The sequence below is a fragment of the Vanessa atalanta genome, chromosome 7 (assembly GCF_905147765.1).
Source record: "Vanessa atalanta chromosome 7, ilVanAtal1.2, whole genome shotgun sequence".
Taxonomy (NCBI): Eukaryota; Metazoa; Arthropoda; class Insecta; order Lepidoptera; family Nymphalidae; genus Vanessa; species Vanessa atalanta.
This window is the reverse complement of record NC_061877.1, coordinates 10,823,400-10,953,285: the sequence shown is the minus strand read 5'-3', so window position 1 is coordinate 10,953,285 and position 129,886 is coordinate 10,823,400. Positions and strand designations below refer to the sequence as shown.

Sequence of the window (129,886 nt, the reverse complement as noted above, 5' to 3'; positions counted from 1 at the left end):
AAAAGATAAATTGACTTTATATAAAGAAAAATTTTAACAAAAAAAAAAACGAATTAAAAAAAACACTATTCCAAAACAAATTATTATGCACTAAAAAGTAAAAAAATAATTGCATGTTCGTCTACAACTTAATAGTCAATCGATCACTTTTGCTACTCATCAATAAGTAGGTACGATCAAAGTATTTTTTAGAGTTCTCCTAAGTAAACACACACATCAGCCCGCTTTCGTCCACTGCTGGACATAGGCCTCTCCAAATGCACGCCAGTGTGGTCTTTCTTCGGCAACTCGCATCCAGCTCCTGCCAGCCGTCTTGCGCAAATCGGCCTAAGTAAAATAAAATGTAAAAATATTTGACTACTTAAAAGTCGATTTACGATAATATCATGTAGTTACAATTATTGTTAGTTTCGGAGTCGGTGTCATTCAAGAAAACACTACGTAGTAAGTTCTATTTTGAATATTTTAGATTAATTAATGAGTATCTAAATCTGCGCCAACAGGTACTAAATTCGGCTAGGTGAAGAGTAACACGAGCAGTGACTATAAGCGTTAATGCGTAATGTCCCGGGACTACTCGGAGTATTTCTCTTTGCTCCACTACCTGCTCGGAAATTTTGCTAAGAAATTTATCTCTCTGCTCGGTGTATCCATGGAATGCTAAGAAATTTATCTCTTACTAACATATTATACTGCCCTTCGCAGTTTCGCGTTTCAGACTATTGATGTGACAAGACTAACTGAATATGAATAGTGGATAAATGCATAGAGGATTACGTTCAAATAATTAAATGAAATTAAAAGAATATATGATTATTTCCTAAATCGTGGCGTAATATTCTTTGCATAAATGTAATATTAGAGTGTACATATTGCGTCATTATTATTTTTACTAAAAGACACGTGATTGGCTGTTTAATATTAAAAAGCCAGTTTTTTTCATAGAATTTCGTAGATGATGTGAGATAATTGTAACGAAATAATGCTTTTAAGAGTGGTCTATGTTGATGATTCCCATATCTCGAATATATACTCAAAATGTTGCTTAACAAAGGCTTTATAAATGATTGGTCATAATTTGTGCGGGTCACAATTCATCATTTTATGCAGAATTCCTGTTAGTGGATTTAATTTAGATGTTATTCTATTAAAATGTGGTCTGCATAATAATTTTTCGTCCAATATAAATCCTATATTTGTATGTATTTTTAATTATTGGATATGTGTAGAATATCATCATTAATAGATTATTATTTTTTATTAAGGACAGCATAGAAAACACACCATTTATAGGTTAAAAATAAAGATAATTACATTTTTAGCTGAGTATTGTTTCAATTAAAAGTTATCACGGCATGGAAAAGGACAGTTTTATCTATTAACCTGAAATGGGATATCAAATCTCCACATAGCTTTAAATTGACGATGTTATTTATATAAATTAAGAAAAACAAATGTCCCAGTATCGACCCGTGGGGTATACCATATGTTACGTAGCGTGAATAACTTTAAAAATCGGAAATTTTGGCAATCTCTTTACGATTTGTATGGTACGATGTGAAAATGTTGACCCCGATACCTATGTTTTGTATTGATGTGTTTTTAGAACTTATTACCGTCCAAATAATCGTTTAATCTTTTCTGAATTATTTTTTTAATACATTTTGGATATCACATGGAGCACTGAAATCGGTCTATAAATACTAGGGTCGGATTTCGGTCCTGTCTTGTGAAACGGTGTAACTTTTGCAACGTTAAAACTGTCAGAAAATGTGCCTTGTAATAAACAATCGTTTATGCAATTCATTAGATCATTTACAAGTACCTCTTTAATAAATTCCATCAATTCTAGTACTCGTTTAAGTTTTTAAAGTAAATAGGTAATTCTATAATAAAATGGGATCAAATAAATCAGTGCTAGACTATCTCATAATTAAATGCCCATACAATACTGTTCGCGTACATATTATAAAATACAAAAGTACAAGATACAAATGAAAGTGTTTAACTATACCCCTTGTACAAAAACAATAACAAACTAAACTAATCTAAATATTAAAGTTGAACAGATTAACATTACTATGGTACCTTAATAAAGCACAGATAATCAGGGATCGTCAAAAGCAAATACATGTTACTGATATATCTAACTATTAAAGAAGTAATCATTGACTGTAAGACCATTTGGCAAAGCCATTTTTCATGGGAAAATCTACATACATATAATAAAATAGGAGTGTTTGTTTGTAATAATAAAATAATCGCTTTTTACTAAATGCCTATGTATGTATAGACGGTACATATGCCAGAATAACGTTTTTTCTTCTTTGTTGTCTGTTTGTTTGTTCCGGCTAATCTCTGGAACAAATGGACCAATTTTGACGGGACTTTCACGGCAAATAGCTGATGTCATAAGGAGTAACTTAGGCTACAGCAATAACATTTTCGTTATAAAGAGATACAATTTGTTTGTTTCTATGTGGGGGGGGGGTGGCTTAGCAGTAATCTCCGGAACTAATGATCCAATTCCAAAAATCTATGGTAGAAAGCTATATTATTTCTTAATACTAAATTTATATCAAATAATTATCTATATAAAGAAATTTCACCCGTACGAAGCCGGGGCGGGTCACGAGACTAAAATTTGTATTTTAGTCTCGTGACCCGCCCCGGCTTACTACGAAAAAAATATTTTTGTTCAATTTTGTTATTTTTGTTAAGAATTACAAAAACAAATAAATATAAAATTAATTAACTTTTCAAATTATACATTCAAAATATTATATTGTGTACAAATAGTAACGTACAAACTTTCCAAAATTCATTTTGTTTAAAACATTAAAAAAATATATCTACTAACTACGTCAAAATTATTAATTCGAATACAATAATTTTCCTATTAGTTTACATTAATGTAATACAAATTAAGAGGAATTAATTACAGCGAATTGATTTTTATCCTGGTGATAATATAATGTTAGTTTATAAGTGAAACGGAAAATGGGGAAAATAGGTTTTTACAAAAACATTTCTTAAGCATATCGAAATGAGAGCATTTGTCTTAATTATTAATTTTCTTTTTTTTTTTGTAGAAACAAAATTGGACGATCTAAAAAATGGTCTTGTATGCACGTACATCAATCATGAAAAATCAGAAAAAGTTTTAGTTTTATTTTTATTTAACAGCTTTAAAATTGCGTCAAATAACGAATAATTATAATTTGAACATGCACTGTTAGTTTTCATGTATGAACCGATTACATTATCGCTTTGCAACGGATATTACTTAAGGAAAATTAATAACTACAGAACTCCCCATGAGCAAAGATTCTGTTTTGTGTAAGAATGGATAAATACAGGGCTGGATTGAGAAACAGGCGATATATACAGAAGTGACAATGATATAGAACCCACATTAGACGAAATACAGATTTTTTTATGATAAAGGTAGGCGGACGGCCAAATTAGCCAAGTGATGGCCACAAAGTGGCGGAACGATTTCAACCAAATCAAAATGGGGGTGGTTGGCGCTCTGTGGAGGAGGCATTTGTACAGCAGTGAACGGTAAAAAACATTGCCTATGCGCCATCAACCTTGGCAGCTAAGATGTTATGTCCCTTGTGCCTCTAGTTACACTGGCTCACACGCCCTTTAAAGCGGAACGCAACAATACTAAACATTGCTGCTTGACCTTTAAACACAGTATTGAAATGATAATATCTGCTACAAAACAAGGAAAATAGACTAAATAATATCAACATGAAATTTTTCATATATCTAATGCAATTTATCAAAATTTAACTGTTGGCACCCGAATTAATTTGGTCCTTCGATTTGTATCGGACTTATCTAAAATTTCGTTTCGCAGTATTGAAGTATCTTCCTTTTGAAATGTTGAAAACTTATTTAATAACTTGACCCATTATTTTGATGCGTGTATCGTTTAAAGTCAATATTATTGTAGCCTTCACGAATCACTTTCTGATATTTCAAAATCGTGTTTTGTGGTCAATTAGGAGTTAGTTTAGCTCTGCAGAACTTCTTTGTTGCAATTGAACTACTAAAAGTTGATAAATGTTTATGGGATTAAAGTTCGACATATTTCGGAACGGCTACTGTAATCAATATTATAGAGGAGATACATAAGAATTAAGTAGACAAGGGTGATTCCGTAACTGAACAGGATATTTTAATCTTCCCTCGATATAATTACTCATGTAATTCACTCTTGTCACGTCAAAAATCTAAATTTGAAGCGTGTTAATAATAATATTATATCTAATACCTCTGAAACACGCTGCATCTTCTGATATAAGTTTTATTTATATTGGTTAAGTAAGGTTGGTCAAGTCTTTAGTATCATTGCAGAAAAGAACAAGTTCTCATTTATTACTATGGACATGTTATGTTTTAATGTTATCATCTTTAGGCTCAGATTTCACGAAAAGACAAATTTCACACATGAAAATGTTGTAGTGCTTCAATTTAGAACCCACAATCTTCGCTTAGGATTCACGTTTTGTAAACAGGTCACCAATTCTACGAACTACTCCTAACAAATTGTCACTTTATCGCAATCGTACCGAAACAGAAGTTGCCGTTCAGCCGTTTTCCCATTCTACCAACACAACAATTTAGTTACGTTTCGGTCAAAGTTGAATCGGAATAGATTTATGTAATATGTAATTCCAATGTAAGTTACATCACTAATATACTAATAATAATGTATTATATTAATCATATTTAATAAAGCTCATACAATAATAAACCGGTTAGTAACTCTATCGATAGACAATAAATAATAAATCGTAAAATTTTTAATCTTTAACTTCTTTGAAAAAATATAACTAATAATCTTGTGAAAAAGTTTATTAAAATTTTTGTTTTGAATTGCGGAAAAAACAGTTTTAATATATCTGAAACAGCGATGATACATAATTAAGTTAGCAAAATTATTAATATTTCCTGTTCCACATTTCAATACATTTGGAATTTGAGTCATACATACAAATAATTCCAAATATGGACATAATTTACTCATTAAAAATAATATATCATACTACATACTTTGGGTCGATCTTGGAATTTAATGTTTTGATGATGTTTTAACTTCTAGCCCACTGATAACAAAGTCACACAATATATTATAGTAACCCATTCATTAAATATTCTACCGTAAAGCAGCTATAGTTAGTGTCGCTGTTCGGTTCGAACGGTGAGTTAGCCAGTGTACAGGAACAAGGGACGTAACATCTCAGTTTCGCAGATTGGTGGTATATTGGTTATGCAAGTAATTATCAAAATTTCATACACCGCTATTAAAACATGGGGCCATTTGCCCGTCCGCCTATGGATGTTATAATAAGTATTGTCTTGGAGGTAAAGGTCTAATAAATCCGGCCCTGCATTAAGCACAGTCGTCATATTAAAATATTACATTTAAAACTGGAAAATCCTGCCTGCTATATAATTACAGTATCGTCATAATTTCTGTAATATGGCAATACTGATCCTGTATAATAGAAATCCCAAAAAATCGAAATTTATAATACTGTCCGACGTAAAACCAGAACTAACCGTACAAAAAATACAGGTACATAGGTTTGTACAGAGCCGTCTGATTGTAAATCATTTTCTCATCAGCTTTTTCACCGAAATTGTCAGTCATTGCAGAGATAATTCGGAACAAATTAGAATGCATGGCCGTAACTATCAATTTCTATATATTCAGCTAACCACTTGTTTTGTTAACCATTTGCTCATCTGCCTCCCTTATACAAATTTTAAAAAGATAAGACTGGATAATAAATAAAGTTTCGAAAAAAAAAGTTTCTATTATTCAATACACGTGCAAGAGTAAGGCCATTCGTGTGTGGTGTTTTATGGATTTAACTGTGGAGAATTTAGCCGAGCAACCAGTGGAATGTACAGAAGTGAAGGAGCAGGGGATGCGTTCGTTGACACAATCTCAGATATCTCTCCTTGTTGACAACGGTCATCCTTAGATTCTAAGTCCCTGAATATTGCCTGTTAACTTAGCAGGCTATATGGTAGCCAGCCAGTTATGTTCCTTGAAAATCACCGCCGTGTCCAAAATTAATCAGCTGGATATAATTTTACTGTAAAAGAGTGTGTGTTCAAATACAAGTGCTATCTATTGAACTATCATAATTCGATGGAGCCGCAAATTTGTTACGAAAACAGAATCCGAACACCCTAATCTAAACCCAAAATTCAATCTCATTTTCTAAACTTTGCTCTGCTATTGAGACTTTTCGACGGAAACTCTTAATAAAATTGTTGCGGCTCGACCCAGAACATTTAATGGAATAAATATGATTGCGCTCTATTCTGAAATTATTATGAATGAACTATATGCATATGATTCATACGCGTTTAATTTGTTTGTTTTTGACATAACCATGATTGAGGTAATTTAAGAAACATTGTTTTTACATAATTTAAATGCTACGTATGTTTGTTTTGTTTTTGTATTGTGTATTAATTGTCACATTAATTTATGTTCATGTTCACCAAAATCTTTTGGTACCAATTGATGGGCGAATAAAGAAAATCTGGTCGAAAAATAGCTTGAATGCAACATATTTTACAATTCAATACATAATACTTAAAAACAAAAATTATTGGATTGTATGCGACGATGGAGAATGGCGCCGTATTTGGTGTACTGAATTCATGCACCTGTCACCTATCTAGTCACGAAAATGTGATTTAGTCATACGTATCGAACAATTGAAGAAACTTGGCAAGGTTAACGCACATTGTTGACTTTTTTATTGACTTGGGTTGATTTAATATTGGTTTTAAGTCAAACAAAATACGCAGTGTACTTAATATAAGAAATCAAATTGATAAGCAAAAAAAAAAAGTTATTTTAATATGTAATGGTGCTACAGTATTTCAAGGGTTTACTCGAAACTCGAAACTTTAGTGGAATCCTCATTTATCGTCCCTAACAGAAGCTCTGCAGAATATACAGTTAGAAAAGTTAGACACCGATTAAAATCGATACTACTAGATCATAGGGTTTTGAGCAAGTCCGTTTGGGACGTTACCACCCTACCTATAACTTATATGGCTATACAGCATTATGTATTGTGTTCCGGTTTTATGTGAGAGTAAGAAACATAACATCTTAGTCTCCAAAACGATTAGATTGGCTGATTTAATTAGATAAAAGAGTCGTATTATTTATATGCTGATTTAATTCCCAAAATAGAACTCTTATAAACCGTACCAGTTCTGAGATAGACGTTGAGCCTCGCGCGCGATCCGGTCTAACTTCGTTTGCCCATATCGCGTCGTATCATTAAACGTTAGTTAAGTTTTGAGAGTATTCGAGTAACAGAAAATATCACACTTAGCTGTACGACTTAAATATAGTTGTTATTCAGAGGAACGTAAACACGTTAAAACAAAAGACAAACGTCTTTTTGTGACGTGTCTTTCGAAACCGAATGCCGTCATTTGATAAATTTTGGTTTATCAGTAAATATCTCTTGTTGTCTTAGACATGACTTGGTTTGAACAAGAGACTATTCGGGAGAATTTCTGGAATTTATTCTACTATGTCTCAGTGCAGATTAGTCGATATGTTAGAATATCAACCACATATATCCACATTGGCGTTCGCACAATGAAAACACCTCGAACATCAGATACTGAATCATCGCGGCTCGTATGTAAGAAAATAATTGATATTTGTAAACTATTTATTTATTTAACACTTAATTACATGTACCAGAAAAATAAATCAAAATAAAATATATCAAAAAGATAGTACCATTATTTATATAAGGCTTTAAATGTATATAACTCATAGAAATGACCGCATGGAATGGTAGCAAGAATGATAACATATTTTCCCTGTTGGTCACACTTCAAATAATTAATTATCCGTTGAGCTATACTTTTTACATTTCATTCGAATCTCACCGCTGAAAACGAGCGTGAAATGTCAGAATATTATATTTGACATTAACTATAATAATTATAAAATTACACGTATATACACGAATCAAAGTCGATTGTCAACATTTCACGAGTGAGATATGAAGTGAATTCTAACAGAATCGCACTGCTGGCCTAAAAAATAATTTACATATCCTTTGAGATGTATATTATATACCTACATTGTAGAAACGTTTTTTCACTCTCTCCAACGTAAAGTAATTCAACTAAAAACAGTTATTATTGTTATTTAGAAGACTAATACCACTGATCAAAAGTAGTTAAAGATATAACTAGAGTTTTGTTAATCGTTTTAAGTCAAATTGAAGGTATTGATTAGAAATTATAGTGCATGGTGAGACGTAGAGTAAGTAGTAGAACTTTTGCCAAGATAATTTTGAAATGGATTTTTATTTTTATTTTGGTGTAATATTGTATCTATACTGTCGGTTGTCATTATGAAAATAAATAAATAAAAATTATATATATTTTATCTATCTACTCAAAATTTTCATATACCTTATTTTTATAACATTCAACGTGAATTAGGACAAAATTATCTTTTACAGGAATTCCTTGAAATTGAACATTACCAATAATTTTAATAACTAAATTATAAATTTTATAATAATCTGGTAATTAATTAATTATTATATCACTAATTATGAGTCGCATTGAATTTTAAATTTAAGATATATATATATATATATATATATATATATATATATATATATATATATATATATATATATATATATTTATATACAACGACGATTTCTACAATGCCCTTAACGCCACCCTTATGAGCATCAAGAAGCAAGACATCGTCATCGTCATGGGGGACCTGAATGCAAAGGTTGGGAGTGTTAACACTAACCGCGAACGTCATATGGGTACACAAGGACTTGGAGTGTGCAACGAGAACGGGGAGAGATTTATCGAGTTTTGCCAGAACCACGACCTTACCATCGGAGGAACATTATTTATTCATGGTGATCACCATAAGTACACGTGGAACTCTCCCGATGGGGTCACCAAAAACCAAATTGACCATCTTGCCATTAGTTCCAAATGGCGTTCTTCACTGCTCGACGTCCGCAACCGCAGGGGCGCCGATATTGATAGCGATCACCACATGGTGGTTGCTGAAGTCCGGCTCAAAGTAGCAGTAGCCCATGCGGCTGGAGGTCTAGGCAAAATTGAAAGGAGGTTTGACATGAGCAAACTGCATGACTCAGATGTGCGTAAAAGTTTCCAACTCGAGTTGCGCAACCGCTTTTCTGTGCTCGACACTGCACCAGATAGACTAGACGAGGAGTGGAACCGCATCAAAGTGGCCTATACAGAGACCAGCTCCACCGTCTTAGGACACAAATCAACTCATTCTCGGGAGGACTGGATGTCACAACGCACGTGGAACCTAATCGTAGATCGCAGGAATCTACATCTGAGACTGCTTGAAACCCATGAAGACGCCATGCGAGCCGACCTTAACACTCAATACCGCCAGAAACGCAAGGAAATTTATCGAAGTACCCGCAAAGATAGGAGGCAGTGGGCTGATGGTATTGCTGATCGTGCTCAACAAGCTGCAAACACCTGCAAAATCTTGGCAGGCAACGGCAAGTCAAAGAAGAAGCCACTGAAGGATAAAGATGGTCAGTTCGTTGTAACGTCAGAAGGGCAGCTACTATGCTGGCGTCAATACTTTGAAGAGGTCTTCCGTTTGTCAGCTGCTTCGACTTCGACACCTGACGCACCGCAAGTAAGTTCCCCACCATCCCGACTTCTCGACATCAACACGAAACCACCGACAGCCTCTGAAGTTGCGGAGGCAGTCCGCCCTTTGAAAACAGGCAAAGCACCAGGACTCGACCTGATAACTGCGGAAATGCTACAAGCTGACTTATCCTCTTATGACGTTCTGACGCCTCTTATGGAAAGGATCTGGACTGCTGAAGAGCTCCCTGATGATTGGAACAAAGGTCTCCTTATAACTGTTCCTAAGAAAGGGGACCTAAGCCTATGCGATAACTGGAGAGGTATCACTCTGCTATCGATTCCCTCTAAGGTTTTCTGCAAGATCATCCTGGATAGACTGTCGAAGGCCGTGGAGCCTTTTCTACGCAAGGAGCAGGCTGGTTTCCGGAGGAACCGCTCATGTACGGACCAGATCAACACTCTACGAATCATACTGGAGCAGGCATCAGAATGGCAGAGGGAGGTTTATCTAACCTTTGTCGACTTCGAAAAAGCCTTTGATACGTTGAAGTGGTCTAGCATCTGGTCCCGCCTCTTGGAAATTGGAGTGCCGCCGAAAATAGTCCGTTTGCTACAAAGCATTTACAACAAGTATTCTTGCAAAGTAACTCACGACGGCCTCATATTGGATGACGTTGCAGTGCACGCGGGTGCTCGCCAAGGCTGCGTCCTATCGCCGCTACTCTTCTTAGTCGTTCTAGACGGAATTTTGCTTCGCATCTTAGAACACAGGCGCCGCGGCATAGAGTGGGGATTATCCAACGTCTTGGAAGACTTGGATTACGCTGATGACATATGCCTGCTGAGTCATACCCACGCCGATATGCAAGCTAAGCTAAACGATCTAAGTCAGGAAGCGGCAAAAGCAGGGCTTAAAATCAACATCCGGAAGACCAAGGAGATGAGAACTGGTCTGAAGAATCGCTCACCGTTGCTGATTGGCACAGAGGCAGTGGAATGCGTCCACAAATTTACATACCTCGGGAGCGTCATGTCAGAGACTGGTGGAAGTGAAGAGGACATCGCTTCACGGATAGCCAAAGCCCGAACTACCTTCACGCAGCTGAGACCTGTTTGGCAATCACGGAAACTGACCCGAAGGATTAAACTTAAGATATTCGGGTCCAACGTGAAATCCGTGTTGCTTTACGGGTGCGAAACGTGGAAGGTTACAAAGAACATCTCACGCCAAATCCAAGTTTTCGTCAACCGCTGTCTTCGTCGCATTCTCGGTATTTACTGGCCCGAGACCATCTGAAAATTAGAGCTGTTGGAGAAATGCCATGAGAGCCCGATCGACAGTCAGATCAAGCGTCGTAAGTGGAGATGGATTGGACACACGCTCCGAAGGGACCCCGACCATATTCCCAAACAAGCTTTGGACTGGAATCCCCAAGGGAAAAGAAAGCGTGGCCGTCCCCGTCAAACCTGGCGACGCTCCGTTTTGGCAGAGGCGGCGAGCATCGGAATGACGTGGAGCGAGGTGAAGGCTGAAGCCCAAGACCGATCGCGATGGAGGACATCTGTGGACGCCCTCTGCCCCATCTAGGGGACATAGGACATTCATCATCATATATATATATATAATCTATAAGGGAAATTAGGTTTTTGTTGATGTTTATTAAACATACGGTTATCATGTTTAAGTTAAGTTTAAATTATTCAGATTGTAAGATCGTCACTTTTGTTAGTAATTAAAATATATATATTCGTACTTTTGTATCCATTACTCATTTATTACAAAGAAGAATAAAAAACAATATTAATCTGTGTTTAAATTTTAATTGAGTATTATCAGTTAGTTAAACATCATTATTGTTATTGATTAAATTATTGTGAGAAATTAAGAAATCTTTACGTGATATTTGTTATGTTAAATACTTAGAATTTTTTTTTATATATATATAATATATAAATAAAATAGAGCCTGTAAATTTTCAACTACTAGGACCTCCTCTCATTTGATGAGAAAGATTGAGCGTATACCATCTCTGCATCAAAGCAAGTTGGGGAATACCGATAACAGCTACTCACAATTTTTTTTAAACAAAAGTTTTTTATATCCATAAATTAAGGGCAAGAAAGTTCAATATTATTCTCTATCTAACGTGTTCTGACAAACAGGCCGAGTCAGCTCCATTAATTATTATCATAAATGAACGAGTCTACTGTCCTAAAAACTAAAATTCATGTAACATTGATTGCCAATTTGAATAAGCTGTAATAATTTTGAATATTTCATCATGATGTCAGTTTAATTCCACTTAAGGAATTAATTAATAAAATAATAACTCGTGCGAATGTAGATAATCACATTTTTTGCATAAAATAATGAATCTAATTAATTATTGTGCATACGTTTGATAGTTTCATTGCGTCATACACCAACGGGAAAATGTTAGTATAAACCTTTCGTGACGTAATGAAAAATTAGTATATAATCGGTTGTATAGGAAAAGTGCGGGACATTTGAAGATTTGAACTTTGTGTCAAATGGTTCGCTTCAACTGAAATAGTTGTTAAATTTTTTTCACGCAATTCAGAACGTTATATATAATTATAAAACATTGTCTCAATATCGTTGACATTTCAAATTGTTACGAAAACTTTTGTCGTGAACTCGTGTAGCAGATAATTTTCCTTTTGTGGAAACTCTTGACGATGACTAGGAAACTAAGCTGTGTTATCTTCTTTATCATGGTAAATTACATTTAAATACTAAAAATATTCTTTAAACCTTATATGACAATAAATTCAGTGTTTCTATTTATTGAGATAATTGATAACGTTTTTTTTTTATTTAAAAAAAAAAATGTGTTTTCATTTAAGGTTTTACTGCAGACGGCTCGAGCAAATGACGACTCAAGTTCCAATGGTAAGTACTTTTGTTATTCAATTAAATAAACTACAGATACCAGATACTTAATCAAAAAAAAGTAAAAAAACATTCCGTTATAAATTTTATATGAAAATATTTGTTAAAAATATTGGCGCGATAAAAACAAGGCTGAGTTAAAAAATGGAATGAAATGAATAATTATACAACATACACTTAGTACTATAAGGTTTCCATTGTATTTACGCTGAAAATTATATTTAGTCGTTTTCTGGACAATTAAGCTTAAACTTTAAGCCCTTGATAACCTTTACTGGTTTTCCAAAAAATAGAATTAATCCTCTAAGAAAGATCTTAACGGTTTCAGTTTCAAAAAAAAAGAGCCAGAAGTCAATCATTTCGTTCCTTAGTTATGATATTACCAATTGTTAAAATAACGTTTTTCGTACAAACATTCCTTTAAATTTAACAATAGAGGCAGTTAATAGTACACATTCTGGGATGTTATAAAACCGTATATATTGCAGTTTTGAACACCGCCACAAAGCAAATTTAGTATCGTTGTGTTGCGGTAGGATGAGTGAGCCAGTGTAACTACAGGCACAAGGGACTTAACATCTTAGCTGCCAAATGATGGTACTTTGGCAATGTAAGATATGGTTAATATTTATAAAAGTTTTATTGACTGACCGGTGCTGTCCTAACCATCAGGTTTTGCCTATAACAAATTAAAAAATCAATTATATCTGAAACTGTTGTTACTTTTACTTTTACTTTAGGACAAACACTTTTACATTGGACTGAAACAAAATACGACTCAATATTGGAACCTGTTATCAGCAGCGATTGTGAATATTATGAAATTTGCAACAAAGTGCAAAACTACCCCATGGAACTTGTAACTTCAAAACTTGAAGAGGTATTCTAAAAAGCATTTTACTTTATTGATATATTCATTTCATTTTATTATATTTTTTTTTTCATTCTAAACAACATTCAAAGTTTATTAACACTGAAAGTGATTCTACTTTATCTATACTAATACGACTATCTAAATTAAACCTACACTTAATCAAGTAAAGATATTCACTAACAATTCAAAATGTCACGTTTTCAGCTAAAAACGAAGAACATCACAAAGTTTACGATTGAAAATTTGAATGCGGAAAATGTTGATTACGAAAACTTATGCTCATTCAAAGACGAGGTAAATTATTAATTAATTACATCAATTAAATATTTGTTATTACATTTCGAATGAGAAAAGCGATCAAACACAATTTTTTTTACGTGTCTACGGATTATTGCAATTTTGACAGCCCAAGATGATGTGTTAAATATCTTTGCTTGTAGCCTTAGACTGCTTGGCTTTGAACTGTTCTTAAACTTATTAAATATTTATTACAGAATTTGAGGGATTAAAATAATAAAAACAGTAAAAATCCATCTTTCAATTCACGTATATATCATAATTAAAATATATATATGGTTGAAATTTTCGTCGAAACTATTTAAACTCTACTTCTAGGTTTATTATCCGCAAGCAGCAAAAGACTCGAGTGGAAAATGGCATTTCATACTGAACGGACATTCGCAGGCATTCCAAGGATTTGTAGTAAAGAGATGCAAGTAAGTTTAGAAATTATTTGTTAAATAGATAATTTTATTTTTCCCATGTACAATGTCGCTTATAAAATTAAGATAAAAGGTAAATCTATCTAAAATTTGTACGAGTTCACAAAATAATTTATAATCTTATAAATATTCCATTGCTGGGAAAAGACCTTCTCTTCTCTCGAGAAGTAGGTTTGAAGCTTATTCCACCACGGTATTTCAACGCAGGTAGGTGGTAAAATGAAATTTCATAGGATATCATTTTTTCCAGAAAAAACTGTCCCACTGGGCCATTCCATACAGACTATACACTCAAGTGCGTCCAAATGCATTATAACCGAAAAATGGTTTTCATAGACATAGAAAAAAGAAGGTTAGCGGTTAAAAAATTTAAAATACCAAGATGTTGTTCCTGTACATTAATTAACTAAAATAAATGTACGCCGAAGAAAAATACGAAAATAGATTGAGGCTGAGTAGAGATATACCGAGCCTATTGCAGAGCCTCAGAAAGATTTAAAACCTCTTTTTTGCGAAACTACTTTAATCGTTATTAATTTCATTTATTGACTGATTGTTTTTATATAAACGAAATAGATAGGCCAGTGTTCCAATTATTTATTTTGATGCTTTTATTTCTAGAAAATACAAGGGTAACCTTTTTATAATGTGTGGTAAAAAATGTATGAATTTAAATTGTAAGCTTCGTAGTTAATATGATTGAATATATATTATAATGTGCATTTGAATGAGCCTGTGCACTTACATAATACTAAAAATTAAAAAAAAAAGATATTTGTAGAGGGACACCCGGTTGGAACGAAGTTTCTTTCGTTATATATCATTTATTAAAGAACAGACACACTGAAAAAATAAACAGTTTGAAAAAAAAAAAAAAACAAAACAAAAAAAAATCTTATTAAAAATCTCGTGTGAAAAATTACCGTAAATAATTTTATATAAAGCTGTATATAATAAAAAGAGACATAGAGAATAAAAACGGGAGGAAAAGATTGGAAAGAGCATTTCAGCATCGCTTTTGCCTTAAGAGACGATTTCTGACAGTTCACTCTTATGTAAGATTCCTAAAAGAACTTCGTTCCAATTAAAATTGTCTTATGGCGCTAAACTTATTGTTCCTACTTATATTATTGTAAGCACCTTCACCTATTTGAAGATGGCAGCATTTGTATCAATGTCTCTACAAATAAGTGATAAAACGGAAAATACGAAATCGTAGTTTAAGTATATCTTATATCATTATTTATTTAGTTAGAAATTAAAAGTGATTTAAAAAATTTGTTCGTTTTATTTTAAAATGTTTTTAGCTTATTGGTTGTCGGCTTTCCAGCACTTATTTGCAAGTTTTGAAGAACGTTTACTACATATTTGCAATACCTTTAGTGTATTGTAGACAAAGTAAAAATCGTAGAAAAAGTTCATTAGTTTCCTATGTTGTTAGTCTGGGTGTTTGTGGTACCGTCGTTACATCTGATTTTCCATAACACAAGTGCTTTAGCTACTTACATTGGGATCAGAGTAATGTATGTGATGTTGTCCAATATCTATTTATTTATTGTGTTGATGGGTATCGGTCGAAAGAATTAACTATTCTGATAAAGAAACAAACTGAAAGATTCAGTGTTCACTTATACTGACATTAAGTGGATTATTTACATTAAAGTACTAAGACAAAATCATGCATTATATAAATAATGAAAATAGATTAGCTAGAAATACTTGATGTTAAGCTAATCTATTCTATCGAATCCATTTATAATTTAAAGTAACATATCGCATACGCTCGCATTTAACGGGTTGGTTGCTTAGTCGTCAGGTGTTGGGCAAACTCAAACTCAAACTCAAGTTCCTTTATTCAATATAGAAGCATTACACATTCTTATTGATGGTCAAATTAAAAACTACCACCGGTACCACCTGACCTGAGAAGAACCGGCGAAAGAAACTCAGCGGGTCTTTTTTTTTCATCAAATTAATTATATACATAATTGTATATCAATAGAAACAGCCAGGTGTGCCAAGGTGTGCTATCAAACATAAATTCTCTAATTGTATAGTAACCTTTCGCACACAAGCGTTCCTTAACATTTTTTTTTAATTTGGCAACAGAAGCATTTTGAACGCTTTCTGAGATCCTGCTGTAGAAGCGTATACATTGGCCCACAAAAGAGTTACTGACTCTATGCAGTCGAGTAACAGGAGTAACAAGATTGTGCTTGTTCCTTGTACCAATGTTATGAGAATCACATTTTCTCATAAAAACATTAATATTTTTCCGTACATACAAAACATTACAGAATATACATTGAGAAGCAATAGTTAATATCTTAATTTCTTTAAATTTATACCTTAATTATTCCTTGGCTCCTAGGTTATAGATTGCGCGAATAGCTCTCTTCTGTAGCAGAAATATAGTATGGATAGCGGCTGCATTACCCCAAAGCATAATACCGTAGGACATTATAACTTCGGTAAATAATCTAATTTTTTTGGCCGCAAATGCCGCAGAACTCAGTCTACCCGCCAATCCGTTTATATGGGGGAGCCACTTTAACTTGGCATCAAGAGTAAGGCCAAGAAATTCAGTTGTATCAGTATATCGGGTTTTACATTTTGCACGTTTGGTGTGCTAAATTTTACAATTTTAGTTTTTTTATTATTCAGCCTAAGATTATTTACGCTAAACCAGTGTACTATTATATCAGACATAGCATTGTTTACATCGTCATACTGTACCTATTTCCTATTAATTTTAAAAACCAAAGAGGTATCATCAGCAAACAATACTTTATCATGTTTGTTCCCAACAAGAAAGGGCAAATCATTTATATACATAAATGACTTGCCCTTTCTTGTTTGACTTGGACCTTTCCTATTCCTCATATACATGAGGAATAGAAAAGGTCCAAGAATTGATCCTTGTGGGACCCCCATACCAACTGAGACCCCAGGAGACCTTGTCCCTTTAACGTCAACCCTCTGATTTCTATTGTTAAGATAAAAAGTCAGAAGGTCGAGTGCACATTCTCTAATTCCATAGTGATATAGTTTCCTGAACAGAGTTTCATGTTGAACACAATCAAAGGCTTTGGATAAGTCGCAGAAAATCCCTAAGGCATCCTGCGACCTCTCCCAAGCTTCATAGATATTTCTTATAAGTTCGATACCTGCGTCGGTAGTCGAGCGAGCCCTCGTAAATCCAAATTGATTTCTATGAAGCAGATTGTATCTATTGAAATATGCTAATAATTGATTTAAAATATTGTTTTCAAATATTTTGCTGAGGGTTGGTAGTATTAGATTGGCCTAAAGTTGTTAGGACCTGAAGAGCTACCAGATTTAAACATAGAATGACTTTACTATGTTTCATCAGTTCAGGAAATACACCACGTTGGACACAATCATTGAATATTCATTGGTGTTTACAGGAGTAAAAATAAATTTTGATTTGCATTCACGTACATTTTCTTTCATTAATGATTCGGCAAATGCTGGAGAAGAAATAAGTAACTTAGTTGTAGAAACTGGTATGTCAGCAAAAAAATGTTCAAAAAGTGAAGCAACTTTCCGTTCACTATTCATGACTTTATTATAATTTAAGTTCAATTCGGAGCTGCGAATGCCCCCTCTACCAGTTTCACAATTAATAATTTTCCAAGTAATTTTTATTTTGTCATGTGCATTCTTAATTGTATTTTTTATAGTTAAAGACTTTGCCAAAATGCATACTTTTCTAAATAATTTTGAATAGTTACTTACATAGTTGGCTAAAGTCGCACTGTAATTGTACGTCCTTTCATTATAAAGCTCGTACATTCGTTGCCTACTTTTATGAATTCCAAAAGTAGCCCAATCATTAAATTTTAAAAAGTTTTTTGTATTAACTGTTTTAGAATTGAATATTGCATTAAACTTGTTTCTATTTAATTTAAATAGATTATTATACGAAACATTGGGACTATCACTAAAAAATAGGTCTAGGAGATTGGCCAAAATATTACTTCTAAACATTGAGAAGTACCTGTGGTCAAAGGAACAAACATTATTTTTTCGGAATTGCTTATTTTTTTAACATGAAAGTTAAATAAAGCTTGTTGTCCACAATGATCTGTTATTAATAATAATTTTATTTTGTGGAATATGGGTTGCAAATATTAATAATAATTTTATTTTGTAGAATATGGGTTGCAAATATGTTATCTATGCAAGTTGCTGTGGAATCTGTTATAATGGGCATAAAAACGTCCTTCCTTAGGGTTCATCTCTTGTTCTTGCTTCATGCCAAATTTCATGAGATTGAATTCAGTGGTTTAACCGTGGAAAAGCAACAGACAGATAGACAAACGGAGTTACTTTCACATTTATAATATCAACTATACTATGTAAGTATTATATTATCTTGAGTCGTAGATTTTTAAAAGGTTGCTCTCTTTTTAAACATGGAAACGTTTTATTAATGATGTATAAAAAGTTTATTTATGTATAATATATTTATATGGATATAAAAAACCTCTTTTTTAATATTGCCTAACTGCAATAAGTACAAGGCTAAAATAAATAAATCTTTTAACAGTTAATGAAGTGCTTCTCGGTGATATTTTTATTATATAGTTAAGAGTTTATTGTATGATTATGGAACATGACTGAAAATATATAACTATAAAGACTACATAAAATATAGAATTTATTAAAACATCACAATCAAACACACACATACACAACACATACGCACTCACACACACTTATTTCTAGCGAACTTGTCATCGCAAAAAAAAAACACTTCCTGACACCATTACGCCTTCTAAAGTTGTGTACCTTACTCCAGGCAATCAGATATTGACACTATGTGTTTAACTTCAGATATTCTATCATATTTTATTTTCAGTAGGACAATTAACAGTAGATATAATATCACATTAAAAAAAATACATTTCAAAATTATCTTGTCAAATGTTTACAGGAAGTCTCACCATGCGCTATCACATTACAAAATAACTATTTAAAATATAAATTAAACATAATACCTACATATAGATATCTTAAAAACAGGACGTGAGATGTTTATGAAGTCATAAATTATTTAGGCGAGATGAGTGTACCGGTTAATGATCGAGGGTATCATATTTTTTTTTATAATTGTACTATGTTTACATTTAGGTAGGCGAACTGGCAAATGAGCCAACTGGTGGTAGGGTCACATATATTTCGCTGAAAAAAAATTTTCGTGTTAATTAAACAATATGACAATTGAGCTATACGGTGTACTGAACCAGTCTAAGAAGACAGTGAATGGCAACAATAGTATAATATAGGGAAACAACTCGTAAACTTTAAATTCATGACTAATTCAACAATTTTGTGAATTTAATAATTAATGATAATGAGAAATATTAAGTAATACAGTTATTTCCATCTTATCTAAACCCGAATGATTAGAAACGAACTAATTTATTTATTACTAATTTAATATCATTATTTTAATATAAAAATACATAGATTTTTATAATGTTTTTTTAATCGTTATTATTAATTATATTTACACTCGAATTTACCGATTTATGATACGATAATTTGATTTTTTTTCAATACATTGTTACACCAAACTTATTTTGGATAAAAAATTACGGTACATTTCGTTCCTCTTGCGGTTTTGATTTGACACAAGATACGAAACACTGAACTCTCATTTGAAAAGTAGCAGGAAAAATGCTCAGCTCAGTAATACTCCTCCATTAGAAATATATGCGAGGATATCTTCAAGACATCCAGTATGGGGAAGTCAGTTTTTTCAATACCCTACCTGATTGACGAAACAATAGACATTTCTAGAACTGAAATCTACATGAGATTTACGTTACTTTTACGTTAGAACTTTCTACAATATTTCCTTATTTCTGATCGAAGGCTGATGCCTTCGCCAGTAAGATCGGAAATGATCACATCACATGATCACATAATTATGCATTATGTGATCATAATGCATAATTAATCGGTTAGAAATCAATGGAATAGATACTACAAGTTTTAGTAAAGGCTATGATGGTGGTTCAGCGACTTGTATTTTAAGTTGTGTCATTTGAAATAAGTATAGACAATCAAATAGATGATTACCATTTATTGTTTTTCAAATAATTCTATGTGATATATATCGCGGCAGGTTCGCAAACGACACGTCTTAAAAGGCAGCCCTCGTAGAAGCCTAAAGCACAGAAATATCATTTACCAACAACGAGATCTTGTAATCATTTGGTTAAAAAAATACACTAACGACCCCAAACGCCCTTTTGTTAAAGATGCTTTCGAACCAAATTTTTTATCATTAATATATATATATATATATGTCGCAGATGCCATCTATTGCTTTATCTGACACTTAAAATAATGTGTAAATCGTCTTTAGTACGCTTGTGTGAAGTAGATGGAGCGACGGCGACTGGATGGGCGTCGGTCACGGGTTGACAGCCGACATTGAAAAATAAAGAAATGATCAAAAATATGAAAAGTTAATAAACGGTTTTAAAAGAGTAAAATATTATTTGAGTTTGCTACGATGTCTCATCCATCTAATTACGAACCTCATAACGAGATGGTCATTTACCTCCGTTATTTATAATAAAATAAGTATTTTTATTTACCCTTTAATTACATGACGCAGTCTATGTCAGAACAATTACGTAAAACATTTTAATGATAACATTTTATTTTAGTGTTTTTTGTTTCGTTGTTAAAATTTTGAGGAAATTAAAGTAATAAAACACCATAGGATTTATATTTAGTATCAAATAATTTATATATCAAACTTTTTATTTATTTATGTACCAGCCTTGGTGGTGCTTTGCAATAAAACTCCATACGTTACTTAACAAGATATATATATATATATATATAGGTACATAAGGCAAATGTATAGTTTAATATAAATTATTCTAAATATAAAATATTACATTTATTTATTTATAATCTATTAACATAAGAATTGATAACATTAAGTGCTTAAATATATATACAAATATTAATTAAAAATAGTTACTGTATAAATCTTGACCGCGTGGAAAGATGCCAAGAATGCTAGCAGCATTTCCCCGTTGAATCGCAATTCCGATCCTCTGGGCTAAAAGCGAACCAGCCCTCCTGTCACCAGTGGAGGCAATAAGGCGAGGCGAGGCGTTATACTTTTGATGAAGGTTTTTTCACCATTACTCCAATGGCCAAGTGTCGATAGCAAATGGGACAAAAAAGTAATTTGACATAAGACACGAATATTTAGATAGCTTTTTTGCTTCAGCTTTTTCCGCAGCGGCACCGGCTCTTAACATTGTTTCTCGGATATGAGACGAGGCCAACGTGTCAACGCATGTAGCGTCCCACACAAGGGCAATATTAATATATAATATTAATATTTAAAGCGACAATATTATTTTTTAAATACAGTCAAGAATGAAGAATAGCTGAGATGGCCCAGTGGTTAGGAGAATTGAATCTTGACCGATGATGGCGAGGTCAAACTAGCAAGCACCTGAATTTTCATTGGTTTAATTAGTGTTATTATTTGGTCATCTCGCGCTCCACGGTGTTTAAAGTATTGGTTTTTATTAATTATATATTGTCTCGTTGGTTTAATGGCTTGTCTAAAGGGCCCGAACTCGAGGATTTAAACCATATTTGGCCATAAAAAAGTTTTTGGAGTATTAGTCGTAGCACGGAATCTGGAAATTAGATTCTTCAAACTTACGATAGTGCTGTAGTCAACCTCGGAAAGCACGTAAACCCTTGCTTCCGCGAATAAATTCTTTCACAGATATACAGCCCCACCGGATTGTCTAGACAATCCGATGGGGCTGACTCTAGACTCTAAAGTGAGGGAATAGAGAGCACCCTGGAGTTTACGCACATACGTGGATTATGATAAATCCTACGCAATTTGCTTGTCACTCTCTCGAGAATGGCCACTGTGTCCAAAATAAGTCAGTAACATCACTCGAAACACTCATTTCTAGTAGAAATAATAAAAAAAACTATCGTTAAGTTTCAGTATGCAGGTAGCAAGAATCTTTAATGACAAAATTGCTCAAAAATAAGCACAATTAAAAAAAAGAACATGAGTTCTCACCTTTATATGAATAAAATTTAAAAGTTTACAGATCACGACCCAAGTTCCCTCGGCATATATTGAGTAACAGCCGACAGTTACCGTAACGGAATATCGCGAGTATTCGGTTTATATCAATGTCATCTACGTTCTGGCAGGTTTTATCATACCAAACTTACTCAGCTTCAATGTTTCTATTTTTCTCCTCAATATTTGATAAGAGACTTACCTGTATATGATACAACCATAATTTACAACAAAAAAAGTGCGGTAATTAATAGGTAATTTAAATTGGAATATACGCCAATTTTTTTTCGTATTTTTAATTTAATTTTATCGAATAATAATTTTCGTTGAAGCAGACGTAAAACAATAATAAGGTTAATAAGGTTCGTACATCGCATCACCAAAGTTTCATCACATTCGGATTACTAATTTAGCAACGGTTAGAAGAAACGTTCAAACAATCGTTTTAATTTATTAAGATGTTCTGTACATATAACGATAAAGTTCTGCGATGAGATTAGAGTTAATTTTTACAGAATAGCTTTACTGATAAAACACAATGCGAAGTCAAAACAGGGCTGCAATTGAGGATAAAAATACAAGTTCGCCACAGGAAATTATGAGCATTATTAATTAAATTGCGGTCAACTGATAAATACGCGTATAAATAATTTAATATAACAATATAAAATAAATTGTATGTATCAAATTGTCACTAATTTGCTAACTAGTATCAAGTAAGCATGGTTCAAGTACACAACGCTCTTGTTATATTATTTATCTGTGTAAGTACATTGTATGCGTTATTAATATTCATGTAAATTTTAATTATTGTGTGAGAATTATTTTTATATTTCTTTCGAATTAATAATATAGATAAACCAAGATTCGTTACTTTAAAATTTTTTTTTTTTTAGGCTCCGATGATAGTGGAAGCAGATGGTAGTGAAGACAGTGAGTTCTGCTTTTTTAATTTACAATCATCTATGGCATATACGGAAATTGTTGTTATTACAAATAATATTGTTATATAGAAACTAATTTGATGTCATCAAATTATTTTCCGCCAGTATATTTATTGGCCTGGCACGAATTATTCTGACAATTCGTGCGAGGCCAAAACTTAAAAATAATTAAGTATTATAATTTTTACTCTAATATTTTATAAAATAAAGTGTGCCATGACTATTGTATAGTTATAAGGACTTGTATGCCGTTCTTCATACAGATACATTAAAATAATTAAATAGTAAATAACAAATTACCATAAATATATTTTTACTTTTATTTTCAGCACTACCACAGCCCAAGGTCAGTCGATGGTGCAAAAAAATTGGAATCTGTGATAGTGTCTCAAACTATCCAGTAATGTTAGCAAAGAAACTAATTAAAGAGGTACGCATTCTAATTAAGCTTATGTAGATTTGCCAGCGGGATATCTAAATTTATATATAATGTAATAATTCGTAACTGAATTGTATTGTTATCACAATAAGTATTTAGTATTACTAACAGTATTTAAAACGGGATATTTACCATGTTTTTTATTTTTATTTGTTGGAGCTCGATATTTCGACATTATCTACGAATGTCTTGTTCAGTCTCGTGAAGCTCCAACAAATAAAAATAAAAAACATGGTAAATATCCCGTTTTAAATACTGTTAGTAATAAAAATAACCATGTTAATTTAAAAAAGTATTTAGTATGTTATAACTCTTTATACTCGAGGAATTCATGGCGTATCCCACTCAATGTCGACAACCGTTTTACGGTGATACAACATTTTGGCACGTATGCATAAATTACAGGCAGTGTCGCATAGCACATTCGAACATTTCACGATCATATTCAACGGTGAGTTTCTTTTTACAGAATACATCTACTGACATCGACAGTCCTACTCCATAGCCATCTAATCAAAAAGAAAATTTTGTTTTTTGTTTTTACATAGTTAGACATATTCCTCACATGAACAAACGCTATCTGAATAATATATTTTTGCCAAGAAAAAAATAAAACATATTTCAAATTTTGCCTGAATGTACACTTTAAATAAAACTTAACAAAGTCCAATACAAATTAAATTGGTAAAATGTACAATGCACAAATGATAAATTAGCCATTTATTGACTAGTAATCACATCTTAACATTAAGTCTGATCGAAATGAAACAAAATTAAAAGTGACGTTGTTATATACCCACATATTTAATATGCTATTATTATAATAAAAGTTAAAGTGCTGAAAAGTCAAAGCCCTCCTCAACCTTTTGAGGAGGTTTGGAGCTAACTATAGCACGCTGCTCGAATGCGACACGTGGCAAATTCGCATTCTCCAAATGCAGGTTTTCTCAAAATGTTTTCCTTCAGTGCGGATCTCAAATGAACACAAATGAAACACATGTATTCAGTGGTGCTTGCCCCGGGCTTACCTAATAATCATCGGTTTAGATTCACGTCTTACAAGCACTGGTCCATCACGACTCTTCAAAAAAGCTAAAAAAAATGACAATTTTTAAATTATTGTCATGGTTTTGTATCCTCATACGGCTGTCATTTTTTCTTTTTTCAGCTCAAAGATAAAAATACTGTATTCGATGCTGACGACGAATACGACATTAGCGAAGAAGATAAACAAAGATTTGTTTTTAGGATATCCAGTAACACAGGGAATGATATAGAAAAGCAGGTTTGATGTTGTTTTGTTTTTGGATTTGCATGCTTTGCTCATCTCTCAAAATTCTTATTTTACCAAAATTTGGCACCAGATTTATAAGTAAAAACTAAGATATATGAAGAATCTTTTTTTTAATTTTTATTTTACTAATTTTGTTTTACTTCTATTTCTGTGTGTTTCGTTTTGTTTGTGGTGTACAATAAAGTATATTTTATTCATTTCAACTTTCATGGAAACCTTTATTACGGATTCCATTGGTTTTATCAACTGAGATAAATTTAAATAGTTTTTTTTATTTGTTGAATATTTCTTATAAATGTGTTTCTTTTTCACACAAAATTATTTATTAGGTACGAAGTAAAAAAACCAAAATTCTTTCAAGATTTTATGGTGATAAAGACTATATCGAGGAAGAAGATAACGAAATAAAACTATGTGAATCGACAGTTCAGGTACACCATATTTCACTTTTCAATAAATAAATAAATATTGCTAATAATAAATATTAAATCTTTTCAATTAGGCTTAAAATAGCAAGAATAGAAATTCAAAAATAACGAAAGTCAATATCGTGAAAGGTTTTTCTTGTCGTGATTTTTTATCTGCATTGTTTTTTTTTAATACAAGTATATGAGACACTTTATGGTAAGTGGTCACCATATACCATAGAAATGTTGGCGTTGTAAGAAATATTAAACATTCCTTAGATTGCCAAAGCGCCAGCAACCTTGGTATAAAAGATATATTGTCCCTTATGTCTTATTCAAACACGCAGGCAGACTGGCAAATGGGCCACCTGATGTTACCTTAGTGGTTACCACTTCCCGAAGACATTAAAACTTAAGAACTATGAACTATCTCTTACATCGCCAATAAATCAATAAAAAAGCAATTAAAATATTTGGTAATTTTGAAGTGAGTTTTACATTACAGAATAAATATCCTAAAATTGCTGAAAATAGAAACAATACGTGGCAATTTATCCTAAATGACGATGATGATCCGGTTCAAAAATACCGTTTCGCAATTTGCAAGTATGTATATATTTTTTTATTTCTTCACATACTTATGCGTCCGTGCCTTGGACTATGTTTGACTCGTTAATTAAAAAAAATAAATAAACAAGACTGAAGTCAAAATCTTCAAGCGTTTTTGCCAGTTATTTGTAATTAAACGTGTAACAGGTTTCCGCCGAACATGAGATTATTTATTCCTACGTGGCATTGATGAAATAATATGTGCCTGTTTGTTTTATTCATTTATTCATTATTAAAACATTTATTCGCTATTATGAGCCGAGAGCCGAGATGGCCCAGTGGTTAGAACACGTGCATCTTAACCAATGATTTCGGGTTCAAACCCAGGCAGGCACCACTGAATATTCATGAGCTTAATTTGTGTTTATAATTCATCTCGTGCTCGGCGGTGAAGGAAAACATCGTGAGGAAACCTGCATGTGTCTAATTTCAACGAAATTCTGCCACATGTGTATTCCGCCAACCCGCATTGGATCAGCGTGGTGGAATATGCTCCAAACCTTCTCCTCAAAGGGAGAGGAGGCCTTTAGCCCAGCAGTGGGAAAACTTACAGGCTGCTAATGCTAAAAAAATAAAATTGCGTTATAGTCAAGATGTAGTTAATTCGTTCGGATCACCCACAAAGCGACTTATGAGACTTGTGATGTCACAACGCTAAACATAGATTCTTTATTTTTTAGTACAATCAAATACTTCTTTCGACCTAATGTGTTTTTATCATCTCGCAATTCATATCCGATTACATTTTCGTGTTACATTAAAGTTTTAATTTCTCGTTTCAGGACTTCTGGATCAAAATGTTCTGAGAAACTCATACCAGAACTTAACTACGAAAGCGCATGCATCCAAAGCTTTACCTTCAAGGAAATGTACTATATTAAAAAAAACAAACAAATTGGAAAAGACTACTTTAAAGTTCCCACGTGTTGCTCTTGTAAATTATTTCATACGAATTAATAGTTTTGTCAATTACTATGATTTTTTTTTATATTCAAACTCTTTTTTCAATACTGAATAAAAAAATTTATAGTATTTTATCTTTATCTCAGATTATTATGAAAACAAAAGCCATATGGACCACGCAGAACATTATAACGAAGCATAATTTTTGCTAGCATTCATATTATGGTGACTTAATAATCTAAATTTAATTGATGAGAAAAAAGCAACGAATAGAGTTATTCGTATTAAAAAAAAAAAAAAAAAAAACAAAACTTTAAACTAAAAGTGCAATATTTAAAAACTATGAGAATCTCATATTTTTTTAAGTCAGGTTATAACAATATTTGATAAAGCTTATAATTATTCGGTACAAAATTCTGTAAGAAAACTATAAAGTCATTTAATACGGTACGGTTCTTTAGGACAACTAATTTAATATGTTTTAGAATAAAAAACATTTTTCAGGTTTTTTTTTTTTAAATCCTAATAATCGTTGTACATTGACTACAGTTGTTCAAATGACACAGAGTTTCCCATCATATTATTAATACTAAAGCGATAGATTTTTTCAGGCGGTTTTCTTCAGTTTTTTATTAATTCTTTCCTCCAATCAGGTGAAATAAACGATATAAAAGTTTCAAAATAAGAACGTATACTTGTGCCTCATAACAATTTCTTAAATCATATAAAATTGTATCAAGTAACAAAATGATGGATTTACATCAAAATACTCCTTTTTACTCCTTTTTAAAACAATTGAATAAAAACTTATTTGTAAAATAGCTTTTTAATTATTCATTAATTTATTTATTTTAGGTGAAATATTATTTCAAAGTAGATTATAGTGTTGGTTGCTGATTTGTGAATTAATATAATCTAAGTAATATTTTATTGACTTGACCCTACTTAAAGCTACGTATGCTTGGCTAGCAACGATTGCCTTTGAGGCCGAAAAGACGAAAGCTTAGTCGACTATTGAAATAAAACTAGTTTTTAACGGATTTAATCGCGTATATTAATTATTTTATTTTAACATCCCGACGGCGGTAGTTGTAAATAATATTTCTTTTTAATTCGAACAGACAAATGTCACCTTAGTCTGCCCGTGACCACGAACACTGCAAAGTGCTCGAAACGTCGGGATGTTAAAATAAAATAATTAATATACGCGATTAAATCCGTTAAAAACAAGTTTTATTTCAATGTGTAATAATCGCGAAAATCTAAGACAACCTTAGTCGACTATTCATTTTGTGTGCAAGCCTTCTGTGTTCATATTATTATATAGACTATTCCAAAAACAAGAGGTCAAAAGCTAAATTGACATCGAATTAACGTGATATCATTAGTTGGGAGTTTATGATAGAAGAGTCTATGATATTAATTATGGTGTCGCGAAAAGCTGTTGCCTTCTATTCTCTAGTCCATACTATAAAGTATTATAAATAAAAATATAGTAACCAAGTAGTGTTAGTAGAGTAAAATATGGGTAAGCCATTAGCAAATTGCATAGAATATGCAAATCTAAGGTTCGTTTGTCTTTATTATTTCTTCGATTGAGGTAGTCTGTAGTCAATTTACATTAGCAGCCTGTAAATTCCCCACTGCTGGGCTAAGGCCTCCTCTCCCTTTGAGGAGAAGGTTTGGAGCATATTCCACCACGCTGCTCCAATACACATGTCTCAGAATATAGTTGAAATTAGACACATGCAGGTTTCCTCGCGATGTTTTCCTTTACCGCCGAGCACGAGATGAATTATAAGCACAAATTAAGCACATGAAAATTCAGTGGTGCCTGCTTGGGTTTGAACCTGAAAACATCGGTTAAGATGCACGCGTTCTAATCACTCGGCCATCTCGGCTCTCATCATTATTTCATGCCATTGCTGTTGATAGTTAAGGAAGTACTTCGTCGGGAGATAACCTTGGATGCAGTTACCTGATAATTGCGCAATTCAAAACAGGCAAACAAAATTAAATATGTATAAAAATCTCGTGAACCTACTGTTGACCGTTGAATCTTTTAAAAACATGACATTCCAGTTATGTGCGGCCACAGCAACAGTCAATGAATTAAGTCTTGAAGCTTTTATAGAAATATATATTTTAAAAATAAAAGTTTTGATTTCTTGACCACATAAGTACTACAAGTTCATTCAAATACTCGTATCTCTATATGCTGATCATGCTGGTTATCATGTATACGAAACTTATATTTTATATATAATAGATAAACGGACGAGCAATAGCCACAGATAGTGGTAGCGAAGGAAATATTAACCTCCTTTTACATTACCAGTGATCCACCAACCTTGGAAACTACTAGAATTATTTTTTATTATAAACTGAAAGCACTTGTTTCCAATTGACAAAGACACTTCTTTTCGTATCAGTAAAAGGTTGTATTTATATTTAATTTGGTGGCACTTTGGTGTACCACGCGCTTCACTTGCTTTTCCTTGTATATTGTAATCTGAGTAGGTATTTTTAATAATATAGGCCCCGTGCGTATCGCGATGCGCCTACTGTTGCGCCATCTCGCGGAACAGTGGTGACAATACGTAGATGCCCAGCTGACTATCGCCTTTCCAAGTAGTATGTAATTCATACGCACATCGAGGTCATCATTAATCGAAAATAATTAACGTTATGACCTCGACGATAATCCAATGTGGTTTTCTATCATTCTATTTACATTTTTTTTGTGCAAAATCGATCGATAATCGATATGTACCAAAAAAAATTAGAAATCCAACCGTTCCGAGTGTTGCCGCTTATTATTGAATTGAATTTTAGGTAAAAAACTATTCGAAAGCAGGCATGTCTCCAACGTGAGAGAAATTATCGATGTAAATGGTAAACGTATCACCGAGGGAAAAGTTTTACCGCAAACTAGGGTAACAAACCCTCCGTACGATTTTACGTTGAAGGTATATGAAAAAATAATAATATTGTAAATTGTATTATTAAGATCAAGATGCAAACGACACCAAATCATGAATTTTTACAGTTACTTGTATAAGAATAACAACTCGTTGAAGCAAATATGCAGGATCGTACAGTCAAACTAAATAAGTATTTTTAGAGTAATTGTAGATTCTAGTTTCATAGCAATTTCACTAGCCTTTTGCACTAATAAATTAATTCTTTGCTCTTTCGTTTTCCTCAAAGCATGATGTATGGCACTGGTGCTGTAGTCCTTATGTGATTAAAAACATAACTATTATAATTAATGAACCATTCGATATTTTTTTGTATCCAATGAACACTGAATATTTCATAGGATAATTTTTTTTGTCGTTTGGCTTTTTAACTCTTACACTATTTTATTGTTATAATAATAAGAATGCATTTTTATAGCCACTCCGAACGACTGTTATCACCACATGGCCACACGGGCATCTACTAACTTTCCGATAGAGCCGCGAGGGCGGCGCCACATGCGATGCGCACGGGGCCTATAATGATAATTTATACATTCTGTCATTTAACGTATTTAAACTCTTCAGCATCATTATTGACATTAAAATAGCCACTTAACATATTAAAAAAAAAAAAAGTTAAATCTGAAAACAACAGAAAACTTTATAGAAATACATTTTTAAGCGAATAATTAATAAATACCAAATATTTGTGTCTTATTCAAAATTATATTTTTGTCCTCTTTGCTGTTGAAACCTTGACCTTGGAGTAGTAGTGCGTAAAGCTTCATTAAAAATATAACACCTCGCCTTATTCCCTTCACTGATGCCAGGAGGGCTGTCAGGGTTCGTTTATTGCCCAGAGGATCGGAATTGCGGAGGAAATTCTGCATTCTTGCCACCGTTCCACGCGGTCATGATTTAAACAGTAACTATTTTTAATTAATATTTGTATATATTTAAATACTTAATGTGAATAATTCTTATTTAAATAAAAGTTTTATTATTTTTAAAGTTTTTAGATTTTAAATATTATTTATCACTACTTAAAGTAAAGCGTAAATTGTAAAACTGTAGTGTCAACTGTCAGTTGTCAAATGTCAACGGCATACATATGATCTATTTTTTTTTTTTTTTTGTTTTTTCGCTTGCGTTAGCTTTGGTTGACACACGTGTTAGTGAGATATCTGTGTTTTTACAATAACTTTGTGTGATTCTTTCATTAATTTTCAGTGCAAATAGTTCGATTTTATGGTTTTTGGGTTTTACTAACATAATTCGGTTACGGTAAGTGTTATTTTTTAGTTTTTTATTATAGATAAAGTATATTAGTTTAGTTACAGTAGTTAGTTTATAATGGATGTCGATCCTCCTCCTGAACCTCCCGATCCTGGGGGCTCAGAATTACAAACTGACCTCTCATCATCCTCCTCTCGCAAACGTTCCGGCGATAATTCCTCATGTTCTCTTGTTTCCTCCTCTAAGAAAACAGTAGTCCACCCTACTACCGCAAGTCCTTCCATTCAAACTGTATATGTAAATCCATCCTTCATCGATGGCCCTAAAAGTTATACAGATGACGATAAAGGTCCCTTCATAGTTCACGTCTCTCGGGAAGTTGCTGATCCAGCTGCTGGTATTTCGATACGAGCCATTAAATTCGGACAGTTCTTACATAATCACAAGATTGGCTCAATTGTTAATGATGGTGTTAAAAATGTTGGTCGCAATAAAATAGAAATACAATTTTCATCAGCACAAGCGGCAAATAATTTTATTAAAAACCCAATATTAGATCTCTGCAAGTATAAGGCTAGTTTACCCACATATAACGTTACCAGAATAGGTCTAATAAAAGGCATCCCAGTGGATTGGTCTATGGAGGATCTCTTGGAGTCAATTGAGCTCCCTCATGGATGTGGGGATATAATCAAATTGAGACGACTAAACCGTAAGACTTTTAACGAAGGAGTTGTGTCCTGGATTCCAACTCAATCGGTTGTTATAACTTTTAAAGGTCAAGTCCTTCCTGGTAAAATCTTTTCCTACCATACATCCCTCCCTGTCGAAACCTATAATCTCCCCACTATAATATGCTTGAACTGTTGTCGTTATGGCCACATTAAGACTCAGTGTAGATCCACTCCCAGGTGTTTTAAATGTTCCCAATCTCATACAGGTGAGTTGTGTGAGGTTGTTAAAGATAATGCTACATGCCTACACTGCTCTGGCAAACACTTTGCCACAGATAAAGATTGCCCGGAGTATTCGCGACAGCACTCTATAAAAATTGTAATGTCTCAGGACAATGTTTCTTACATGGAAGCTGCCTCTCGCTTTCCTAGTGTCCGTAGATCCTATGCAGAGGTAGCAAAAGAGTTGTTCTCCGTTCCCACATACATCCCAACTAACCCTGGTCCTTCTAAGTCCACCCCCTGTCCTAGTAAATCATACAGACAAACCATTGTCCGCTCTCCCTCCCCTAGACTTCCTCAAGGGAAGGGGTATGATAAACATGCCCATCAAGCCATAGTTGGCAATTGCCCCTCCTCCTCTCCTAATGGTTGTGCCTTAAATGTTGCTAACCCGTCCCCTCCTAATAATAATCCTAACTTATTGGAACTACTCACAAAAATCCTCTTAAATATCCTCAGTACATGCAATGAAATCCCTTTACCGTCCAACGTTGCCAATGACCTAAATCAATTATTTAATATCCTCCACAATGGCCCCAATCAGATTCCTTCAATGGAACTGCAAAAGCGTCCGTCCTAAGAAACCTGAACTCCTCTCACTTATTAATTTGTATAAACCTGTCATTATTGCCATCTCTGAGACATGGTTGATTCCCGGTTCTCGATTTCGGATTCCGGGTTTCACCTGTTTGAGGGATGACAGAAGTGATGGGTATGCAGGTAGTGCCATCTTGATCAGGCACTCCATTCCCTTCTCCCAAATCCCCTTACCTCCTTTTAGCCAGCACATCAATGCTGTAGCTATAAAAGCCTTCAACATTTCCTTTTTATCTATTTACATTCCCCGTCCTACTCCTTCACTTGCTCCTGAGTTACATTCCATTTTATCTTCTCTCCCAAGCCCTGTTCTTGTTATGGGGGATTTTAATGCCCACCATACATTATGGGGTTCCTATTTCTGTGATGGATTTGCTCCCTTGTTGGTGGATATCGCTGATGATGTAAATTTTTGCATTCTCAATGATGGTTCGCCTACTCGTAGAGTTTATCCTAATCAGAATCCTAATTCTGCTGTTGATTTATCCCTAGCATCTCCCTCCCTATCCTCGCAAATATGTTGGAACATCCTTCCATCGACATTTGGAAGTGACCATTTCCCTATCCTTCTCTCATTAAACAACAGATCCATTGCTCCTACCAAATCATCCCCTCTCCTAAAATATAAACTTAAAAACGTTAACTGGTTAGCATATTCTAACTCTGTTGATGTCATGTTGAACTCCCTCCCTGATTTTGTAAATGGTGAAAATGCTGTTGCATACTACGAACTTTTCCTTAATATTATCAAATCCTCCGCTGATACCCATTTTCCACAAAAAAATATTAATAAAAAGATTTGTTTCTCCCCACCTTGGTGGGATGAAGAATGTAATGCCTTGGTCCAACAGAGATCTGAAGCCGAAGAGTCATATACTGCATCTATGACTACACAGAATTTCATCAAATATCAGCGTATAGATGCCAAAATTAAAAAATTATTTTCTAAAAAGAAAAAGCAGGGTTGGATCAATTTCTGTGAATCCCTTAGTCCTCGGTCTCCCCCTCAAATAGTTTGGAGAAATCTTAAGAGATTTCGCCGCTCCCTCAATTCAGAAAACCTAAACGCCTATAATCCGTCCGAATGGCTTAATGATTTTACTACCAAACTTGCACCTCCCTTTGTACCATGCCAAGATAGTTTTATAAACTTTACTCCAACCTCAGTCTCGGATGATATGGATAGTCCGTTTACACTCTCTGAGCTACACACAGCTCTAAATGGACTTAAGGACTCGTCACCAGGGGAAGATGGCGTGCCCTACTCCTTTATAATAAACCTCAGTGATAAAGCTAAATGCGTTTATCTGAATATAATTAATGCTTTTTTCTTAACAGGAATCGTCCCGGAATCTTGGAAGTCCCAAATTATTATTCCCATACTCAAACCAGGAAAAAGCCCTTTGGATCCAAATTCCTATAGACCCATTGCTTTATCGTCTACATTAGTGAAAGTTACTGAACATCTCCTAAAAAACCGTTTGGAATGGATAATGGAAAGCAGGAATATTCTCTCGCCCTCTCAATTCGGCTTTCGAAAGGGTTTGAGCACTCTTGATAGTCTCAGCATTCTCACGACAGACATTCGAATAGCCTTCTCTAACGGAGAGTACCTTGTGGGTGTTTTTCTAGATATTTCTTCGGCATATGATAATGTTCTTCTTCCGGTACTCAGGCAGAAACTGCAACAGCTGAGTATACCTCCGAGGATTACTCATTTCATATGTAATCTGCTATTTTGCAGATCAATTACCGTTAAACATCAAAATTGTATTCTCCCCCCCAGATTTGTCTGGAAAGGTCTCCCGCAAGGTTCAGTCCTCAGCCCTCTGCTTTACAGCATTTATACCCATGATCTCGAATTGTCTGTTAACAACTTTTGTAACATTCTTCAATATGCCGATGACATTGTTTTATATCTTAAATCTTCTTCTATTCAAAATTTAACTTTGCGATTAAACTCTGCTTTGCATTATCTTGACCTATGGCTCTCTGACCATGGCTTATCTTTATCAATAGATAAGACCCAGGCAGTTGTTTTTACTCGGAAAAGACTAATTCCTGTCTTTGACTTGGTCTGTGGGGATCAACGAATCAACTTTGTCAACAAGACGAAATTTCTAGGCATAATACTCGACAACAAACTGAACGGAATTTATCACTCTGAGCATATTATTAAAAAATGTGAAAAGGGCATTAACGTCCTTAGAGCAGTCTCAGGAGTCTGGTGGGGAGCTCACCCCTATTCTCTTAAACTACTGTACAATGCAATAGTTCGTAGTCATTTAGACTATGGACTGTTTGTCTTAGAACCCCTAAATAAAGCCGTTTCTGATAAGATTAATAAAATTCAATACAAATGCCTTAGGATAATTATAGGAGCTATGAAAACTTCTCCCACTAACGCTCTGCAAGTTGAATGTGTTGATCCTCCACTCCAACTGAGAAGACAATTTTTATGCGACCGTTTTGTGGTAAAATCATTACAGTTATCCTCTCATCCTCTCTGGTCCCGTTTAAGCGAATTATCCCAACTCTGCGTTGGGGCGAACCCCAAAAGTCCATCCTTACTATTAGACAGTTTTTTAAAATTTACGAAACTCCCACATCCTATCTTAAGGTTCCAGTCAAATCCTCTTTTTTCCACACCATTTAGAGCTCTAGTCTATAATCCATCTATTATCACAGATCTTGGTCTTATTAAAGGGGCCCCTGATTCAAATTCTAAATTTCAAAGATTTTTTAATCAAAATTGGTCAAATCATTTACTTATATTTACTGATGCCTCAAAACTATCCCCTGATAGCTGCGTCGGCTCAGCCTGTTGGATCCCTAAATTCAAAATTGTCCTTCAATTTAAATCCCCTCCTGAAACATCCATCTTTTCTGGTGAAGCGATTGCGATTTTGGAAGCCATCCTTTTTGCCCACTCCCATGACCTCAGAAATACGGTAATTCTGACAGATTCTTTGAGTTGTCTGTTGGCAATTAAGGAAAATCCGTTTCGTAGTAGGCGAAATTTTTTTATCATCTTTAAGATCAGGGAGGCATTGTTTTCCTGTCATCAAAAGGGGCTGGAAATATCGCTTGCCTGGATACCAAGCCACTCTGGTATATCCGATAATGATGCAGCAGACTCGTTCGCTAGAGCTGCTATAACAACTGGCTCTCTTGAACATTTTAAAAATTCATCTCAGGACTTGTGTGCTCTAGCGAAAACTTATCTGGATAAATCCTGGAACTCTATTTGGAAAGTTTCATCAAAATCTAAAGGTAGATTTTACGCATCTCTACAACCAGATATTCCAAGGCGACCTTGGTTTTCTCTTCACAGGCAAGCTAATCGTTGGGTCACCACAACTATCTGCCGACTACGCCTTGGACATGCATGTACCCCCATACATCTTTGTAAAATTAGAGTCAGAGATCACTCTTTGTGTGAATGTGGCCTAGACGAAGGTTCCTTATCCCATATACTGTTTTCTTGCCCCAAACTCCTCCATCCCTTATATGACGTTCTCCCTCCTAAAGCTCCTCGCCCTATTAATGTTCAATGTTTGTTAATGTTTGTGTTCAGTCCATTTTGTAAATTTTTATGTAAATATATTGAGCGTAATAACATTAAGTTGTAAATATTTTTGTATTTGTTCATATATGTTATCTTAATAATAATTTATGTTTATCTAATTATTTATTATTGTGTTGTTTTAGGTTATGGGCTAACAGAGAGTCAACTTCTATTATGCCTTCAAATTAAATTAAGCCTGTAATCTCGACCGCACCGATCAATCTCCATCGTGTCTTCTCCATCGCACGTGACATTGGCGAAATAATCTGTGCCCTCTTGGCATAAATAAAAGCCAAAATAAAAAAAAAAAAAAAAAATCTATTTTTTTTATAAGATTTTTTAAAATAATAGATGTGGTAGGACAAATTTGACAAATCATTAAAAAATAAAAATCCATATAAAAAACGGAGCATAAAATGCTCATGTTGGTGAAACGAAATCACTTACTGGCTTTTTATTTGTCTGTATTAAGACCCTGTTTTGTCATTGCTCAATTAAATATGTCTTCGGGCAGCATAGATGCAGGTAATGAATATTAAGTATATAAAACTTAATAAAACTATTAGATACTGTGAACTAAGTAAAACATAATTAATAAACCGTATTATTTTTATATCTTTATAAAGATTAGCATAAAAGATATATTATAGAATCTAGTAATCTGCTGATTTTGAAATAACATTATTATAGTATTATTTTAATTCACTTACTTTTATTATTATATAAAAAGTCTATTAAAATGATCAAAATTCAAGTTTCCATTAATGAACAAATGAATGAATTGAATATTTTCATAGTTCATTTGGCTACTCAATGATAAAAAATATTTTTGTTTCGATAAATTACACTGTAAAGAAGAAAGAATACTCATTATGTTTTTGTATTTTACAGATAAATACTCGGTAGCATACGTGACTGTTCCTAACACAGATGTTGGAAAAACAATCGGACATGGGCTTGTTAAAAACAAACTTGCTGCTTGCGTTAATATTGTTCCTCAAGTAACATCAATATATGAATGGAAGAATGAAATTAATGAAGATAATGAGGTATTATTTACTTACATTTACATTTTTAGGGCTTTGTAGCCTTATAGATACCACTCACAAATCATAAATTCTACTGCAAAACACCAATACTTATTATTGTTGTATTCCAGTTTGAAAGGTGAGTGAGCCAGTGTAACTACAGGTACAAGGGGTAAAACGTCTTAGTGTCCTAAGTGCTTTGGCAATGTAAGCAATGGATAACATTTCTAATAGGCCATGAGCGCCTTATGACCACTTAGCTAGGTGGTCTATGTTCACATCAACCCACCAATTTTATACAATATATATTAAAACATAGCAGAGTTATAATAATCAAATTAAAATAGCAACTCATTATAGTGAATCAATATACTTATACTGTTATATTTTGTTACTATTTTAACAATAATATGTAAAATAAATTTATGTACCATTTATTAAAATAGTAGATTTAGTACATAGGCATACTTTAAAATATAATGTCCCAAGAGATTAATTGAATTATAATGAAGATACTCAGTTATATAGGATAGGATCATTTATATATAAGTATTTGATGAAAGTAATGAAACATACACTAGTATTTTATACTTATATTAGGTAGGATGATAAATGAGCAAATGACTAATATCATACATTGGTACTCTAAAAAGAAAACCTTCCTTACAACTGTTAAATTAAAATAAGAAATCTATAGTGTTATGCCTGTAATTATGTCGGCACACTAAACCTTTCAACTGGAGTATAGGTTGATACATGAATGGTTATTCCTTGTAATATTGCTTTAGTAAAACAGAATAATTAATCTGCAATTTAAAAAAAGAACTTACAACATTTTAATATTGTTTTCTATTCTCTAAGCTTTCTTAAATATATCAATATTGATTAATTTAATGCATTATTATAATTAAAATGTTTGTGCAACATTGAAATCTATGTTATGTACGCAGATGCATTCTCTATTTTTTTAATATGACGTAAGTAGATAGATGGTCTATTGGGTCATCTGATAGTAAGTGGTCACCATCACCCATAGACAATGGCTCCCTAAGAATTATTAACCATACCATACAACAACAATGCGCCACCGACCTTGTGAATTAAATGTTATGTTCTTTGTGCCTGTAGTTACACTGGCTCGCTCACTGGTTTTGCTCTTTTTGGTAAAAAATAACATTTTCACTCACATCTATCATCATTCTAACTACAACACAATTATATTGCTTAAATATATTTTTTATCTTTTAAGGCTTTGCTGATGATAAAGACAAGGACATCGCTCGTCGACAAGCTTACAGAATTTGTACGTTCAAATCATCCTTATGAAGTTTGTGAAGTAATTTCACTCCCGATCAAAAACGGAAATCCACCGTACTTGAAATGGATCGGGGAATCTGTGCCTGATAGTAATTAATTATTAAGTTATACTTTTTGTTCATTATTCTGGTTTCTGTTTCATGTATAACCTGTGCGTATTATTTAAATGTAGATTAAAAATAAAATAAGTTCTTTCAACTCTTTAATTGGAAAATGACATTAACACAGTACACAACTGTAGTATAGGAGATCCTGTAATTGTATGTTAAAAATAACATAGTTTAATTTTACAAATAACTTTTGGCAAAATTTTAAGATTTTATTTTCATATTTATACTGAACGCTGGTTTGATACATTTGATAAATAAAAAACATTACTAGATATTTTTTTTTTTTTAAATATACATATAATAAATGACAATGAAAATTAAAATTAAAAAATATTGCTTAGCAACAACTAAGTTGAAATAGTCATCAAATGGCTTAGAAAAACAAAAACAGCAAAAAAAATGCAGAAAAAGTGTAAATAAAACCAGCAAATAGCTTATTTTGAATTGGGCGGGCACCTAAATATTTTCTGAAACATAAATAAAACTCTTATACTATACGTTTTTTACTAAACATTAAAGAAACACTTATTATTATATCAAATAAATGCCTACTATAGCCAACATAGTCTGTTTTTTCATAATCATTATAATAAAAGTAATAGTTAATCTCTGGTCTAAATGAGATATTTCGTAATTAATGTGTTATTTCACCAAGCAAGGAATGTAAACTTTGTTAAAAATAAATTGAATTTAAATTAATACTAAAGGAATAATTTAGATTTAATTGATTTTATAGATAAGTGTAATGCCATTCCGTTTAGTGTTATTTACACAATTCACGTCTTGAATTTTGGCATTTATTACTTTTAAAAAGTTAGTAAATTATTATATAGATAAAAAATGTATGTTGCTGTTTTTTGTATTTTTAAATCTAGTCGATTAAACGTTTTTTGTGTATAATAAATATTAAGTATGAAAGCATTTGTGTAAGAATATGTAATTTTAAGATTTAACTATCGTAATAAAAATTTTTTTTTTGAAAAAGCTTAAGTGGATTGTTTCTTCATTTTAAGGTTATGACGAAATTGGTTTTATTATTTGTATTTGTTTCAAAGAAATAAATTAATACAACGCATACATGAGCAATAAATTTATTATCATATCTCCATAATATTTAAATGATTTAGTTTAATATTTTGCAATAAAATTATTGGGAATATATTTTTTGTTTTTTAACAGTGTACCCAAATTTAAAGAAGCCCTCTTAAATATTGTACAAAAAAATTAACGGTTCCTTATATGCGTCACATAACGTTATAATGCGCGAAGGGTGATTTAGACATATTTATCCTTATTGGATTTGAATAGGATAAATCCTAATTAGCCAATAGCAAAGAGATGTAAATATTCTTACCTGATTTCTTTGGTCATTGGCGATATTTGCTCTCTTTCCTACCTGGTTATTTCGTCACAGGCAACATCGACTACATGGTTTCTCTATATGATCTAAAAATCGGGATCTTATATAGACAGAGCGGTTAGTTAGTCCATCACCAAAACGAATAGCGAATCTTATTGGAAAATTGTAGAAAACAAATTAAACAAGGATTTCAAAGCAAAGTTACTAATAAGTAGCATATTTTCAAACACTTAATTCAAAACACCACGTTTTTTAAATTATACAGTTTTGATTAAAACTAATTAATCGATAATGTCGCGATATAGATCTGATCAAAAAATGATCGTCGATAGCGACCACTTTTGATTCCAAATATTTGACATGCATTTTGTTCTGTATAATAATAAAAACCTAATAAGCTTGTAAATAATTCTATCCATTCATTTATACAAGAATTGAGTTGAATAAAGGTAAAGAATTTAGTCTGTAGACCGTCTACGAATCTGAAGTATACCTTCATCATACATGCATGTCTGAGATTGCAAAAACAATATATTACTTCGTTAAACGTAAATTTAATCATTACTCTACGAGTTATTAAAGTTTAATATTACATTATTTCAATAAAATTCAATAAGTTTGTACAAATTCCTTATCCGAGAGATTCGTCGAGAAATTTCGTACAGAAAAATAATATTTCTTAAAGCTTAGTGTTTCTGAGGTATAAATAATCGCCACCAACTTTTCTTATTCATAAGATTACTTTACTTTATATTGAAGCTTAAAATAAACATTTAATGTTTTTGGACAAAATATAAAATTCTAACCTAAAGCATTAAATAATTGATGTATGTAACGAATTAATATTCTATCTGTATTGAGATTGCGTACAGAAGCTTTTACGTAGACGTCTACGGTTTTCGTAGCTTATAGTGACGCACGCAGAGGGCGGCATCGTATCAAGCAAAACTGAAATCATTGACCTCTCCAAAACCTCCGCATTCCCTACAAAATATATCCGACGTCACAACAAGTCAACGTTATTTTCGAGCGGCAACACCGAAGTGAGTATAGCAACGAGCAGTCCATACTTCGAACTTAGTTCAGTCGGAAGTGAAACAGTGTAACGACAACAAAAATCTTCGCAGTCTTAGTCCGCGCGAGTCCGTGAAGCAGAAATGTCCGTTACAACTGATTTATAAGTGTGACAGCCTAAAGAAGATACCAGAGAAATATTAAAAATATCCCAGTTATTCGAGATCAGCGAGGAAATATAGATTTGTCATTAATCCACCCTTAAAAGTGTCAAATCACTAAATAAATATCCGAAACAAATATATGTATTTCGGGGCTTTCACAGCCTAGAGACTTAAGAGGTAGGTGGGTTAACTCAAGAGCCGTGGCAAACGAGGTAAGGAGATTTGGCAGCATCGTCGAAGGTGGAAGAAGCGGTGGCGTGACGGGTTTAGAAGAGAAAAGAAGAGAAGGTCGCAGTTCGCGGGTCAGCATGAGCGGACGGTAGCGGGCGCGCAGGCGCGGATCGATCGCGCGGCATCGAACGGCGCGGCGCCCACTCGGCAATCGGCCTCGTAGCTCGGCGCTTAGTCGCGCGCGGGCCGGCGTGCGAGCGCGCGCGTCTCTGCACGTGCATGGCGCGCCTGTCTGGATGCCTCGCGCCCTCGGGGAATGGCTTCGTCCGAGGAAGAGGCGACAACCACGTCGAGCTCTGAATATGACTGCCTCAGTGTCCGAAAATGGTGGTGCTTCCTGCTATCGTCGATCTTCACGTTCGCCGCTGGGCTCATGGTGGTGCTGTTATGGCGCGCTTGCGCGTTCGTCTGCTGCCGCAAGGAGCCCGAGCTGTCGCCGAACGACCCGAAGCAGAAGGAGCAGAAAGCGGCGCGCCAGGGCAAACAGGAGTTCGAGGGCACCTTCATGACCGAGGCCAAGGATTGGGCCGGCGAACTCATCTCCGGCCAGACCACCACCGGACGAATACTGGTACGTACCATTTACATACTATTTAAACGAGTCAATGAGTCAACACAAACAACCGACAAGACATAAGTCTTACGGTGGTGTTTAATGATAATGACTTTCTTTATCAAAACCCAATCAGTCATTGTAATCGTAACTCAAATGTATTTAAAGGAAATCGCTTTAAACGAGATGCAGAGTGCGTTCGAAACGACTTGCGGTTAAAATAAACATTTAGATTTAATGGTGATAGCTACCATTTATTGAATAAATAAATGTGATTCGATATTCTCAGCGTTCAGGTTTTGTATTACTCGATCCCCAATATCCCCCGTAAGCCGTCTTCGACCTACCCACTCAATACGCACTTGTAATAATGGCAGTGACCTAAGCCTGACCCACTTTAAATTTCGGATGAAAACATTTTTTGTGTTCACGAGATTCATTTCTAATATATGAATTATTATAGTAATATTATTTCTATTAGAATATGTTAAGTAATTTATTGCATCTGATTAATTATACGAGCTATTTGTTCGTTTTATTTTATTGTCTCCTTGCATTATGTAAGCAATGTGAAGGGCATTGTAACTGTTAAACTTCGACCCAATTTGCAGAATCTCAGTGACGTCATACACTATTGAGGGTAGCCCAGCTTATTATCAATGTATGGTACTGTTGCAGCATTTCTCTTCTAAGAAAAATAACGATTACTCGTCGTGTATACAATAAAATTTATATTCTAAATTCCACAATTCATTCTTCAATAGAATGGTATAATTATTATGTATATATATAAATAAAGTTTAAAAATATGATGGTCTATAAAATAATATATTTGAGAATGAATACTATAAAGGTTTTTTTTTTATTATTTGGCTACAATATTGAAGCTGGTCTTGATGTTTCTAAATAATTTAAGATTTTGGTATATTTTTTTATACCTATATTACAAAAATATTTTACAAATTATTGAATACCAGTTATTAAATTTAATAATTTGTAAAACATTATATTTATATCGAAAATAACTTAACATTACATGGATTGTCAACATTCTTTTTTTTATATGTAGCTTATTTTTAGCGAATTTTACGATGAGTTGCATTAAACTTTGTCCTATTGTTTAACCAAGACACGCCTTAATAATATTTATGAGACAAAATAGTGCATCAATCGAATTAAAAAGCCAATTATACGAGTTTCATTAGAAATCCGCCGGGAATAAAAGATAAACTATCTTTTATTCCCGGCGTATCGATTTTTAATCCGTGAAATTAAAACAATACCTTAATAATTACCCACGTAGTAAGATTAAATATATCAAACTTTAATATAAAAATGAAATATACACAAACATCGATTATACCAAAATTTCTATGGAAAAATACCGATAAATGTGGACGAAGTTCGACCACAACCATTATTAAAAATATCAAGGCAGATATATATGGTTTCAAGTGTACTATTTCCATTTTTTTTTTATTGTAAACACTAAAGCTCAATAGTTACCAAATAAAAAGAGAATCTGTTGGCAAGCAGAGGAATTTACTATAACGTCCAAACTTGTTATAGATGGTCAAATTGTTTATTTACTTTTATTCATAATATTATAGATGTTATGCAAATAAAACATTACCTATCGAGTATATACAATATATATTAAAATTTACTTGCGTGATCGTTTTTTTAGTAGTTAACTAATAATGCTGCAGAATCGGGTCGGGACAATAATTAAATTATATACATACATAATTTATTTGATGAACGTCACGCTATGAACTGAAAAAAAAAACAATACAGATGAAAAAAACGAGTATACGTACATAAAGAATGTAAAACGACTAATACGAATATAATAACAGACGAAGATAAATTTAAAATAAGGAAAAATATTTAATAAATATAACTGGTTTGCATTACATTGCAAAAAAATGTCTAAGACTCAGTTCGATGTTGAGGACGAGATCTAACCACTCAACTTCAACAAAAAAGTTATTAGGATTTTTTTTCAAAAATTATAGATAGTTATGTTGGTATGCGGTTTCGTGCCTCAATAAGGACGTTATTTGTCTGTACGGTCTTGTCTGTTTAATGTCCCATCGGACTATGAGAATTAGTGAACAGAGAGTGCACCTGTTTTTGCGCCAGTATCATCGTCACTTGTCCACTGTAATATTATTTCCCACACTACTCTTTGAGATATGTATGAGATATCCAATCAAATTTCATCCTCAAACCTTTTAACAAAGTGATTTGGCTACAAAAACGCTCAACAAAACGAACTTTCCATGTTTATTTCAAACAGAATATTAAATAATCTTAAAATAATAAATTAAAAATAATACTTTCTCAAAAGTTTTTTATTCGTTACATTAAATACAATTACATGCTAATCTTTAATTTACAGCTTTATATTATATTCAATAACTACAGAAAATTACAATAAAAAAATAACAGCAAAGATAAAATTGTAAAGAAAATAGCAAGGAAAATTCAATTTGCGAAAACTTTTCAAACAATTCTTAAGTTGTAAAAAAAGTTTATTAGCAAAAATTAATAACCTATTAAATTTACTGTGGAATTTGCTCGCCATATCAAATTAAAACTATCAATGAGTCCTAAAAAGGCAGTAATCAAATACTGCAGTGTTGCAATTTAAAAGATCTACCCCGAAAAATATGCTAAATATTGAAAAAGGAACAAGTCAACATTTAGGGTTTACGCGCACACAATTACGCATTGTAGTCAATACTTCCGCAATTCACGTCTCCCGTATACTACGATCACAAAAGAATCGGCCGAGAATTTAGCCACGCCTTACTTACATCGACCGCTTTGTTAACAAGATCCACGACGTCAGCACGCAGCGAGTAATGGTCCATGACCTTATTTCGTTATCTATGTGTCTAGTTCAAGTACGTTCGCTTTCTCCCATTGAAACGGTGATGCTGTAAGGTGAAATGTTTATAAATAGTCTGTTTCGATAAAATTAACTATTAAAGCTTGTTTATTTATATACTATTCTTAAACATTTAACAATTTTATGTTTTTTTAATCTTGAATCGTAGATTCTAATAATTAAATATGTATAATATAAACAATTGCTAAATTAGAACTGGGTTATTATTAGGTACATTGGAAATAGGTTTTATAAATAATTATTATTTATATAACGTATTAAATAAATTTTATTCTTTCACAAGTAAATAAATCTGATATAAATCAGAAGACATATCACACCGAAGATCACTGGTTCAAATCCGACCAAGCATTAGTCTTCGAGTGGTTTATAATTCATGCCGTATTCGGTGTTGAAGTACACCATCGCGACCAAAAATATAAGCTTCTGGCGAAATTCCACCCAAATGTATATCCAACCCACACCGGGACCCTAACAAAGCCAACAATACAACAAAGGAAATTACGAAACTTTATAGCTAAGAGGAGGAATTTGCCCAGATTTGGGACATATATATTAGTTAAAAAAAAAGTTCCTAGCTTCTTTGCATTAAATATAAATTATCTGTACACTCCAATTAAGATATTCGTTTAAGTTTTGTACGAAACAATTTCAAGTACAATTTTGTCATTCGCTTAATAGCTTATTTAAATGCAATATAACTAATAATGTCTTTTTTTTATATTTCTTATATTCGATTTGACAGTTGACAGAATTTAATTCAATTTTATTTTAATGACCGTTCAATCTCCATCGTACGTGACATTGGTGATATAATCAGTGCTCTCTCGGCATAAATAAAAGCCATAAAAAAAATTGGCTTTCAGTGTCATTCGAATGTCATAAACATTTTACATTGATCCATCATAGCACTGTCATACAGTATTACCATTACTAAAAATGTCCGCCTTCTGTATAGCTTGAATAATCTGCAATATTTTATAGCAATCGAAAATATATAATCTTATTTAGATATATGCCAAAATGGAATTGAATATTAAATATTTTTTCACACTAAAATGAGCTTGCTTTAGAATGATTAATGAATAGAAATAAAATGTCATTGCATAGCCTAAGTTTTTGGCAGACGAGCTGACACAGATAATAAAAGAAGTTGTTCAACTCAATGTAGGACAAGTGATCCATTATAATACGCTTGATGGGATTGAAAGGATAGAATGGACCAGTAAAACTTATATATGGGACATATAATTCGTAGTCAAGGTAATATGTTTGATACATAGAAATATTACACTTTTTTTTTATAATTCTCGCAATATTTTTCAAGAAATATCTTATATTCTTATTATGCCCTCAAAACGAGAATGAAAAAAGCTAAAGATCGAACAGTATTCGTTTGAATATTCGCTAAGCGAAACTAAAATGTTATTCGTAACCTTTTAAGAAAAAAAAAACTCGACAATTATTATTAAAGCTGTTTTATTATTTTTTACAACTGGTTTGTCTACGACCGTCTGTCTACATTCGGCCACATAAATAAACAAACTAAAAAAATATAACTCTTTATAATATTTATATGCTTACAAATATTTTTAATTTTTAAATTCAAAGTCCTTCAATGTTAAATGTTACGATATTATTATTTAATTTGACGTAACTATTTAATTTGTGGGATATATTTATTGATAGAAGTAATAATTAAATAAGGAAATTTGATTAATTCAATACGGTAGGTAAATATTCTAGGTAAAATAAATAAAACGAATTAAATAGTAAATATATACACGTTGAATAAGGAATAATGCCGACAGGTCTAATCATTTTGATCGGCCTTCTAGACCCTGCGGATTATTCTAAAAGACTATCCACCTAGCAAACGTCTAACGGAGGTTTAATTGAACATTAATATCGCTCTCAATCATCATTCATTTGACTCCCTATATTGAATTAAATCATCCCTTAAACAACATTTATAGATGAAGCCGTATATATTTACAGATAAATCGGTGTGTATTTACATATAGGGATTTCCATTTCAGCTTAATTGTATATACAACTCTAGCTAATAAAGTCATAACTTTTTACAATAAAATAAATTTTTACTCTGTGCTCGTTCCAACGGTATTTCGTAAAACTTCCCTGAGTCAATGTAATAAAGAAGTTCGTGAAACTTACGATATATCTTTTTCCTTCCTATTTATACCGTTATTATATTGAACTTTTTTTATATGATTCACCGTTTTAGTTTTAAATACAATTATTATAAGGTTTATTTTTCTTGTACACTTTGAGAAAAAATTGCGTGATCCAAACGCTTCGATGAAATGAAAAGAGGCGTAGTACCTTTACGAAACTGCGAAATATTTTTTTCTATAAGTCAATGATTTAGATGTATATGAAGTTAACCTAAAATGTTTTTTGTGCCTCTTATTTAAAAATACAGAAAATATGTATAAAGTAAAATAAAGAGGTAACATTTGTTTGTTTGTAGGGGGTAATCTCCAGAACTAATAATAACATTCTAGAAGTATTTTTACTAGAAAGCTATATTATTCCTGAGGGCAATAAATTATATTTATACATAAATATACTAGCTCGTTTCGCTATTAAAACTTTCTGAATATTTACTGAAACTGAAACTAAAATGCTTGTTACACACATCTGATAATTTATGTAAGTAATCAATGTTTCTAGAAAATTCTATCAAGTTTCTAGTAGCGTTGAATTTATATCGATTTGATTGAAATAGTGAGAAACTATTAATTTCTCTTCGGCGAATATGCTTTGCTTAAGAAAATGAATATTTAAAATTCTTTATAAACGAGTAAAGTTCGATTCGCTTGTTATGTAATTAAATAATTTAATGTAAACCAACGTCCTAATTAAAATATATGTAAGACAAAGATAAATATTTGATTACTTTTTAGTGAATTCTAACTTATATGATAAATGCCATAGTGTGTTTATTTATCACGCTTTCACCGTTTCATCATGATATTTGGCATCGACGTCGTCAGAGGTATAGAAAAGGACTTATGTTACCTTAATAGGTAACCTTACGCGTTCAAACCGCTATTGAATTGTTATCTGTGAACGAAATTAGTTTATAATATAAAAAAATGCGTTTTTATTAATATTTAAATATGTAATTTCAATATTATTAGTTTCGAACAACGGCATGCATTTCAAAATATAACTTTATTTAAAATTTCTGTTTACATAGAACAGATAAACTTTTTTCATAAAAATATTTCAAACGCCGTTAATTTAATTTAGCTCAGAATAAACTTCAAAGAACGTCAAACGAAGAGCGATTCTATTTAAGCAACCCTTGCCCCCAAAACGACAATCATCCAATTGACCCAAAGACAGTGTCATCTAAATCCGAACGCCCCAGACGAATAACCTTTCGGGATATTCCAGAAACATCCGGAACGATTCCTAAAACGGAATATCGAATTAAATATTTATTTAAGGTGCTATTTTGCGAATCGAGCGCTCACTCCGGATTTGACCTTTAGAAGTAGACCTGTTTATTTCCGTAGACGTCGCTCGGATCCCGACCCGATTTTTCCGAAGGCTATATCGAGAACTGAAACTTAACTTATTCCACCTCGAGGAAATGAATAGATAGTTTTATTTATTTTCGATTTGTTGTTTGATTGATTCAATCAATAATCGAAATTGGTTGATCGATAAAAACTTCGTATCGTGAATAAGTTCTTGGTGTTCTTTCTTAATTTGCTTATGGCATATTTCTACAAAGTAGTCTATTGGAAGATATATATATACAGGTAAAGAAATACACGTCAGAATCCTGCGTTCTCCATAGTTTTTACTTTACCTACACCTGGACTAAAAAATTGCTGATTATATTTAAAAAATAATATGTCAGTCTCCAAGCGCAGGGTACAAATATGGACGATATTTATCTTATAATAGTTTCGGTTTTTGTCTATAATTATTTCAATGTGAGCTCTTGAAAGATCAGATCTCAAAAAATATACTGATTAAATTTAAAACATTTGAAATAAAAGTCAAATTTATTCAAGAAGGTCCTCACGTACTACTTTGAATTGTAATCCTGGTGTGTCATCTCAGTTCAAGGTGTAAAAACGAAGATACGATGGCATCAAACATAGCACTGTTTGAGATTAATTTTCCTATACATATTTAGGAACACCAAGAATGTAGGTCCAAACCACTAGTTATAGAGTTAGTGTCAATCCGTGTTTATATTTCATCGCGATATCGGTTGAAGGAAAATATCGTGAGGTAACCTGTATGTGTCGGATGAAATTCTGGCAAATGTGTATCGACCTCGCACCGAAGCAGCGTGGTTGAACAAATTTTACTGGAAAAGGAGATTACGTAAACCCAAGAATCCTCTTATTGTAAATTGTCTTATTGCAACATCTCATGTCTGGGAAGTCAGTTAACCTGACCAACCATCCCAGAATGTGAGAAGTTACCCGAACTATAAAAAGAGATGACTTCGCAATGGGATAATTATAAATTCTTACTTTAAATTTTTTTTACAAATACTTGTAAACCTGATTATGCCCGCGGCTCCTCTTGTATAGATTTTATAGTTAAATCACCTTCCCTTTCATAAATAAGGTTTTATTCATATTTTTAGCCGTTTTATAACAAAAACACTTCTAAATTGTCTGATGTTTGTGCCATTTTTAGGTTATATAAAATTAAATCCAATCCGCTAGAATATAGAAAATTTATTAAAGTTTTTCTAGTATGTAATGAACCGCATGTTGTTTACACCTTTAAAGACGAATTACTTTGAATGTTACTCATATATATTGTTAATTTTAAGTGCTTAGTGATAAGTTGAGGGTATAACTTTTTCAATTAATAAATAAACCGTATCTAGTATCTAGCGAACGCGTTAATAAAATACCAGTTTGTTGGTCACCAGGTGTTGAGCACAAAAGTAGCCAAGTACTTACAGTGCAAACTTGCTTCGTGACATTTCATCAAATTAGGTGATGTGGTTTCGCAGTGAAACAACAATAGCAGACAAACAGCGTTACTTTCGCATTTATATCTATACATTACTGTGTGTGTAACAAGACGTAATTTTGGATTACCATAATTCGTTTCTCCGTTACTTAGAGTAACGGAGAAACGAATTATGGTCGGCTTAAAACAGCTTTTTTTTCGAACGGCATAATTTTTTTTTACAAAAGTCATTAATTATTTCTGAACTGGACCTTACAGTTTCCGATTTTCATAAAAATTCGTTCGGTAATGTTTCGTCGCACAGTCACAGATAACAAAGAATAGTTTTTGTTTTTTTTTTTTAATTTAGCATGTAAATAATAAAAATTGTTATTTAAAATTTACATATCGAGTTTATTATTAGTTAGAGATAGAAAAACAACAATAAAAAAATATAATCAAACGACGCATACTAAATAAAATGGCGCACATATACTTATGTTCAAAAGAAGTTCACATTTAGCCCACCAACAAGTCTAAATACAAAACCGTAGTGAAATCCAGTGAGTTCTTTAGAAATATTCAAAACTAGCTCATCTTAAATGCTTCCAAAGCGTTAGATAGTCGAAATGAAGCACGACTTGGTGAACGCTGTACACACTTAAATTCTTAGCTTAAACACAAAATAGCGCATTGAAGATGTTTCCAACGCGGATTTGAAACATTTTAATTTCAAGAAGCGTAATCATGTGACATTTTACGTAAAACTTATATTTTGCAAGAGGGAATGTTTGAAAAAGAAGATATTTTGTACCTATTAATAGATATATTTTTTCATATTAATTAGGATTTCATAATATCTCGAATATTCTTAATGTTACAATGTTATTCAAATTTTATAGTCTTTTTGTCTGTTGTTCTTACATATTATACCGAATCGTCAAAACTTACCTAGAATATCTTTTTCATTTTTCGAGAAACCTAATACAAAAACATGTATAATAATACTATTAAATACTGTCGCGTTATTTTAATACGTCAATACTAAAATCATCACAAATATTTGATAATAAATGAAGTCGATTTTTTATCAAACTTGACAGAACTGCAGTGTCATTATTGAAACGGAAGGTGGTCCGGGACAGCGAAATAATTGTTTTATTGTTATAAACAATATTTATTAAGCAGGCAGAGTAACCAGCCTGCTCAAGTAAAACAATAATTATAATCGTTCATTGTAAATACATCGCCATTTATACAAAATTCAAATAATAATTAATGTGGATAGACGGTTGATGTACAAATCATATCACGAAATTAAATAACATTGACATTAACAAAAAATATATTATCATCCGAATAGTCCTCGATCAAAGGTAGTTCACGTATAAATCTTTTATCCATTTTAAAATATCTAAAACGTTCATTTCTGTGACCTATTTAAAGTCTTTATGTAACTTGGATATCGGGCTACATGAGCTAGTATTTAAAAATGTGATGTATATTGGATTCAGCTGTCGAATACATTTAACCGTTGAAAGCCATCAGGAATGCGAGCGAAGGAATTGAATGGACGTTTTTCTACCATGGATTATTTAAGAGATAAAACATTCATTGACTTATATGAACTGCGAAAAGGTTTTATGTGACTGTACTGGGTGTTTCGTAACGAAATTTCTCTTTGGTGACGCCTATCTATTCTCTCTATTGATCTATCAAAACTATTTGGGGCTTGGAAGGTACTGGAATACTTATAATTTACTTGATTCGATGGTATTACAGGGATATCCCGTAATAAGGTCCCGTATGAATTTAGCTATGCCATGGTTACCTAGTAGTTATTAACAACAAATATATTTAAAGAATGAGATATACATTTCAAAATATGTAGGAGATAGAAGTGGCCAGTTGTTAACACATATGACCAAATCATCTGTTCCACCTTCGGCATTAATTACTATTAATAAAAAAAATAGTAATTTAAGAAAAACTTTGAACACATTCATGGCACTATGTCATTAAAGAGAATTCAATATTATAGATTAAACTACAGAAATATCTTAAATAAACAAATTTTTAGGTAACCAACTTAAAAAAAAAATCTGCAGTTAAAATATATATATATTGCGTGTCATCACCATGAGAAAAATAATTACAATAACAGTATAACAGACGTTTTAAATAACTTTACTTTGAAGGTTTATTATAACTATAAATATATAAATAAGTAGCCATTATTAAGTAAAGTAATTATGTAACAGTCAAAAATAAACATATATTCCTTAATCGCTGTGACGTTTATTGCCTTATGTACAATTTAATAAAATATCATTTTATCGAAAGTCACTAGAACTATAGCAATTAGAATTACGATATAATTAAATATAAATAATAACACGAGAAATACGAAATATAATATTCACAAAGCATTGCAAACCTCTCTTTAATACTCAGCGGTTGTAAGCAAAAACGCAAGACAGGGTTCGAACGAACCTAATCTCTAAATAGGTCAATGGGAGGAGTCCTATCGATTGCCGCCACTTGTGCGGTTCGCAGGAACGCTGTAACAGTGTAACCGCATCATAAGCTGAAGCGATAAGCGAGGAGCGAGTATCTTGTAAATACGGAATGGATTCTTATCATTCGGTATCTATGATTCTTAATTGTGCGGTCTTAATACGATAATTCATTAATCACAAAATTATAAGACCGTTAATAATACAACTTAATTTTACCCCATGAGTTTATATCATGATACTCATTTTTTGTTATTGGTACGCAATAGGCACAGAGTATAAATCAAATGGCAGATTGAGCGAACGGAACATTAAAGTGAAGCAATAAAATTGAATACATAAACATATTACCTGTAGTGCGAAATTACTCGTCTTTATGTTAATACGCCAAGTGTTGTCATTCTAAATATGAATTATTGACGTATTAACAAAATATTAATAACACCCACTACATTTGCTTTTGATTTTGTTTTAATTTTGTGTTACTTCGCTTTGATTTTCGGCACGCCCCATCTGCCATTTGTTTTATCACCTGAGGCCGTAGGTATATTATTATTATTGATACATCGTCTGTGTGTTCATTTTTTTTGCAATTAGTGAATTCTTCCAGATAACTGACAAATGTCAATGTCATATTGCATTATTTATTTTTTATTACTATGTTTACCGTCTGCTTGTCACAAGATTGCACTAAATAGTATACAATCAATTGGACTGTACCTTTAGACCGTAATACTTAGCCTGTTGAAAATTTTGTATAACTGCCTGCTATCATAACAACATAAATCCAATGCCAAGAATTGTACTGATCCTGTACTACGGGTTCACTTATATACAATAAGTGAGCCCGCGATATAACCTTCCGACACGAGATGATTCGACTGATCCAATCGTAATCGAAATAAGAGGTACACCTCCACACCTACACCTCCACCGGTGTAAGTAAATATTATTAAATATTCAATTATTTCGACTGTTACATTATATTTTATAACATATTTAGAAATCATTTTATCACGACTTTCCTGCTATTATGATAAAATGTTAACAAAACGTTACTGTGTTTAATTTTTTTTTTTTTTAATCATTAAATTAATTGCAGTAGTATCAACTAAAAATAAACCATGTTGTCTTAATTATAAAGTGCAATATCTCGCGTCACTTGTTTCCCTCTGATGTAGTTCCAAACGGTTTGACATAGAGCTAATTATCTCGATAATTCCCCGCTACCGCGCTCGCTTCCCGTCCTTGTTTATGGCCTAAGAAATACGGTACAAAGGGGTGAAACGTTTAAGCTTTTTCCAAGCGTAGATTTCGCCTTGGATATACGTATGTAGTTACGTAAGAGCGTAGACTTTTTGCTTAGAGTGGCATTACGATACTGGATTTTTAGAATGAACGTCTTATGTAACTGGGATTCATTTAGTTGTATTTTCTTTTGTTAACGCCCACTTAGACGATCTAGAAACTTCCATTGGCGTTGTTCTTTTTTTAAATCTTTTGTGCATTTATGAACAATTATACATCTCAAGCAAGGGAATTTATATATGTATACCGTTTTTCAGCGGAGAAGGGTTTTGTACAGTGTGTCTGGTAGGTAATACTCCACCGGTTATTCATAATTCAATTTTTGAGTGAGCCAGTGTAATTACAGGTATAAGAGGACATTGGATTCCTACAGTGACAGTATCTTATAAGCGAGAGTAACCACTTAACATCAAATGATTATAGCTTAGCTAATTTTTTCTTGTGCTTTCTAAAATATATTTAAAACATGTCAAAACCTACAACGGATTATTCCTAGTCTTAGACAATTAAAAGCTATTTTTTTCCAATTATCGTTCGTTAACGTTAAACACTAATAAAAATGGACTTATATCGTTTTAGCAAATTATACGGACTAAAATTGACTTGTAAAAATTACATTGACATCGGCATTGGAAACAATGGTGTGAATGAAACAACATTAGAAAGAGTGAGAGGTGTGATCGCGTGTTACGTCAAAATTGTTAGTTTGGCATTATACACTTTTCCTTTGGCCGACCGCCATATCAGCTGTCCCCGTGCGTCCACTTACGTTATGCGTAATATTTATAAAATGTTTTGTTTTGAATTATAATCACATATTAATTCTAACACGTGACTCTTCCAGTACACCTACGTTTTATAAAAATAAACATGAAAACTATTTTAAATCGATTATTTTTACAATATAAATGTCAGATAAAATTTATGCTTTATTATATTCTGTAATCAAATATATTAATATTTAATAATTAATTAGTTTAAATTTTAAAATGAATCATGAAGTGAAGTTAAAACAAAATATTTATATTGAAAATAACTTGTACGAGCGAGATAGAAGTATATGTATTTTTATTTTGATAAACTTCTGTGATGGAAATTTTTGTTCACAATGTCTAGACTTGCTATAATTTTTAACCACACACCTCAGACCAATGAATTAGATTGACGGAACGCGTAGCACGAACAAGTGAAGCCAAATGATTTCAATGTGTGTCAGTGTGCGTAGCGTGTGTAATGGTGACTTATTTATAAGGTCATCGGTGTATACGTAGCACTGTAACTGTATGAAAAATACTTCCGTCAATGTGATTAATTATAAGATTTTAAATTAACATGGTTATTTTTATTACTAACAGTATTTAAAACGGGATATTTACCATGTTTTTTATTTTTATTTGTTGGAGCTCGATATTTCGACATTATCTACGAATGTCTTGTTCACGTGAACAAGACATTCGTAGATAATGTTTTAAATACTGTTAGTAATGTGATTAATTATTTTATGTTATATTTTTTTTTAGTTTTATAATAAATTAAATACATTTAAGATGTTTTTATTGGAACGTAGTTCTTCTACGCGGCTTACAGTAGAGTGTAATCGCAGAAATCACGTACGGAAAAAGCGATATACAATTGATTTAAAAGCGTTGTACTAGGCGAGATTTCTCTTTCTTCTCTCTCTCTTGTCTCTTTTATTATTAAAACTCAGTTCATGTCATTGTTTTAAATCGCAATATTTAATAACGATTTAATTTCTTGTCATTGAATTACATATTTTTAAATTCAGTTAAGTCGTTTCATCGTTTCTGTCATTTAATACTTAATTTACAGTGGAAGCAACTTCGTTCCATAAAATCATTTTAAGAACAAACTATAATCATAATCACAATAAACCTCGCACTCAACATGAAAAACTTGTATATTTTTCCGTCGCCCATTTTATGACTTAACACTTAAATTACATGCTTACTTCATTATAACTCATTTTTAAATGACCTAATTCGCTTACAACTCAAGTAAAAAATCTTTTTTATTCAAACTAGTTTTACAATATTTATATCTTGCTTTATATTTTTATAATACAAACACTTTTCAGCAACACACTGTATAATATTTAATAAAGATAAATTCTCAGTGGCATATTGACGAATTAATGGCTTAACACTTTTGAAATTACTTCGTTCCGCCATCCGGTGAACGCGGCAAAACCAAATTATGCGCTGAATTTTCATGATTAATTTCAACAGCGTGGTACTTAGTAAATTATATTTAAAAAAATGCAAGTTTATTCTATACTAAATTTCGGTCACGGGTTTTTCCACGTATAGTGGAGGATGGTAGGTTTATGGTACAAAAAATAGCATATATCTTTCATTGGGATTTAAGCTTGTTTCAAACCAAAATTCATCAAATTCGGTTCATTGGTTTAGCTGTGAAAGCTTAACAGACAGACAGACAGCCTGAGTTACTTTCGCGTTTATAATATCTAACATCTGACCCTTAAAACGCGAGCGAAGTCGACAACTTAGTATACATTTTTTTTTTCCTACAGCGATTGAATCCCCGGCGCACCGCTAGTTTAAAATAATATATTATATGAACACCTTTAATAACTTTCCACGACATCATATGCTTTTCGACGTAATGCTGCCATATTCCCCGTGGAATATTGATGAATTGCTTAACTATCTGTGAAATTACTTCATCATACCATGCGATTAATGAACGCGTTGATAACAGATTATTCAATGGTTTTTTTTTAATACATCTTTTGAAGTTTTTTTTTTTTGATTCGTTGTGAAGGCAAACGTATGAATATATTAGGACTTAGCTTTGTCCACATACTCATATATGCATAAGTTATTTCTTACATTATAAATACACTGGAACTCTTAGGGCTTTAGACGTATTTTCTTTGCCTCTACTTACACAACTTACTTTCCCAATGGAATAGAGGGACTGGGTTAGGTGATGGCTACAGAAAAGAAGAGATTTAATTAATATACATGATGCATAAATCGGAAAACAAAAATTATTCTTGTATAGCACAGATACAATATATTTGTTATAAGTTTTATTTTTATAAAGAAACTAAAAGATTTATAAGGACAAAAAACAATTCAAATCGTTTTAATTATTTAAACACTCGACTGAAAATATTGTTCAATTTAATTGGAAAATACAGACCTCTTATTGCTCCGAGTATAGATTCCCCTTAAGAATAAAGAATCGTTGTTGATTTATGTAAATGTAAGCAATTTAACTCAATAGAACTGCTATTGATTTGGTTTACTCAATAAGATGGACGCCTACTTATCTTCACTTTGAACTCCACTCTAAATTTAAAATCGATACAATGGAAGAGCTATTTACAAACGTTATACTGGGAATTACTTAACAGTCATAAATATTAAAAAAATATTTCCGATCGATTAACATTTAAAAGTGTACGAAGTTACAAACACTAACGAATTCTTTGTGACTTGAGAACTTTTTTTTTTATTTATATGCAGAAGGTACCGAGAGAGATGCCTACATGTGTTTCTGGTAGTGCGTAGGTGTAGGTGGTAACATTTTACCATAGACACTGGCACTATAAAAAATAAAAAACAGAACGCCTTCAATGCGTCAACCACAATATATAAGATGTATTGCACTTTGTTATTACTAGAGCAAATTTGCTATTAAAATCGGAATATTGCTGATTGACAGATGAAACGACGAGTGAGTGCTACCTACCTACCTACCTACCTACCTACTCAATAATATATATTAAATAACGTAGAAAGATATATGCAATTTTAAATGAATACGTATTAAAAAAATACATAACATATTAATAACTATTTCCATCTTTCTTTTTTTAGTAGTGTGTTCGGCAACAGCTGTAACAAGTGGACCCTGTACTGTGCTATCTGTCACAGATGTGATCGTAGCTTTATTGTGATACCAGCATCAGTTTTGATACGCTGGTACATTCGATACATCGTCAATCTCTCAACACAGCGTTTTAAATGGATTGTAGTTAAGTAAACATTTTACTAATCAATCATTGGCAACGAGGCCGTTGTATAGATGGCAGTAGAGAGTTTGCGTGTTTTTCCATACTTAATATAACCCTATTGATATCGATTCAAGGTAGGGCTGTATTGAAACGATGGCCTGCAATAAATAACTCCCTTGTGGTACAAAAATAGAAATCTATTACTTAACATTATCTTATTATTTGATGGGCTTTTTGTGGGTTCGTCTTTTTTTTTCAAAATATCGTTGACATACTTTTGGAACTGCCAATGAAATTCAACGTAGAGGTTTAATTGTCATCATGACAATATGTTATTATTATTATATCAATTTATTATTAATTTCCTGTTTGTAGTAAGACTTGTTTATAGTTCAAAAGTAAACGTATTAATTAATTTAATGATAATAAGTGTTTTTGTGTATGTTGGAATATCAGCGTGTGATGTCTGTTGGGCAATGGGAGTTAAGGATATTAGTGCTTATGGATTGGTGACTTCATACGCTTAAGATAAAAGAAGACAGCTCAGCTACAGCTCGGTCAAATCACACCAAGACACTTTTTAACCGACTTTAAGGCATGTATTTCACGTATACAGTTTCGGTAACAGCTTACAAGATTTGGATGATTGAAACCTTTTATAAAAGATCTAGAGATGGGTCCATACATCTTTAAAAACCTTGCCATTATTTAATCAAAGGATTACAATATTTAATAAAATTACGATCTCTATTTTGTTTTTGCACGACTTCTTTAATTTATTTTACAAACTAGTGACCTACCTCGGCACATAATACAATACTGTAGTTCATTATTTTAATCTATCTCGTATTTGAAATGTAAGCGATAAAAATGTGTTTATTTACGACATCAGTTTGGAAACCTCTAAAATTATCAGTGTTTCTCTACTATATTGTGCATGTATTATACATATAAACCTTCCTCTTGAATCAATCTACCTATTAAAAAAACCGCATCAAAATCCGTTATGTAATTTTAAAGATCTAAGCATACAAAAGGACAGACTGCGGTAAGCGAATTTGTTTTATAGTATGTAATGAAGAGTCTGTGAGCGCAAAAAATATTTATGTCAAAATCGTGTTAATTGTTCGTACATGTTATAATAAAAGTTTTATAACTAAAATTATTTTTATAAAGTAAGGTTATTGTGACAAAAGACGTAATTAAATAAACAGATCCAAATTTAAAAATAATTACAACAGGAATGATTGCAAGAGCGTTTGCGGCATTAAAACATTTCCACGTGTGCTACAAGCTGATACTCCATAATAATACGACACTTGTAAAAAAAAAGTAAAATTACTGTATTTGCAAAGTGTATCTTCACATTTTAATAAACCGGGCATCCTCATTAAGGAAAGCTGACAACGCACCTAGCAAACCCTTCACTGGAAAACTTTCGTACTAAATGAGACCATTCTTCTCATTTAAAAAATCAACCAGATGTCGCTTTCAATTGCTTTACAAATGTTTTATGGTTACCTTGAAATAAAAGTATACTTCATAACATTTATTCAACTGTAGAACTTTATGCATTCTAAAATATACTCTAATTTTGTTATACAGAAAGTTCTTTTTTCCAAATCATTGCTAGTGAACCTTAACCCAATGCTTAATTAAGATATGAAAATTTTCAAATAAAGAAATAAAGAAAAAGTAAGAGCCCATAAAAGTCCTTCTACTTTGCGAAGACCTATCCTAAGCAGAATGTTTGGAGTTTAATCCACGCTGCTCAAATCTCGGTAATTGTATTATCATAATCATGCAGATTTTCTTACGACGAGATTATGAAAACTCACTGTGCTTACCCGGTCTTGAACCGATCTTAAGTTAGAATTGACATTGGTCGTTTAATCCAATGGTCCACAGAGTTTTCTTACAATTGCAAAACTTCAGTTATAATAAAGGATAATTCACACGATCACAGTTATTATCTTAGTACCTTCATTCTAAAGTCAACGAAAAATCTAGAGAATTGGATTAAAGTTGATTGACCGAGAAAATGCTAGAAACAGGTTTTAAAATATACATGCACGTAAAAATGGGACAGTTCTCCAGAGAGTCATATTCCTTTGTATATAAATATACAATGTTTAAACTAAGACGCGATCCGAAGCTATCACATGGAATATAATTTTGTATTCGATACTGTATTGTTCTGAAAGTACGAATGTAATATTTAATGATGCTTACCTTTTCGATGTCGTATTTTGTTTTAATTTTTGCAAATGTCAAATAAACTATAAAAAAAAAACGACAAAAACATTCTAAATTGACTCTTTAAGTTCTACTATATTCTTATCTTTGATGGTGAATTGTTATCAATATTTTTTTCAAATATAACTTGGTAGATGTGAATGAATCGGTTGAAATACACTCAAGCTGACATTTTAGATACCAATTTTGGTGGCGCATAGGCGGTGCAAGGTAGGTATTACCACCATATAGACCACTTACCATATTCAGATAGGCAACCAGTCCAACTATCTATTATAAATAAAAACGTCATGTCTTTTGAAATAGATAGAACACTATCTATGATCTTAACCGATGATTTTGGGTTCAAACCCAGGCAGGCACCACTGAATTTTCATGTGCTTAATAATTTATAATTCATCTCGTGCTCGGCGGTGAAGGAAAATGTCGTGAGGAAACCTGCATGTGTCTAATTTCAACGAAATTCTGCCACATGTGTATTCTACCAACCCGCATTGGTGCAGCGTGGTAGAATATGCTCCAAACCTTCTCCTCAAAGGGAGAGGAGGCCTTTAGCCCAGCAGTGGGAAAATTTACAGGCTGCTAATGCTAAAAAAATGCTAATGCTATCTATGATTATAAAATCGCTTGTCCTAACTATCTACGCACAGGCGAAACTACAAAGTCCAGAAAGCTGAAATTTGAAACATAAGTACATACATGTATATTATAATGCAAGCTTCAGCTGAGAAAGGATTTTAAAGGAAGATTAAGAATAAAATCTTATAAAGATTAAGAATACTTCTTAAGGGAGGACTCATTGGCTTTATATTAACTTTGCTCATACGAAGTCGAACCAGACAACAAGTAATCATACATTTAATAGGTTTTAACGCAACATCGATATTTTAACAAACGTCGCATGTTTTAATGGCGCGATTTGATACGCGTGGTGTTAAATGGTGCTCTAAAAATGTTTGTTTATTCGCTATACAAGTGTAATGGTTTCATCCAGCCACACCCACGGTTATTCTATCGATCCAATGTCACTCACCTAGTCTAGACCCAGTGTTTTATGTAAAATATTTGCTTTGCTTAATACCATATGATATTTAGTTTTTTAGAAATTCGAAACGGAAAGGTCGCTGTAATTTCGTTTCTGATGTCTGAAAGATCGAAAACACGCTTGCGTTGATAGGTTATTTTGATACTTGTAGGATACAAATGTTGTGACTATTAAAGTCAATGTCGCATATGACTTTCTGACATAAATTTCACGATCGTTTTAGCGGTGAGTTTCGAGTTTGTTCTCATTGTACAGTTCCACTGAATTCACGCAAGTTGTTTTGAAAATGTTATTCGTTTTGTATAGATACTTCCGTGACTATTTCAAAAGTTGTCTGTTCAGTTCGTAGTCGGTTTGGAATGGTATTTTTTTATAGAATTCAAAAAAAAAACTTTTAACCGCACAAAGGAAACTACGAAAAATGGGCCAAGAACTTAGTGTTTTATTGATGTAAACGAAACGAGAGAAAACCTTTTGTGATACGATGACGTTTCTTGTAAAATATTCTTACAAATCCTGGGGTCGTTGACTTTGTAAACGGTCTACGTCTTTTGAGCTGAGACAAAGGAATCATGCACTACACTTATGACATATATATTAGATAGTATGATTTTACTACATTTATATATACATAAATATTATTGACTGCATCGTTGGCCCAGTGGCTAGCTTATAAGTTTGCAGATCCCCATTCGATCCTGGATCAAACCCTCGGTCAGACTGACAAAAGAATATTTGTTTTATTCAGTCGATAAATTCTCAGTAGCTACCCGGTGTCTGGAAATTGGTATGCTTCTATTCTTCAGAAAACACGTAAAGCGGTAGTTTCTACTGTAATTTTACCGGCAGTTCAGATTTGCTGTACCAACGGGATTAGGTAGTACTTAGTAGATTAGTAAGGGAGTACATAAAACCTGTATCTGTGCACACACTTTTGCAACTAAAATTTATTCTATGCGCTTTTTTAGTCTCCCTTGAGAATGTCCGCTGTAACCAAAATCGATCTGGACGACGACCTTATCAACGTTACATATATAACTATCATTCGCTAAAGATTAATTTCAATATGAATGTGGAATTTATTAGTAGTAATATCGCACTCATTTTTACTTAAAAATCATTATTTGAAACTTTCATCATTTATTTAATTTTACGTTCTAGTCGAGTAATACTTTAGAACATTTCTATTCAAACGATTCAGTTCTAATTTGACACACACTTTTGGTGCTGGTTAACTCAGTCTAGTAATATGTATAGAATTTTATGAATTTCCGTACATTTAAAAGAAATTGAACTCAACTACAAGACAGGCGTAATAATAATAATTAAACACTTTTATCATCATCAAAGTGTTAAATTATAATGGAATAGCTGAAAACTTTACCTATAACACATAAACTGTCACCCCCATTTAACTCCCTCGAGGGGTGAATTACAAAAAATAGCCCATGCCCTTGACTAAAATTTTATCTAAATTGGTTCGGAGCTTTTAGCGTGAAGGGGTAACAGACAGAGTTACCTTCGCATTTATAGTATATTAGTATAGATAATCTTATCAAGAAGTATTAAGTAAATATTTTATACTTGGAAATCCATAGAGAACGAAGACCATTTCAGATTTCTAAACATTCAGCTTCAAGTATACTTAACAGCGAGGAAAGTAATTAAACCTTCTACTAAGCCAATGAAAAAAAGATACTTGCCGTTTCTATACTTTTATTTGAGATGTTGGCAAAGAAATTCGGACGTTTTTTTTAGTGCAGGCAAAGAAGTGTAGTACTAGTAGAGCACTTGAGAGATGACTGAGGAACATTTCATTCGCCATGGATTTCAGTTTTCTGAGATTATGGGCATTTATTGCATTTGATAATTTTTACTTTTTAATTTTTACTTTTTAATATTTCGTATAAATTAAATTTAGAGTTATAATTTAATCCAGTTCATATGATGTAATTTAATAGCGAATTAACTTAAAGTTGATATGGAAACCTAAGATATATTTTATTGTTTTCTAATAATAGTTTAACTTACTTTAATCAAGTCATTGGTTATAATTTAGGAAATTAGGAAAAACCGAATAATTTGTAACTGATCTGTGCCCATAGAGCAGGAAAGATATAAATGAAGGCGAATATGCGACAAGCTGCTAGTTCAAACGTCAGACATTAACAGAGTTCTTTGCGATGCAAAATCCATACTTGTACTGGGTAACTGGGTACTTAATACCTTTTGCATCTTAGCAAGACAATAGACGCTGAGTTGAAAACTGGCAATTGATAGACTACATCTATCTATGTGTAAATTTTTTTACGTTTTTTTCATAAACGCGCAATATTTAAGTTTCTATTAATGGTTTTTTTTTTACTTAGACTAAATTTAAACTTGTTTTGAAAGTAGATAATAGAAGGAATGAAGGTGTACGAAATCCATAACGATGAGAATGTCACGCATTTGATCTTGACCCCGCGAATGACATTCATAATAAAATGAAACATATAAACAGCTATTCCTATAAAAATTAAAGATATTTGAATGAAGAAATGGTTCAAATTGCATTTAAAAGTCGGACTATTTACGATTTATGTTAATTCTACGAAAAAAAAAAAGTTAAGTATCAAGTCTATGCAATGTTTTGATTAATATTTTTAGAGATTACACTAACTTTATATTTTGTCTCTTACCATTTTAGGTAAGAAATTCATTAAAGCTTATACCGATCAACGGTCATAACGTTTGATAATTACAACTCCGCTCAAAGGCAACTGTGCTATGTCCACAAACCATCTGAGTGTATACTATATTTATCCCGTCTAAATATACCGTCTTGTCACAGCGTGCGACATCGCTTCCATAATTGATATGCGAAAATGAACCTTATTGACTATCTAGATATTACGTTTCAGGGAAACTTTCTTTTGCAAACGAAATATGTAAATAGGCCACAGAACTATTATAGCTGTTTCTCTTGAATCGTTTTATTATAGTTTTTGAATGAAATAACACCTGATCTTAATTTATACATCGTAACAAGCGCACACCTAGTGATTTTAATTGGCTGATAATTTGTTTAAAATTCATATCTTTTAACATTTTTATTTCGGAACATAGAATCTTCTAAATTAATCTTATACTAATGGGGAATATTAGGAATGTTGGATTAGTAGCAATTATTACCTTCTTCAATTCAATTGTAGATAGTATCTTATTTCTTATGAAAGATTACGCTTGCTAATTAGTTTACTCTTTTCGGGAAGAAATACCTTGAGAAGAAACTAAAAAATCTGATCAGAAATTATTTTATCTGCAACAGTTTAAGCTTAAGAAATAAAAGGTTTATTTAAAATACAACACCATTACAAAAAATATATACATATGTATATAACCTGACAATATATAGATAAAGTATACAATACTTAATCTTAACAAAAACTAACAATAAAGATAAGAAAAAAGTAAAAAAATTGAGAAGCAATGACTGCAATCGTATTCCAAATAGGTGTACCATTCAGATTCCAAGTTGGGTTCCAAAACCGAACCTTTCTTTTCAAGGTTGTAGACTTAATACGTTATTTCTTTATGTAATATAATTAGAGAACAGTTTTGAACGTTTTCCTAAATGTTCTAATAGCGTTTACTTTTTCCCACAAAAGAATTACTAACCCTATGTATTTAAGTAACAGAGGTTATAAGCTTATGTTCGCTCCTTGGGTTAATATGCAACTACTAAAAAAATCTTTTATGCGCTTTTCAAAATGCATGATCCAATATTTGAGAAGAAGTTTTCTTTAATTTTATTTTAAATAGATAAACAAAAAGGTTAATACATAAGCCAGATTGTAAGTGTTCAATGAGCCAACAACCTTGGGAACTAAGACGTGGTGTCCCTTGAACCAGTGGCTCACTCGTCCTTCAAACCGGAACACAAAATTACTAATTATTACTTTCGGCGTTAGAATATAGTATTATGATAAGTGGATTAACCAAATGTGTTCGCAAAAATCCTTACAATCAAGTAAAACTATTCTATAATTAATATATTATCAATAATATATAAAAAAATATTTCTGATTTATTATCCGATCGCAGTACAATTAGCGTTATTATGACACGCTCAAATGCATCGTGAACTCGAAGCGAAGTAAAAACTCGAACGTAAATTACTGAAATGAAAATGTTCAAAGGTATTTTTCTATTTGAATGCATCGGGCGTTGTGCTTGTGACGTGTGCCAATTGCAATAAATCGTACAATTTATCAAATCAATTATTGTTCTGCTCAGTGACTTGTATGGTGATAATATTTTGGAGAATTGGCTTTAATATTTCAAAACAATTGACTTGATAATAATATTAATTGAATGTATGTAATATATACAAGCCAGCATTGATGGGTACTACATTTTTTGAAGCCAAAGTGATAAACTTTGTATTGCTGTCCGTTTTAAAGTGTCAATGCCAGGGGTTTAAAAGTGCAAAGGACATAACGTTTACAAGGTTTACTTAACCTTTAACTAAAATTGAAAGTCATTTTTTTTTAAACAAATATTACTTCTATTGATAATTTAATAAATGGTTTAATTTTTTTGGTTGATCAAAAAGTCTACAGAGTTTCTTTACGGTTCTTCTTGGTAAATCTACCTTTTGAACCGGTGGTAGTTTTATACTAAAATTATCCTTGTTGATTATTAGCATAAAGTACATTTTGATATTTATCTTGTAAGGTAGCTTACACGTCTCTCCTCATCAATATCGCCGGATTACTTCAGCCAAGTACGTTTCCTAGAAAAACATATAATTTCTAAAGCATCCAAATTTGTTACTTGATATCGATTTTATACAGAAGTGAGAATGGTTTTAAAAAAAGATATACCTAAGCAATGCAAGCATTAATCAAAATAATTATACCTTCAGCATTATGATTAAGATTAATATGCAAAATAAAAACAAAAGCAATATTATTCTTGTGTCCCACGTTGGGCGAATAAAAAGTTATTTGACTTTTCCATCAATTATTTCTCAGTAATATATTAGAAAATATAGGGGTTTTCTTTGATGAGATAGTCAGTACATAGGTGTACGTCCAAAGTATCACAATTTCTCAAAAAGTCCACAAAGCCTTTAGTTGTGAGCCTAATATATCTTCAGTCATATTGGATCCACTGTATCATTTGTCAAAAAGTACGCACTGCAATACGAATTTCATAAGTAGCAGTTGGAGAGACAATGAGGGGCTTCCGCGACGAAAATTCGGTCAGGATTACTTCATAACTCATCAAAATTGTAGGCTATATCAAACCCTTGTTGGTTGAGCTTAATTGAAATGTAAATAGCGTTTTCAGACAGCGGAAGCAATCCGCCCGCATTGTTCAAATACAATGCACTGGGTTCTTTGTAAGAGCGCTGTTTCAATTTAAAAGCTAAACATAACAAACTTCATGTTTATTATAAAACTCACGAATATATCGAATTAAGTTCGACGTGTTTTCTTCGTTTTTTGATACTTTTAGTTTTTTTTTTTAAATTTAGTTTTAAAACTGTTTTGATTAATATTTGAAATGAATACTTCCGATAATGAAGGATAAATACCCGTGACGAATGTGAATGCAACAGTCATATATGTAAGTATGGTTTGCGTATATGCCTGATACAAATATCACTGAGTTGAGCGAGCGAAGTTTTTGAACTCATGATCTTCGCTTACGATTCACATGTAGATAATAGTTCCCAGATTAGGTTCTCAATCTTAAAATTATTCAAATAAATTATCCAAATTAATTCCAATACAAAACACGAGTACATATGAGAGAATATATAAGGTACTTACTCGTATATTTTTTGTGGAATAATATTAACTTGAATAAAATTTGTTTATAAAAGCTCGTGGAGCCGTAAATATTGGCTTGATCGAAGCGCCAAACACTTGGATGCCTTCCAAATAGGTTTCCAGACGAGGGTGGCACCACACTATACTATATAAGACATGAATAATAATGAATACGAATTCTCTCTGGAATAAATACCCCTAGTGTAGAGATGTACTCGGCTATAAAAAAAATGAGTCGTTTTTTAATTTAATGACTATTTTGACGTTTATTTCGAAATTATTATCTTAATAGAGCTACTATCATACCTATGATAGCTAGCTGCAGATACTTAAGAAATATTACTAGTAATTCGCTTAGGAAGATGTTCTAGAAAAATGTACTCGGCTATAAAAAATAAAGAGTTTTTTTTTTTAATTTTTGACGATTTTTTATTTTTAAAGAGATAGGAACGTCATAACTCAATAAAGATGCGATCACATCTATGATAGATTCTAGCCTTCTTATGGTCAAACTAAAGTCATTGTTTTTATTTAATTGATATTACTTGAATGAAATTAAATGAAACTGAACCCTGGGTTCAATAGCTTTCATCTGGAGAACAAAGATCCTATTGATATCGGTGCATAATCCCCAAAGTAGAATCTATCGTCCACCTCTAATGGGTACATACCTCCCGACCCCCAATTCCTCCCTTAGTTTGCAATGCATTTACCTCTCGATCCTTGACTTTAGTTCATAGTCGAATTTAAAATTTCAACGTGTTCGACGTTCAGCTAGAATGTATGTGTGATCATTTACGTAGTAATAATAATATATATATATATATATATATATATATATATATATATATATATATTTTAAAACGCTTCTAAGAAGCGCTTTAGTATCTATTATTTTTTTATAGTACAGGTGGACTGGCAAATAATCCACCTGATGGTAAGTGGTCACTAATGGTGTCAATGGACATGGCGTAAGAAATTTTGTCAATAGTGTAAGGGTACACTGCCAATGCGCCACCAACCTTGGAAACAGAAAAGTATACTGTAAAAATAAGTGTGTACTGGCTCACTCACCCTCTAAGCTGGAACATTACTGAGTAATATATGTGATATTGTACAATATAAAAAAAAAACTTGATGGTAAGGATTTGAGGAAGCACCCCCTCGTTGGTCCAACAAACCCATCATATATTCTAACACCGAGTAGCAATAATTAGTATTGCTGTGTTTCATTTACATTGTTTTACTTACATTGGGATCAGTCCCAATGTAAGTAGCTAAAGCACTTGTGTTATGGAAAATCAGAAGTAACGACGGTACCACAAACACCCAGACCCAAGAAAACTAATGAACTTTTTCTACATCGACTCGACTGGGAATCGAACCCGGAAATTCGGAGTAGCGTACCCATGAAAACCGGTGTACACACTACTCGACCATGGAGATCGTCAAATACCATCAAGTATACATATGTAAACGATAATGTGCAAGAAAAAGTTAATAGTTAAGACCGTCTTTGGGCACTATTTCTTTAATTTGTTTTCGGTTCCTCTTGTGACAAATAATATCTATATGTTGTCCAATAAATTATTTAAAGAAACGAATAAATAAATAAGTATTTCTTTTATGAAAAAATGATGCAATAAAAGTCATGAAAACTGAATTGGACATTCATTTTAATATTAAATTGACTTACGAATCGACGGAATCTTTTGTTCTCTATATATACGAGAAACATTACGATTGGACATGTCTATATAAATAAATAAATATGTATGCATACAAAAACACTATGCTAAAAATACATAGCATTTTATTAGTACCCAAAACAAAATAGAATTTCGTTAACATTTTTACTTTGACAAACGCACACGTATAATATCAAGTCCCACTTGGAATATAATTTACGTGTGCGAGCACACTCTCTCTATAGTTTATACCATTCGTGTAATTCAATAAATATATATTTCTTTGATTCGTTTTAAACCAATAACAGAAAGTGGGACAAACATGGCGAAGCACCGACACCATTAACCCACTAAAAGGGTGTAAAGGTCAAGGAAGTCGGAAAACCTACATGCGCTTAAGCTAATATTTGTATTATTGAAATGCTTCCAACGCTAGACAATAATAGACATCACTAAATATTCATAAGTCATAATTTCTAAGGGTTCAATAAATATAAATCTTATAAAAAAAATAATGTCATTATTTCATTTGTTTTTTTTTTCTATGAATTAAGTAAATGTTAATTTTTATTGTTTTTCTGGGATATGGTTTCACGAATCCTCCACGTTATTTAGGGGGTGGGGTATGTAGGTCCCATGGCTGATTGCCATACATCACATTAAAATCAGCGGTAGAGGGAACGGGGCGCCTTACGCATGCTATCGTGACGCCCAGACAATTGAATATCGCTTTTTTTCACTATAAACGTGGGGGTATGTAGGACTATTGGCGTAGTGCCAGGCTATCCACTAAAAACTAGTGATTCCCTTTCCATCATTGTGATCGCCACGGGATCGCTTACGCATACATCTGTGACGACCTGACGGCTTAAGTAACGGCAATATAACCTAATATTTTAATGTTAACGTCAAAATATAATTTCCTTACAAAATTAATTAGAACTAGAATAGAATACTCATTCTATTCTAGTAGTTTAAGTGCTAGGAAAAACAATGTGTATGAAACAATAATTGCTTCCTTAATATTTTTATACAAAAAATATATTTAGTTATTGTTGAGCGACGATAGTCTTGGTTATAAAATGGGTAGTAAATAAATAAGTACGGTTAGTATATAAAAAAATATACCATATGTCGTAGTAAATATACCATAGCGGTAGGTTTTACTACCTAAATATAAATATATTTATAAACTTATTAAGCACCATTATATTTATGTTTATTATTAAAAATTCATAAAACGATTCATATTTTGTTATAGCAAATCTAGTTTATCTTATTTCGTATGCAATAAAAATTTATCTTTACTGATCTATTTATATATCATCTTACCTTTATATGTTACCTTTAATCTGCATCATTGTGTATTCAGTGCGAATTGATATTTCGATAAAATTTTATTACGATTCTGCGTTTTATTACCATTTCGCGTAAATGAATGTCATCACTCAGAACTTTGTGGTGATTTTTAAACCAAATACAGGAATCACAATACAGCAATCACAGGAATACAACTTTTAATTATTTTTTTATATAATATGCATTACGATTTATTTTTAGTAAATAAGGAGAGGTTGTTTCATTGTAATACCCAATTGAAAAAACGACTAAACATATATACATTAACTTAAATCAAAAGTTGCAACGCTTTTTAGAGAAGGTTTTAGTATATAATATTATTATACAAGTATAGGCCACTTTAAATTTAGACCATTGACGTGACAAGCGTTCATTTTGTGCTCTTGTTTAATATAAAATAAGGTAAACTAGTCGTACACGGTGTACGACAATGTTGAGTCAATAAAATTAATTAATTCAAGTACAGTTAGCTGGTCAAACGCATGCATACGTGAAATTACGTTGGAGAAATTACTAGAACAAAACTGGCATTTGAATATAAAAACTTATTGGAATTTAATTGCATTGCGTAATGAATGTATATCCTATTCCGAGGAGGAGTAAAGATTAATAATCCTCTTTAACCTTGAATTGACATGACATATTAATCTGTATGGTATTCATAATGGATTCGTGAAAAAATGGCGTGAACATTTGGAAATAAATTAAAAGTGGATATCAATATTTTTTGTATTATAAATGGTAATTCGATAATGAAGAACTGTTTCTGTTTTTATATCTAATTCTTCTAATAGGAGGGCTCTTATTTTTGTTGCGTGAAAGCTAACCGTTTTCTACCGTTGAATCGCAACTATCATTCCATGCGTTTACGACTTGTACCGTAGCTATTTTTTTTTTTTTATATAAGACATTAATGTAAATAATTAATATGTGCATAAACTTCTTCTGCCAGACGTCTATAGATAAATAAAGATAATTGTTTTAGGCGGCATTTAACTTAGTTTAACATGGGCGTACTTATATTTGTTTGGCCAAAAATTTACCAAATATTACACTTACATGAACTAAAACTATAAAGAATTTAAATATGTATTACAAAACATTTGTTTCTTCAGAAAGCTATGAATATTTGTTTATTCACAAAGCTATGAACGTAAGAGCGATGTGACGTGAACTGTGGACGGACAACGAAAATATTTGCCTTATTTGACTCCTTTGTTTTGTAACTAAATATTGTGGAAACACGTATATGCTGTTTGTATTTTTTCGTGCAGCCAAAGCACATGTAAACAAATTTATCCTTAAAGTGTATTTGTGTTCGGATAATTAATGCAAAACGTAATAATATACAAACTCGAATTGTTTTTATATATATATTGTATATTGTAAGAGTTTGTGTATTTTGGCATGTCCATTTTTATGCATAAGTACTAATTACGTTGGTAGCAGTACGATGGTTGAAAAAAAAAACTAATTACTTAAAATTATTTATTTAAAATTACATTTTAAAATTAAAACTATTTTCTAATTAAGATTGACTTTTCGATTGAAGTCAAATCCAATAATAATTTACATTGCTAATGGATTAATAATGCATCCTCGGTTGATGCAATATTTCACAATATCCGTCCTAAATTATTTTACTTAAACAAATAATAAATTGCAATCTAAGCTATATACCTATACTATTCTATACTACGGTTCTACGCAACTTACTAGTAAACAGTTTCTGTGTTGCACATCTACAAACATCCATACCTGCTTCCTAAGGTTGGCAAGCCAGCATTTTACGTTATATATTATGTGTCGTGCAATATGGCATTAAATAAATAAACACGCTACGCCAAATAAATTGCCACTGTAAAGCTATTGGCCGTGTGCTTGCGTGATCTTCAGACGCGCTTCTTTCAGCCTCCATTAGTCGAAATTTAATATGTGCACAGTAAACAGAGAGAATACTTTTAAACAATTGTTTTTCTCATTTAACCAATATATATACATCACGATCAAAATACTCTTTAAATATTAAATGTAAAGATGCAAGTCTTTTCTGACACTTTCTTAATTCTATGGAACGGAAATTAAGACGTGATCAGGTACTGTTCTGATGCAGGCCCAATGGCTTTACTTTGCAACTCAAAAATAATAAAACTAATAAAAAATTTAAAAAGCCCGCACCGATGATTAAAACCAGGACATGTAGCTTCATAGACAATAGACCTTTAACATTTCAATAAAACCGATTTTTTTTATATAATATCCGGATACGTAACTTTAAACGCTAGTGCAACGAGAGAGCTTAACGCATGGGAATGAAATAACAAAAACCATACATTTTTTAGTCGACTTTTTATTTTTTAAAGTAAAACCTATTAGCTTGTGACAATATGGGCTTGAATACGTTTCACGTTTCCTCGTAAAGCGCTATTAAAATACCTGAAACTGTAATGAAATAAAAGTGCGCATATTTATTTAATTGCCCGTGAAAATGTTATTCCGTGTTCAGAAGCTACAATTTATTGCAGTTATAACGCATCTTAACTCTTAAACTGCCATTAGTTTAAAGCTGTTTTTACCATTTTAAATATTTTGCATAAAATTTTACGTCAACGGCAGACCTTTATTTTATTGCTTTTAGAAATGTATTTGATTATTTTAAATTAAAATTAAAATATTAAAAAGTTTGTATAATATTTAATTGGAATTTTTAAATGATGACGAGAATGTATATCGCCAAGTTCGCCAAATAGTACAAACATTTGAATTGTCAATGATTGCGGTTTCGATTCGGGTTAGCACCATTGAATTTTCATGTGCTTTCTACCGACATGATAGCAGTATTTTTATGGTATAAAGATAGTCAACAAATGGGGCACCTGATGCTAAGTTGTTACCACTGCTCATAGACATTGGTGCTGTCAGAAATATTAATCATTTCTCATATCACTAATATGTCACCAAACTTACGAACTAAGATGTCCCTTGCGCCTGCAGTTCGGAACATAACAATACTAAGCATCGATGTTAGTAAACGTTTACAAATACTATATATTTTTTTATAATATCTAGTATCAACCAATTACACTCGAATATAATATTCCGTTACAACTATACGAACGATCAATACTGCGAATACCTTTCATAATCAACCGTCGATAGTTGAAGATTCTTCCGAGTTTTCATATATGAAAAAACATTTCTGACTGAAAACAGTTTTTTCATTCATTCGCATTCAACTTGATCTATAAATGAATATACAAGTTACTCTCTAGACTATAGAAATTCGGAAAATAATAAAATAACATTTCTAATAGAATCATTTCTTTAAATTTATTGGCAAAAACAAACATTGTCAAATATATATTAACATAAAAACATCCCCGTCGTTACTTACTCTTAAATAAGCAAATAATTGAACGACTATTATATTCGTTCATTCGTTTGCGTGCTAAAATTAATGGAAATTACCTATTTAGTACGAATTGTAAAATTATACATACAATTATTATTCTTTTAACACTACAGACATTATTTAATATTGCGCTTATTATAAATTATTTACTATTTTATTAATTCTGAGCTCTGATTTTAATGTAACACGGCAATTAATTTAATATTGAGTTCAATTCGAGAGCGAGCGAGCGAGAGAGAGCTTTTATAGTTACTCTAGTGAACCAAGGGTTTTTGAACAACCAACACGAAACACACCGCTAACTACGATCATAAAAATTCCGAAAATATTACAAAGGTAAACGCGACATTGATTGTAATTTAAGATGATTAAGTCAGGTTTCACTATTTCACGAGTGAGAAACGATCTTATAGAATAGCACTGTAGAACTATGAAAATCATATTTTATTAAACGAGTTTTATATCTACTGAATTATATATTGCATTGCACTATCTGCTCAACACACATGGTAGAGGATTAAATAGAGAGAAGGAAAATTAAAAGGCTTGCTATGCTTAGACCCGTATGATGACAAATCAACCCTTCAAGTCAAGGCTGCAGCCTTGTAAGATGCCAGTATGCGCCTCTGCATAATTGGATCAAGATAATTGGATTCTTCGATGCGTATGTACGCGAATTAATCTAATAAAAGTTCTTCATGAACGAGACGATTAAATCTAATGAAAACAAATTAAGACTGTTCAAGAGGAAATTATTTCTTTACATGTGTTTATGTATCGGATAAGCTCTTGTAAATTTGATGTATTTTCCATTATCTAAGTGAAACGAGATAAGGAATCTAGACACGCGGTAGCGTGTCAGCCAAGTTCTAGTAACAGAACTGGCTAGTAGCACCGTGTGTAATATTACACGAACCATTTGGAGCCACTTTTGACCTCCTCATAACTCAAAAACTATTTGACATAGATGTGTCAAATTTGGCTCATATATTAAGACTCGCGAGATACATATGTGTTCCAAATTTCATAAACGCATCTCAAATGGTTATTTAGATATTAACGTCTAAAAATCGTCATTTTTATCACTGACTGACCTATAGATCAAAACTATATCCTACTTCCAGGTGACCTAGAAAGTTCAAATTTGGCATGCAGGTAGATAATTAGGCCAATATAAAGGAAAAAATCTGAAACTGGTAATTTTTTATCATTTTATTATAATTTTTCATTTTATTGGGTCTATAGGAACACTTATATACTTAGTTCCTGTAATAACTGTAATAATAAAAAAATGATGTAAGAACCAGCAATCAAAACTTATGACAGCCGGTCTTCAAGTGGATTTTAAGGTCTTCACGTGAATATATAACAAGTTGAATACCACCCTTAAGTTTTTTAAATCCAAATATTTCCGTTTTAGTACTTATGAGTATAGCCGACTTTCGTATTTATTACGTTATTAACTAGCATTTAGCGCACATCAATGGTGCCAAATAATTATACTTAACATAAAATAATAATAGGCATTTCGGTACACGGCGCGCGACGCGACGCCGGAGCAGCGGGTTAGGAGCGTTGCGATTAAACCTTAACGCGGACGTGTCTGAGCGAGTGGCAACCGCGCTCATAAGAATTATTTCAATACCTTCCGATGGAAACTGCCTAGTCTATTCGACTGCATATTTTTTGTTTGAGTATACTAGTATACAACAATAAAAAAGGTTTCGTGAGATTGTAGTAGAGTATGTATATCGTAACTGGAATGATTTAAGTTTGTACTCAGCGCTACAAACGGGGATCCTTATTGCTTGGAAGAACAGTATCGAGCAAGCATGCTGATGTCAGCAAAGGACTGATGAATGGGTCCAATGGAAAAATAGAGAAGGTACATTGGGGACGTCGATAACAGCAATAGCGCACGTAAAATAACAATTCAATTTAAACATAATTTAATTTGCGAACTAGAAGTCAAAACCAAGTTACAGATATTAAGTAATGTACATATATGTTCAAAGGAAATAATTCTCTATTTGCTTAGCATATTCTACTATTATACACAAATTACAAGGCCTTCGCCTTGACGGTGCTCTTTTCGACATAGGCTCCTCTATATTAAGTAAAGAGCAGGCTTACGTTGGCCTCTCTAGAGTTAAAACCTCAGATGGAGTACATCTTATCAATTTAGGTCCAATTCAAATCAAGACACAAGAGAGCTCTATTGTAGAGTACAACCGTCTGCGCACGTTATACCACCCCTACTTGGCCAAATTAAGTATAAACAGAAAACGCGTAAAAAAAAATCCGGTCACTGAATGGGCAATTCACTCGAACATTTCAAAGGTACCTACAAGAAAAATAAGAACGTATCAAAAAAAAAAAGATAATTATACCCCGTCAACGTAGGAAAATAGAATAGCTTAACAAAAACCATTTGGTATTAATTTTGTTATTAATAAGTACCTCTTAATAATTTATATACAAAAAGTAGTGATATCCCATCAAAAACATAAATGTAAAAATGAGAGCCAAGTTAAATATTATGATATATACCTTGGTTGTTGACTTCAACGACAAAAGAAGTGAGATCTAAATTTTTGCCAAGTTAAATAGCCCTTCTGAAATTTATTTATAACTACATAAAATAGCATTTCTTCTTATAACTTGGGATAATATATTGTTGCCTAAGGTCTGACTTGGCTAGTTCTTATATGTTTATAAACACAACTTGTAGTTTGTGTTTAGAATAACAAATTATAACTCAGAACATCTAAGAAGAATGGAGGACAGCTCAGTATTGCTTAGTTAGTATATACGTACATTAAGAGCTGCGATGGTCCAGTCACTAGAAAACATTAATCTTAACCAGATATTGCGAGTTCATATCTAGACAAGTACCATTGAATATTTGCGTGCTTAATTTGTGTTTATAATTCATTTGTAAAGGCTTAGAACTTACGAAGGCTATAATATAATTCTTATATGAGAACTAGCCAAGTCAGACCTTAGGCAACAATATATTATCCCAAGTTATAAGAAGAAATGCTATTTTATGTAGTTATAAATAAATTTCAGAAGGGCTATTTAACTTGGCAAAAATTTAGATCTCACTTCTTTTGTCGTTGAAGTCAACAACCAAGGTATATATCATAATATTTAACTTGGCTCTCATTTTTACATTTATGTTTTTGATGGGATCTATTCATACGTGAGCCACTGTTTATTTATATATGTATATTATGCGGTATTAAACGTGTCCCTGATGCATTTGTTTGTATGAATAACATTGTTTTGTAATGGTTTGAATGGGATTATTCAGAGGTACGTACATAGTAGCTATAAGTTCGTTTCAACATCTGACTACGCATAAAATACAGATTTTAAGAATTTTATACTAATCTGTTAATAAATAGTCTCTGTGATAATCTGTCTTTAGTGTATTTTTTGTGAATACATATATATAAAATAATATAGAGTTTATAATTATGTATAAATAATTTAATAGTCTATAATTATAAAATACATATTATTATATGTGTATTATAGGGATGTAGAGATATGTGTAGTTTATTGTTATTCTTTAATATAAATACACTTTTTAGTAGTTTTTATTTTCTCTCTCATAAATAAAGCGCGTACCTTATCCATGACTAAACTTCTTTCACCTGTGAGAGATCACTTTTGCATAAGGCCTTTGCGCACCGCTTGTTTCTCCGGCAGCAACATCAACCCGACAATTTTAGTACATATAAATTCAAAGAGTAGTTTTGTCTACACCAAAAGCTTAAAATCAATTGCATATTTATTTTGATATGGATTAATATTTTGTGACCATTAAATTAAGCTAAAACTTCGTTTAAATATTGTAAGAAAAATTTTGGTATAAAAATGAATACTGTGATTTTAACTTTGATGCATCAAAAACACGCTATCGCAAAAATAGTGCAAAATGTAGATTTTGCATTATTTTTATTGTATATATTATAGTTTTAGCAGCATTTGTTTGGATAGAAATATATAATTTGATTTTGTCTCTCCGACTAAGAGTTTATTTAAAACAGCATGAATCATTTAAATATGCTCAATATATTCCCGTTTGTGTAGATCTGTAAAATATGATTTGCACGAAACATACGTCATCATAATATTAATGCCCAAAGATACTTGATTCAGAAAATATAAGTATACGAACGATGGCGTAGAGGGATTATAGAAGCATGACTAGAGACTTTCATTCCTGTTAGAGCTGGCACAATATTTTTGGGTACATAAGCAATTCGTTGAATGGTTACTGAACGTGCACAGTTAAAAATAACATGTTCCAAGTAAGTCCCAAAAAATATCCCTTACTGGTCGTCTATGGCGTTTCAGCTCCCATCGACCAATGACCATTAATTTGACTTTGATCAGGCGTTTCAAAAATAGGCAAGTCTTCATATTTAGTTACAGTATTTCTTATCGAATAACTAATTTTTGTTACTAAAATTTACCATTTATGATAATTTCATTAGCGGTGCAATAAATGTTGAAACTGGGCTGAGGGAAGAAAACTGCTGTATTTTTTCGCTCCATATAAAGCTTAGTCAAAGCGAAAAACAGCCAAAATGAAATTGAAACAACTTCGCACCCGATAAACCCTGAACTCATGAATGTTGACTTTATGTAATTTCTAGCATATCAATGAAATTTTTAGCGGCAGTAAATCAAAAAGTTTTTTCTCAATTTGTCGTCGTGAATGCTTGATTTATAGCAAATGAAAATATGGAGAGAACAGAGTTTTTGCGGCCATTAGCTAAGATGGTATCGGAGGCTTGCCAAGTGGGCGGCTCTTGACTAAGTGGGTGCAGTTGCTAACTTTTTTCTCCCCAGACATTTTAAGTTGGCACAATGAATGCTCAATTGTAGTTTTTTATGAATGAAACCAACTTCGGTAGTATATTTTTTTTTAGGGGAAACTGTTGATAGTTTTTGAATTTCCTTTTACAAAACATGTTTATATAAAACTTTGAATATATATATATATATATATATATATATATATATATATATATATATATATATATACTTCTCAAATTATTGCTTCTATGAATTCTGTATAACATTGAAGTCTGCATAATCTGTTCTGTATAATATTCAAGTGAACAAACGCGTGTTTTATATCATTAATTCCAAACAAAATAAAATAGGTTCTTTATATTGACATAACTGCAATAAATAAATTTAAATATATATATCTAATATACTACTGCATCTTAGATGTATTAGTCATAAGGAACAAAGATACAACACCCACATTTGCACTGAGATTACAGTGGGTCTTACTAACTCCTAATTAAGGCTGGGAACATATTCCTAGCGATATTTATGCGATACTAAAAACTTAATTAATGAATGAAAATGAATTTTGGTATCAGAATAAACTACGATATCGTTGGACCGGTTGCCATACAATTTGAGACAAGTATTTTTAATGGTTTTTAAACTTTGATATGCTCTAATTCACCGAAAGATGGCGCTGCAGTACAAATGCTTCTACCACAATAATTGGTATAGAAACGTATACCAGATTTTGCTATAAAATTAATTAATTAATACATTCTTAACGCTAATAATAACAATAGCTTCCAATTAACTTAATAGACGGTTCAAAAGTCGATGTTTAGGGGATGAATAGTAACACATCAACAAAGCATCGAGTAACTATAAAGTTACTCGATGCTTTGTCTTTTTGAAATCTTAAATTGACAGGTCCAGAGAAATCGATGTGTTACTATTCACCCCCTAAACACCGACTTTTGAACTATCTATTAAGTTAATTGGAAGCTACTGTTCGATATTTAAAATTTCGTTAAATTTTTTCGTTTTTTTTTTTTAAATAAAAATATCGCTCCCTGGTCAAAAGTGATTGACACAGACTGATTGATTTTATCGTCACTCGCTCGTCATTAGTGCCATGACCTCGTTTGTGATTAAATCTATATAACTTTGGCACAGCTGCGAGTTTTTTTTATTGTAATTAAAAATACATTCAACCTGAAAATTTATTTTGAAATAATTAAAAATCTTGTAAGAACTAACTATATTTACAATACAAAAAAATAAAAATACTTACTATGTTTTTTAATAAGCCTTATAATGTAGCGATTATTATCGGCCTAATTTCATTTATAGACACGAATATGTTTTGATATTTATATTTATTTATAAAAAGAAGAGTTGTTATTACTTATGTGATACTTTTAGTTACTTTATATATTGCATATTTATGATAGTATTATAATGGCACATAGTATATATATATATGATTATGTATGCTTATTTTGGATGCTGTATGTATAAATTTAGATATAAACCCTCCTGCATTTTATGAATTTGTGTTGTGTACAATAAAATAGTTTCTATCTTTTTATCTATTACGGTAACTTCATTCATATTTTCTCTTGTTCTGTGAAGTCTTAACTTCTGAACGAAGCAGTAGGTAGCTGTTAGAACGAATTGAAGTCTAAAATAAAATAAAACAATTTTAGTTTTTAGCAATTTTTTAACCTTTAAATATATTATTACTACTGTACTATTTTATCTTATACTACGACTGCAGCCTTAAAGCAAAATTAGAATATTACTTCACACATCATCACCGGATGATATCATGATCATAACACTACAGGTATACCTAACGAGTAATAAGTGCCTTTATGAATATTAATTATCACTTATGCAGTCATAAAACGTGACACAATACAACACTGCTAACGCAATCAATTTGTTTTAAATTATTCCTATTAAACCTCATTGGTCTAATTTGCACTACCAACATAAGAAAAAATAGTCGGTATACCTCCACTTCAAATATTGCAACATTCAAACATTTTCCTATAGACACTATCCTATAGGCACTGTACGAAATATTAACGTTTTCGTACATCGTCATTGCGTCTTGCCAACCAAGCAACTTAGAAACTAAGATGTTGTCACTCGCACCTATAATTGCAATCGCTAAATAATCCTTCAAACCGGAGTATTGCTATTTAGGGATAGAAAGTGTAATAATGAGTAAAGGATAAAATATTTTTATTCAACTTTTAAAAAATTTTTGATGATGTTCTTGTACCAAAAATATAAGTACTATCTTCTTCCAGTGCTTGACCCTAGTTGCTTCTAGTGTATTAGGGATGGTTATCGTCCTGGCCCTTGGACTATACCAGAACAAAAGTTGTGTGAACAAAATATTGAAAAAGTAAGTAAGGTACCTCGGTAAAAGATAAATCTCTTTCAGGCAACAAAACAGTGAATATTGTGTACTGCCAAAGTATATAAAAATGATAATTCTTATATTAAAAAGTAGGTATGTACTCATGTCATTATGTGTTAATGCTTAGACGTATTTTGTTTAATTACATGTGCATCAATGACCATTAATTAATACTTCTAATGAACTTGATTGAAAATAATTTTATATTATAACAGCGCAGAACAATAATACAGGTTAAATAATGTTGACAAGTGCCCATATTATTATATATTCTGTATTATCTCAACCGTGTAATATGAAAAATGATTTCATTGCGTAAATTAATGGTGATGACTATAACTACAAATTATTTTAATAAGACTAAGGAAAGGGATTTCCTTTTTAATCCCATACACATAAGAGCAGTCACGTAGGAACAGGAGTGGATAGGACCTAAGGTAAAATTGATTCAAATTTTCTCTCAATAACGTAATATCTACAATTATTAAATTGATATACAATAATTAATTAAGTATAAAATCGTTGCTACGCAAAACTTCAAGCATTAGAAAGAGCTTTTAATTTATACTCGTGTTATAAATATTTATTACCAGATAAATAATCTCTATATTAATCAATATATATTCGCTAACAACTTCTTATAAATAAACGTTTTACAATTATTCAAGTCTTGGTATTTGTCTAATTACATAGAACTGGTTTTATTGATACATTATCTAATATGCAAAAACTCAACAGACTTGCTGTTAACAAAACATTAAAAACAGGTTTAGACTTTGTTTTATTTAAGTATTGACTAGTCAGTAACATTTTATAATATCACACTTGATAATAATAAAATACAAACAATATGTAACGTCAATGATGAATCATATCGCACAACTCCAGAATAAATTGAGGACGCACCTCTGATTTTTTTTGCGCTTCGCCATATCCCTGACCCGTGAGTCACATATGGTTCATGGTTATTATCTAACTATTGTGTCTGCTTTTTTAGACAGGAAAGTCGATAATTGTTGCTCATGATTCATCTTGTGTCTAGCGTATCCATCAAATCAAATCAATTTTAATTAGGTTCCTAATTCCTCCAATCGAAGAAGTTATGACAGCAAATTATATTTACATACTACGTAACATACATATCTCTAATTTTTGATTTTTTATTTAAAACATTTCCCGATTTTTCTTGGTTATATCGTTTCATATTGTGTTGCGAATTTGAATCATTCTACAAATTTAAATTAAAGTAATAAAAATCAACATTACCATTTATATTGTATGTGAATCATTAGGAATATTATATTTGTCAGATACTTTATTTTAATACGATAACGATCATTCAAGTGATGAAAATGCTAATGGCTGACTTCCTTAATGAAAAATTTAACTGACCTCTAATTTTTTTTTCAAATTGTAATTATTATTCAACATAACATCTACGTTTGGGAAAGTTATTAGTTTCGGTATTTTGGTAAAGGACTTACGTAACGCACGGAAACTAAAAATCCGGACAAGCACCACTAAGTTTGAGAAACTATTCGAAAAAGTGTTTACGCACCGAGTCAGGACAAGAGCAGCATGCTCAATCTCTACATCATTAACAAATCTATTATTTATTTACCAGCTACTTACTTCTTTACCTATAACTTGTTTCGTATCTTGTTTCAGGTAGTGTTGGTGTTCATTCTGAGTATAGCATCGCTCATCATCTACTTCATCGACGCGTCCAGGTAATCAACATTCCTAATGCTAGATTAGTTGCAAATTGTAGCTAAAATATTAATTATTACGTATCTTATAATGCTGAATTCATAAGGAATACGTGAGTCCCAACAAATCAATGTGATCAAATGTTTTGCTGGATATAGTAAATGTTAGCTTCTGTATCAGGCTTCTGTTGATATTAGTCAAGATATGCTAAGATTTATCGATGAGAACTAAAGTCTGTTTGTATTATATATGTATGCTTGTATATGTGCACTAAATAGTAATGCTTTATGTGTATTAAAAGCGTATAACACTGTGTAAATTGGAAGCTAAACGTTAGTTTAGCCAACGAACTGCAATGTATAGTTAGTGTCGTATTTTAGTTGATGTTGTGAACAAATCCTTCAGGTACCGATGCTTCGTGTTTTACGGCTCTTATACTGGTCTTGACTAGTATCTAATGAACCATGCAGCTGATGTCTGTATTAGAAGCTTATATGTTTGTGTTATCCAAATCATTTTGTTCTTGATGCAATCGAACTTTTTTTTTCTAGTGAGGAGGTGGAGCGATGCCAGAAATGGAGTGACAATATTACCCAGCAGATCGACCTTGCCTTTAACATATTTTTTATGGTCTACTTTTTTATACGAGTAAGTGGAAAATTAATCGTGGTGCTTAAATTATCACCCTCGCCTGCATTATAATAATTTAAAAAAAAAAGTTATAAACAATTTTCTTAGTCGTTGACATGATATATCGCTTCACGGATATGATCGATTTTCTCATTGTTAGAAATCCGTTCACAATAGGATCGGAATACCACACATCCTTTATATCATTTCCCATGACAATGCAGTTGCGTTTAATTTTCTTTTGCTGTTGTATAATTATTCTAAACCATTAGTAAAATCAAATTTCAAATTCTTTAGTTTTCTTTTATAAAAGAACCGTGCAAGTTAAACGTTTTGGAACATCAACTCGTCAAATAAAAATTAAATTGATTGTCATAGGGAATCAATGGTTGATGATTACTTAAACTTTATAGTATACTAAAGATACGAATTTTCATGTATATTTTTATATATTATAAGTTAATTAGTGTTAGAAAATCGAAGACAATTAAAAAAAAAGAGGAAACCATAAATCATTTTCATTTTTTAATCTGTGTTTTTTTTTCTTCACGTTTTTCAAAATTTTTAATTGATTACAATTTAAAAAGAGAATGTCGCTTGACAAACTGAGATTCTAATATGAATTTTTCTTTTTCAGTTTATAGCAGCTAGTGACAAACTATGGTTCATGCTCGAGATGTATTCATTTGTAGATTATTTCACGATACCCCCATCCTTTGTATCAATATACCTGGATAGAACGTGGATAGGTAAGATGTTTCTCTTTTCATTTATAATATACGTTTATATTTCAAATTTATTTATCCCATATAACCCGTAATTTATATGCCCTGTATCCATACTTGTCTGTCTCTGACTGTACATCAGGCCACAGACCACAAGGTCTTGGGTTTTTCTATCGATAAATTTCATTAGCACCGTGCACTCCGGTACCTTGGGAATATAAAATAATAATTAATTAATAACAAAATACTTTAATCAATTTCTGGTTTGCTCATATTATTACAAAAACAGTTTACAATGATACGCCTGACCGTATAACGCGCTGCTTCCCGCCAAAAAGTGAATGCATTTAAAAGACGTCTGACAGCTTGACGCATGACCTTCGGAAAGTCACACTAATTATCCTTATAATTGTTAAGTTTTTTTCCTTCTGACTTTGAAGGGGAGTTGAAATAATGTAATTAAACATGGTTGATGATGTTGTGGACTACGACAAATAAATTATATATTGTTTTATTTTATACATACCCTAATGTTTGACAAAAGATCATCCGACAAATAGGTACTTCACAAATGTACGTAATATAATTCATAAAAAAACATTATCTTTAACAGGTTACCAATATTATTAAATAAGTTGTTGCTACGTGAAATTACATTTTATGTCATTAAAATTTGTCTAATGATCTTTTGTCTGATCAATAATTTATTATTAACGAACGAGTTTGCGTGGAGACAAAAATATGTTTTTAAAATGAGAATTTTTAACGTTTTTTCATCATATGCCAGGACCTCCTTCTAAACGAGGAACTTTTATTTCAGGGCTAAGGTTTCTCCGAGCTCTACGCTTAATGACCGTGCCTGATATTTTGCAGTACCTCAATATATTAAAGACATCGAGCTCAATTCGTTTGGCGCAACTAGTTTCTATCTTTATATCAGTATGGCTCACAGCAGCCGGCATTATTCATTTAGTAAGTTGATTTATCGTATAATATATAATGTTTTTGATCTGTTATTTATAATTTGAGTCACTTATTGAATATTTGCATAATACGTTGTGCCAGCGTTTGCATCCTCGTAGACGATGGACGAGTTTGAAAACAAATTCCATTAGAATTGCTTCTGGACGATACGTGCCCAAACAAAGACATTTTAAAATACGATATGTTGTTCTTTAAGTCATAACGTAACAAAGATAACTATATCATGAGACGCACTTAGAGTGTAACTACAGGCACAAGGGACATAATAACTTAGTTCCCAATAGGTTGATCGCGCATTCGAGATGTAATGAATGATTAAAATTTCTTACGGCGCCAATGCCTATGGGGATGGCAACCACTTACCATCAGGTGATCCATATGCCTGTCTTATCTATTTTATGAAATAATCAGTTTTATATTGTGTATGGATTTAAAAGCAAGAAGACATTTTTTTTCGTTTCAGTTGGAAAACTCTGGCGATCCATTAGAGTTCGACAATGCACAATCATTGTCTTACTGGACGTGCGTGTACTTTCTAATAGTCACCATGTCCACTGTAGGTTACGGTGATGTGTTCTGCCACACTGTTCTTGGCAGAACATTTTTGGTTTTTTTTCTCCTCGTCGGCTTGGTAAGTTTCATTCCCTATGTTTATTTACTAACAGTTAAATATTTATTCTAATTAAATTTGAATTCACAAAAATTTATTTAAGTAAAATATTGCAAGGAGGTGCAAGTCAAAAGTTGTTTAAGCCTTCCGATGGTAAATGTTTCGCATCCTAGGACGAGACAAGGTTTATATTTCGTACCGCGCTACGCTTGCGATTCCTTGCATTCAGCCCTTCTGAATAACAAAGCAAAAGGAAATATAATGATTCTTTCATAAGATTACCATAATAGCTCACATGGGACTTGGTAGAGATCTATACTTACTGGTTTAACGCACAGCTCGTTGAATGACCGTAAGCCTGATTAGTGCACTCACTAGAGCATGTCAAGTAACTCGGCTGAGAGGCGAGGCCGCAACAGCCCGTCTTGTCGGTGGTCGCCGTTAAATGTGCAACCTTCTAACTTCCCGCTTTCAAAGGAGCATCTATCGAGACGAGCTTCACTTCGACCGATATTTTAATTGCATGAATGTTTTCTTTTTCTTTTGCTTTGTTATGTGATTACCACCAAAGTGCCGCCAGAGGATCTATCAACTGTCAAGCTTTAATATCGGACATGCGTGCCATACACGTGCGTACGCGCACACGGGGTCACGAATCACGAGTCACCCAACGGGGACAGTGGTACGAGACGAGCCTCGGCTCGCAGTAGTCGGAGTGGAGGCGCCTAGCCGCGCGCCGTGTGCCCCGCGCCGCGCGCGTCCCTCCCCTCCCACCTCGCGATCTCTGCATGCGCACCTGTGCCTGGCTGTGTTCAGTTGCTCACATCACCGGTAGACACACACGTTCCTTTTATTTTATTTTCGCTCCGCTATCGGCTTCATTTACTATACGTCACCATAGTTTTACCGAGACTCGAGGTGGACATTGTCGTGCAGCACACGATGGTGTCCGCGCGCAGACTCGATGTTCGATCGACACCATGGTCTGTTGCAGGCAATGTTCGCTAGTAGCATTCCTGAAATTATAGAGCTGGTAGGAAGTAGGTCCAAGTACAGTGGCGAGCTGAAGCGTGAACATGGAAAAAGGTATCAATTTGATGTATAAATTGAATCGAGAGCGAAAGCGAATCACTCCGTGGCACGCGCGTTTCGGTAGCCGCTCGTCGCGTCTGCCGTGTCCGGTCTGAATCGCTCGAACTCTCCGAGACGATGTGAAATCATCACCTCTACAAAAGCTTGCTCAGTGCCGTCAGATGTATTGTGTTATCTACTCGCGCACACCCGTTTGCCACGCGGGCGGGCCGAGGGTGGACCTCGCTCCTGCGTCACTCAGCGCCTCGCGTTTGAAAGTGAGGCGGGAGCGAGGCCATCCCTGCGACTGCCCGGGACGGCCGGCTCGTGTGCGCGCACTACCATGCGTCTATACCGAATGCCCATCGTCTTAGTTTAGTAACCGGCGATACCGATTTCTTTTTAAGTTCTGTTCATCGATAGTTAGCGTATGTATCCAGGCCTTGCATGTACCCGGTCACGACTCCCGTCACGGCTTGCCGTCATGTAGCTCCCGCTAGCGTAGCTCGGCACGGCACCCAAGTCCCGCACCCGTCCACACCACGCCACAGCCACACGCAGACAGACGACACTCAAGCCACACAGCCTTGTGCGAGCGCGAGGGTTCACGGCCGCGGGCCGGGGCCGGGGGGGCGGGCGCGCGGGGGGGCAATCGCTCACCTCACGGTGTTTGCTGTGTATCGTAGGCTGTGTTCGCCAGCTGGATCCCCGAGATCACGGAGCTGGCGGCGCAGCGGAACAAATACGGCGGCCGGTACAACAAGGACGTCCGCCGCAGGTACCCTGCTCTCACGCCCCCGCTCCACAGGCTTCCTCTCACGGTTTCGATCTGACTTGGTTGATTGAATGCGGAGTTTGCTAATGAAATTTATTAATCCTTCACTAGAATCGGTCTCTCGGTGCCGTGGCGCATGCTCGAAGAGTTAGCTCCCGGCGGCCGCGCCCCTCTCCCCGTACACGAGAGACAGGCGCGCGGTCGACCGACGCACTACTACATGCCTTTTTTCGTAAAATACACTCGAGATACCATTGAGCTTTTTAATCCTTCTAACGAGACTAGATCTGGAGAGAGCCGATGTAAAGTTTTGTAATGCTGTCGATGAAGTAGTGTTTGGTTTGTTCGCTTGCACACGATGCCTGTCGCCACGCTGTAGCGCTAGCTCCGGCACCTCGCCACGAGTCCCGAGATCACACACAGCCAGTGCCCGCGCTCGTGCGCCCGCGCGCCCCCCCGCGGCCCGCCGAGGCCGCCGCGCTCTGCGCTCCGACCGACTGTTCGCCGCCGCGCCGCGCCCCGCCGTCCGCGCCGCGCTGCTCCGCCGCCGCGTCGAAGCGAGCCGCCCGCACCGCGCGCGCTGGCGGCTCACTTCCGCGCCGCTCACTACTCACTTGACTTGAATGTGAATGTCTTGTTTTGTCTGTCGGCGTTTAGGCGATATTTGCCAGTTGTATCCCAGAGATAATTGACTTAATCGGCACTAGACCCAAGTATGGCGGCACCCTCAAGAATGAGCGGGGACGCAGGTGAGCCGCTGTCTTCAATCCGTTCCGTTGAATGTGTTCCGTGTTGTAAATCTATATCTTCCTTTTCCTCTCTTAGCACGCTTCTGTGTTCTCACTTTATCTTTGGCGGGACGCGAGTCCCGTGAATTTCTTTGTTTTTGAGTCGATATTGATTGTAAATTATCTGTGAATTGGTATTGATTCAGTTGAATAGTAAAAAGCAGATAGTGGCTAGTGTAAACGCTCGTCATATAGGTATCATTTATATTTTCTGTTAGTGTACCGTACGTACGTAATGAGGAATGTTAATGGTAATCGTAAAGCTTAGTTACGTCGAGATAAATGTTGAGTGGTACAGTAGTGTGTTGTTGGAGTTGTCGTGTACCAGTCGACAGCTCCTCGCGTCGTGCGCTTCAGCGCGCCGAGCGGAGCCCCGGGCCCTCAGCCCGCGGGGGGCTGTTGATACGATCCGAAGCCCTTGCGACCTAGTGAGTGCCAACCGCTCGCTTCCTTCTCTACTTCCCTGCCTGCACGTCTAATGTAAATGTACTGTACTCGTAATGTTGGCCCTCTTTCATGTTTTGTAATTGTAATGTACTTTTTGAATCGACCCCTCGGTTATTTAGTGTTATGTATTATTAACATATAAATTCATAGAGCGTGGCAAGGCTGTGTGCATTGAGGACATTTTTAACGCCAAATTAGTTTAGTTCTCGGCATACCATCAGTCATGATTGACATCATAATAGAAATATAAAATACACGAATCATTCATACAAGATTTAAATTATAAATATTTAAAGATTGTTTGCGAATTTATGCAGCCATAAGAAGTAGATTGTTACGTTTTATGATCAAAATGAATTCAGTTCCTTTGCCACACCTTAGATGAATTAATAGATTGCATGTTGTGTTTAGTTCTTGCCGTCTTGTATTTGATCTTTTTATTTTCTTTATAAATACTAAATTCTCTTCCGTGTTTGTCCAGTTTGAACGGTTGCTCCACACTCTTTATCTTTTTGTATATATTTTAACTCACCAACCTCCATCATTGTCTATACATTTTACTATCTTCCCACACCCACACCCAAATCTCATGCCGTGCCTGACCCTTTTTTATCGAACTTATAAAGAATTGAGTCATGATCACAAAAGATATTTAAAATACGCAATATATACAATAATGATTTATAGTAAGAACCGTACTGAGAGGCAAGCTTTTAAGTACTCGTTGCGCCTTTTGTACTTACCAACAATCTATATTTATCTAAAGACAATTGGGAATATATTTGCATAAGCATTTTTATAAAGATATATGTAATAAATTAATTAATTAAAAACAGTGCTATATTCTTAACATTGTCTCTAGATATCATTTTAAGATCACTAGGACATTCACCTTGAAGTCATAATTGTATAGACTCTTTAAAACGGTTTTCGATAAAATAACAAAAAAGAACATTGATATCTACTCGTATCATATTATATCCTACCTTACGCGAGTTCGCTTTGGGACTGTTGATGTAGTGATTATCATTTGGAACAAAATCATTTGTTGCCGTCATATTATTGTTGATTTTGTGTTTAGTGCGGTAGATAGCTACAAAATCCTGAACGAAACTGAGATTGTTCATTTATTTGTGATAATCGCTTGTTTATTACCCTTGACTAATTAATTGCTACGAGAAAAACTAAATTAATTAATTCAGTCACAAATTAATGAACAAAGCTGATTGTAATTATGGAGGTTACTAATAAAGAAGATCTTTATTTGGTGATGGTGAGTTATCAATAAAATTATACCAATAATATTTGGACTGTTTTACTAATATAAATTTGAGCTCATAGCATCAAATGAAGGCCTTGTTATAGTTTCTTGTAGTCGTATCACGCTTGTGTCATCTGTGTTATTATTTAACACTATGAAAACGTCATTAACATTTAATACAGAATTGATGAGGTTTCGAGTGTTGAATAATGAAAACTAGAAATTGCTGTTACTTCTTTCTTTCTTTTCTTTTGACAAAAACTACAGCTTTTGTGAAACTTGCTTTTAATACTTCTTAAATTATAATTTGATAAATTATTAGCTTCGAACCTTTTAGTTTTTTTCTTTAGCTATTGTTTATTAAAATTACGAAACTTAAAGTAAATAATAAAGGCTAAGTTAAACAATACAGCTTTGACTGCTTCTTACCTTTACTCATAATTATCATAATAGATCAATTTGAATGACAATCGCGGTTGGTACTTTAATATATTTGTACGATTTCAGGCATATTGTCGTATGTGGACATATAACGTACGAATCCGTGAGCCATTTCTTAAAAGACTTCCTACATGAAGACAGAGAAGACGTGGATGTAGAGGTTGTTTTTTTACACAGGTAATATAACTTTTTCTATATAGTTATTAGTAATTACATTAAGCAGAGACATAATAATGACGTTGTATGTATTAGAATTAGTACAAGATGAGCACAAAGCTGTGGTTGACATGATATTAAAATGTTATTGAACGGCAGCTTAGAAAGTTCTAAGGTGGTGAATCATGTATGGTCAAACGACGCTTTCAGAAAGGAGCCTGACTTAGAGCTGGAAGGTCTCCTGAAGCGTCACTACACCACCGTCGAGTTTTTTCAGGGTACAATGATGAATGCCGTCGACCTTGAGCGAGTCAAGGTTAGAGTAAGACCGAATAGCGCAGGCAATTAGATACCGCACGGCCCTACTTATTTATCATTGATACGCGTCTAATCGAACCAATATTTTTATTCATTTATATGCATTTTACGGAATTTTTCTTCTGTAAAGGTGCTGATTCATAGTCACAGTAGGATTTATCACTTTGGTAATTTTATCTTGTGGTTCTTTTAATGCAATCATTGCTTGCACGGTGGGACTGGGGTGCCTCATCGGCCAGTAGGGGGTGCTCCCGTCCTACCCCACTACTGCATATTATGGTAACTAGAGTTGCATGGTAACGTCGGCCTGCGACAGGCGGCGGACTGGCCTAAATCTTGTCCGTAAAGTTAACTGAGCGTTGATGGCAGGAAACCGCCCGACCTGGAGCTCGAAGGCCTGTTCAAGAGACACTTTACCACTGTGGAATTCTTTCAAGGCACCATTATGAACCCAATCGATCTACAGAGAGTAAAAGTAAGTAGTACTGCACAAACGACAATGTGATATTTTGGGCGTGGTGTCGGTTTGATGCTGTGCAGACTGTCTTTTCTATAGACGTAGGGCGATGCTCGTTCAAACCTATTATACGAGAAGACGTTCTATCGTTCGAGTGATGTAAAAATCCCTTCTAATGCCATGACTTAAAGGCTGTTTGTGTGGCTATCGCTAATGTTGTTAATATATGTGTGGTTGTCCCGCACGTGCTCGTCTGGAGTCGCTCCCGGCGCGCGTCTTTCCCTCGTCGTGGCCACGCTCCGGCCCGGCCATATTTTGTGTCTGTTTGTACCTAAACTGGGTGTTGTGTGCGAGTTTGGCCACTAAATGTACTCTAAACAATCGATATTACCTTGTACTGTACGAGTTTATGAACAGTGCTAAATTATTAATTGAAAAATTGGCATTAATGGTTGCCGATGAAAGAGTTTCCTTTTAAAAATTGGCTTTTAGTGGATTTAAGTACAAATGTCGATTGTCGATATTGTCGAGTGTTTACGGTAAGTCTAGATGCATGGCTTGATTAAGAATGCTTAAGTCAGTTGCATGTCACGTACAAAACCATCTGCTTCTTCTGATAAAGTAACTAATGCGACGTTTAATAATTAATAAATCAATTATAAAATGCATTAGTCATTTTTCTTTGTAACCTGACGCTAAATCTTCCATGTTGTAGAACTTATCCTTCGCTTGTGTCAGTATGAATATAGATATTTACAATTAAAGTTCCTAAATGTTGTATCATTTAAGAATGTAACAAAATAATGAGTACACAATTTTTCTTGATTTAATTATGAAATTAGGTAAGTACCATTTACATTACTAACACATATAAATACTTATCGTGAAGTTACAACAAGATTGTTCTAATATTGTCAAATCATTTTCTTACATAATTGTTAATGAAACTTTTAAATTTTTATTTTTTTTTAAGTAATAATTAAAATCTGTATCATATTTTATAAATATTATAACATAAATAACGTTATTTAGGTGCACGAAGCTGACGCATGTTTAGTACTAGCCAACAAGTATTGCCAAGATCCCGACGCGGAAGACGCTGCGAACATCATGAGGGTCATTTCCATTAAAAACTACTCAGATGACATCAGGGTTATAATCCAGCTGATGCAGTATCACAATAAGGTATTTGGAAAGATCATATTTTTTTTTAATTATAATACTTAAAGAAAATAACAGGAACGGCTTTAGCCATTCAAATGTTGTTAAATATGAACAAAAAATCATGAAAAACCATTACGAATAATCTTATTTTAATTGGTTTAAATTTTTAGGCCTACCTCCTGAACATTCCGTCTTGGGATTGGAAGCAAGGCGATGATGTGATTTGTTTGGCGGAACTAAAGTTAGGTTTCATCGCGCAGAGCTGTCTCGCGCCTGGTTTCTCCACCATGATGGCAAACCTATTCGCTATGAGAAGTTTTAAAACGGTTAGTTTTTTGTTTTTTTTTTTCACGCATCTGATTGAATCTCATCTAAAACGATCATAGGGGACATTTCGAGTACTGGGAGAAACTCTTTTTGCCTCGTTAATCTACTGTCTAGCTTATAAAAATGTAAGCTCCGAGGTTCAGGTCCATTCTAGTTATTAAAAACTCATAATGGTAAAGAGTCAAATAAACTGTTATTTTGTTAATAAAATTGGGGCTCTGGATTCAGACCCCGGGTTGAGACAGTAAAATGTTCCTCTGCCCGTCTGTGTTTGGGAACATACTTTACAACTACAATATCTCCTGCGCAATTGGCTATTCTCTTGACCGATTTTGGTCCTGCTTTATCGTATAAATCGAGAAAAGGGGATGAGCTCCGAAATTTACCTAACAAATCGCATGCGGAATTTTCGCAGTCCCGACGAAAGGCTAAATGGAGTTATGACTACAAAAGAGGTACCGGCATGGAGATGTACACGGAGACACTCAGTTCATCTTTTATTGGAATGCAGTTCAGGCACGCAGCGGAGTAAGTGAGAGAGTACGCTTGCGAGCTGCCGAGTCAACGTTACGAATTGAACTTTTATACCAGTTCAATATCCATTCCATAATGTCGTCAAACGACGTCACTAACCGCCAACCAATACACAACTACACAGCTTTTCGTATAGTTTTGCTTACGGTCTGTTATCTTAGGTCAATATTCCCAAGTTCCCAAACTTGCACAAAATAACTTGATTGTATGACAAAAAATAGATTAGTAATGATAGGACTTTAGTAGAAGATACTAATATTGTAAAATATTTGTCCAATGTAAAATTTTGATCTACAAAAACGGCGGGCACATTAGTAAGGTTAACATATCTGTGATTGGCTGTAACTAACTCGGCACGAGCTTCAGCGTCTCCGTATTGGTTGATTGCAGTCCCCCGACACGCAAGCTTGGCAGAACGATTACCTGCAAGGTACGGGGTGCGAGATGTACACGGAAACTCTGTCGACATCCTTCACTGGAATGAGCTTTCCACAAGCGAGCGAGTAAGACCTATAGAATCCTACAACTCCATTAATATCATTTAGTATTTAATGCTACTTGCTTTTACTTTAACATGACTGCCATTGTTAAAATAAAAATTATCCGTAACTAATATTGTAAATTTCAGAACGGTGGAGATTTTTACTTTTTAAATAAAAACTGCATTCGGTACCGACTTTAAGTGTGCAATAATTTTAAAATGTATATAAACCTAACTTTTGAATGAAAAAGCTTAAATATAATTCAATAATAAAATAAATAAATATTTAATAATATATATTTTAATTAATACATGATAAATGATTCCCTAATTAATGTTAAAATATAAATAATAAAGCAATTGATTTCTCGCAGATTATGCTTTACGAAGTTGAAACTCCTGTTACTGGCAATCGAAATCAAAGGTGAAGAAGGTACAGATAGCAAGATCTCAATAAACCCAAGAAACGTGAAGATACATGCTAATACCCAAGGCTTTTTTATCGCCCAATCCGCGGACGAAGTTAAAAGGTAAGATAGTATTGCTAAAAGATTTTATCGCTTATCAAAACGATAGGAAATTTATTAAAAAATACTTTACAATTTTGTAATTTCAGAGCTTGGTTCTATTGCAAAGCGTGTCACGAGGACATCAAAGACGAAACTCTCATCAAGAAATGCAAATGCAAAAATTGTAAGATCCTTGCTTTCTTAGATAAAGTACTTCTGTTTAATGGCAACGACAAACAATGATGATACTGATTATTTAATAATTTTTAATGTATATGAATAATGAAATTCTGTGACATACTTTCTGGAAACGTAATATCACTTGCTGTGTCCTAATGTCAATAATTGTCACTATTTTCTAAACTAATTGTATGTATGTCACTTATTACACTCCAGGAATTTGTACACAGCGTATATACGTCACACAATATGTCCTTTACTTGTAAGACATTAATTCAATATTCGGCTAAAATTTTAGTGACCGCGCACCAGCGGAAGGTTGGAGCCGACATAGGTAACTTGCACTACACATAAGCATACAGATTGACGTTTTTCAATTTATTTTCGTGTCTATATAATTTTGAGTTGCTTTAGTGGTGTTGCGTCCGTACCTCACAGACTGGATCGGCTGCAAAGCGTTCTTGATCCGTGCTCGTTACACCCTATATTAGCGATCATTGTGTTTGTCTGCTCGCTCGTGAATGGATATGCCATATGCCAAATACAATAAAGCACTCTGACACTATATCATTTTCTATGCCTCTTGAGAAATCTCTCACTATGTACTGAATTTGTTCGATTGTGCATCATTCAATATTATAGAAACACCACAAACGCAAAACAAAAATTACGTTTTTCACATTTTTGCAATGATTTTCTGGTGCACAACTTAGAGTCAGCTGGTTCGAGATAAGGCGTAGATATAAATTGATATGATGCACTTCAGAGCCTACCCCGGCATATGCATGAAATTGAAGTAGAGTTGAATTTCGCAAAGCAACTTGCACTTTCATTTATTCCCGAACACTTAGTTTAAACACTACGTCTATAACGCAAATCCATGAAAGCATGTCTCAGAAAAATCAGAGTGAAACAAAGACGCTAAAATTATTTCATGGGGAGTGAGCTTAAAATGATATAAAGGCTTCATACGACAGTCCCGGCTTGTCTGCGCTAATGGCAGTGACTAACGCACGGTCGAGAGATACGGTCGCTACTCATTATGATATCATCTGCGCCCTAGTAGAATCAAATCCCAAATCTCCCGTTACGAGATTACAAAAAATCCAACTATTCGAAATTTGGAGATTAATAATTTGATTCTTCTAGTTCTAACATCAAATCCCCAATCAGTCGAACAGGAGCGTGCCTTCGTATGTGTCAGTGTTTGGATTTTTCCAGATGTCGGAATGATGATGATGCAGACGGGGATGGTGAAACAAAGTAATACATATCGAAGTGTCGACGGTACGGAGCATTGAACTGTGCAAATTACCGTACCTCACAATACTAGTTTTTTTTGCATTAACTAACAAGCGCTCCAAATTGTTATAAAATTGGGCTAAAGTATGCTATTTCACCAGCGAACGATACACGCAAATAGAAGAAAGCAATGCTACTACACGAACTTAACTGCGATATTGCTTGACAGTGAATAAATACTAGGTTTCAAGGGGGACGCAATCGTTGTGCTTTTGGATACCAATAACCAATACTAAATTATTAATACAATTGTAACTGATTTAATTTTAAGATCATGGTACTAAGATAACACGGAGTGACTATTCTTTGGGAATTGGTTACCAAAAGTCTTATTTCATATTCAGCCACCTAAAGAATAAGACAAAATGAAAAGCTTTGCATCTCTGTCTGCATATATACCAACATATAATATATATATATTTTATTTGCCTTAATCTCCTCCAAATATCCTAAAATAAACAGGATTAAATGTAATTTAATAAGTGAGCAATAAACATTTGTTTCTCAATTCAGTGGCTACATTCAGGAAAGGCGTACGAGCCGTCCAGATGGTTGGCCGGGCAAGTACGTAACTATTGTGCATACGTTTCAATGTAAATGTCAATGTGGTGTTAAGATGCGATGGTGTCGGTGGTCGCAACTCGCACGCACCAAAAATTATAGCAATATCGTGTCCTGTTATCATTGTCTTGTATACGTTATCTATGTGCATTTTATACAGCAGTTAGATGTTTCGCCTCTCTATTAGCCGTAAACATAGAGAGAAATTTTGTGATGTAATTTTATTTTGGTCTTGTTAATGTTAAATTATATCGTATCAATATAAAAATGTACTTAGGAGTATATTTGATCCTTAATTTACTGCATCGAAATAGCCCTTCCGAAATGGATGTTGTAACGTTATAGTTTTAAACGTGCTTATAATTCAAGTGAAATTTTTTAATTGTCATCATCTTGCGTAGGGAACGTTTTATTAATATTAGATGGCCCCGCCTCGATAGAAATAAAAGGACCTTGCAGTGGTTAATCAGTGCCTCAGATTCCGTCGAAAATATGGTATACGCTACTGTCCATCGTGTAAGATCTCAGAAAATCATTATTAGAGTTCGATTCATATTAAATATTAGAATACTAGAAGGCTCAGAATACCCCAAATTTCATCTTTAATTCTCATTCCATTCCCACTAACATTAGTCATGATTTCATTTTAAATTAATCAGTCTAAATACAAGAGTTCTTTAACAGTAGTTTAGTTCTAGATTCACACAAGCTTGTCTAATAAATGTTTTATTGTTGTTACTTTAGATGTAGCGTGTTTGCATGTGAATGTTTTGAGTATGTCTATTCTAAACTTAAATTAATAAATATTGATGTTTTCTTCACTGTAAATTTGTCTTTTAAAAATCAGTTTCACCTTTCTTATGAATACTTATCTATGCTAATAATGTTTTACGTTAAATCGAAATAAGCATATTTTTTTAGTCATGACCTTAGAATTGTTTGAAATATGAATGATTTTTTTTTTTCAATTAGCTTTTCTTGCCATCGAGGTGAAACCGATTGTCATCTTTTTAATATAAATGTAATCGTACCTCATTAAAGTTCGTCATACAACTTTGTTTAACAAGTACATTTGCGATGTGTAGGTTGTTTTATCGATTGAGTGGTGTATCGGAATGCGAACTTGTGCTGATGTTTTGCAGATGACCACCATCCTCCCCCCACCTTCACGCCGCCAGAGTTGCCCAAGAAGGTCCATGTTCGAGGTACATCTCAGGCTCAAGGGACTGAGTGATTTTTTTTTATTTTCCTTATACTTTCTCATCGGCCAACACATTTACAGCCAGATGCTTACCCATAGGTTAAAGAGTTGCACTTAGATGCTTCACCACGCCTTTTCATAGCGAGCACCAGATGGCTTATGGAAGCCATTGGAAGGTCTAAACTTGCTTTCACTAAGCATGACCCCATAGACTAACTTACGCTTGTGCGAGCGATATCCTCCCATTGACGAAGTTTAGGTTTCACGAAACAAATGAAGACCTGATATTGACACAACCTGACAGTAATATAATTTGTTTTGCATCACACTTTCTTTTCACGAGGCGAATATAGATTGAAGTAAGAAAATCATTGATCTTTGCTTCTTGGTTAACTCTAAAGCGGATCTATTCATTTCTGGTTTGTATCCTAACGCCAGGCTTGCGGATCTGTGTCATGGCATTGCATCTAAACGTTTTTTTTTATCATCTCTATTGAATGATCTGTTATTAAGCTTCTTGTCGTAGAATTTTGTAAATTCTATCCTATAAATAAATTACTTGATACAATTTTATTAACTACCTTAATGTTTAGATAATAATTTTCCCTTTTTAAATTATTGTTCAAGGTGAAATCGCTAGGGAGAGGGGAGAAGATATTAGTCGTAAGTACATATATAAATATAATATATAATATATATTTCTCAGACACTATAAATCTCAAGGATTAGAACTAATTATAAATTTTTGAATACGCACTTAAAGTTTAGTTGAGACTACTTAGATAGATATTAATCTATAAATATAACAGAAGTTGATTAATGAGTTAAATACGTTTTATTCTTGTAATCCTTTTATGTAAGTAAAATTATTCATTCTAAAACAATGAATAGGTTTTATATTAGCATAATACTGGTAAATTTTCTGTTATATATGTTGATGAAACTTAACAATTTTAAACCATACTAATATATAAATACCACACCGTGCATAGATGATAGACGTTGTTGTTGTCCGATGAATTGAATGCAAGATTAAATAGATAACAAGAATGCAATATTTTACTTCATTGGAAAGAAAAAAAGAATATTTTATTAGGAATATGAAAATGTAAGCTATTTAGGAATTGTATTAATATCTTTGATTAGAATACCAGAAGGCTATGACGTGTGAGTAGGGTATTTGCCGGATGTCGTTATATAACTTACGCGTATTTAAAGAGTTTTATAATATATACGACACTACTGATTTATTATGATAATAATACACTACTGAATTCGAATATTTGGTTACGTGGTTGGTTACACATCATGATTTCAATAGTAACTTTACTGGTAACAAACTGACGTGTATGTATGACGACAAGAGTGCTTCTAAAAGCCTACTTGACTTAACATTGAATAAACTCATAAAAATAGAAAGAGACAAAAAAACTTTGAATAACCTCATAAAAATAGAAAGAAATCAGAAATGTATGGAAAATGTTTTCAGTCATAAATCGTAATCATCGGAGTGCGGCTCCAACGGCCCTGTTGTCTCCGATGGCGAACCAGCTCATGAACACAACGACAACGAGGCAAGTCAACAAAGTCAAACCAAACGTCAACAGAGTACCGCCGGATACGTAAGTAATTCGTTTATTTAAACTAGCTTCCCTATTCTTATACTAAAAAAATATATTTCTTAAGTTATCCCTAAAGTATTAAATTAAAAAAAAAAAAAAAACAACGATCCATAAAAAATGGTAGACATTAAATTTCAAAATAGTAAGATTATGGAAAATATTGAAAACGATTTTGCCTTATAACTTAAGCAATTTCTTTTAAGCAAATGCTGATGGAGTTCTATAGCTTCTTACCAACTATATAGCAACTTTTCAGGATCTACAGAGGTAAAAAAATATTACGTAGTTGACAATGATCAACATTTTATATAGGACGAAACGTAAAATAACGGATTTTGATAAGTAATTTAACAGAGAGGTATTACAGGTTTTTTATTTATATAGGTACAAGAAAGGAATACAACAGTATATCATGGAATACTTACACGAAATAATATATTTAAAAAAGTAGTTTTAACGATATTCAATTTAAACAAAAAAGCCTCAAATAACATACGACTAATCAAAAACCCTGTAAAATTTGTTTATGTCAAATTAATTGCTGCTTTTTACAAGCATTTGATGTCTGCTGTTACTTAGCACGAAGTGCACTTTGTATGCACGGCACAATTATTTATGTATATCTCTGTCTAATGATTTGTCCTTACTGTGTTGCACTTTTACGACTCCTTATAACATTGGAGACGAAACTCTGGCCCTGTTTGCAGGAATACGCAAGACCAAGATACCAATTACCAAGCCTATCATCTAGCCTACGAAGTGAAAAAACTCATGTAATTTTTATAAAATTATATATCACTTAGTTCTTTTCTGATATTCGTAGTTTTGTATCTACATGACGTTGTTCTTTCAGTCTTGTAGAATGAAGCTATGTGTAGTATGTAGTTTACGTTTCATGTAGTTGAGTTGGAATGGTTATTTTTTTTTTTACTTGTGTATCCACAGTTCCGGATCGCACGGCACGTGTTTATTCGTTGTTTGTAGAATGCCGTAAAAATATTATTAAATCAATGTTCGATTTACGTTTACCAACTTTGAATAGTGTAGTGTAGTTAGAGCACTGTGCAATTATTATATTATTTGCAAAATGATATTGTTTGATAATTTACGTATTTTCTTTTATCCTCTAATACTCGAAGCAAATTCATTTGATATTTAAATGACAATTTATGCCGTTAAAGTTTTTTGCCTTTATATTATAGTTTTAGTAATATATTTATTTAAGAAAATGCTTGGAGAATTAATTTTAGTATTTTATTTTTAACTTTCCTAATAATTAAATCAAACGCTAAAACGCCCATTTAAACAAAATCACCAAATAATTCAATAAGCAAGTGTTTGAAACATGCACAAGAATAAAAACTATATATTTTTATTCATTATTGCACCGTGTAAAGTGACGCACGACTGACAGACATTCCTGTCAGAAATATAAATGTCAATTTATCTTTCTTAATTCAGGCCAACTAGCAGAAGTAGTGGCGGCAATCAAAACAGCAATGGTGTAAGTCTGCCTGCCGGCCTAGCAGACGACCAGTCGAAAGATTTCGACTTCGAAAAGACTGAAATGAAATATGACTCCACAGGCATGTTCCATTGGAGTCCAGCGAGGAATTTAGAAGATTGTATATTAGTATGTATAATTTATATGATTAATATTTAAAATAAATAGATTACTTCTATTCTATTTTGGAAACTATGGAAGAAAATATTATCCGTGTAAAAAATATAAGAAAAAATTAATACAATGCAAGCCAATTAGTGTTTTATAAAGATAATAATTACTTTAATATTTAATATACCTATATCCGATTTTACTTGTTGTGTTCCGTTTTCAAGGTTTAGTCCTCCAAAGAGTTTTAGCGCATCAGTGATTTAAGAAATTGTTTATATTTCCTACAGCGCCAATGTTCTTGAAATGATGTAGTTTTAGTGTATTATGATTTCAAAATAATTAATAACAATATCAAAACTATTTTATTGCTTAACAGGACAGGAATCAAGCGGCGATGACAGTGCTAAATGGTCACGTGGTAGTATGCCTGTTCGCGGACCCAGACTCGCCTCTAATAGGACTCAGGAACCTCGTGATGCCACTGCGAGCATCGAACTTCCATTACCACGAGCTGAAGCACGTCGTTATCGTGGGCAGCGTCGAATATATCAGAAGAGAGTGGAAGATGTTGCAGAATCTACCCAAGATTTCTGTTTTGAATGTAAGTTGGACAAAATCATACTTGTTTTATATATACAGTTCATAATGACACTTTTGTCTTTTATTGCAGATATTTTTTTTATCAATTTTGAATTAGCTCAATTAAATCTTAATAATGGAGGCACACTTTGATCCGACACGCTCTCTTCCAGGGTTCACCGCTAAGCCGGGCTGACTTGCGCGCAGTCAATGTGAACCTGTGCGATATGTGCTGCATACTGTCAGCGAAGGTGCCATCGAACGATGACCCGACGCTGGCCGACAAGGAAGCTATCTTGGCTTCGCTGAACATCAAGGCGATGACGTTCGACGACACGATCGGCGTGCTGAGCGCGGGCGCGGCGGCCAACGGCGGCGGCGCGCAGCCCCCGCCCGGCGCCGCGCCCGCGCCCGTGCTGCTGCAGCGCCGCGGCTCCGTCTACGGCGCCAACGTGCCCATGATCACGGGTGAGCATCGCGTATTGCTTCGTGCAGTCGGATATCATACACTATATCGCAATTATCCTTTTTGAAGTGTTTCCGGTGAAACACTTCAAAAAGTAGTAGGGCACTAGTGTAAATAAAGGCCCGAGGGTTATGACGTCCTTGGTTGACGGCGTAAGAAATGATTTAAGCTTCTCGCAGTGCCAAAGCTTATGGATAAATACCCACTGAGTATCGGGTGGCCTGACTGTTCGTGGGTCTTTCTAAAAAAACTTTATAAAAAAGTGACTTTCGATGACATATCAAATATCTAATGGAATTCATTTCGAACAGAATTGGTGAACGACAGCAACGTACAGTTCCTCGATCAAGACGATGATGACGACCCAGACACGGAGCTGTACCTAACGCAACCATTTGCCTGCGGCACTGCATTCGCTGTCAGCGTGCTGGACTCCCTAATGTCCACTGTGAGTAATATTCTTTACAGTTAATTTAATTTAGTAACTCAATCAACAGATTCAACTGATATAAATTATTCCTAAGTCTTCATTATGACTATCAAATGTAGTGTTCGTGGTGCTCGTGGCCCACATTACACAAAAAATCTTAAAAAACAACTTTATTTTATATACTTCTTGTTTTACAGACTTATTTTAATCAGAATGCCTTAACACTGATTCGATCACTGATCACTGGTGGTGCCACGCCTGAATTGGAGTTAATCCTCGCAGAGGGAGCTGGTCTCCGCGGAGGGTACTCCACGCCCGAGAGCTTGGCTAACAGGTTAATTTTCTTCTTATAATTTTCGTATATCTAAAATAAAAGATTTTTGAAAATTATTATCGATAGAAAATCAAATTACCTCATTATTTACAAAAGCTTTTGTATTTATCTGTTTGAAGAAGTCACTACATATGTATGTACCTACATGTTTGCTTAGACAACTTTCAGAAAACCGTCTCTGTTACGTTAGCGAACCAAGTCGGAAGCATAACAGTTCATTAACGTAAACATTTCTGCTCCCTCAGAGATCGGTGTCGAGTCGGTCAGATATCGCTGTATGACGGTCCGCTGGCGCAGTTCGGCGAGGCCGGCAAGTACGGCGACCTATTCGTGGCGGCGCTCCGGACGTACGGCATGCTGTGTATCGGACTTTACCGCTTTAGGGACACGTCGTCCTCGTGCGACGCGAGCAGCAAGCGATATGTCATCACTAACCCACCTGATGACTTTTGCTTGCTGCCGACGGATCAGGTAAATATTACCGGCGTTATAATAATAATATTTTTTTAAAAATTCGATAACTTTTGTCAGATAGTTCTGTTTCATTTCATTCATTTGTAAATGATCAAGTACCCATTACAAAAAAAAAATACTAGAGGTGCACAGGAGGATTAAAATTAATGTAACTTTATAGGTGTTCGTGCTGATGCAGTTCGACCCGGGCGTAGAGTACCGGTCGAGCCGGCGCGCGGCGGGCAAGGACGACGCGTCCTGACTATTGCTGTGCAGCGCCCTCACCGACGGGCCCTACTCCTACATCTAGGGGCCTGGCGACCCTCGCCCGAGGACAATCCTACCCTCCCGCCCCGACCTCCTCGACCGCCCACCTCTCCCGGACGTCGTCGATATTATCAGATTTTAGTTATCCAGCGATACCTTAACTTTTTATTTTTATTTCGGCCTTTTTCTTTTCTTTCTCACTTGCGAACTGTTTGTTATACTTTTTTCTTCCACTTTTCCTCCAATTTCACCCACTTTGAGTTGTCTGTGTCGCCAATACCGGGTTTGAGTTTTATTTTTATTTTGGACGGCATTTCCTTTCGGACACTGCACTGCAAAATTTCACTCACTTCGAGCACTTAATAGAAGATTCTAGAAGATCCGTGTCGCTTCTCGAAACTGTTTTTGGGAATAATAGACCCATAATACCGGGACAGTTTGTACAAATTACACAGGATGTTATCGAATGGATACACGACACTTATCGTCGGACATATACAGGATGTCAGAGTGATAGTATTAGAAAAGCTTTCAATGTCTCAGTATATTTTAGTCGTGAATTTAGATCGTGTCATGTCAGTGATATTAGCTAACACTTGATGGTATCGTAACAAATGACTCTGACCGTGCACATGTCCGTCGATAAAGGCACACTGTACACTATTACACTTTCCAAACTGAGGGTAGGCAGACGGTGATTTCAAGCGATTCAAATCGAATACAACAAGGACTATGTAATCAAATGCTCAATGTAAAAGAACCTTTTAAACTTTTAATTGCACGAACGCCAATATATCTGGACAAAGTATAAATATAAGGTACATACTTGCATATATAAATTTTGCTTCGTTTAGATTGTCCATTCCTTATATAGTAGATTACTTTTCATAATCACCATTAAGGTTATTTCTAATTGATATTATGTAGAAATATATTAAGCATTTAAAATACTCATCGACTGATTGATGTATTGTTAACTTCTCACATCACATATTTACTTATACATTATTCTATTATACTTTAACACCTTTATAAGTTTTCTTGAATTCACATTGAATTCGTCGTTTTTTAGAGTTTTTAAGGCTTTATCGCTTTTTATAATGCACGGTATGGTAGAAGTCTGCATACAGTTCCATTGCTCACTGTCTTCTTTTTCATATTATTTAGTTTCTCTTATTATTATTATTATTGTAATCATACTGTAGATAGTTTGGTGAACGCTTTATTTTCTATGTAATCCTGTTTATGACTAATGCACAGGAAATATTGACATTTACCAATTATTAAGCTTCACCATTACTATAGTTCATTTTTTTTTTGTTTATTTTTTTAATAAATATTTTTTTTAAAGTATTTGGTTTTTTCGTTCTCATTTCCTCAAATAGGGCGGGGGATTGTCAAAGTGGACGTGGTTTGCGGCGCTGCACAATAAATAAACGAACTGAAACAAATTATATGAAAGAAAATATATAATACTACCATTGCAATTGCGAGAATGTTCTGATCCAATGGGATGTACGAAGAGCTGAGTGCAAAGTGTAATTTTGCTGTAAATGTGTGATATTATTTTGAAAACGTCGTTGTTATTAATATGGCTTTTGAAGCCTGCGATGTAATTAGAATTAACTCCGGGTGCTTTGACGATTGTGGACTCTTGATAGTTTATTGTATTAGATAAGATAAAACTTTAAATAACTGCACTAAACATATTCTAAATAAAGAAAAACTAAACATCGGGCAGTTACTTGAAGTTCCTTTCTTAGAATTTACTAAATTAGTCAAATTCGCATCACCGTGGTTAGTATCGTACACATAGAATCATTTAGTGATCGAACTTAATGCAATAATTTATTACTAAATCACAATTACAAGATGTTTGATGAAGATCGCGATGAATATAATAAATAGGAATATAGTTAAATAGAGACCGCAACGAGCTAAACGCGTTTTATTCACGCTGTTTAACACCGCATTATATTAGTCGTTAACGAATTAAATACCTCAAATAATAGTGTAATTTTTTGAATGTTAAATAAAATTATCATTTGTCAAACATCCTGTATATAGTTTTGCGTGTATTGGGGTTCGTGCCTACTGAAAGATGCTATGGAAATTCTATATTAAATTCAATGTAAATAGATACAAGTCGGACAATAATGAGGTTCACGAGATCAATTGCAAAACAACTCGTTTTAAAATAGCATTAATTCGCTCATTGCTTAAAATCGATAACATATTTATTGGCCGACTGTACGATTACGATAAAATTAATAAAAATGTAAATGCATTACGTTTGTGCGAACCCTACGCCTGATAACATAAGGTGAAACTTATCGATTGTTTTTGTCAAAATATTTCAGCAAAGTCGAATTCCATCTTTAAGCACAGTTTCACCCAAAGTTTGCGGCATTAGATTAATAATTAGGATCACCATTAAAATAGGATAGGCAATACCGGCCTTATTTATACATAGGATAATGAAACACGTAACGTAACGTCAGTGTCGTTTAATCAACTCGGTCCAAACGAATTATAATGCTAAATGCAATTCGTAACGGAATTGAGTATTACAACAAATACACTGCCATTTTTTGTGTAAATTCTAATAGTCCAATTATTTAATTTAAATCACGAATAGTGAAAATAGTTTCACGAATGCGGAGAAACGTGAAAATATATTATTATTGTAAAACGTAACGAATTCGCACCAATACATTCGTCTATTGCGTTTTCATTTTAATAAATCTCGAAATAAATGTTACGATAAAAATAATATAGTATGGAAAAGTAGGAATAAAGATAATCGGCTAAGTGTTGCGACATCTTCGACGAACGTTACGCCAAATGATAGGCTTGATCAGGTAATGATGTATTCACTGCAGTGACGTAACGAAGTTATAATCAAGAGGCTTTTGGCGTAATTTATTAATATTTAAAACGTAATTTTAATATTCCGTGTCTTTACATTGTTTGAGATTGATATTTTCAATTAAAATCGAAAATCGTGAAGTGTTTATTCGTATCTGCACTCTCACATGATAAATTTTTAAATAATAACACGAGATAAATTGGCAAGGTATAGGTAATAAATTCGAAAAATTATTGTACCTAGATAGTTGACGCAAGATATCTTTATCGATCGTAAAATTATAAAAAAAAAAAATGAGATGGTTGTGCACGATAGGTATTTAAATCAAAGTAATCGGTCTGTCCAAAAATTTATTCTTATCTATCTATTGTTGTATTTCTGTATAGCAATGCGAACGGTTCGATTGAGTAACCCGGATTTTAGCGTGAGGGATTCAAACAGCCGCCTCGAGTCGAACGATAATAAATATAAAAGAATTTAGCAATCATCGGAGTAGTAACCATGCATGCCACTGAGAGCCTGTAGACGCCAACAAATGATTAGAGTGCCGCCACCAACAGCTGCAATCTCTATTAAACATTACTAGCTCTTTGTAAATAGTCAAATGTAATTTTGTATGTTACGTAAGAATTTTTCAAAATACACCTTTGCATTAAAAATAGATGGCTACGGCTGCTTTAAACTTTATATTCGATACTGTCGTGTGTAGTTTGTTGGGAATTAGCCTTCTGTCACTGTATGCTAGTTAGGTTTAGAATTCGGACGTCTCATTGTAAAAATGTAAAATACACGCTAATAGGTATTTTGAATTAATTATGAATGTTACATCTAAGGGTAATACTAAATGATGATTTTTCCTTTAATATTTTTATACAGCATTACAAATATTTATCGCAATTAAAAGTTTATAGAGGTGGATCAGTGTGCAATTTAAATAGTGTCTAATTGTATAATCGCCTTAACAAGAGAGAATATTGCTGAGTCCTTCTGCGTGTGGTTGCATGTGGTCTAATGTTATCGTACGTAATAAATTTTTATGCTCTATGCATGCATCTCGTCGCCGATCACGATTTTATTGTGATGATGCGTCGTTACGTCAAAATAACGATTACTTATAATACGATCCGATTTGTAACATACTTCAAAACGGTAGTCAATTTTCAGTTATCTTAATAATATAATAATTACCCTAATGTATAAAAAAAATACTTAACTAAACACCATATCAATAGATGCCTTGTATATCCACATTTACCGGTTTAAATGCTAGATAAAATATAGATAATTCTGTAGAGGTCCAACATAGAGGCCAAAGTTGTTAAAATAGTTTGTTACAGTACACGAGTAGGTTTATGACGCGAAAACCTTGTACAAATCGGATCTTTAAAGATTTAGTATTGAAACGGATTTAGTATTCGAATTCGAGTAGCGACTTTTTATTATTTATAAAATAATACGTAAATAAACACACACTGTACCGTGCACGCGCACAAAGCATTCGTGTACAGACGAAGATTAAATATGTAGTAACGTCTTATCTAATGAACTATATCGGCGGTGTGTTAGTTCCTGAATTGTTTCGGTTTAATGACTTTCTCTCACGAAAATTTAAGTCGAAAATTATATAAACACTAAATGCCTATTCGCAACTAGGTAGTACCATGTTCTGTGTGCAATAAAATCCTAGAATTAACAACATTGTTGACTATTGCTAATAGCTTGAGGTTGTTAACGTTTTTAGAACAGAATGATGAATTTTTATGTATTATATACGTATTTAAAAAAAAATCTTAACGCTCTATATTACGGATATACGCTAGACCCTTTTTGTAAGCTGATGCCATCTTGTCGTGTTGTTATACGCATAGTCCTGTCTTAATTAAAGTAGAATCAATATATAATGATGGCTGTGAGGTAACTATTAAAACAATTTAAATTTATATTATGTAAATGAAAAGATTAAAAAATAGTAAGGAAGAGATCGCTATGTCGTAAAGACGGTCAAATGCTAAGTTTTTTTGTTATGATTTGGCACTGACTCTTGATATTAGGCGTCCACGGTAATATCTAGACTGCCTAAAGTTTATGATCGATGATACCTAAGCTTACATTTAATCACTTATGAACTTTAGATTTTAAGATATATATTAAAATGCTTTATCTATGTCTAATGTCATTTTTAATCTATTAGCGCCAGTGCCAAGACAGAGCAATTGTCCAATAATTTGATCAGGTATTGGCATCGATGCCGCCATTCATGTTGCGGGTTGCCATACTGTTGTTTGAATATGTTCACCTCTTAGCTCACATGTAAGAATATAATTTAATAGTCTTAAATATACGTCGACTCTAATTCATAGCGACCTGTTGTATAATTATGTTGTAATTAATAAAAGTGTTATTACATTCATGGCAACCCATGAACTCAAGCTCACAGCTTTCTTCGCAGTTGCTCAAATTTCTCAAATCGTAACCCCATGTTTCACCGCTTCTAGATGCCCATTTATGAATTTAATATCACCATATTTGCGGTTGGATTCAAAACGAGGCGCTTAAGAAAGATTATACAAGTTTCCATTCGAAGCATCACAAAGGCTCACTGAATTAACCTGTTTTAATTTATTTTTTTTCAATATTTTATATAAAGCGGAGACTTGTATCATCATTTAGACCAATAGCTGATACTGTAAAATCGAAACGAGAAGAACTTATGTCGATTTTATAGTTACAGTGCAAATAGAGACCTGATTAGCGAGTCGAATTTTGTGTGTTGCCATTTTCACGTAATATTACATAAGCCTCGACACTTGTACGATAGCAACACTTCCCATACAAACTGCCAAAATTTGTGGAAATATAGCTCTTACGGTTTATTATAATAGAGTAAATATTGGCTTGTTATAATTTTGTAGCAGGAAATGTTGCTGTGTGCACTAAAAAGCGAAACGACTGCACAACTCGGGAAATGTAATATTACCCCGACTGTTCGAAATGTAATCACAACACAAAAACAAATTATTTAATATTGTTGATGTTGATTGTTAATAAAATGCAAATAATGTAAATATCAAAATAAATTCTGTATTTGTATTTGAAAAAGTTGTTTTTATTTACTTTCCATCCAACCCATGAAGATAACTTCATAACTAGTTATGATAAAAATGGACGCTTATGTTATGACAAAAAATACATTTAAAAAATAATATAGTTTATATATTTTCATTTTCTACTATGTTACAAGCACATATGTACAATAAATTAACATCACATATAATTTATTTAATAATACTGTATGTGTTAAAAATTATAGGTTTTTATGGTAAAGAATTCATGAAAAAATTGACAATTTAAAAACTCTGACATTTATAACAACAAGCTAGTTACATAGTTATTCAAATTAAATATGTATATTTTTTAAATAGTTAACAAGCCTGTGACAATTTCTATCTAGCCAAGCTTAAATTTATCTAAATAACCTTTTGACATTTTCCTCGAGCGTAACTTCTTCGCTGAACTAATAGATACTTTTTTCTTCTCTTCTTCCAAAAGTAGCGGAGGAAGGGAAACTTTTCTGACATTAAAATGATTTTGTATACCATTACAAATTTTAGATCCCTCATTTGGTGGATAGTCGGGCGTGTAAAGAGGTTCCAATTTTGCTAATTCTCTATGCCTTGCTGTCAAAACCCTGGCATTCAACACTTTACTGTTATCTGTGACAATACTGTTATAGTTCCTTGTATCGAGAGAAACAAAAGACTTGGCACTGTTCCTTTCGTAGTGGATCGACGAGCCCGGTCTTGCATTTCTCATCCATCTCGATGAGGCCAGATCAGAACGGAGTATTGAGGGATTCGGTCGCTTTCTGTGCGACGGGCTACGTATTTGAATCGGTGTTATGTGTAATAACGAACAGAAGGTGTCTGGGAGGTCAGAACTTTCCTCAAATTTGAAAGAAACTTTCTCTCTTGATAATTTTGGCTCGTATATATCATCTGTGATAGACACGCGCGGCGAGTTCTGTGGGGTAACGTCTGTGCTACTCTGTGATAATCTCTCTTCGCTCTCACTGAACTGTTCATAATCACTGTAATGCATTGCAATGACCTCCTCGTGTTCCGTTTGACGATGGAACCTTTTCTCCGGTAGCGGTATAGCTTTACCAACGATTCTGCAACATATTTTTATTTAAATACTTTAAAAATGTTAAGTGACATACTCGGTAAACATACAGAATCGTATGACATAATCTGAGGGGAACCTAAATAAGAGAACACAAGATAAACTGACTTATTATAGGAAACGGAATGTCTTAAGCGACATCACTCTAAAGGCGCCCTGACAGTAAATATGTGTGAAAATTTTTGACTAAAAACATTGATGAATCGGCGCGGAAGCCAAAGTGGCGTGCACGGCTAATCATTAAATATTTTTATTTCGGTTTTAACTGTATTCATTGCATTGTTGTCTTTTGATTGATTGTAAAAATTCAACAACCATGGACCTCACAAGGTGTGTCCCAAACTTTATTTACATTTTTCAAATACAACTTAAGTTAGTGTAGTTAGTTAGTGTAATTTGAGTTCTCGACAAGTAATCACTATTTTCCTATAATGTATTTTAATGCGTACTTCTCCTCTATAACGCACAAAAACTAGTTTTGCCGCGTGTATCCAAAATAATATACATTTTTGAACGATACCTTAAAAATGTCTAATCGAATAACTCTTTAAATTGATAATTATACTTAAATCAATAACTTTTATAACTCGAAAAAAAAAGTAAGTAAACTTTAGGAATATTGCCGAGACACGCACCTACATATTTTACGAGTGACATACATTGACTTATATGTATACTACTAGACAAGCTGTTCAAAATTAAAATTGTGTCACAGTTACGGAAAAGAGAAAGAAAGAGGAAGGGGAAGTTAGTTCAGAAGCCAAGATGGTCGCGCTGGTGTGTTACAATAGTCTTTATCTTTATCTTTTTGCCTCTGAGGGTATTATTGTGAAATTATTTGTCTCTATTAGGGTTGTTGGAAGTGATTAAGATTTGAGAAAGAGGAGGAGGAAGAGGAATTGTCACGCGCAAATTTAGAGGATGCGGATGAGGATGAGGATATTTTTCGAGAAAGAGGATGCGGATGAGGAAGCGGTAGAGAAAGTGTATTAGGAAGAGGATGATAGGAAATTATAAATACTAGCGGACCCAATCGAAAAACCGTTGTCCTGTAACTAGGTACGTAAAATAATTAAACTATTCTAAACACACAATACACAATAAAGAATCATCAAAATCGGTCCAACAGTTATGGAGGAGTTCAGTAACACTACACAAGCACACAATTTATTTTAGGAATTGAAATGATATATAGTATATAACAAGAATGCAGTCTTTATTTTTTATTAATTACTTAAGTCGAATGTTATTAATCAAAATAAAGGAATTGAATACTAATAATCAAAATTAATTATAGGGAGGTTTATTTTTATAAAAAATAATTTGGACGCTGTATCTCCTGACAACCGGTTTCTTAGCTCATCATATACTCATCCAGCATTGCTAAAAAGTCGTTCACTGGGCATACTTTATGGAGAAGATAGGTATTGCCGTACAGCTCCGTAAAACTCCGAATATTTCGGATTATTTTTCCACCATAGAAGGTCTCGCTCGCCCGTTCGACAATCGAAATTCCTCATGAATTGCTCTTAAATTTTGAGGAATCGATAGCGGAACCCAAAACATTGCGGAACTTCCGCATTATGAGGAATCGGAAGAGAAATCCTCAGCAACCCTAGCCTCTATAATGGTCATAATTATAATTAATTACAACTTAGAAGAAAATGAAAATCAATCAAATACTTACTACAGAAAATTTATTCCCTCAGAAGACTACTGTTATCTGAGAATATTTTGTAAAAAAAATAGTAGTTAATTTTTTATTTATTTATTTATTTTAGCTTTTGTTATTTTAAGTAATCGATGGCGGTAAATATACTGTACTTCCCCCTGTACCCCCTCTTAGATAATAATAGTAAAGAGTAAGCGAAATGGCATATCAAGATGTTTGTCATACATATAATTTTCGTCAAATAATTTATTCAGAAGCTAATATGAAATAAATCATAAGTTGTACATTTCCCAAGCTTTTTAAAGCATTTTTCCCTTCATAGGTATTTTTTTTGTATCCGTCGATATTCGACTTATTGAGAAACGAATAGAAATAGTTGTTTTTTATCTTTGATGATATCTTCACAACTGCGCAAAATATATTATAGTACTCAGTGCGTGCAAGCACAGATGCTCCCTTTCCTCATCTTCCCTTACTCTGATAATCCGATTGGAATGGCAAATCCAACACGACTGGAAAGAGTTCAGGCGCCAGACCAACTCTTTACGTGCGGTCCGAGGCACTATTATATTATTTCAGAATATAATATATTTTTTACAGAATTTCATTTGATATGAGAACTGCTTTTACAGTTTAAAACATACCATAGATATTAATTAAAAAGTTAAATTAACCACAGTCAATAAATAAATTCATTTTTATCTTTCAACTTAGGTTTTTTTTAACCAAATCAAAAAGAAATAAATCAGAAATAAATATCAATAATAAAGTAAGGGGGCGTTCAAGTATTACGTAACGCAATTTGGGGGGGGAGGAGGTGTCTCGTATAAGTTACGATGCGTTACAGGGGCGGGAGGGGGTTCAAAACGGGAGGGGGTCTTTCTTACTGTTGTAAGAAACTGTTACTCCCGTTTTGAAGTTACGTAACATTGTTTTTTTTTTTTTAATAAAAAATTAGGGAATCAAAACTCCCAAATTGGCATCCCGAAGATAGCATGCAGGATTCAGCAAAACCAAATTTGGCGTGGTATAGCATTCACGTCCGTGAATCGCAATATTTCTTACAGGTTATAAAATGCGCGGATAAATCCTGCTGTTCACCACCGCAATGTGCATTGAAATCTGTGTTTGCGGATGCTGTCATGCCGCCACCTTGCCTTTTTTTTTTTTTTTTTTTTTCCTCGCTGGAAAAACGCGTTACGCGCTTCCCCCACGTGATGGAAGGTGGGGGGGTGTGTGGGACTCCCCGGAGCCCTGGACGCCGAGTGCGCCCAGGTACGCCGGGTTTACCCACTAAAAAACCAGCGGTACCCTCTCCGTCTTTCGGCGGGCGCCACGGGATCGCTTGCGCATGCTACCGTGACGCCCTGACGGTCGGCCCGCCTATGCGGGCCTCCAACACCTAGAGGGGGTTCTCGGGGTACTGAGACCCCCCCTAGTCCCTGCGACGCCTATTGAGGCGGGGGGAGAAGGTGCGCGTAGCGCTTCTTCCTCCTCCCCGGTCGTCTTCGGCGGAGCGGGTCTGCAGCGGCATCCTCTTCCCGCTCCCGCTCCGCGGCTTCCTTCTGCGACATCACGCTTTCGCAGAAGGAGCGCATCTCCGACCAACACGTCTCACTACCGAGCATTTCGTTGACGATGCTCGGCAGCGAGAGGTCTCCGCCCATAGTCGCCGCAAGGGTGTGCCTCTGGGGCCCCCACGCAGCACACTCACTCAGGGTGTGGTGCGCCGTGTCGACTGGCGCACCACACTCGTGGCAGGAGGGTGACACCTCCCGCCGCGCTATCCCGTGCAGGTACTTACCGAAGCATCCGTGCCCGGTAAGTACCTGCGTCATCCTGAAGGTGAGTGTGCCCTTCTTCCTCTCGACCCAGCGACTCAAGTGGGGCCGGATCGCCTCCACTGTCGCCAGGCCCGCCGTGGGTGACCCCAGATCCTCCTGCCATCGGGCGATCAGGGCTCGCTGGGCTAGAGCCCTGATCCGCCCGACCTCCGCCGACCCTGGACGGTCGCCGCGGTTCCTCGCCTCGACCCGGAACCGGTACACTTCCGCGAGCACCTCCGCCTGGAGCTCCCATGGCGGATCGCCCGCGAGAAGTGTCGCCGCAGCCCACGACACCGTACGGTACCCTCTGATGCCTCTCACCGCTATGACCCTCTGCGGCTTACGCAGCAGGGCCCGGTTGTCAGCGGTGAGGGCGTCGACCCAGATCGGGGCACCGTACAGCGCCATCGACCTCACTACGCCGGAATATAGACGCCGGCATAGCGATCCCGGCCCCCCCACATTCGGAAGGAGGCGGCCGAGAGCGGCGGCATGCCGCCACCTTGCCTACTTCAAACGCCAAGCAAGCTCATAGTATCCAGTTTGCTTGACAAAGGAACATCCAAGTCTTCGCCACTTCTTGTGAGGTTGTTTGTTGATCTATCACCTCCTCTAGAAGGGTTTGTACATCTATACAATCCGACCTAAAGATAAAAGTATGTCCAGCCTGTGGGATCTATTTCACATCTCACAAGAGTGTTCAAATGCACTGTAAAAATGTACAAAGAAAAAAAATTAAGTACCAATTATATTTTAAGCACAGATTTTACCTGAGTTGTGGATGCAGCTGTCTCCATTGCCGGCATTCTTCAAGAATATTTGGTCTAGAACACTTTTCCCCTTCCTCATCATACAGAGTCCTTTCAATCCTCTCCCACTCTTCGGTCAAACTCTTGGTTGCCTCTGCTGTGTTCCTTCTCAGGGCTGAACCAGAGCTACTGTCGCTTTCTTCACTATGAAAATCTGAAAAGTCAGCATAAATCATAGTTAGTTAGTTAGTATTTTACCAGTAAGGGATCATACCATTATAATACCATTTTTATAATGAAGATTATATTTATTGACATAATAATCATTTCAAAAACTTTTTTTACATTTATTGAAAGGACAATCTGTTACTATATATTTTGTTTACATATTTTTATTCAATTGAATACATTTACATATTGCATAATTTTCGCATTAACTAAGTTAGCAGTATGATAATTTTATGTGTAAATATTTTTTATTTATTTTTGGTTTTGTTTGGTTTACTTTATAAGTTTTTTAAAAAACAGTTTTTTTTTTTAATTTTAACTAAGTTCATTCAAAATATTTTACACCAAATAAAGTAATGAATTTTGAATTTGTTATCGTTATATCTTTATATAAAGAAGTTTTATTGTATACCTGTTTCACTTTCTGAGAAAAAATCAGAAAACGGTGTACTAGCTCTCTCTAAACTATCATCTGCATAATGAGGTATCTTGTATGAATAAGTGAGATTTCTGTTAACGAAACTACTAGAATTCGCAGATAGTGCAGGTAATTCTTGACCTGACCGATAGCTAGCCCTTTGTTGAGATATTTGAGGCAAATAATCAATAATTTTATTAATATTTCTCTCTCGAGCGGATAAAATATATTTACGTGCCGACATAATCACTTAATAATCCATGAATTCCATATTTCGATTGTCCTAGTCTTTAATGTTTTTATTTTTTGTAAATAGCAGGTTAATTAACTGATATTAATACAAAATAATTTTCAAAATATCAAAATCGTCAACAAATCAATAAGCAATAACAGAATTTGAATGACAGTCGACAGATAGTAGTGCTGGGAGTTTTTTTCAGAAACAGTTTTAAGAACTAGTTACTTTAAAAAGAACGAACGAACTGTTTCTGGATTTAAAACGAACGAGACGACACTCGGCACCGGCGGCCGTCGTTTTGGTACTGCTTCGCGAACCGGTTCCTTTCACGTGTAACTGACTAAGCACTCTATTTTGATAACCGTAAGGACTATTATTGTATGAATATTAAACCAGTTATAAAGAACTACTTTGGATTTGAAGTAACGAATATGCTACAATGAATCTTATTTCTATAGAAATACAATACAAATTTGGTTGTAGAAGAAAAGACTAAATCGAAAAACCTGTTTCTTGGTACCGCTGCGCGAACCGGTTCCGATCACGCGTAACTGACTAAGCACTTTATTTTGATCGCTGTAAGGACTATTATTGTATGAATATTAAACCAGTTATAAAGAACTACTTTGGATTTGAAGTAACGAATATGCTACAATGAATCTTATTTCTATAGAAATACAATACAAATTTGGTTGTAGAAGAATAGACTACATCGAAAAACCTGTTTCTTGGTACCGCTGCGCGAACCGGTTCCGATCACGCGTAACTGACTAAGCACTTTATTTTGATTGCCGTAAGGACTATTATTGTATGAATATTAAACCAGTTATAAAGAACTACTTTGGATTTGAATCTTATTCCAACAGAAATACAAATTCAAATTTGGTTGTAGAAGAATTAAAAAATTACGAAACAAAAAAAAAAGTTTTCGTAGGCTCCTTATACGCTTATTATTTTTTTATTACAGATTTAGTATTAACTGCTTATAATCGGGTAATCCTCAGCCGTAATAGTTGAAATTACAAATAATTTAAAAATATTTCTTAACTTTCTGTTTTTTAAATGCAAATAAGTGCGTGACGTAGAATTAATCCAAATAAATTATAAAGTCGAAGTCTATTTTCAAAATTATATAATATGACTCCAGTGTTGAATATACATTATTTCAGTAAAGTATCGTAAATCGAACCTATGAAAACAAACCGGTTTTTTTTATAACCAGTTCGAAGAACTGTTTTGTAAATGTAAAAAACCGGTTCGTTTCGTTTTACGTAAAATCTGAAATGACCCAGCACTAACAGATAGACGACAGATTAATATTACAGAGTTAACAATAGTCTTGCCCGATATTTATGTACATATTAAAAAATTAATAATTATATTTATATGAGAGACATAAATATCTTTATAAACATATCACCTACTAGTTATACGAATAACAGTATAAATTAATTTAAAAAAAAGAAACAATTTTTATTTTATTATTATATACAGGAAGTATAATAATTAATTGTTTAAAATAACACGAACTTAAATAAACTTAATAATGATAATAATTTAAGCGATCAGACTATTCATACTGAAAATTTGTTAGGGTAGCTTATTTTACAGGGTAGAAATTAACATTAATAAGCTAATTGTCACTTTGGGAATCAAATAAATCTTCATCTGTTTTTTTAAAGGTGGTATCTGGGATTTTTCTTAAAAGTACTAATTTTTCTTAAAAGAAATCTAATCTATATTTTGCGCAGAGATAGAGATGTAATCTGGAACCTACTAACTTATGTGCTACATTGGTTACTAACCTATGTGTAGAGCCATAGTTTACTTTATTTTTTTAAATGTATTTGATGATAATCTCTATCAATCCATGTTCATGATTTGTACAGTAGCTATTTTATTTTTTATTCGTATATAATGAAGACCGTAATGCAAATAATTCTTATATAAATAAATATCATTTTCTTATTAATGTTTATCTAAAATTTACACTAGTTCTAATGTCATTTGTCAATATTATTTTATAGTAATTAGTAAGGCAGTAAGTGGCAACTGGCATTCGACACTCGACAGACGTCAGACGTCATTTTCTGTTCCACTGCAGTGGAAATCGATTTTTTGATAGTAATTCGTTATTGTTAATTTTTGTTACAAGGAAAATAATTTATTCAATAACAAAATGTCCCAAATAACAACAAAAAGTGGTGACAAAAATCAGGATGAGGTAAGTTTTTTAGTACATGACATTTTATAGTTTTATCGTCACGCTTGTATTTATTTTTGAAAATAAAATCTTTACGCCTAAATATATTAATATAAATTGGTTAGTTTTTTATAAATTTCTTTGGTAACAAGGCATAAAGATATATGAAGCTTAACTTGATTTTATGATAAACTAGCAATTCATTTCTGATAAAAAAATCCAATAAGTATATATTTTTTAAATTTTAATATATTGTTACCAGCTGTCGATATCTAATAAAATTGACTGCTATGCACACATTTTTTTATTATTTGATGCTTTATTAGTTTAATGAAGACTTGAATTTATCAAGATTTTACAATGTAGCTCAATTTTTTCTTAAAGAAACTTCTAATGCCATTCACATACATCCAACAAGTACCGGGGAAACAGATACGTTCCAAGCTCACCCAGGCCTTTAACTATTGGTTGAGAGTAAGTGATGAGAAACTCCGTGCCATCGGTGAGATAGTACAGATGTTACACAACTCAAGCTTATTGTAAGTAAAGCAATTACATGTTTTTTTTAATTTTTATTTATTCTTATCTTGTTCTGAATAAAGCATTTGATATTAGCAAATGTTATTTGTAGGTAAATATTTTGATAAATGTAAAGATATTTAATTTAATTTATTGCAAGAAAGCTTGTAATAAATAAAATGTTACCATATTCAATTGAGCATTCTGTCTTTTATGCACCTTCGTATAGACCTACTTGATCTGAATACAATTTATACTTGAGAATAACTAACACTATTAATTCTTAAATTATGTATATATTCTTGACACCACAATTAAAAAAAAATAAAGAAATTCATGCTAATCATATAAACAGTCTAAATTTTAAACCTGTGAAATAACAAATGGTAGAAAACTACACCAAATATCTTCTGGTGTAAGTTAGATATTTAATAATGTTAAACATAAAATACAGAAAAATCTTTGGAATAAACATAAATAAAAAATTAATAATAATAGTAAAAATATATACAAATATTTGATGTGTTGTACAATGGGCGGAGTCATGGCTAATTAGCCATCTCTTCCAGACAATCCAAATTTGTATATTGGGTTAGTATGATTTTTTGGTAAGGCAATACAAAAAAAACTTACTAATTATTATGTAAATTAATACATTTTAAAACATGTATTCAAATGTAAATTATTATTCTTTTATCATTATAATAATTTATCTGAGAACACAGTTGACCTTTGTTAAATAAAGTTACAAAGTAATGAGTATAGTGCGAATTTGTTAAATAATTTAACATTTAAATGTTTCAATACAATCTTGTTATATTATATAAATGTTGGAATAATATTTAAATAATAAATATTCAAAAAATATTTGAATAGGACCTTAGTGATCACCATAGTTTTATTTAGAAATATCTCGTCCAAATTCGAGATACATAATTATATATAGCCTATGCCAATGGATGGAGGAAAAAGATGAACAAACCTTAGATTTACGTATTTCATGCAATTTGCTAATAATTTAGCTATATTGTGCCCTACTTAGAGTTTATGATCTTTATTAATAACTACTATCCACTATCCATTTTAATTTTACTTCCAAAATTCCGATAACAGTTTCGTCGACTTTCAAAACGCGATTTTTCGCAAATTCATAGTGAATATCATAGACTAATCAAGCTCTCGACCATTATATCGCGTCAATTTGCTGTCAAATGTTGTTTATTTGGCTTTTTTTCCTGTTATGGTTGGAATAGAGTGTATTATTGAGTGTTTAAAAAATGATAATGTCGCCCTGACTAATTTTGGCCACCGCGGCCACTCTCAAAAGAGTCCAGCCAACCATACATGGACTATATTATATAATGCACAAGTGTGTGCCCAGACACAGACACACTCTCTATTTCCTTACTCTCGTTATGCGATTACGGCTGTACTTGTTTTGGCACGGTGAGAACTTTCAACTTTCAGACTACGTGCTGTTACTGAGATTTTGCGATAGAAAACCTCGATTAATTTTTTCGGGTTCCGTCCTGGGGTTTGAACTAAGGACCTCGGGATCTGCTGCCTTATATCTAGCCAATGGACCAACGAGGCAGCCAATTAATGAAATATATATGACTGCTCAACAGATGAAAATACAGGGAATCTGTAATTCCCCAATGAATCCAGTTTCTGAAATAATTATCAAATTAAAATTAACTGTTTTGAGATCATTGTCCAGATTTAAACATCCATGTCTTTTATTAATTTCATGGTCAAAGAAAAAATATTTAAGATGTTGGGATTAATGCCACGGCTTTATCCACTGACCCGTATAAAACCAAAATATATTATTTATTAAATTTGGTACGATCGTCTTGGAAACAGTGCTTATTTCAGTTTTGCCTTATAAGATTAATCGTTGTTTATGATCATTCGTTTAATTGACGCTTAACAGAACAGAGGGGGTGACTTCGTTTTTATTAATTAATTTGTAGATGTTACGCATCTAAGTGCTTTGGAATTTATAAGCAATTATGCTCCATTCCAATAGTACTTATACAATTCATGCTCGTTGACTACCAAGTCGCTAGATATAAGGTCGCTGATTCTGAGGGTCTAGCTCCAACGCCAGGTCAGACCGATAAAAAGTTATTCCGTTTATTTGACGCAAAAGTTTTAGTTGCAGCCCGGAGTCGTCGGTATTGCACCTGAACTCATTCGTACGCGTCAAATTTGACGACCCATCTAATTATGAAAGTGTACTTGTATTTACGCACACATTTGTATATTAGGTAATAAGTCTTGCGTAGTTAAAGTGGTGGGTAGTCTTTGTGAGTGTATATATGTAGTATGTAGATCTATATATAATCATAAAATTGTAAATGTCGTTATATTACACACACATATAATTATATTATAATCAATGTTTTGACAGCTTTTTGGCGCGTTTTCAGCTCTCGCTTTTTTAATTTCAGTCAAGGAAGAGTTTAACACTTTCTGTTATATCATATTAAACAAAAATATAAATTTATAATATTCAATTGTGCTTACGAGAATTTGGCACCTAAAATCAGAGTATTAACGATTATAAGTAGTAGCTTTCTATCATCGATTAGGTTCCCTTTCTATTTGAAAAACAGTTTAAGAATAATTTCAAAAGCTGGTTAATCAAACTAAAATTGGTACGATTGTTTTACGAATTTATCAAAAGAACATCTATATTAACATCTAAATAGAAATTCCAGTATTTTCTCTGGACGACAATTGCTTCTATGAATTCTATTGTTGGTATTTTCTAAGTATTCTTAGAAAATGCAGCCTTATACGTCTTTGTTTTGGATAATATTCCTTAGCGGCGTAGTATAGAAATGCATAATTTTAATAACATTTTTCGTAATGCTTAGTGAAAAATAGACCACAAATATTTATAGTTAAACTTTAAATACATTCATGACAGTATACCCTACCCTACTGTCACGACAAAGTCTCTTTCAAATACCTCACACACAACACTTCGAGCCGAAACAAACACAACACCTTTATAAGCTACATCCAGCTCGAACCAATAAAAAAACAATTAATACACAGAAATTTTGACGTGTTTCAATACTATGAAATGACTAAATATGTATAAATCTTATACAAGATTCAGCGCGACTCAGTAATAGTTTAAGTATTAAATATTATTATATAAATATCTGCGTTACTAAATTTAGATCGACGTGACAAATGAATTTCATGCTGTGTTAAAATTTAAAATAAATTAACATTTTATAATAATAGTTTTAAAAAAATATCTATTCTAAGTACCTAATTATTTTACAGCAGATTTAACGGACTGGTAATAAAGTTACGTTTTAGCAATAAAATTGTTTATCGTTTAAGCGAATGGCGTTAGGAGGCTGAGGACAATTTGCAAGAAATACATTTAGGAATGAGCTTGTGACATACTAAAAACAATTACAATTTATCGCTTTAATCCTAAACCAATGTTACAATGCTAACGAAATATAGTAAGCAGGGGCTAATGACCTCGTAACTAAAACCACCCACATATTTGTATATTCTATTCCAATCTAAGAATTAATAAAAATAACAAACCTTGCTTTACGAATTCTAGGCAATTTTCAAATAGCTCAGCTATATTGTACATTAATAAAAGTTATTGCTTAATAGGTCGTTATTTATAAGAGAACAATATTTCATTTGACTACTTATATCCCCATTTTTTCGCCAATCAATAATGAGGAGCATAGATTCTTTCGACCAATGATATCATGTCAATTTTATGTCAAATGTTATTTATTTGGATTTTGTCCTCTTGTGGTTGGAATCGGCTATGGACTATTGACGTCCCTGAAAATCTACCACAAATACGTATTGGAGGAGGCTCAAAAGTTTTTTGCGCAAGATAAGTAGTTAGATAACGTTTGAAATAGTAACAAACCCATTTTATATCTGCGTGATAATGATGACAAAAAACTTAAATTTTACCTATTAACACAATTCTCGAGCTTCACCGGTAGTTTTTCCATGGTTTCGGAATCAGCAAAACGGGTTAAATTTTGAAACGTTTATACCTTAATCCAATATATATCAATACAGGAAGTATTCAATTTTTTGAAGCATTTTTATGAATTGGAGCAAAGGATAAATTTATTCGAAACTAATTGTACAAAAATAAATATGCAGTCAGTGACATTACATTACGAATGCGTTCTTGCTAATCAGTACGTTGAAGATGTGTTGAGTCGTCGACTCAACGTTGAGGGGGCGAGGGTCGCACGACGAGCGAAATCACAAAATATTAATTCTATATATATTTTCTCTGTTTATTATTAAAATATATATAATTTTTTTTACAGATTGGACGACATACAAGACAATTCCATTCTACGTCGAGGTATTCCAGTGGCGCATTCCATTTATGGTATAGCGAGCACTATTAATGCAGCTAATTACGTCATAATCATCGCCCTTGAAAAGACTTTGCAACTTGGACATCCAATGGTAATGCAACCTTATTTATTATTCTTAATCTACGAATTCAAACGTAAATATAAGTTTATACGCACACCTTAGATTTTCTCCCTAATAATATTTATCGGTGTTAGATAATTTTTATGTTGTCTTCCCATTAAATAATCGAGAATGCTTGGTTCCATTTATTCTTATAGCAATTATCGATATGACTTATTTTTTTCTTCAATAAAAATATTTACTGTGCGACAACTTTAGTAGCTAGGATTGTAATGGCAATAATCTTCAACGATAAATAACAATAATTGTTTGTCTCAATTTTAATTTGAAATAATTTTTTAGACTGTAGTGATTGTTAACTGTTGTCATAACAATTGCATTAGAATAATAAATTAATCCAAAGCTAAACTAAGGATTTCTATAATAATGTTTCTTTTAAAGATCCGTTTCTGAGTATTTTTGAAATATTTATGTAGCAATTAATTAGTTACGTATCTCATTCTAAAATTTTCATTAAACAACATACGTAATCATTTGTATAATTAGATACGTTATGTCAAAAATATTTTTTTTTTAGTTTTTATTTTTTGTTATATTTATATATTAGTAAAATACAAACAAATTAACTCATTATAGTATATTTTAAACCTTGGTGGTTTTTAGTTGCTATTATTTAATTGATTTGTTGTTGAAGTATTATAAGGTAAGTTAGTTAAAACGCGTACTGAACCAAAGATTGCAGGAACAAACCCGCGTAAGCATCACTGAATTTTCGTTTGCTTAATTTTTTATAACTTTATAATTCGTCTCGTGTTCAGCGGTTAAGGTAAGCATCTTGGGGAAACTTGTATGTGTCTAAAATCAGTTAAGCTCTGCTACATGTGTATCACCAACCCACATTAGTTCAAATGTCATGCAATAAGCTCAGAATCCTAAAAGGGGGAAGTGGCTTTAGCTCAGCAGTGGGTTAGTAACGGACAGTTACTTTATTTTACTATTTAAAAAAAAAACAACTAATTCCTCTTCAGTACTTTATATTGTATTATATTGTATGTTACTTACAAAGTATATAAAATATATATTTTATTCCCTATATATTATATTTTAATGTGTACTTACATATAACAATGTTTTCATACGATAGTGGGAAAATTTAAACAAATATTAAATATGTACATAATAATCTTTTTTTAATAAACGTTAAAAAAAATCTAAATATATATAATCTTAATTTAAAAAAATACGTTTTAAAGAGCAGCGATTCATTTTATCGAGAGTGTGATAGCGTGAATTTATTTAGTTGATTGTAATTTTGTTGTAAAATAAACATATATTGCTTGTTGTGCGTAGTCAAAGGTTTATTTATGTTTATTCCTAATGTTATTGGAATGAATTGTGATTGGAATCTTATTCCTTAATTAATATAATAATATTCTTTCTTTAACAGCTTTGTCACAAAAGTGATTATGTTGCTCTTAATGCATATGAATTATATATCTATATCTATTTAAAATACAAAAATAAACTTTGTAAATACTGACTTGATCGATCAGAGGATAATTGAATTACGTGTCAATTTAAACGAAAATCTTAATGCGTTAAAAATTACCATCATTGATTCTTTTGATAATTTTTTTAAATCTATTTTTACGGAAGGACTGATCGTTCTATCGAAAATAATAATAATCTATCGGTTCACCAATATTTTGCACAAATATCGCTTTTGGTTCATTTAAGAATAAATGATATGTCATCTTTAATGTGAAGAAACAAGAGAATATTACAATTATATGTTATACAAATTTACGTCTGATCATTACCCCTCTCATCTTCCCCCCGGAAGCGTGGGGCGGTTACAGGTGCTAGTTACATTTTTCGGGGATTAAAAGTAAGTATTCCAGACTATATTTTTTCTCTGTGCATTGAATTCAAATCCGTTTAGCTGTTATGGCGCGATTGAGTAACAATTATCTATCCATTTATGAGTAAAATTTCGTTTCATACCTAAAAAAGAGATAGAAGCGGATTGTGCCTGTAAGGCAAAATGTATTCATATGTTTGTTTTGTTTAATATTCGTAAACAAAATGTGACGTATGTTACGTACAGTTGATTCCTGAAGGCGGCACTTCAATTAGCCTAGCATGTTTCTGTAGAGATGGCTACGTTTAACCAAATAATTATCACATACACGACCACTCACACCCGCGTGAAATATAAATATGTAATGCGACACAAATTATTTTAATATATTTCTAGATAATCGTACCTCAATAACTGTTTAAAGTAATGTAATAATTCTAGAACTTTCTATGTGATCTTGTATTGGCTTAGCATTTTTATTGCGGATAAGATTGTTTTTAATTTGTATTCACGAAATTCATATATGTATAATTAAAAATATACATGCCTATACAATAAAATAGGGTAAATCCCTTATTCCAATCGTAGGGGTAAAGATAAACAAATCTTAGATTTTCATTAGCATTTTTTTTTAGCATTAGCAACCTGTACATTTTCCCACTGCTGGGCTAAAGGCCTCCTCTCCCTTTGAGGAGAAGGTTTTTGGAGCATATTCCACCACGCTGCTCCAATGCGGGTTGGTGGAATACACATGTGGCAGAATTTCGTTGAAATTAGACACGTGAAGGTTTCCTCACGGTGTTTTCCTTCACCGTTGAGCACGAGATGAATTATGAACACAAATTAAGCACATGAAAATTCAGTGGTGCTTGCGTGGGTTTGAACCCGAAGTCATCGGTTAAGATGCACGCGTTACCACTGGGCCATCTCGGCTCGGAAAGTAATCACTACTGCCCATAGACGTTGGTGCCGTAAGAACCATTCCTAACATCGCCAATGCCTAACGTGGGAACTGAGATATAATGTCCCTTGCACCTGTAGTTACATTGGCGCACTCATTGTTCAAAACGGAACACAACAATACTAAGTATTTCTGCTTGATAGTAGAATAATATGAGTGGGTAACCAGAGAGACTTGCACAAAGTCCTACTAAGTATAAGTTTCTATTTGTGAAATGTAATAAATAATGTAATTTCAGGCTACCGCTGTGTACACCGAACAATTGCTGGAGTTGCACCGAGGTCAAGGTATAGAGATATACTGGAGGGACAATTTCCAGTGTCCAACTGAAGAGGAATATAAGGAGATGACAATGAAAAGTATGATATTTGTTCGCTGTATTGCCTCCATTATTTTTTAATTCTTATCAAATTTTTTATCCTAAATTTGAATATGGAATTAACGAGAATATTTAAACACAGGTATACGCAAAACTGATTATGTGAACATTGTGCCGTAAATGCTTTACTTGCGTCGTGGCTAATTAATGCGTCGATTGCGCGCCGAATATGACAACATTGAAATTATTGCTGAAGGTTGTCTGCGGCGATAAATATATTTTTGGTGTTAATAAGACGAGGACTATACTGTTTAATGACAAGTTAAATTGTCGCCGGCAATGGCGGATAGCAGCCGTGACGTCATTAATAATCTGACGGCTTCCGAACGGATGTTACACTTGTCACTTTTGGAAATATGTTGAATATTTTAGAATTTGTCGTTTAGCTGTATTACTATTATAAATTATATCCTGGCTAATTTAGGTCACGATGCCCAATCTCAAGGGAGACTAGCCAAATAAGCAGGATATATTAGTATAGTGCTCTAGTGCGTGGACACAGTACTCTCTATTCCCTCGTCCTTATAATCCGATGGCCAACACGACCGGAAAGAGTTCAGGCGTAGGTCACCAATTTCCACAATTCTCAGTAACAGCCGGACTGTTACTGAGAATTTTTCGATAGATTATTAATTTTATCTTCCCGATCTGGGTTTTGTGACCAGTATCTTGGAACCTGTGCCCTTATGTCTGGCCCGAAGACCAACGAGATAGTCAAAATCATAGTTATTAATTAGTCGAAAAACTAAAATATTAAACAATATAAACTAAAAAGATTTTTTTCTTTCCAGAGACGGGCGGTCTTTTCATGCTGGCGATTCGCTTGATGCAGCTCTTTAGCGATAACAAATCAGACTTCAGCAAACTGTCATCGATCCTCGGTCTATATTTCCAAATAAGAGACGACTATTGCAATCTGTGCTTACAAGAGGCAAGTTTACAAACAAATTAAATTTTATTACCTTTTGATATCGAAGTAATAAAATATTTAAACTAAAAAAAATATCGACGATTTAATTTAACTCCTAACCTTAGAGTCTAATTTAATGTTTCATGGTCTGCCATAGCTTGTGTAAAATTTTATCAAAGTAACACCTCGTAAATTCTCATCAGCTCTCAAATGTAAAGCTTGGAGCTTTCTCCACACTGTTTCGATACAGGTGGGTGCACGTGTTACAGGATATCATCCACAACATGCAGGTTTTCTCACGATGTTTTCCTTCACCGCCGACTTTACGATACTAATATTACAAAGAGGTAAAATTTGTTTGTTTGTATGTAGGGGATAATATACAGAAACTGTATCAATTAGGCTCACTTGGGCGTTTAGGTTTGATTCAACTTACAAATAAATCTCGAGAAATAATTATTGAATGTAATTGTGATTGTTTCAGTACTCTGAGAACAAGAGCTATTGCGAAGATCTGACGGAAGGTAAATTCAGTTTTCCCGTCATACACGCGATACAAAATCAGAAAGGCGATAACCAAGTACTTCGTATCCTTTACACAAAACTGTCTTATAAGTGTGTGTGCGTGCGATTGCGTATGGCTGCGTGCATGTCCGTCAATCCCAAAATTCCAATATCACGTTTTTTCCATCCAATCTAAACCATCCAGGGATCCAAACATTTAGGAGGAGTTCATTTACATAATATATATTTGCATATAATGTATAAATAAAATGTAAACAAGATAAACATATCCTTAGCTTTCTCAGATATTCTCAGGCAACGCACGAGAGACGTAGAAGTGAAGCGTTACTGCATCTCACTCCTGGAGAGATTTGGAAGCTTCCAATACACGCGGGATCGTTTGCAGGAGCTCGACAACGAGGCCAGAGCTGAGGTACGTCATATTAATTTCAAATTGAAACATCAGGAAATTTCACTCTCACGCTGATTAATGTCCTTTAGAAATTGTCGATGGACAGTTTCAGTTAGAAAGGCTAGTTATAGGTACACGAAATAATGTAGCATATGTGTGTGTGTGCAAAGACATGTGCCATTTCTGTTTTACACGACTAGAGAGAAATCAGACACAGGTCAATGGCTTTATTTGCTTTTTAAGTTGTCTCTCTTTACCCTCCAAATTACGAGTATGAATTTCTTGTACCCAATAATGTTATTTGTCTAAAGATTTGAATGCCTCCTCCAGTACCTTATCTAGTCGCTAGACCAAAGATTGCCAAAGAGCCTGTACTATCTGACTACACTCGTGAACATCGTGCTTACTCATCTGTATAGGATTTTAATATCAAATCAAATGGAGATTTTATAAGCGAATAGCAATGTTAAATACACTTTTACGAGACTAGTCATCTGCGCCAGACGTATCACAGGAAACAAATGAGTTCGCCTGCCAAGTACACTATTTAGTGTCTGACAGGATTAGAAAGAGTTCAGAAGTTCAGGCTTTACGTGCTATCCAAGGTGTGGGAAAGCAAACACTACCGACTCCCAAACGCTGAGAGGCTAATGAATATTAGAACCCTGGACTATGTGATCTGCGGTCTTATAACCTAACTACCATTTATATATTATCATATATATTTATTATGGATTATTTATATATTATTTTAAATTGAAAAAAAAAAATGTTAGTGTGGGCCACGTCTTCCAAGAAGACGACAAGCTCGAAGTCCAGCGAAGATCTGCTGATGTTCAGCAAAAATATAAAATAACACCATAATTAATAAAAATAAAATGTAAAAAAGGCACGGGCAACTGTGAGCCCGTGCATGTTGTAAAGTAAATAAAAAAAAAACCTAACTACCAAACAGATAATACGTTCCTTACAAATATGTGATGTACTGACGCTAAGATCATTTATATTTCAGGTCAAACGTTTAGGTGGTAATCCACATCTGGAAGAGTTGTTAGACGAACTGCTGAGCTGGCGACGAGACAAGAAACCTGCCATCAATGAAGAATAAGTTAAAAATTAATGTTTTCTTTTCATGATTTAAGCTTCTGTTCGTATTTTCGTTTGTGGAATACATACACAGTTTGCTCTTTACATGAAAAACCATCGATTAAGGACTACAGGAGGAGCATAGTTGTATGTTTTAATAGAAACTGTTGCTAAATATTCAGAGAATTACTAATAATTCAATCCCTTAATAATATGCCACTTTGAAAATTATTTTGTTGTCACGATTTCTTGAAATTAATTTTTTATCGTTTTTAATTTATAATTTAAGAATAATATTTTTTTTACATTATTTACATTTAAAAAAATATATATATTTTATGTAAAAAAGTCAATTTAATCTATGTTTGATTATGGTTTTTTTTTACATAAAATTAATATTTTTTGTTTCAGTTGGAAATTTTAATTGGCTTGTTCGCAACTTACCAAAGTTTTTTTTTTTTTTTATATTTTAATCGTCGAATTCTTAGCGATGAAATTGCTAATTTATTCGTAAATATACAACAAACATAATTATTATTAATGTAGATAGTTACTTAATTGTTTTTTTGTACTTATGTAATTAATTTTGGCTTAATTTTGGATATTTATTCTTAATGTAAGTGAATATAGCCTATTCCAATTGTGGAAGTACAGATAAATAAACAACTTTGACACTGAATTGACGTCATTGTTTGACATTTTAAATAATTATTATGGATTTGTGCAAAAATGGGGTTTTGAATATCGATTAAGTTGTTATCGGCACTTTTAAAGTCGATACGAATACTTCTATCACAATGAATTATAGTGGAATAATGTTCTATTATTAATAATTATATATTAATCAAGAACAATCTGTAGTCCATAATATTGCAGTATATTGAAAGGTAAGGTTCGTTTATGTTTACCACTTCTGCGATTGGAATGGGCTATAAAGATGTCAACCAATAGCGGCGTAAGATTTGCATTGTTATTCGTCGCTTTAGGTTGCTAAAGACTTTAAAGTTACAAAATTTAATAGAAATCAAACGTTAGTGTTTTACCCAAATTAAATTTATATTAAATATTATCAATGAAACGATTAATATTATATAATTTTGAGTGTTGTCATATTTAATATGAAATTCGCAGCAATAATCCTAGTCATGGATGGCTTATATTTTTGGCGTTTGTTTAAATTATTTCTTTCTTTAAAATAATAAGTATTATACACACTCAACTCTTGAAGTACATTTAAAATAAGTTAATAGTATTATTTAACATATAACAGAATCTTAACTGAAGTGTAAAATACGCTTGAGACGGTTATCGATCATGGTTAGAGCGAGTGAGCAATAATCATCTCACTCACACTCAAGGATGTTTAAGTTCGTCCCAAAATAAGAAAAAAGTGGAGGAAAAAATGAAAGCTTAAAAATTAATAAGGCGTCATTTTTTTACTACTATTGAAACTCAATAAAAAAAACT

The 129,886-nt window shown here is 33.3% G+C and overlaps 6 protein-coding genes across 16 annotated transcripts; 5 read left to right on the top strand and 1 right to left on the bottom strand.

Moving 5' to 3' along the window:
• The first annotated feature begins 12,226 nt into the window (after nucleotides 1-12,226).
• LOC125065252 lies at nucleotides 12,227-14,990 on the top strand. Of its 2 annotated transcripts, none has more exons than XM_047672766.1 (6): nucleotides 12,227-12,432; nucleotides 12,562-12,607; nucleotides 13,348-13,487; nucleotides 13,686-13,775; nucleotides 14,097-14,197; nucleotides 14,454-14,990. In XM_047672766.1, exons 1-6 carry the CDS (start codon nucleotides 12,394-12,396, stop codon nucleotides 14,611-14,613), a joined length of 576 nt encoding a protein of 191 aa, XP_047528722.1. In that variant the 5' UTR covers nucleotides 12,227-12,393; the 3' UTR covers nucleotides 14,614-14,990. The 2 variants fall into 2 exon arrangements, with proteins under 2 accessions (XP_047528722.1, XP_047528723.1); XM_047672767.1 differs by having other exon boundaries at nucleotides 14,097-14,201.
• Nucleotides 14,991-23,009: 8,019 nt separating this feature from the next.
• LOC125065251 lies at nucleotides 23,010-27,687 on the top strand. The gene is made up of 7 exons (XM_047672765.1): nucleotides 23,010-23,083; nucleotides 23,216-23,252; nucleotides 23,593-23,693; nucleotides 24,871-24,987; nucleotides 25,326-25,427; nucleotides 25,909-26,009; nucleotides 26,795-27,687. The coding sequence occupies exons 1-7, from the start codon at nucleotides 23,042-23,044 to the stop codon at nucleotides 26,967-26,969; spliced, it is 675 nt and encodes a 224-aa protein (XP_047528721.1). The 5' UTR covers nucleotides 23,010-23,041; the 3' UTR covers nucleotides 26,970-27,687.
• Nucleotides 27,688-36,558: 8,871 nt separating this feature from the next.
• On the top strand, nucleotides 36,559-39,732 carry LOC125065237 (protein CutA homolog). Its single transcript, XM_047672748.1, has 3 exons — nucleotides 36,559-36,760; nucleotides 37,127-37,284; nucleotides 38,513-39,732. The coding sequence occupies exons 1-3, from the start codon at nucleotides 36,652-36,654 to the stop codon at nucleotides 38,675-38,677; spliced, it is 432 nt and encodes a 143-aa protein (XP_047528704.1). The 5' UTR covers nucleotides 36,559-36,651; the 3' UTR covers nucleotides 38,678-39,732.
• A 1,400-nt stretch (nucleotides 39,733-41,132) lies between these two features.
• LOC125065498 (calcium-activated potassium channel slowpoke) lies at nucleotides 41,133-103,123 on the top strand. 10 transcript variants are annotated; one of them, XM_047673142.1, is made up of 27 exons: nucleotides 41,133-42,030; nucleotides 82,212-82,273; nucleotides 82,805-82,901; nucleotides 83,521-83,632; nucleotides 84,429-84,580; nucleotides 85,056-85,223; nucleotides 87,706-87,797; nucleotides 90,052-90,162; nucleotides 90,829-90,934; nucleotides 91,949-92,101; nucleotides 92,251-92,406; nucleotides 93,332-93,444; nucleotides 93,797-93,952; nucleotides 94,039-94,115; nucleotides 95,333-95,398; nucleotides 95,927-95,977; nucleotides 97,117-97,179; nucleotides 97,803-97,838; nucleotides 98,665-98,797; nucleotides 99,505-99,570; nucleotides 100,259-100,430; nucleotides 100,789-101,013; nucleotides 101,165-101,459; nucleotides 101,769-101,905; nucleotides 102,085-102,221; nucleotides 102,467-102,692; nucleotides 102,856-103,123. In XM_047673142.1, exons 1-27 carry the CDS (start codon nucleotides 41,716-41,718, stop codon nucleotides 102,934-102,936), a joined length of 3,558 nt encoding a protein of 1,185 aa, XP_047529098.1. In that variant the 5' UTR covers nucleotides 41,133-41,715; the 3' UTR covers nucleotides 102,937-103,123. The 10 variants fall into 10 exon arrangements, with proteins under 10 accessions (XP_047529098.1, XP_047529099.1, XP_047529097.1 ...); XM_047673143.1 differs by lacking the exon at nucleotides 87,706-87,797 and adding an exon at nucleotides 86,960-87,051; XM_047673141.1 differs by lacking the exon at nucleotides 87,706-87,797 and adding an exon at nucleotides 86,197-86,288.
• A 5,878-nt stretch (nucleotides 103,124-109,001) lies between these two features.
• LOC125065499 lies at nucleotides 109,002-115,297 on the bottom strand. Its single transcript, XM_047673153.1, has 3 exons — nucleotides 114,880-115,297; nucleotides 114,261-114,453; nucleotides 109,002-109,981 (listed from the first exon to the last, which is right to left on the bottom strand). The coding sequence occupies exons 1-3, from the start codon at nucleotides 115,127-115,129 to the stop codon at nucleotides 109,258-109,260; spliced, it is 1,167 nt and encodes a 388-aa protein (XP_047529109.1). The 5' UTR covers nucleotides 115,130-115,297; the 3' UTR covers nucleotides 109,002-109,257.
• A 1,892-nt stretch (nucleotides 115,298-117,189) lies between these two features.
• On the top strand, nucleotides 117,190-128,657 carry LOC125065500 (geranylgeranyl pyrophosphate synthase-like). The gene is made up of 8 exons (XM_047673154.1): nucleotides 117,190-117,347; nucleotides 117,711-117,865; nucleotides 122,192-122,336; nucleotides 125,367-125,487; nucleotides 126,299-126,438; nucleotides 126,902-127,004; nucleotides 127,227-127,354; nucleotides 128,346-128,657. The coding sequence occupies exons 1-8, from the start codon at nucleotides 117,303-117,305 to the stop codon at nucleotides 128,439-128,441; spliced, it is 933 nt and encodes a 310-aa protein (XP_047529110.1). The 5' UTR covers nucleotides 117,190-117,302; the 3' UTR covers nucleotides 128,442-128,657.
• Nucleotides 128,658-129,886: the final 1,229 nt, after the last annotated feature.

What these genes read in the sequence shown, in the direction of transcription:
- LOC125065499 (XM_047673153.1), bottom strand. Translation starts at nt 115,129, where the DNA reads ATGTCGGCACGTAAATATATTTTATCCGCTCGAGAGAGAAATATTAAT. An exon ending in TTTCTCAGAAAGTGAAACAG is followed by an intron (nt 114,454 to 114,879) that starts GTATACAATAAA and finishes CTGACTTTTCAG; the next exon opens with ATTTTCATAGTGAAGAAAGC. An exon ending in CAGCTGCATCCACAACTCAG is followed by an intron (nt 109,982 to 114,260) that starts GTAAAATCTGTG and finishes AATATGTTGCAG; the next exon opens with AATCGTTGGTAAAGCTATAC.
- LOC125065237 (XM_047672748.1), top strand. Translation starts at nt 36,652, where the DNA reads ATGCTCATGTTGGTGAAACGAAATCACTTACTGGCTTTTTATTTGTCT. An exon ending in TTCGGGCAGCATAGATGCAG is followed by an intron (nt 36,761 to 37,126) that starts GTAATGAATATT and finishes TGTATTTTACAG; the next exon opens with ATAAATACTCGGTAGCATAC. An exon ending in AAATTAATGAAGATAATGAG is followed by an intron (nt 37,285 to 38,512) that starts GTATTATTTACT and finishes TTATCTTTTAAG; the next exon opens with GCTTTGCTGATGATAAAGAC.
- LOC125065252 (XM_047672766.1), top strand. Translation starts at nt 12,394, where the DNA reads ATGACTAGGAAACTAAGCTGTGTTATCTTCTTTATCATG. An exon ending in GTGTTATCTTCTTTATCATG is followed by an intron (nt 12,433 to 12,561) that starts GTAAATTACATT and finishes TTTTCATTTAAG; the next exon opens with GTTTTACTGCAGACGGCTCG. An exon ending in TAACTTCAAAACTTGAAGAG is followed by an intron (nt 13,488 to 13,685) that starts GTATTCTAAAAA and finishes TCACGTTTTCAG; the next exon opens with CTAAAAACGAAGAACATCAC.
- LOC125065500 (XM_047673154.1), top strand. Translation starts at nt 117,303, where the DNA reads ATGTCCCAAATAACAACAAAAAGTGGTGACAAAAATCAGGATGAG. An exon ending in TTACACAACTCAAGCTTATT is followed by an intron (nt 117,866 to 122,191) that starts GTAAGTAAAGCA and finishes TTTTTTTTACAG; the next exon opens with ATTGGACGACATACAAGACA. An exon ending in TAAGGAGATGACAATGAAAA is followed by an intron (nt 125,488 to 126,298) that starts GTATGATATTTG and finishes TTTTCTTTCCAG; the next exon opens with AGACGGGCGGTCTTTTCATG.
- LOC125065498 (XM_047673142.1), top strand. Translation starts at nt 41,716, where the DNA reads ATGGCTTCGTCCGAGGAAGAGGCGACAACCACGTCGAGCTCTGAATAT. An exon ending in TACATATCGAAGTGTCGACG is followed by an intron (nt 95,399 to 95,926) that starts GTACGGAGCATT and finishes TTCTCAATTCAG; the next exon opens with TGGCTACATTCAGGAAAGGC. An exon ending in CCAAGATTTCTGTTTTGAAT is followed by an intron (nt 101,014 to 101,164) that starts GTAAGTTGGACA and finishes GCTCTCTTCCAG; the next exon opens with GGTTCACCGCTAAGCCGGGC.
- LOC125065251 (XM_047672765.1), top strand. Translation starts at nt 23,042, where the DNA reads ATGGTTCAAGTACACAACGCTCTTGTTATATTATTTATCTGT. An exon ending in CAAAGAAACTAATTAAAGAG is followed by an intron (nt 23,694 to 24,870) that starts GTACGCATTCTA and finishes TTCTTTTTTCAG; the next exon opens with CTCAAAGATAAAAATACTGT. An exon ending in TACCGTTTCGCAATTTGCAA is followed by an intron (nt 26,010 to 26,794) that starts GTATGTATATAT and finishes TTCTCGTTTCAG; the next exon opens with GACTTCTGGATCAAAATGTT.